Here is a 119,953-nt window from a genome sequence, read left to right on the forward strand (position 1 = left end):
TACTTGCTGTGGATGCCAGGTCAGGAAAAAAGCAAGTATCTTCTTAAACTCAAGCCCAATACATTTGTGGCAACTGCAGAATTTCCAAAAAAACACGGGTGGGAGATGGGGACCGTGGTCTGTACACCTTCTCTACCCACACGGAGCGTCAGACAAATGGGAAGTAGGATATACATCGGCCTACCATATCACTAATTGACCCTGAATTTCATTGCAGAATGGCTTTGGTCCCAGCGGGCGTTATTTACCGAAAGCCTATTTCAGTCCTCCTGAGCCCAAATTAACCAGTCTTCGAATGTGATACTTACAAAAGGAAACGAAGGGCCTATTTGTCTGACTGTGTGGACCGAAAAGAGAGGAGATACGTGGCATGAACCTGCTATCTTTCTGTCCTAATTCCCCTGGTCCCAAGCCGCACTATCTTCATGGTCTGGGCACTCTTGCTCAGGATGGTTGTAAGTGGTCAAAGAAGTGATGTTAATGACCTGTCCTGTACATTGACTTGGCTACTGCTGGCCCCCTATTTTCTGGTCCTTGGCTGATTCTCTTGGGCGCGTTGAGAAGGAGGCATATAGGTTAAAGCATTATGGTAGATCGCTAAATGCAGCCGTAATTTGTAACTCCACTCATCCAGAGTGGAGTCTCTTTCTCCAGAGACTTTTTGTGTCTGGAGACCTTTGTGACCTTCTCTGAAGAGCAGAAAGCAATGGAAGTGAGGTTGGCTGTGCTCTGAGCCCAGGCGTCCAGAAGCCTTGCTGCTGCTGCTTCTGGGAATCCTTTTGGCACAATGTGGACAAGCCCGGCCTGGCCTGCTGGACAAAGAAACACCACACGGAACTGGCATCACAGCTGTTCCCAGTCGAGGCCCGGGACAGGTGAGGAAGGCTTGCCAAGAAAAGTCAGGCTGGGAACAGACCACAGAGGCAGCCCAGTGAGCTCAGCCCAAGTTGTCTGAGTTTGGGGTTCCTTACTACACAGCTATAGGTGACTGTTACCAGCCCTGTAGGCCATAACAGCCCTCTTAACAGTGATTCCCTTTGCTCAGTCCTTTCCCCTGAAGGAAGGTTAGATTGTTTCTAACAGATCTTTATCTGCCAAAGGTGATTATATCAACAACTGCCTTATATGACTTAAGAAGACAAGCTTCATTGTGAAAATCGAAAGGTTTCTCTGGATAAGGTGGGCTGGCCAACAAAGAAATTAGTCTATTGTACAAATCAAGCCAAAAGGAAAGCATTGCCCTAGGTTGAAAGAACTATAAATCGAAGGTCCCCAATGACACGAATATCCAAAGAATCGACAGAAATGCCACCAACATAAAGATTAACTTTGACAACTCTACCAGGCTCAGGGGGCACAATACCATCTTAGGAAAGTACCAGTAAGACATTTCTCCTCACTTACCACTCTCCTGCTTTCTGGTGCTCTCTGCTCTGATGGGCAAATGGGGAGCCAAGCCCAGGGAAGAGAGAAAGGGCCATGCTCCGTTTCCTTGGCCTTCCTACAGAAGGCACCAGCTGGGCGGGGAAGCAGTTTTCACCCAAGTCAAGTTTAAAGCCTTGATTATTGTAGAAAGGGAGGTACATCAGAGGGATCTCATCCTCAGCTTGAAGCTACAAGCTTCCCTGTAGAAGGCCATAATTCGAGTAGGTGATAACCAGGTACGACTGTGGTCTTGCATTCAGAAAGAGAAAACTGGCGTGCTAACCACACTTTTGCTTTTGGCGTCCTAAAAAATGTAATTTAAAATGAATCATGGGGCGCCTGAGGCCCTCAGTCGGTTAAGTGTCCAACTTCGGCTCAGGTCACCATCTCGTGGTTCGTGAGTTGGAGCCTGGCATCGGGCTCTGTGCTGACAGCTCAGAGCTTGGGGCCTGCTTCAGATTCTGTGTCTCCCTCTCTCTCTTTGCCCCTCTCCTGCTCATGCTCTCTTTCTCTCTCTCTCTCTCAAAAATAAACAAACATTAAAAAAAAGAAGAAGAAGAATCAGAAAATCACCTGGCTCATAGATGGTAAATTAGTTCTGAGCTTAGTAGTCTGTAAAATGTTCCTAGGGGCTATATATCACATCATATCACATCATATCACATATATCACATCATATCACATACATGTCAGAGAACCAGGTAGTAAGAGGAAGAGGACATTGTGGATGCCCAGGATGTTCTACTAGCAGGAATAGTCATGAGCTGGTGTTCGTGACATAACTGACAAGACAGAATAGGTGTCACTAAACACCAGATTCAGTTCTTTACAAAAGATACAAATGGATCACAAACCTGAAATTAAATATAACACTTCGAGGGAAAAAAACAACACAAGTTTTAATACTGGACAACAAAAGTATGATCTACAAAAGGAAAATTTTGTAGATTAGAGCTCAACAAAATTAAAAACATTTGTTCTATGGGGCACCTGAGTGGCTCAGTCCATTAAGCCTCCGACTTTGGCTCAGGTCATGATCTCGCAGTTTGTGAGTTCAAGCACCGCGTCGGGCTCTGTGCTGACAGGTCAGAGCCTGGAGCCTGCTTTATATTCTGTGTCTCCCTCTCTCTCTGCCCCTCCCCTGCTCATGCTCTGTCTTTCTCTGTCTCTCAATAATAAACAAATGTCAAAAAAAATTTTTTAAACATTTGTTCTGTGAAAAACCCCATTAAGAGTATAAAAAGATGAACACCAAGCAGGAGAAAATATTTGAAAACCACATACCCAACAAAGAACTTCTATCTGGAATATGTAGGGAAGTCTCAAAACTCATTGTTAAAAAAAATTCTTGGGGCTCCCAAGTGGTTCAGTCAGTTGAGCGTCCGACTTTGGCTCAGGTCATGATCTCTTGGCTCGTGAGTTCAAGCCCTGCATCAGGCTCACTGTTGTCAGCACAGAGCCTGCTTTGTATCTTCTGTCCCCCTCTCTCTCTGCCCCTTCCCCACTTGCACACACTCTCTCTCTCTCTCAAAAATAAATAAATCTTTAAAAAAAATTCTTGTTGGCAAATAGACAAAAACAGGAACATTTTCCTGAAAAGGATACATAGATGGCAAATAAACAGGTGGAAAACTGTTCAATTTCATTAGTCATCAGGGGAATGCAAATTGAAATCACCACAAAATACCATTGCACACCTATTAGAATGGCTAAAATAATTAAAAAAAAAAAAAAACAGAGCTAACACGAAACACCGGTGAGGATGTAGAGAAACTGGGTCACTCATACATTGCTGGTGGTCATGAAAAATGGTATGACTGCTCTGGAAAACAGTTTGGCAGTTTTTAATAAAACGAAATCGGTAACTATCATACAACCAGCATTGATCCCAGAGAGAGAAAAATGTATGTCTGTGCAAAAACCCCATACAAAAATACTCTTTTTTAAAAAAATTTTAAAAAATTTTTTTTAACATTTATTCATTTTTGAAAGGCAGAGAGAGACAGAGTGCAAACGGGGGAAGGGGCAGAGAGAGAGGGAGACACAGAATCTGAAATGGGCTCCAGACTCCGAGCTGTCAGCACAGAGCCTGACGCGGGGCTTGAACTCACGGACTGCGAGATCACGCCCTGAGCCGAAGTCAGCCGCCCAACCGACTGAGCCACCCAGGTGCCCCTTTAAAAATTTTTTTAACGTTTATTTATTTTTGAGAGACAGAGACAGAGCGCAAGTGGGGGAGGGGCCGAGAGAGAGGGAGACAGAATCAGAAGCAGACTCCAGGCTCTGATGCGAGGCTCGAACCCACAAGCCGTGAGATCATGACCTGAGCTGAAGTCGAACACTTATCTGACTGAGCCACCCAGGCGCCCCTGTTAGTTGTTTTATTCATAATAGCTGAAAACTGGAAACAAACCAGAGGACCTTCAACAAACAAATGGTAAACGACCTGTGGTACATCCACGCCATGGGGTGCTACTCAGCAGTGACAAGGAACAAACTTTTGACCCATACATCCTCCTGCATAAACCTCCAGGGAATCATGCCGAGTAAAAAGAAAAACAAAACTCAAGATGTTTGTGTCATTACATTTATATTAACATTCTTAAAATAATGTAATCACAGAGACAGACCAGATTGGAAGTTGCCAGAGGTTAGGGGGTTGGTAGCTGTGAGAAGAGGCTATAAAGAGATAGCATGAGGGGTGCCTGGGTGGCTCAGTCGGTTAAGCGTCCACCTCTTGACTTTGGCTCAGGTCATGATCTCACGATTCTTGAGTTCCAGTTCTGCATCTTGGCTCTGCGCTGACAGCATGGAGCTTGCTTGGGATTCTCTCTCTTCCTGCTCCTCCCTGACTCACTTGTGCTTTCTCTTAAATAAGCTTAAGGGAGAGAGAGAGAGAGAGGGCATCAGAGAGCCTTTATAATTATGGAACTCTTGGGTATCTTGACCATGGTGATGAGTACATGAATCTACATGGGAGATAAATCTGGACACACTCTCTCTCTCTTTCTCTCTCTCTGTCAGTCTCTGTCTCTGTCTCTCTTCCTCCCCAGATCCCTCCCCAACAAAGCGCCATAGAACTTTACAGCAGAACTTTGCCAGAGAACTGGTAAAAGCTGATAAGCTCTGTGGATTGTCGATTTCCCCGTGTCACATTGCTCTGTAATTATGCAAGATGTTACCATTGAGGGGAACTGACTGAGGGGTACATGAAACCTGCAAGAACGTTTTAATTTTGCAACTGTGACTTCAGCCTGCCAACTCTTTATAACTATTCTGAATCTTGTAATGTTTAATCTGTAATTATATCTTATTTGGGGGCTACTCTTTATAAGGGTTTCAAAATAAAAATGTTAAACGAAACTAACAAAGAAGGATGCGGGACGGACAATACGGCACACACGTTAAACAGCAAAGATGAGTCTCATGACCCGGTACAGGTTCCCAGACACCGGTCATTCATTCAGGATGGGTCATCTGAGATGGGGCTGAGTGGGTGTGGCTCCCGGCCACCTTCAGCTGGTTAGGAGCGTGCCTCTCATTCTCCATTTCATCAATACCGGTCACTCATTACTCAACAGCGAGGCCGGGGTGCTAGCCCAGGCACGTAGACCTAGGCTGAAATCTATTTGCCTTGCATCTCATCTAAGCCTCCTCCTAACGGATTCCTATGTGAGTGTTGGAAAGGGTGTGCAATCCACACCTCTGGCGTCCCTAGGGGAAGCTAGAGGAAAGGCCACCCGACCAGCTGCTCCCCAGCCTTCAGCCGTCGCAATACCACACAGTGACATTTACAGATAGCCGCCACACACTCGGAGCAGGGCTGTGCCGTGAATTCAATCTGAACTCTGAAGTACAAATGAGAATGAGATTCTAGCAAAATAAAAATGACCAATGCCTGGAGCCTGGGGAAATCTACACACCCTGCTAACTGGTGGAAATCAAGTCTTAGATGGATTCTGCCTCATTCTAGTTTAGTGTGTGTGTGTGTGTGTGTGTGTGTGTGTGTGTGTGTGTGTATACTTCTTTATGGGTCATCAGGGGATATAGAGCATCATTCTCAAAGTATAAAAGAAAAACCTATTTCTGGAAATGTCTATAGAAATCAGAAGAAAGTTTAACGCTTATGCATCTGATTAGACTGAGAAAAGACAATCATGTTCTCAATGACATAAGAAAAAGAAAGTCCTAATAAAATGCTATGAAGAAGTGTCAGAGAGATAAATAATTGTTTAAGGAACTTACATAGCCACTAGCTCATTTATGACTTCAAGTTTTTTTTAATAATTTTTAAAGTTTATTTTGATAGAGACAGAGAGAGAATGAGCAGGGGAAGGACAGAGAGACAGAGAGAATTTCAAGCAGATTCTAAGGGTCAGCATAGAGCCCCACATGGGGCTGAAATTCATGAAACTGTGAGATCATGACCTGAGCTGAAATTGAGTTTGACGCTTAACTGACTGAGCCACCCAAGCGCCCTGATGACTTCTTCAAGTTTTTAAATGGTGGGGTAAAGAGGATTGCCCTTTCCCCTTCTCAAAAATCACGCTGGAGTACTAAGAGAATAGGTACCTATAAGAGTATTAAAAGAAGAAACAGAAGCAAAATCCGTTTCCACTGAAATGAGGAGACATCTGCAACCGTGCACCTGTGAGGAAGGGCTGGCAAGAGTGGGGAAGGTCAAACAGAAGTGTGAAGCTGCCCAGTAGAGGTGTCTGCAGGTAGACTCTGGTGACCCAAGCCCATCATGAATCTGCTCTCAGCCTGCTTCTCAGCCACACTTCCCTTTGCTGGTACTCTGCAAACCACATTTCTCCTGCTGGAGTCTGCCAGTAGGGGGTGCTAGAGAAGGACCAGAAGGAAGAAGGAATGGTGACCACTGGTGCCACAGTTAATTCCAGTTTCCAGTTGTTGGTTTTCTTCTACAGTCCCAGAGCATCATCCTATCCCCTCTGAAATAGCTGACAACTGCTTCTCCATGGAGGTCTGTGTCTCCCGCCCACCAAGCCTCTAGGTTATAATGACCTTAGGCTCTCCTCCGATTTCCTCCAGAGCTAAGAGTGGTGGGGGCCTCCTGCAGTTCCTATCGCTCTGTTAAGTTAGCGTCCCTTTCCCCATTTTCCATCTGCCCAGGATCTGTTTAATCCAGCTCTTATATGAAACTCACTGGTAAAATAACTTGTGGAGTTCTGTTTTCCTGACTGGACCCTGACAGATATAAAATCACTATCCTCAGAAGTAAGTGACCCACTGAGAGGGGAAAAGTTAATCACTCTTGAGGGCTGGTTGATCTAATGTCCCTGGCCTTGGTTTGATGGGGGAGCTTCCAGAAGCAGAGAGGGTGATGCTGCATAAACCATCACATAGAGCACCATTGCAGAAAGAGGTGTCTTGGTAAAGCGTAGGGGAGGGCAGTGTGCTGAGCCTCACGAACTGACTGCAGGACTTATATTTCTTGTCTAGGGAGAAGTCACAGCCGAGAGAACAGTCATACAGGGTTCTGTCACAGGAATCCTTGCCAGCCTGGGGCGTGACCCTGCCTGATGTCTGACCTGCACCTCCCATAGACAACTCGTCCAGGAAGAACTCATCTCATTTGAAGATGAGCAACAATCCAAAATGAATTTGCCATAAATTATATGCAGATACATACCATGTTCTACGTGAGAAAGCAATAGCATAAGAATAAATAACCAAAATTCTAAGAAAGATATTAAGCATATACAGTCAAGCAGTACATTTTATAATGATATAAAATAAGTAAATAGGATTTATTTTTGGATTGATAAGATGCTTCAACATTAAAATATTCAAATATTATGTTAATAAATCAAAAATAAAAGCCAGGGGTGTCTGGGTGGCTCAGTTGGTTAAGCGTCTGACTCTATTTGGGCTCAGGTCAGGATCCCAGAGTCGTGGGATTGAGCCCTGAATCTGGCTCCGCATTGAGTGTGGAGCCTGCTTAAGATTCTATCTCCCTCTGCCCCTCTCCCCTGCTCATGCCCTCTCTCTCTGTAAATAAAATAAAAATGAATAAATAAATAAATAAATAAATAAATAAATGCCAAATAACTCGTGGTGATTTTTTATAGGTACAAAATATGAACAAAATTCTATACCTATTACCAAAATGTTTAATAAAAGTAAAGAATTTTTCTCAAATATTTTGAACAGTATTTATCAGAAATCAATAGTAAACAATTCTGAAAATTTACAGGTATTCTGACTGTCAGGAACAAGACAAGTATGTTTACTATCAGTATTATTCACTGCTACGGTACTTTGGACAGTCTATTTAATGGAATAAATCTAGAAAACAAAATGAGAGGAAAAAGTGAGGTGGCAATATTTACATACGATATGATTGTATACATAGAGAAAAACCACCTGAAACAAATATAATGTTACACATCAATTGTATCTCAATAAAAAAATAAAGATTTACAAATTAATATCTTTGTTTCTAACTAGCCATAACTAGTTAGAAATGAATTGAAAATAAAATTCCATTTGCAAAAATGACAACTCAAAATTCATCAAGAAAAAAAGTATATATACATATATATGTATATATATATATATATGTATATATACTTGTAAAAAAAAAAAAGAAAACTATGCGGCATTAATGACAAACGTGAAATAAAGCCCCAACTGAATGGGAAAACATACCATTCTCCTAGACAGGAAGATTCAAATAACATAAAAATGTCAGTCCTCCCAAAGTCATATATAAACATTGTGCTTTTTCAGTCAGAATATCAAAGGGATTTTGAAGGAACGTAATAAATCGATTCTAAATTTCATCTGGAACAATAATTCCATCAGAATTGCCAAGAAATATTTGAAAAACAGAATAATGAGTAGAGGCATGTCTTATCAGATATGAAAATGTCCTTGAAAACTATTATAATTAAAGTGCCATATTATTATACCAGGAATAGACAAATAGCTTGTTATAGCAGAATATAATCCAGAAATATGTATCTATTTAATACATGAAAAATGTGACATTTTAAATCAGTACGTAAAGAATGAATTATTCAGTATTTGGATAATGGAACAACTGAATATCCATTTTGAGTAAATCAAACTTAGCTTCCTGCATTATGAGATATATATATGTATACGTATGTATATGTATATGTATATATACAATTATTTATCAGTGATGGTTTACAAAACTAGTAGAGAAAAATTTTAAGAAAGTTTAAAAAAATCCTTATTGGAGAACGACCTTCTACATATAGTCCAGAAACCAGACAAAATTGGACATAATTCCTAGATTTTCCTACTAAAATTTAAATTTGCTCTATGTTGAAAAAAATACCATAGACAAAAGTAAAAAGATGAAATGGATTAAGAGAGAATGTTTGCAACTCAGAAAACACAGAGGGGCCAGCAGGGAGCTTCAGTCTGCTTTCAACTTAAGAGTTTTGGTGACCTGGTGAGCCTCATCATCAATTTTCAACAGCTCGGGAGAACAGGAGTAGAAGAAAAGGCCCAAAATGGGAGTAAGTAGGACCCTGTTCGCCACCCCACAAACCTGGAACATCAAAGGACTACACTCTCACAGTAAAGTTAAACTAGAAAAGACACTTCCCCTACTCCATTGGTCTAGAAAGACATGACCAATCTCAAACCGGTTATTAAGTAGCGAAACTATAACCCATCCTTAAGGCAATGAAATACCCTGAATTCAACTTAACTAGGGGTTTCAAAAAACCTCAAGGCAAGAATTTAACGTAGAATGCTCTGGGAGTGTTCCCAAACATTTGGCAAGAGCAAACATAAATCCTTTCTTCAGAAATGCACCTTTATCCAAGGTCCCAAGTATTTCCCTCCCTCTCCAAAAAAAAGAAAGAAAGAAAGAAAGAAAGAAAGAGGAAAGGAAAGGAAAGGAAGGGAAGGGAAGGGAAGGGAAGGGAAGGGAAGGGAAGGGAAGGGAAGGGAAAGGAAAGGAAAGGAAAGGAAAGGAAAGGAAAGGAAAGGAAAGGAAAGGAAAGGAAAGGAAAGGAAGGGAAAGGAAGGGAAAGGAAGGAAAATCCAAAGAAAATGAATGTTTTCAATCAAGACAAAACAAACCACAAAAACACAAGCACGATGAGTGAGCATAGCACCAACAATAGCTGAAAAATACTTTAGATGAGTTATTCTCAAAACATAGTCCCTAAACTAAGCAACATCAGCATCACCAGGGAAGTTGTTGGAACTGCACATTCCTAGGCTCTGCCCTTACCTGCTAATCACAGGTCCTAGGCGTGACGCCCAGCCATGTGTGTTTTTTTGTTTTTTTTTTTTGTTTTTTTTTTTTTAATTTTTTTTTTCAACGTTTTTTATTTATTTTTGGGACAGAGAGAGACAGAGCATGAACAGGGGAGGGGCAGAGAGAGAGGGAGACACAGAATCGGAAACAGGCTCCAGGCTCCGAGCCATCGGCCCAGAGACCGACGCGGGGCTCGAACTCACGGACCGCGAGATCGTGACCTCCAGCCATGTGTGTTTTAATGAGTTCTCAGGTAATTCTGATGCACACTCAAGTTTGGGAACCTTTGCTTAAATATTAAATTTAAAAACCCAACGTATGGTGCAAATATATTTGATGTGTTTCTCAAGAGAGGCTTGGAAACATGACAAAAGAGAGAACAATTTTGAATAAAGCCAAGCAGGGCTTTCAGAAATGAAAAATACGGCAACTGGAATTTAAAATTCAATTGATCCATTTAGCAGTAGACCCGATGGACATAGCCAAGGAAAGAATGAGTTACCTGAAAGACAGAACCAAAGAATAGTATGGAACGAAGCACGGAGACATAAAGGAGACGAGGATGAAAGGCAGATTTAAAGACTTCGTGATGCACTGAGTGAATATGCATGTGTTGCATATTTCATGATGTAAAGGAAACATTTTTAAATGCTTGAATGACACCTACAATTAATACAACCCAATTAATGTATACATATTGAGCACTGCACCCCACAGAGAAGTCCAAAATTATAAAGGAGAAATGTGGCCTTCAGGCCATGGTCACCCAACAAAGGATAGAAGTCACAGCAAAGGGTGAAGGTAAAAAGGTGGGTATGGTGAGCCTACAGCAGCATTCCTAGAAAGGAACACAGGGCCAGAGAGACCAGAAGCTTCTCTCCACACCAGAGGAGCAGAGGGTCTGAATAGGCTGTTAACAATATTGGATTCGGCCGTGGTCCCTAGGGTGGGAGTAATCTTATATTTGCATTGCTTTTAAGATATGAATGTGACAACTTTCAAGTTTCAATCAGCCTTCAAGAGAAAAGGCAGACTAAGTTAAGGGTCTCCGCACTTTCCTACAAGAGAATTCAGGACATTTATTTCCTAGTAAATTGAGTGTGAACTAAAAGTTGCTCATGTCAAGCAATCAGGACCAACGGTACTTGCAAACTGCATTATATGTGGGTTTTATATGCTTTAGACAGTATACGGTTGACACTAACATCTAAATACAGTGGAAAAATAAAAACTCTTGGAAAACTAAACAAAATGCTCTCTCCTGGACATGATGAAGAGTACCTAACATAAGGCATACCTGGCTGGCTCTGTTGGAAGAGCGTGTGACTCTTGATCTCAGGGTCGTGAGTTCAAGCCCCATGTTGGGTACTGAGATTACTAAAAAAGAATAAAATAAAACTTTTTACAATAAAGAATATCTAAGTTAAAACAATAGCCAACACCATACTTTCACAAATCACCCAAGAGATTATCATTAAGTAAAGAAGAGGTCAAAAATGGCTGCTATCTACAAATTACTCCCATTGAAAGTAAAACCAAGAAGATACACTGAATAACTCTACCAAATTAATTTATGGGCTATGAGAATTTAAAATAAGTATGATACAATTGATACATAAACTTTCTCCTTGTCTTTGAGATTCTTCAATTTTATGGTACTGTACTCAGAGGAAGGATTCATTTTATTACCCAGCCTGTGAACTTTTCCAACCTGAGGTCTTTCATTATTTCTTTCCTTCTAGAACATGGAATATTAAATTCTATTTAATAACAGGCAATTATTTTTAACAAGAAACCAAGTGGAAATAATAATTCAAAACTGTAATTGCTGAAACAATTGAATGGAAGGGGTGAATGTCAGCATGGATTCCACTGGAAGCAGATTTTATGAGCTGAAGATCAGGTCGAGAAATCCTCTCATCAGCAAGTAGTAAAGGATCAATGTGCTGGTAACAGGAGCACCAAAAGGACAGGGGAAAACAGAGGGGAGGAAGCATTTGACAAAGAAATGATAGGGGTGCCTGGGTGGCTCAGTAGATTAAGTGTACGACTCTTGATCTCAGCTCAGGTCATGATCTCACAAGTTCATGAGTTCAAGTCCTGAGTTGGGCTCTGCACAAACATTGCAGAGCCTGCTTGGGATAATTTCTCTCTCCCTCTTTCTGCCCCCTCTCCTGCTTGCACTCCAAATACACACACACACACACACACACACACACACACACACACATATATATATATATAAATAAATTATAATTAGTGGAAATTCTCAGAACTTTACAGAGAAAAAGCAAATCACATACAAAGGACCAAAATAAATCAGGCTTTCAACAATACCACTGGCATCAAGAAGGCAGTGTGGTAAGACATTGAAGACCCCCAAACAGATTGGCTAAATGGGATTGCGTCCTCGCCTCTGAGAGGCAGGAAGAGGAGAGAGGAAAGATGTGTAGAGACAAGTTAGTCGGGGAGAGTGAGCTGGTCTGAGGCTGGACAGGATGCCACCACATGCAATCACAAGAAATGTCCCAGTTGGTGAAATAGCCAAAGAGTATTTTTAAGGACAACAATTTTGAGGAACTATATGAGCCATGGCTCAGAAATTTATAGTAGAATATTTTCTTCTGATGAATGCTTTCTATGAGTGTGTGTGTGTGTGTGTGTGTGTGTGTGTGTGTGTGCGTGCACACATGAAACATTCACAGAAGGGGTTGAATGTACCATCTGGATTGATGTGTAATAAATAAGACAGCTTCTCTGAAATGAGGAGCTTGGAGACAAAGGTGATCAAAAGGGTGTAAGCTCCTAGGAATTTTTAGAAATCTTCAAAGGCAAGGAGGGTAGGACATCCGCAAAGGTTTGAGTCAAGCCCACCTGGACAGCCAGGGTCTGGGGGACTTCATTCCAGCTGACATCTGGGCGACAGAGCACTTCTACTTCCAGAACAAAACTGTGCTCTCCACGGTGGTTCCTGCACCTGGGTTCTTTTTTTTTTTTTTTTTTTTAATGTTTATTTGAGAGAGAGAGAGAGAGAGTGTGTGTGTGTGAGCATGTGCACACTAGCGGCAGAGAGGCAGAGAGAGAGAGAGCGAGCAAGAGAGAGAATCCCAAGCAGGCTCAGTGCTATCAGTGTAGAGCCCACTACAGGGCTCGAACTCAGAAACCTGTGAGATCATGACCTGAGATGACATCAAGAGGCAGAAGCCTAACCAGCTGAGCCACCCAGAAGCCCCAGCCTTGGGATCTTTCTGTATGAATTCCCTAATAAATGTCCTCGCTATCTCTGGGCTCGTACAACTTCCTCAGTTTGCTCCCTTGTACTCCGCCTGTCTTCCTCATTAGCTTGCCTTTCTTTCCTTCCTTTTGTGGAAACGGCATTTTCCAAGGGTTCCCAAGCACTCCCCTTCTGCTTTCCCGAGCTCGCTGATCCAGGAGGTGAGCCCGGAAGCCGTGGCTGGCAGAGTTCCATCTCAGGTACACACGAATCACCTTGAACTCAAGGGGCCCGAATGGCTGCAGATTCACCATGTGTTCGGAAAGAAGGGGGACTTTGTTGTAATATTCACTTCATTTCAAACTTTTCCAACTTCTTCTGTAAAGTTTCGTAACTATTTTCGATTTCGCAGGCCATATGGCCTCCGTAGCAACCATGTAGTTCTGCCATTTTGCACGAAAGCAGCCATAGATGATATGTAAACAAATAGTTGTGGCTGTGTTCCAGTAACATTTTATTGACAAAAACAGGCAGTGGAAAGGAGTTGGCCCACACGCCTTCTTTTGATGTAAGCAAGCACTTGCCAAGATGAACCCCCCCCCACCCCCGCCTCCAGGATGTTAAGTATAGCAAAGGCCTGGGGAATATTGGCCCGATCTCCCTGTTGGTGTCCAACCCCTCCCCCAAGGTTTTTGCAGATTTCAAGATTTCTCAAGGTGAATTTTAGCTCTAGGCTTTGGCTTTTGTGTGAGTTGCCTCTGTCATGTACCTGATCTGCCCTGATTTATGTATATAAGCCATTCACTGACTTCCTGAACCACCCACACGATATTTTGATGACTGTTATCATTTTACTAGGGCTGCTGTAACAAAGTACCACAGACCGGTAGCTTAAACAACAGACATTTATCTTCTCAAAATTCTGGAGGCTGGAAGTCCAAGATCAAGGGGCCAGCGGGATTCGATTCTTCTGAGGCCTCTCTCTTTGGCTTGCAACCGGTCGTCATCTGCTCCCTGGGTCTTCACGTGGCCTTCCCTCTGTATGTGTCTGTGTCCTAACCCCCTTCTTACAAAGACACCAGTCATTTTGGACCTGAACGACTCTAATGACCCCATTTTAATTTACTTTCTAAAAGATCCGGTCTTAAATACAGTCCTATTCTGAGGTAATGCAGGGTTAGAACTTCAACTCCTCCTTCAATATGAATTTAGAGATAACATAAGTTAGCCCATACTCATGAGAATATAAATTTTATAAGGTCTTATGGTTATAGCAAGGGGTTCTCCATATATATTACATAGCAAAATTGTTAATTTGCTTATGAACCATTCCTATTGTTAAAAGCCTTTTTTAGGAGCGCCTGGGTGGCTCAGTTGGTTAAGTGTCTGACTCTTGGTTTCGGTTCAGGTCATGATCCCATGGGTCATGAGATTGAGCCCCGCGTTGGGTTCCATGCTGAAAGTGCAGAGCCTGTTTGGGATTCTCTCTCTCTGCTCCTCCCCTGCTCTCTCTCAAAATAAATAAACTTAAAAAAAGCCTTTTAAAAAAGTTTTTATTTAAATTTCAGTTAATTAACATACCATGTAATATTAGTTCCAGGTGTACAATATAGTGATTCAACAATTCCATACATTACTGGGTCATCATGACAAGTGGATTCCTTAATCCCCATCACCCATGCCCCCACCCACCTCCTCTCTGGTAACCATCTGTTTGCTCTGTAGAGTTAAGAGTCTGTTTCTTGGTTTGCCTCTCTCTCTCTCTTTTCCCCTTTGCTCGTTTGTTTTGTTTCTTAAATTCTACATATGAGTGAAATCATATGATATTTGTCTTTATCTGACTTATTTTGCTTAGCATAATACTCTCTAGCTCCATCCACATCATTACAAATGACAATATTTCATTCTTTCTTATGGTTGAATAATATTCCATTATATATATGTTATATATATATGTTATATTATACATATATTATATATATTATGTTATATTATTATATCATATATGTTATATTATATTATATATTATATATTATATATTTATTATATATTATATATTAATTATATATATTATAATATATATAATACATATATATTATAATATATATTATATATATTATAATATAATACATATATATTATAATATATATTATATATTATATATATTATATAATTATTATATATATTATGTTATATATATATGTTATATACCCCATCTTCTTTATGCATTCATCAGTCAATAGACACTTGAGCTGTTTCCATAATTTCGCTATTGTAGATAATGCTGCTATAAACATTGGGGTACATATATCCCTTTGAATTAGTGTTTTTGTATTCTTTGGGTAAATACCTAGTAATGCTATCGCTGGATTGTAAGGTAGTTCTATTTTTAACTTTTTGAGGAACCTCCATACTGTTCTCCAGAGTGGCTGTATCAGTTTGCATTCCCACCAACAGCACAAGAGGGTAAAAGCCTTTTTTGACCACTCTGCCACTCTAGGTTTAATTATTTTTTTAATTTTTTATTACTTTTTACTTTTTTTTTTTAACGTTCATTGCTTATTTTTGAGAGACAGAGCACAAGCACAGGAGGGACAGAGAGAGAGGGAGACGTAGAACCTGAAGCAGGCTCTGGGCTCTGAGATATCATCACAGAGCCTGACACTGGGCTCGAACCCATGAACCGTGAGAACATGACCTGAGCCGATATTGGACACTTAACCACTGAGCTAGTCAGGCGCCCCCTGGGGAAGTTCTTTTTATTTTTTTTTATTATTATTATTTTTTTAATGTTTATTTATTTTTGAGACAGAGAGAGACAGAGCATGAACAGGGGAGGAGCAGAAAGAGAGGGAGACACAGAATCTGAAACAGGCTCCAGGCTCTGAGCCGTCAGCACAGAGCCCGACGAGGGGCTCGAACTCATGGACCATGAGATCATGACCTGAACCGAAGTCGGGCGCTCAACCGACCAAGCCACCCAGGCACCCCGATGGGGAAGTTCTTTTTAAACTGAAGGTCCTTTCAAGAGAGTTGAGTAAGGCTAGTGCTCCTTTTGGCTCTCAAAGTACAGTTGTATCATCCTTGAAGTACTCAAAGTATTTTAATATACATTTCATTTTTCAATCATATCAGAATTACATGTTCAAATAAAATACCTACAACACACAGAAGGGAAAATCTGCCATAGTCATGCCACACTACCCATCCACTGTTAACTTTGAGGCTTTTACTACACTTTCTAACACAGTGGTGACTACAAGATGTATACATTATTGTTTCTTGCGAAGAATGTTTTTTTTGTCCATAACGTAATTAATTAGCTGAGTTTATTTCTACTTTGTCTCTGGAAAATATATCTGCTCAAGTACAAGGAATTTACCAGTGAATTACGTTATTAAGACATGGCCTGCCGTTCTCACACGGATGCTTGTCTGAAAGATAAAGGACAAAAATCAAAGCAGTGTTACTTACAGACAGCATTCACCAATAACTTATTCAATGGTATTCAATAGTAACTATATTAATATGCTCCATTTTAAATCAGCTAATGGAAAGTTAAGTGTTAGCAAGGCCTGTTCCCAGATTTAACGAGAGTCATCAGCTTCCTGATAGTCAACTTTTGGGTTGAAGAGGTTTTTCAATGGAAATGTGTGCATTTGATGAATGCTAATTGCATGGTTCCAAATCTTCTTTAGCCAATCCGTTTGCAGCTGTTATCCAAGTTATTTTATAAACGTCTGAAACAGCTGTCAACATTTTGAGGGGGAAGCTCTTCAATCAATGAATTGACAGAAATGCAATACTTAGATTTTTCTGAGCAGAAGGCTCGAGAACATAATATACATCTATTTAGTGATGTAGCCAGCAATGAAAGGCAACGATTGATACTCCCATTGTATTTTAAAGTGTTGAAGAAAATCTTCATGCTCATGGGCATGGAAAGTACATCTTAAGAGCACACTACTTGGGGTGGGGGGGGGAGACCCACAAAGTCAAATGGGATGTTTGAGTGTCCTAAGGATACAAGCAATGCAATCTTATTTCCCGTCAATAAGAATGCTTCTGATGGTATATAGCAACATTGTAAATCATATTTTAATTAAAATTTTAGTACTTGTTGATGTTATTTGTTTATTGCCTCAATAAAACATTTTTAACAGATGACATCTGGACATTTTGCTTGATTTCTTTCTTTTTTTGCTCTATAAAATTCTTTAGTAAATCTAATTGTTGGGAATTGCATCAGACTGACAGCTCTGGAAAACAAAGCCTTTTATTCAGGCTCAGAATCTGTGTATTCGGAAAACAGCTCCCTTTATGCTGCTATGGGCCTCAGTTGCGTACCGAAACTAGAAGGCTCAGGTCACTTTTAACCTTCATGGAGCATTTGCTTTTTTGCTAAGTTTGCCACCTTTGGGGGGAAAAATGAGCATCTGTAATTGTGGTGCTTTCCAGAGCGTCACGTGTCCGAAACAAGGCTGAAGACCGCTATGTCTTTCTATCCGCAACTGGTCCATATGATTCCTGTCCTATCATGACCTACTTAAAAATAAGCCAATGTTTTCTTTGCACGAATGGGAGACAAAGCCTGTCTGCTCTGACTTTTCATGGAACCATGTCCCTGTGTGAGCATGTCAATTTTTCATGCCAGTAACCAAAGAACATGATGAGGGTATGTTAAGTTTGCAAAAGTCTGCCTGGTTAAGTCATGCTGGCAGAAAACATATACTCATCTCTGCAAACTCGATACTGATGATTGCATATATGAAAACATTTTGCTATTGGGGCTGTTCCCTAACAGATGAAAACATCAGCAGTCATGGTGTGATATCCCTGGGCAGTTTTTCAAAAACACACAAAATCATCTTTTAACTTTCAAATGATTAAACATAGAAAGTCCTCTTTGTTGACCCTGAAATTTCTTCAAGCATTGTGGAATAAGTTTGTTTGTTTCCAATCAGTGTTTCCGTCTTTATTACTTTCTCTTTCCTCTCTTAACTAACCTACTTCTAGGGTTAGTTACCATGGAGCCACCAGAAGCAGATACCGAGACAAAGATATGTGTGCAAATGATTTATTCAGGAAGTGCCTCCCAGGAGAAACTAATAAGGGACTGGGGAAGCAAGACACGGAAAGGCAAAGTGCAAGCCAGGGTATGATCTCAGGCAAAAGTCCCTAGAGAGAAGAACGAGCCTGATCCGGCAGGGGAACTGGATTACAAATTTTGCCTCAGTGTATCCGAACCGGAGGCAAGAGAGCTGGGCTTTCGTTGGCCGCACCAGTCAGCCATTGGCCAGGGGCTTCCCCCGAGGAGGCAAGAATTCCCAGGCATTTCCTGCTTTCTGTACTTGTGCCCAAAGTGACTTCGGCAGACCTTGGGCAGACCTCCAAAGAAAGACACAGGTGTGGACAGTTACAAGCAAAAGCATACCAAAGCCAAAGGAAGGGTGTATAAGAATAAAAGAGATCCAGCTGAATCTGGCTGAGCCCCAGCAGTGTCCAATACACATAGGAACATTAGACAATATGCCTGGAATTGTAAAGTGAGGATAAGAGCTCATTCAGAACTCATGAGCTCCGTCCTGGTAGAGTACAAAAATGTGCAGTCATTTTGAGTAGCATACTCATGGCCACGAGACAAAGAAAACACAGAGCAGAGATTCCCATGCTCATTAGAATCACCTGGGAGCTTTCAGAACTCCCAAAGCCCAGGACATACCCCAGACCATTCAATCACCATCTCTGGGCCTGGTGCCAGACATCAGCGTTTTTTTCAGTGTTAAGGACCTTCGGCATAGAAATATGGTCTAGATATTGATGACCCTTGCCAAAGTTTGTCGTCGCCTTTCCTAAAACGGGTTTTGCTCATAACCTGTAAAACAACAAAACAGAACAAACAAACAACAATCGGGCTCTTTAATGTGATAGATAACATGTTAGTGGGAAAATGTCTTGCCTTTGGCAAAAATATCAGTCTATTTCCCTATTAATATAGGGTTTGGTACTTATTTTAAAATTGTTTAATTGGTTCAGGGACAAGCTATTAAGAGTTTTGCAGAAATCTATGGGGAAACATTGTAATTTTTTAAAAATGCAAAACAAAGAGAACTATTTTAACAAATAATGAGACAGCTACCTTTTACCTTATAAAAATAAAGGGAGGACTCTGGGAAGATGTCAGAGTAGGAATCGGTCTCCCCACCTAGACAGTAATTGCACTGGCAGGATCTGTCTCATATAACGATTTTGGAACTCTGGAGTCTATTGAAGGCTTGCTACTTCCAGGGGAAGTAAATTTTCTGGATGGTAAATTGCACTTAATTTCAGTCAATTTCATTGTAGCAACTACCCATCTCCCATCCTCTGGCCCCACAAAGACAGCTGTGCACATGTCTCAGGAGCAGCTTGCATACAGCTTGAGGGAGCCAGGGTGGATAATAAGGACTCTGCCTCCAAATACCAGGGATCTTTGCTCTGATCACTGATTGCTGGAGCCGAGCGCAGACACAGAAGCATTGTTGCCTTCCTTACTCCGCTGTTAGAAGCCTTTCCTCTTTAGGCTGAAATGACTGTCAGAGGATTTAAAGGGCCAGTGTCTTTCAAAATTTTCTTTTGTTTTCTGTTCCCTCTCATTTCCCTCTTTTGGCAGCCAGATAGTTAAGGTCTAGGATATTCAAAAGTAACCACACATATGGGGAAATTTAGAAAATCATCAGGCATGCCCAGGGAAAGTTGCAGCCTCAGCAAGGAATTGAGAAGACCTTTAGTTTATACCTCAGGCTGATCCCCAGCACAGATACAGTCTACAGCAATCAAAAAATAAGAACAAAACCAAAAGTTGGCAAACCCTGGGGAAAAGGGAGAATCTGATTCCAGGGTTACCACATTATTAGATAAAAATGCCCAGTTGTCAATAAAAAAACACAAGACATTCAATGAAACAGAAAAGGGTGGCTCATTTAAAGCAGGGGAAAAAAACAACAGCGACTGTCTCTGAGAAGAACACACGATGGACCTACTAGGCAAAGACTCTAAAACATCTGTTTTAAAGATGCTCAAAGAACTAAAGCAGACAGGGAGAAAAATCAAGAAAATGCTGTATAAACAAAATGAAAATAACAAGAAAGAGATTTAAAAACCTAAAAAAAAAAGAAAGAAAGAAAGAATCAGAAATTCTGGACCTGAAAAATACAGTGACTACAATGAAAAATTCACTAGAGGGATCAGAGGGATTCTGAGGCAGATTTGAGCAGGCAGGAGAAAGAATCAGCAAACCCGCATATGGAAAAATTGAAAATATCAAATCTGAGGAAAGAGAAAAGATTGAAGAAAAGTGAACAGAGTCTATGGGACAGGTGGGACACCATAAGCCAATCAGCATACACATTGTGGAAATCTCAAAAGAGAGAAGAGAGGGGCGCCTGGGTGGCTCAGTCAGTTAAGCGTCCAACTTCGGCTCAGGTCATGATCTCACGGTCCGTGAGTTCGAGCCCCACATCGGGCTCTGTGCTGACAGCTCGGAGCCTGGAGCCTGTTTCGGATTCTGTGTCTCCCTCTCTCTCTGCCCCTCCCCTGTTCATGCTCTGTCTCTCTCTGTCTCAAAAATAAATAAACGTTAAAAAAATTTTTTTTAAAAAGAGAGGAGAGAAAGGGGAAGAAAGATTATTTAAAGAAATAATGGCCCCCAACTCCCCAAATAATGGCCCCAAACTTCCCAAATTTGATGAAGGACGTGAATATAAACGAGAAGTTCAATGAACTCCAAGCAGAATAAACTCCAAGGGACCCACACCAAGACCCATTGCAATCAAGCTGTTGAAAGCCAAAGATGAAGAGAGAATCTTGACAGCAGCAAGAGAGAAGTGGTTCTCAACAAATAAAAATCCTCAATAGAATAATCAGCAGACTTGTCATCAGAAACTTTGGAACCAGAGGCAGTGGCTGATATATTCATGTGCTGAAAGAAAAAAACATCAATCAAGAGTCCAAGATTCAGCATAACTGTCCTTGAGAAGTGAGGGAGGATAGTAAGACATTTCCAGATAAACGAAAGCCGAGGGAGTCTGTTACCACTAGACCTGCCCTGTAAGAAATGCTAGAAGGAATCCTGAAGGTTGAAATAACTGGACATGAGACAACTCAAAGCCATATGAAGAAATAAGGACCTCAGTAAAGGTAAACACATGGGCGGTTATAAAAGCCAGTATTAATGTAATTTTGATTGGTAACTCCAGTTTTTTGTTTTCTACATGATTTAAGAGACAAATACATTTAAAAAAATCATTGGTCTAAAAGCTAGTGTTACTCTAACTTTGGTTTGTGACCCTACATTTTGTTTTGTGCGTAAGGGAAGAAACTAATGCATAAAAAAAATGCAATTATTAGTTTACATTTTGGACACACATATGTAAAAACATAATTTGACATCAATAAGTGAAAGTAGTGGGGATAGACCTGTATAGGAGAAGTTTTCAGCGTTACTGAAGTTAAGACGGTATAAATTCAAATTAGAGTGTTTTGACTTTAGGATGTTACATGTAATCATAGTGATCACAAAGAAAATATCTATGGAATGCACATAAAAGGAAATTAGTACATTTCACTGTGAAAACATCAGCTAAACACAAAATAATACGGTGACGTGGGAAATGAGAGACAAAAAGTAATAAAGCAGGCAGAAAACAAATAGTAAAATGACAGAAGTCTCTCCTCAATAATTTTTTTAATTTATTTATTTTGAGAGAGAAGGTGTGAGCGCGCAAGTGGGGGAGGGGCAGAGAGAGAGGGAGATGTGGGGCTCGATCCCACAAACTGTGGGATCATGACCTGAGCCAAAATCAAGAGTCAGACGCTCAACTGACTGAGCCCCCCGGGGACCACATCAGTAATTACTTTAAATGTAAATGGATTAAACTCTCCAGTCAAAAGACAGATTGGCAGAATAGCTTTAAAAACATGATCCCAATATATGCTGTCTACAAGAGACTCACTTTAGCTCAAAGACACGAACAGGTTGAAAGTGAAAGAATGGAAAGAGATAGTCCATGCAAATAGTAACCACATAGCACATTATTCACAATAGCAAAAATGTAGAAGCAACCCGTGTCCACTGGCAGGTGAAGTGACAAGCAAAATGTGGTATATTCATAAAATGGAATTTATTCCACCTTAAAAATAAAGGAAATTTCAGGGTGCCTGGCTCAGTCAGTTAAGCGTCCGACTTCAACTCAGGTCATGATCTTGAAGGTCATGAGTTCAAGCCCCACATCGGGTTCTCTGCTGTCAGCACAAAGCCCGCTTCACATCCTCTTCTCCCTCTCTCTGCCCCTCATCTCCCTCCTCCCCAAAATAAATAAACATTTACAAAAAAAAAAAAAAAAAAAGGAAATTCTGACACATGCGACAACATGGATTAATCTGGAGAACATTATGCTATGTGAGATAAGCCAGTCACCAGAAGGCATATACTGTCAGATTCCACTTATATAAGGTTCCTTAAGTAGTCAAATGCATAAGGACAGAAAACAGAATGGTGGTTGTCAGGGTTTGGGAGAGGGGGTGAATTGAGAGTTCCTGGTTTCAGGCTTGCAAGATGAAAAGAGTTCTGGGGACGGACAGCGGTGATGGTTGCACAACAGCGGTACTTAATGCCATTAGACGGTACCCCACAAATGCTTAAGATGGTAAATATTATGTTATGTGTGTTTTACCACAACAAGAAAAAAGACACATTAATATCAAGCTAAGAGAGAGAGGGTTTATGTGGAAAGGATTGTAAGTTAAAGAAGGAAAATGGCAAGGAAAAGACAGAAGGGATACCTCACCCAGTTGTATTTCTAAATCCTTATTTATTCATTCTTTGATTTTGGAGAATCAGCTTGAATCCCCGGCTAACGGGGTATTTCATTAAACCTGGATACCAGTATTTAGCGCAAATTAGTGTTTTCAGTGATGAAATTATGTCAAAAATCATTAAAGGATTTTTTCACATTAGTCAGGGTATTTTGATTCTCTCTCTCTCTCTCTCTCTCTCTCTCTCTCTCTCTGAATAAATTAAGAACATCTAAGAAACTTAAACGGTAATTTCATTTTTCACAACCAATCTACCTAGTTAATGTTTTATTTTTCCTTTGAGGTATTTTATTTTCATAGTGTTAATAGGTGTTTTTTTTTTTCTATCTAAAGATAAAATAACACCTTCCCATTGTTAATATGTGCTTTTAACATTTAAAATATGCAAGCCAGTGTATCTGAACTTGACCATTTCTGGTATGCTTAAAATTTAATTAGACTGTTGTGTGAATCAAATGAGGTAAAATATATAAAAAATGCTTTGGAAAATGTAGATTATTGAATGAAGTTAAGGTCTACATTTTGTTTTAGACACGGTAATAAATCTAATTATGGAGAAAAACAAATCTCACAAAGTGGAAATTTGTAAAATAAAACATGGAGTTGTGTATCATGTGCAATACATTCATTTTAATTAATTCCTAAAGGTGCTGAGCTTTGGGTACCTCAATTAAATAATCATTACAATAATTCACTTATAGAGATATGTGCATGCTGGGTCTGCACACAACACGAAATGGAGATGTCTGAACAGAAAAAGAAACACCAGTGAAATTTTTTGGGAAATGAAACAATCAGGGTTTCTAAACTCAGGAATTAAAAATAAGTTAAAAAAAAAAAACACCCCTATTACGTATATGAAACAAAGGAGAGAGGCATTTGCCAAGAAACTGGCAGGTCTTCTTATTACATCCTTCACCTCAAATCACAGAAACAAAGCCACATCAAGGACACGCTGTTTGGAAAACTGACCTGATGGTCATTGTTTTCTGACTAATCATGTTGCATTTGCCTTGCTTCAAGGTCCAAGATGCCACTTTCCAAACATAGAAGGAAGGCATTTTCTGAAGCGTAAAAATCATCAATGATACTTTTTCTGTATAATAAAAGTAAAAATGGGCCCATCGGGCCACCACACTGTTACTGTAATGGCCAATCTTACACGGAGCCAAGTAAGCATCAAAATAAATTTAGTTGCCAGAATAAAGAGAAGGTGCACCCAAACATGCTCCCAAATTCTCAGTTTGTACTACATCCTTAATTTAGGAAAAGGAAATCAAGTGACAAAGTTATCAAAAATATCTATATGACATCAAACAAAAATTGGAGAATAACCAGTATATGAACCTTGAGCATTGAAGGATGGTGGAGATAGGAGAAAAAGACAATTTATGTTTCATGTGATCATTCATTTAGCCAACAAGCATTTACTGATTGCCTAGCATTGTGCCAGGCACAGTCCAGCTTTGGGATACAATATGAACAAAACAGACATGGACCCTGCCCTCAAGGGATTTATTTATAAAAGGACTTCAGATTCATCTCATGTAAGCATCCACTATGAAAGCAGGAAAGCTAAAGACTTCCTTGCAGCTTGAGTTCCAGGTATGGATTAGTTTCTACCAATCAGAGGGATCCATGTGAAACTTAAGTCAGTAACTGATTTGAGTGGAAAAGATGAGCAGAGCAAGAGGCATATCCAGTTGGCTGATGCACGTAATAGCAGTCGTCCTTGGAGAGATGTTCCTCGAAGTACGGCTACAGCTTGATCCACTTTCCCTTTCAATGATTTTTAAATACCTGGTAATAAATCCCTTTCTACCGAAACCAGTTAGAGTGGATTCAATTGCCTGAAAGTGAACACAAACTGACACAGTGTTATTAACACGATGCTTGGACCCATTGTCTGGCAAGAATTCCTCCCTGCTGCTGGGAAGCTATGAATCTACACTACTGATTATGGACACACAAAAGACAGAAGACGAAAACCGAAATCTCGTTTCTTTTCTCACATTCTCTCTTTTCAACAATAGGCCAAATGTGTATTTAAAAAAAAAAAAAATCTGGAAGTAGTGCTACCTTATGCCATCAATCTTACCCTTGACATAACTGCATGAGTTGTTGAATTCTTCAGTTGAACTCTTGAATCTAACGACGTAAAGAAACACATTGCACTGACTGGATAAGAAGTTGTAAGGAATATGAATATTTGATAAGTTTGTGCCTTGAGTTCAGAGATCTACAACTAAAAAGTGCCGGACATCTAAATAAGATGACAGGAAACCATGGGTTTACCACACAAGCCTAAATATTTGTCAGTTTCAAATTGGGTCATTAAGAATGTAACTCTAACAGTTTGGTTCAAAAACTGATATGCTTATTTCAGGAATCTGTATTTCCCAGGATAAAATGTTCCTTTGAGTCTAAAGCCAGAATAACACCATGCAGGTGTTTACAATCTAATCACAGCAAACTATTCATAAAGAGATGAGATAGTTTAATCAGACACCAGGCTGTGATATGCTTCTTGAAATTGGACACAATTTCAGGTTTCAGATATGATACTTGATTTTGGAAAACACTTGGAAAATGGGCCAGCAATGTGTCTTCAGTGGAAATCGGAAAGGTGGCATGCAAATGCTTAAGAGTCATTTAAGGATATTGAAGAATAATTTTTAATCGCCTGATTTGATAAATTGAGATGGAAAATTCTACTTTGTAGGCATTATAAAATGGGGTAGGTTAATTGCTTTCAGAGAGGGTTTGGAAGTGGTTCTGCATAATGGTAAAGAAATGAGTTAGATGGTTTTCTTATTTTGATTTGCAGCTCTATAAAACATTTAGGAAATAAAACCATCTTGATCCATTTGGCAGGAAGTAATGTTTTCCTTCTCAAAGTCCCAAATTACTTTGCAATTCTTTCATGACTGTATCACAATCTTTCTAGAATGATCATATTTGTGTAAATATCTTTTTCTCTATATGTGTTGATAAGCCCTTGAAAGGCAGGTATCATATTAATACCCAGATGGTTCCTATCAAAGAGAATTTCAAAGTATGTATCAATAAATATCGGGTGATAAAGCTAAAATAGTTTTTTGTGCAGATTAAATTCTTACTGCAATTCCTAAAGTACCAAATTTCCACTTTTCAGCTGGGCAGTCGAGTCAGAAGACATACTGGGCAGATTTATCTATGTCTCCAAAATATGAAATATCCAGTTTCCTGGTTGGCCTATCTGGAAGAATCCTGTGGGCCCTAGAGCCCTTGCTATCTCTGAGTAGGCAAAATCTGAATAGTTCTGGGGTTCATGTTTACGTCAGGAAACCCTTAACGAGTGATTATGGGTAGCACTCACGGTGGGCACTGTAGGAAGCAGGGTAGAGTGTGAACATGCATGGGAACAGCCTGAGTGGGGTCCCAAGAGTGGAGGGGACATGGTGAATGGAGGGTATGTGGTCAACTTAAAGCATCCATATTTAAACTTCACACACACACACCCCCCTGTGCAGACCAAGGAAAACGTACATGAAGGGCGACCAGTTTTCGACCTCTGAAGAGCAATCTAAACCAGTGTATTCTCATGTCCTTCCACAGGAGATGGGATGCGTGGGAAGTATGAAAGCAGCAGACAGAATTAAGTGGGGTAGGATGCTAACACAAGAGGACCAGTGAACGGGGTCCCTAAAGAGAATGGTTAACAGCAAGCAGATACAATGTATAAAGGGGAGAGTGAGTGTTCTAAAGACACCCTTGTTGACGAACTCACGGTTCTTCCAGGACCGGGCATAATCTGGAAGAGTGGTTGCGTGTGTGTCCTTGGGCGCCATGGTGCCTGGTTCCATGCCTTCCTAGTTGTGGAACACTATGCAAGTTACCGAACACACCCCCACCCCAGCTTCCTTATGTCTAATATGAGGAAAATAATAGTGCCTCCCTCATAAGGATGCTATGATTCAATGAGGCAGAAAGCCAGAACAGCCCCCAGCTAATGCCATATAACGTTGTATAATGCTCCCTAAATTAACATTTTGTGCGTGTTCATTTGCATATGATGTATAACTTCTATAACTCTCTTTTACGTTTCTTAGAATCGCATCTCATGGTCCATCTCAATCCATCCGCTTTCTCTGATAGGTTAGAAATACGTTGCTCTTCCCTTTGCTTCCTCAACAGCGTCGGAATGAAAATTACACCTCAGAACACTTCTACTTCTTTTTCTTTTTTCAGGTCCAGATGACAATCTTCTTCTACTTATTTACATCGTTAGGCTGGATCAACGTCTTAGTAGCAATGCACTTTTTTTAAGGCGCCTCCCTGCTGGGTAAAGTGGCACTTCCTGTTTGTCCTAAAATGGTCTCTTTCTGCCTCAAGTTTATTTTGCTCTAGTTTTCTGGAATTTGATTATTAAGTCTGTATTTGTTTTAACCGGGCCTGCACTGATTTTATTGATTTTGATTATACTCAAAACGTCGTTATTTGATTATATTCTTATTTGATTATATTCTTAACGTTTATTATTATTATTATTATTATTATTATTGCTCTGACATCCTAGTATCTCAACTATATTCAGTCGAACAACTCCTTTTTTCTAGACCTTCTTTACCTCCACTTGGCGTTCATCACAAGAAAGTCCTGTTTGGAGCCCGAATGCATCCTTAGCTCATGGATGAAAGAAATACACATAATGTCATAAGACATTTTCCACACGCTATTATTTCCAATAGGGAAAAACACTTATAATTCTGCCACCCAATTGGAATAACTACTTCCACTGTCTACATGCACTTAAAAAAAATGACTTAATCTATGCAAAATAATTACAAATATGGTCGAGAAGACCCTGACCCCAAGCACACTGCCCCTGCACCTGTGTATGTTGGAAATCATTTTCAAGGCACAGCAAAAGGTCTGACTGATCCACCTTTATATTCCCTGTAAATTTGTTTTGTTTTTGATAATGAAGCCTGGAGAAATGATTCTCGAAGCATCATAACAGCATTGACTGACAGCTCCCTAAGTGCCGTGTCTTTTATAGCAACCGTAATTGACAGCTCATAGGTAAAGAGCATATGTAGACGGATTGAGCCCACATTGAACACAGTGGGGGAAAACACCAAAGAAGAAATTTGTTCTATTTTTTATTAATTAAAATTCAATTAACATGGTAAAATATATGCATCCTGGGAGAATAGATTCACTTGTAGGCTGAGACAGATTCAGTTTTTAAGCTGCTATAGAAGCTTCTTATATAGCAATTATGTACTAAAATTACCTCTCATAAATGTTTTTACACTTCAGTGAAATTTGCACTTCCTTACCCCACGTACACTGCTTATTTAGCTGGGAGTGGTCTAGGTCATTAAAACTTTTTAAGTTGTAGATCTAAACATCGCTGAAGTTGTGTGGGCACCTGCCTGTGGAGGGTACGTTAAAAATCTGGCCCCATTAAAAAGAATCCTGCAATGCCACTTCTGGGTATGCACCCAAAAGCATCGGAAGCAGGGATTCAAACAGATTCTCGTGCCCTCACATTCATAGCACCATTATTCACAATAGCCAGAACGTGAAAGCAGCTCATGTGTCCCTTAATGAATGCCGGACAAACAAAATGTGGTATATACATGCAATGGAATATTATTTATCCTTAAAATGGGACGAAACCCTGAAACATGGTACCGCATGGGTGACACGTGAAAACATAACGCTAAGTTAATTAAGCCAGGCCCAAAGGGACAAACATTGTGTGATTCGACTTACAAGAGGTACTTAAAATAGTCAAGTTCATAAAGACAGAAAATAGAATGGCAGTTACCAGGGGTCGGGAAGAGGGTGGCTGGGAGGTGTTTCATGGGGCTCAAGTTTCTGTGTGGGAAGATTGACAGTTTGGAGATGAATGGCAGTTGTGGTGGCACAACACTGTGAATATACTTAATGCCACTGAATTGTATACTTTAAAAAGTGTTAAAATGGTAAATTTTAAGGTATGTATTTTTTAACCATGCACGCACACAAAAGACATGTAGGAATCTGTATGGTCAGTCCAGATGGTCAAGTTGAAGGAGTATTGACACAGATGAAATGTAATGGAGTCTGACCTAAATAAGAATCATGATGGGGCGCCTGGGTGGCTCAGTCGGTTAAGCATCTGACTTCAGCTCAGGTCATGATCTCACGGTCCGTGAGTTTGAGCCCCGCGTCAGGCTCTGGGCTGATGGCTCAGAGCCTGGAGCCTGCTTCAGATTCTGTGTCTCCCTCTCTTTCTGCCCCTCCCCCGTTCATGCTCTGTCTCTCTCTGTCTCAAAAATAAACAAAAACGTTAAAAAAGAAAAAAAAAAGAATCATGAATTATTTGGACGGTTTTATGCTGGGTCCCCCTCTCAGATGTAATAGGTCTGGACTGGTACCCAACAATCTGCATTTCTAACAAATTCCCTGGGGTATTTGTTTTCTAATGCTGCATAACAAATTATCCCAAATTTTAGTGGCTTACGAGAACATATTCTTTTATCTCAAAATTTCTGTGGTCCAGGACTCTAGTGGTTCTGGCTCAGGATCTGTCATGAGGTGACAGTCAAACTGTTGATGGAGGCTGAAGTCATGTGAAAACTTGGCAGGCAGGACCCAGTTTCAGGATGATTCACTCCCTGTTAGCAAGAGGTTTAATTCCCTACTAGGTTGGTCTCTCCATATGTCTGTCTCACCACAGGGCATCTGAGTTTCCCAGAGTGGATGCTTCAAGAGAGTGAGAGCAAGCAGGAAGCCAGCTTTTGTGACTAGTATCCAAATTCTATTTTTCAGAGATAGGTCATTAAATGCAGCTCATATTCAAAAGGAGGGGCTCAACCTTTCAAAAGGAGGAGTACTGAAAAACCAATTTTAAAAGCCAATACCCTGGATGTATTCCTGGGACTGCTATAAGAAAGTACTGTAAACTGGGTGACTTAAACACCAGAAATTTGTTGTCTCACAATTCTGGAGGCTGAGAGTCCAAGATCAAGATGTCAGTAGGGCTGGTTTCTTCTGAGGCTTAGGGAGGAAATTTTGTTTCAGAGCTCTGTCCTTGCTTCTGGTAACCTCACGTTTTCCATGGCTTACAGATGACCATCTTCTCCCTGTGTCTTTACATTGTTTTCCCTCTATACATGTCTATCTCTAAATCAAAATTTCCTTTTTTTTACAAGTACTACTGTCATATTGGATGGAGACCCACTGTAATGACCTCATTTTTACCCGATTACCTTTATAATAACCCTACTTCCAAAAAAGTTCACGTTATGAAGTCCTGGGTGTTAGGACCTCAACATCTTTTGAATTGGATACAATTTAACACACAATACAATCAGATAATACTGAGGTTCCTGCTCTGGGGACAATACTTTCGAGAATCACTGGTCTAATCCACTCCTTGGTTACTCCAATGAGAAATGTAGGTTTTTCGGATCTCTGTTATCTGTGGACCCATGAAACCTTTGTGTTTTTTATAGGTTCTAGGTTCTTCATATTGACTCACAAAGCTCTGAAGTTCCAGGAATCCTTTAAAGGTGTGTGTGTGTGTGTGTGTGTGTGTGTGTGTGAATTTTCTGGAAACCACATCATTCATCATTTAAGCTATTTACACTGGGAAGGAGAAGAAAGAGGGTAGGAGATGAAGAGGAGATAATGAAGGAGAAAGGAGTAAGGAAATGAGATATGAGAAATACAGGAAAAAGAAATATTGTACCAATTTAGACTCCTACCATAGCCTGCTACATCATCCAGTGTAAGGCAGGGTGGGAGGTGAGATAAAATCAACTCACCTTACTTACTGTTATATGTAATCAACTTACTGTTATATGTATCTATATTTTTAGAAATTCAAGAAGAAAATGAACACCTGTGTATCTGCCAGTCATCTAAAAACAAAGAACAGTGGCAGGGGCACCAGCGCCTCTGTGTGCACAGCTCACAGCACCCTCTCCCTCCTTCCTAGGTTATTTCCTAGTCCCACGTTTGTGTCTATCATTTTCTTGGTTTTCATTATGGTTTTACTACATACAGATAGACCCTTAAACAATATCTTGCCTAGTTTTACCTGTTTTTGAACTTTACATAAATGGAATCAGTCTAGGTGAGCATACGTGACTTTCTATTTTTTTCCTCCACCTGGTGAAACCCAACCATATTGTGTGGCTGTGGTTCATTCACTGTCATTGATGTCCACCCATCCTCTGATCCATAGATAGGTTACTTTTGCTGTCACACACAAAAGAATGTTATGAACACTCTTATGTTAGTGTATCAATATGTGTGCACTCCTTGGTGAGTTAGACACAGAGACGATACCAGGGGGAGTTGCCTCACAAGGCCATCTTTATTTGCAGCAAACCAAGGAGATCGGGGGAATAATTTCCAAAGCTGTGACTCCTGCAACAAGGGTCAGCAGGTTCTTTTTATTGGGGTTTGGATGAATCTTCAGAGGGGCAGGTCTCATCACTGAATGTAATGGGCAGGCATCAAGTTACACATTCCCACTCAGAAAACACGCCTATACATATATTACATGTCATCTAATGAGGCTTATGTCCCTCCCTGGGTGGGGATTTTTAACATTATCATGAAGCTCAGGTAACTGTCAGTCACTTTATGATTCCTGATTCATCTCCCCAGGCATCTGTCCTGGGGGGGGGGGTCATATTCAAAGGTTTCTTTTCTTGTTCCAGCAATTTGTTAGTTGCTAAAAGATAAAATCTGTAGTTAGGCAGAAGCTTCTAGGACTTTCCTGAGTGCAGGGGTCTCACTGATGACACTTTTACATGTCTCTTGATACACTGTGTAAGAATTTCTGCAGGGTATATGCCTAGGAATGTACCTAGGCATATACCCTAGGAGTGCAGGGTGTACTCCCCTTAGCATCACTGATTGGTTGGTAGATTTTAGAAGGGTTGTACTAGAACACTCCCACCAGGAGCACCTAACTTATTGCTAGCTCACAGCTCAGCAGCACTTATTATTAGTTCAATATTTTGACTTGCCTGATGTCTACCCTACAAGCTGACTTTAGAACCAAACCCTCACATTAGATGTGACACCACCATATTGGACTTTTTGGGGACGTTATGATCCTCATGCCTAGAATGCCTGATGCCTCTGACATAATAGGTGCTCAGTAAATGAGAGAAAAATTAAATGAATCTTATGCTTTAGCTGTTTGGTAAAACCACACTTTTTCTTTCATTTTAAATGTTTATCAGCACATTCCTGATTCCAATCATTCTTTCTGACTCCAAACTATGTACCTAATGTCAACCGTTAGTGGTATATTTTTTCCAAACTCAAAGGTTACGCAGGAAATTTAAGGCAGCAGTCCAAGTGTTGCCTCTAGAGGTAGGAAATGTACTACATTCACCTTACTGTAATCTAGTAAAAGACTGTAACATGAATTTAGACCAAAAAAAAAAAAAATAGAAGAAAAAACCTCCATAATTCCTAACCTTAATTACATAACCTACTTCGTTCTTATATGTTCCAACATGTCATTTTGTAAAAAAAAAAAAAAAAAAAGTAAAAATTCTGCATTCACATACTTATTTGATTGTTTTATACTTAATTAAATTTCCACAGTTAAAACCATTTTTTGTGACAATGTGTAGGAATTGCTATTTAAAGACATCTATTTTAATGAGCTATAAAGTTTTGGTTCCCAAACGCTAGTTTGCGGACCTCTGCCAATTTCTGATGGAAGTTATTAGCCTAAAAGGTACTAACAGAAAAACAACAGAGTGAGCTTTTCAATACAATGAAATGCATTTCATTTAAAGGAACACCCCCGCATTTCCCCCCTGAGATTATGTCATTTCTACCTTTTTAATGACAAAATGTGTTTTAAGAAATTATGGTGTCTTTATTTGTTTGACTACTCTGTCTGAACTCAGATTTTGTGTGTGTATGTTTGTGTTTTAATTTTACTAATCCTTGAAGTCTAAATGTTTGGAAGTCCTTTCAGAGCAGTTTAGTGCATTATTTAAAATGCATTTTGTAGGAAGCACCCTGGGAGTTACTCTCAAGAGCACACAAGTCTCATAAAGCAAGGTATACTCATTTCTACTCCATGACTGTGGATTTAATTGATTGGTTGCAAGTAAGGCTTAGGACTAACACTATGGGAAGTGGTGTGCAAAGATGGGTAAGACTGTTTCATCCCTACCTGTTAATGGTTTAGTCTGCACGTTATACAATTAGAAGTGTGTGCCCTGGAACGTAGAGTGGTTTGGCAGCTGCTCAGGAGGGTGGAGACCCTGGACCCTGAAAAACGTGGAAAGGTATACAGGAGGGGAAAACCCTACTAGTAAGATAGATAGGAGCCAAGGTCTGAAATCCATTCTTGCGTGAGCAGGAGAGCAGGATCCGGGTTGGAGCGTGGTGAAGACAGACTGCAGAGGGAGATGCGGGCGGGATGCGCCGGTTCTCCCGTTCCGGAAGAGCCTGCTAGAGGTGCAGCACTGGGCCAGGGAAGGAAGGGTGGGTTAAAGAACCACATGGAAGTCGTACCCAGACTTAGACAACGACAGAATTCAACAGCTGCAGTAGGTGAAAGAGACCAAGAGGCCTCCTTCGGAAAGAGGCCAATACTCTTTCAGCTTGTGGTTACTACGAACTAGGGGATACTACGAACTGGCTACTCCAGGGGGTGGAGCCGGACACGCCCCTCGGGGGGGTTCACACACCCAATCAGCGACGAGCCGCCCCGCCCCACGGGGCACGCCCCCTGCTCCTTCCCTACACCCTCGGGATCCCCCCCCGTCTCCCACAGGCGCCTGCGCAGCCGTCAGGCCCCGCCCCTTCACCCTCCAGCCCTGGTCTCCAGCAGCCAAGATGGCGGCTCCCTGTGTGTTCTGGGGCGCAGCGGTTTCCTACCGGCTGTTTCTCGGAGGTAGGGTTAGCCTTGCCCTCAGACAGGGAGTCTGGAAAGCCGCGGCTGCTGAGTTGCAGGTAGGTACCGGAGAGAACTGGAGAAGTGGAAACACTGGTCCGTTGTAGCGCGAGGATGTGGAGCCGGCGCCGCTACCTTCCCCTGGCGTCTCGCGTGCCTTCCGACGGGGACCCTAGGGTCTTGGGTATTTAGTAGAGTTGTGCGGTTGAGAGAGGAATGGGTATTGGCTTGCAGCGGCCACTTGGGGTTGTGTCTGGTTTTCGCGGGGTGTGCAGTGAGGAAGTTACCTGCAGACGGAACTAGAGCGACCTCCTTTCTTGAGTTGGCTGCCAGGCAAAGGGGAGTCTGTGCCTAGGTGTGGAGTAGGGTCCGGTCCCTCCCGCCTTCGCCGCGGTTCAGTGGGAAGGAGGGCCGCGCCGGAGGCGGTGAATGAGAACTGGACTCCTGCAGTGAGTGGTCTGGAAGACTTCACGGAGAAAGTCACACAGTGGATAGGATTGATAGCGACTTTAAAAGTGCCTTGCATCTGTGCAGTTTCTGTTTTCTTAATTTTCCCGACACCTTGTCTCTGGAGAGGTGGAGCCCAGAACTTGAACGTTTCCGCTCATCCTGGGGCAGTGAAAAGCCAAGATTCTAGCTTCACAGCTGGTTGAGTGATGATGCCATTTACTGACATGGGATCCTAACAGGAGGGGCAAGATTTGAGAGGGTAGAAAACGAGTTCAGTTTTGGATAGAATTATATTTCTTATACAATTATAATTGGGATGTCCAAGTGGAGATTTCCACTAGGCTCAAAGATTGGCAAGTTTATAGGTCAAGAAGAGTACTGATTTACAATCCTCTGTTACCTTGTAGATGGTAATTGAGGCCTTAAGAGTGAATTCAAACACCTAGTAAAGGTGTACTGAATTGGAATGAGTAGAGGTACAGGGCCCTGAAGGACAACAGTCAAGGAAGAAGAGCCTCCCAGAGATTGAGAATGAGCTGCCAGAGAAGTAGGGGGAAAACCAGACAGTGTGGTGTCATGGAAAACAAGTGAATGTTTGAAGTAGGGAAAGTGATAAAGAAGTACCAAGTATTGTGAAGAAGTCAATTATTATGATATAGAAACTATTGAAAGGGGTGCCTGGGTGGCTCAGTTGGTTGAGCCTCGCACTTCAGCTCAAGTCATGATCTTCCAGTTCCTGAGTTCGAGCCCCACGTTGGGCTTGCTTCTGTCAGCGCAGAGCCTGCCTTGGATCCTCTGTCCTCCTCTCTCTGCCCCTGCCCTGCTTGAGCTCTCTCTCTCTCAAAAATAAACAAACGTGAAAAAAAAAAAAAAAACTTGAAAAAAATAGTCTATTTTAACGTAAATCAACCAGTCCACCTATTCATTTGTCCATCATTTGTTTTTTAATACTTTCTCGGTGAAAAATATGTTGGAAGTTTTTATTTTTTTCCTGCATCTTATTTGAATATATTTTTCCTGTGTATGCATAGTCATCTATAAAAGGGACTGTTGCATATATAATGTTTTTTTGCTGACACTTAATATGTGTCTGGGGGAGAATGCTCACTTTCTCTCCCTCAAACTCTGGAATATGCGTATCCTCCTGTGTCTTTCTCTATGTTCTTTTTATTGCATGCAAACATCCGTGCACGTGTATGCTTTCCAAAAAAGTAGATTCCATTCTACATTTTGCTTCTCCAACTTACATACAGAAATTCCTTCAGGTCACCTGTTATGTATCTAACTGCTATATAATATTTTATTATGAATGTGTCAGAGTTAATATTTGATGGCCATTTATTTTGTTCCCATTTTCTTCCCACGAATAAAGAGTTCAGTAAACATCCTGGCATAATTCTTGGTACTGTTGCTTTTAATTGTGTAGTAGAGAGTTCCAGTTGTGAGATTCTTGTTACAAAGTATGTGTAATACATCTGAAATTTTAATAGGTATTTCCACATAGCTTTCCAGGAAGGCTGTAGCAATCCATGCTCTATCTTTCATGTATGAGAGTGCCCCCTTTTCTACTGGCATCAGGTATGTTTTCCATTAAGATGAGTGAAAAATTTAATTTTCATCTCCCTGACCACTCTTCAAGGTTTTTTCTCCCCATATGGCAAATGTTTACTGAGCACTTTACTTGAGCCAGGCACTGTGAAGTAAACAAATCATTATCGAATAATTACCCAGACAGTATTGACCCATAGCACTCTCCAGGGATGATCCTGAGACTGCCAAATCCCCAACTTCGTGGATAGTATCACAGCTCATGTTTTACCACGTGAAGTAGGACTCAGACATAACTGAAAGACTTAACTGACCCCAGTCAGACCCTTACTGTTACCATATATATGGTTAAAGACATTTATGAAGCTTTTTTCTGGCACAGAACTTGTCTGTCTTAATTAAATATTAATGTTTCTTCACTTCTGTCTCCAACATTAATAGTTGTATTTCTCTTAGGGGCCATGTTTCATAAAACAATAGAATAATAATAAATACATCTCGTACAGGGTATTTTTGCAGTTTTTTTTTTTTTATATGTAAGAGTGTGACGAGGTGGTGATATAAATAGCTATTACTGTGGGTCACAGTCAGAAAAGTTTGAGGAGCACTGATGCCACAAGGAAAAAGAAACAAGTTTTGGTAAACTAGGATTCCTGTGGGCTCAATTGGGACCCTCACCAGCAGACTTCCTCTTGCATACCACTCTTGTGGTGTACGCATTTCATATTAATTTCTCTACAACTGCAAATTTGGGGTGGAAGAAGGAGTCTTACGTGTGAATGGCAAAAGTTCAGATTATGAACCCCCGAATATCAGGGACTTACATACAGTGTACTGAGATTTGCAGAGGTAAATACAGAAGAGCCCAGATGTGCAGTGCCTAATGCAAATGAGTTGTAACACGTAGAGTGGTGCGGTGGGCAGTTTCTCAAAGGAGATGATAGAGTCTTCAGGAGCAGTGAGGAATTACATGACAAAAGAGAGGTATTCTGTTCTAGGAAGATGAAATAGGTTACAGAAGGGGCCAGATGTGTACAGAGTGTGTGGACTCTTGCCAACAACAGATAATTAGTTCTTCTAGCAGTTACAGTTGGTGTAGTTACAAGAATGGTGAGAGACGGGAAAGTTTGGCAGGGCCCAGGTTATAGTCAGTTTTGCTGTACTAAGGTACTTGAATTTTTCTTTTTTTCTTTTTATCTTTCGCTAATGAGAGTAGCACTGGCATTATTATAAGCAGTTGACAGTCATAGTGTCCTGCAAAGGTTACCCGTGAATTCTTAAACCCTCTATCAGTATAAGACAAGAATACTGATTTAGTTTCCCCAGTATTATTTATTTGTGACTTTCATAATAAGTAAACCAGTAGGCCAATTCCTATTTTTTATTTTACTTATGATTTATTTTTGAGAGGGAGCAAGAGCAAGCTCGAGCTGGCGAGGGGCAGAGGGAGAGAGAGAGCCCAAGCAGGCTCCGTGGCCGGCGCGGAGCCCCAGCGCAGGGCTCGATCTCGCTACTGTGAGATCACGATCTGAGCCAAAATCAAGAGTCGGATGCTTAACCGATTGAGCCACCCAGTTTCTATTTTGAAAGCTAGTATTGCCAAATATCAAGGAGATGCCCTCTTTATTTTCTACTAAACACTTAGTGCTTACACTTTCTGTTTTTATTGAGCCAGTATACTTCCCTTGTGGGATTGGACTATCTGCCGAAGAATGACAGGCACAATCAGTGGCAGTTTGGGAGCTTAGCCCTTGTAGATTTTGGTTTTATTGGAAAAACGTTGTTGTCCTTGTCTTAAGTATCTGTTCTTATCCTGTATTTATCACAGCATCCAGTTGGTTTACGGTAGGGTCTTAATAAACTTTATTGATAAATTGCTTAAAAACTCTTTGACAAACAGATTTAAAAATCGATTTGCATTTGTATCAAATGCTGTATGCAGTTCTGTAAATTAGTTATGTTTTTCCCCAGGTAACTTTGAATTTTTTAAAAATCCCATTTTGTTAGCAATGGAGATAAAAACCCCTTGGTGGGATAAGTTGTTTCTTTTGAGATCTCACCCTGTCCTTTAAAGGATAGATTTAGTGTGTTCCTCATTACTCCATTATGAAAAATATTGACATTAAAAGTAAAATATTGACATTAAAAGTAGCATTTTCCTCATGTAGTAGTTTCTTACTTAAAGAGAGGCTGATAATAGATGCTACCATCATTCCCACCTCTTTTGTCCTTATAAAGCAAATAAGTAAGTTTCCTTGTACGTGCTTCATTGTTGTAATTAGGATGATGCATCCATTATTTATTGCCGTGGAACAAGTTACCCCCAAACTTAGCAGCTTAAAACAACAGACATTTGTTACGTCGTCGTTTCTGGGGGTCAGGATTCCACACACAGCTTAACTGGGTTTTGTGCTCACAGTCTCCCATAAAGCAGCAGTCCAGGTGTTGGCTGTGGCTTTAGTCCTCTCCAGGCTGGAGGGTGGAAATCTACCTTCCAGCTCACTCTTTGTAGGTGTTAGCAGGATTTATATCTTGGCAGGCTGTTGGGCCGGCTGTTGGTTGGAGGCCACCCTCAGTTCTTGCCACGTGGGCCTCTGTAGGGCAGCTCACCACATCTGGCTTCCATCAGTTGATCAACAGAGGGGGGAAAAGAGGGAAGACCATCTTATTGTAACCTAATCTTAAAGGTGACGTTCTAGGGGCGCCTGGGTGGCGCAGTCGGTTAAGCGTCCGACTTCAGCTCAGGTCACGATCTCACGGTCCAGGAGTTCGAGCCCCGCGTCGGGCTCTGGGCCGATGGCTTGGAGCCTGGAGCCTGCTTCCGATTCTGTGTCTCCCTCTCTCTCTGCCCCTCCCCCGTTCATGCTCTGTCTCTCTCTGTCCCAAAAATAAATAAAAAACGTTGAAAAAAAAAAAAAAGGTGACGTTCTATTACTTTAGTAGTGTTCTATCCGTCAGAAGCAAGTTACTCAAGCGCGCATTCGAGGGGATTGAACAGGATGAATATCAATCAGTAGACTCGCTGGAAGCCATCTTGGAAGCTGCCTACAACTGTGAAAGACCCACATTTACTTCTTTTTTATTATCTCAATGTCTCGTGTGTTTAGGTCTTTCCCTTACAGTTGGTTTTTTAAACCTCTTGAGAAAAATAGCATAACCTTTGTATTCCTACTCTGATGCTTCCTGCAGTGGCCACAGACACCTCCTAGATGCTCATGGATCATTTCTTGAATTAAACGTGAGGAGTTCTAGGGGCACCTGGGTGGCTCAGTTGGTTAAGCATCTGACTTCAGCTCAGGTCATGATCTCACAGTTTGTGGGTTCAAGCCCAGCATGGGGCTCTGTGCTGACAGCTCGGAGCCTGGAGCCTGCTTCGGATTCTGTGTCTCCCTCACTCTCTGCCCCTCCCCACTCATGTTCTCTCTCTCTCTCTCTCTCTCCCTCTCTCTCTCAAAAATAAATAAACATTTTTTTAAAATTTAAACATGTGAGGAGTTCTTACATGTAGGGATATGTGCATGTGTACATGTGTGTATGCACATTTGTATATGTGTGAACACCTGCCACATTCCTTTTTGCCAGATAGATAGTAGCTTAAATAAGAAAACTGCATTTTTACCTTGTTTCATGTTTGCTTTTCTCAGTATGGCAACGTTCTCATTTTAACACCACTCAATTCTGCTTGACGGTTATTTCTGCTAAAATTCAGTGTATAGCCTGGCCCATAGTAGTTCCTTAAATTTCTTCAGTGAACTTGTAAAATAGTTTACTTTTTAGAATTTTATTATAAAAATTAAAGCACATTCAAGCATTTGCAAAAATAAAATACTGTAAGGAACCCATGTATATGTCAATCAGCTTCAACAATTATTAATGTTTTACCAATCCTGTTTATCTTCCTACCTTTTTTTTTCTGTAGGTTTTTGTGTAAATCTCAGGCTTTTTGTTATATTACTTATATATATACTTGATTTTTTTTTAACAGGTAGATTTTTTTTTTTTAAAGAGCATAGCTTCCTTGGGGCACCTGGGTGGCTCAGTCGGTTAAGTGCCCGACTTCGATTCAGGTCATGATCTCGTGGTTCATGGGTTCGAGCCCTGCATCGGGCTCTGTGTTGACAGCTCAGAGCCTGGAGCCTGCTTTGGATTCTGTCTCCCTCTCTTTCTGCCCCTCCCCTGCTTGCGTTCTCTCTCTGTCTCTCTCAAAAATAAACATTAAAAAAGTTTCTTAAATAAATAAAAGAACATAGCTTCCATGCCACTATGCACATATCTAACAGAAAAAACAATAATTTTTTAATATCATCTATTACCTATTCCGTGTTCAAATTTCCTTGGTTGTTCCAACAGTAATCTTTTATAGTTGGTTTGTTTAAATCATGATTCCAACAAATTCCATATATTTTATTTGGTAAATATGTTAAGGCTCTAAATCTATAAGTTTGTGGAGTGAATATAAATGGTGAATTTTGCTCGAGTAGTGTAGGACATTTCCTTGTTTGTCTAACCTGGTGTCCATTTCCCCTTCATCAGGGCACTCCTATTTTCTCAGGAGTAATGAGTTCTTCCCCACTAGATACAGCCTGGAAGAACCATCATCTGGGGCATCTGACCCAAGGTAGCCCCATTAGATAGTCCCTCCCTTGAGATCTTGAGCAGAGAGAGAAGGACTGTTGGAATAGCATTTTATCTTAATGGCCAAGACTTCATTGAGCGTGCTGTGGATCATTGGAGTTCCTGCTTTTTAGCTGCCTGCTTCAACTATAGTCCTGCTAGTCTATAGCAGGACTATATTTTCTTTCGCTTGCATCCAGAGACCTCTACTTGATGAAAATAAAAACTCATTCAGAAAGGTTACTATCATTTCTCTCTTGGTGTCCTTATATTGTTTCTTTCCACCTTTTCTCTAATCTGACTTCAGTCTTTATCTTTTATTCCTCGAAGTATTTCTTTTTTTGCCTTTTCTGTTCAGATTAGCGGTGCATTCTTCTTTGTTCCATTTTTATCCAATTGAACGAAAAGGAAACTCCTCAATACTCTTGTAGTATCATTAGAGTAGTGTGTGGCACTGGCATTTGGCCAAATTTGGGACATCACTGCTCTGTCAGGATGTGTCTGCTTCTTTGGCAAACCTGCTTGATTGAAATTATAGTTGTCTGACCCACTGATTATCTTAAAAAAGAAACAAATCTGTCAACTTGTATCTATACCATTCCGTAAAAACAAAGTGTGAGGAAAATTCTCTGCCACAGCTTTTCAGTCGGAAATAGAACCTATAGAATATTTGGTTGGGGATTTGTACTTACCAGTAGCAAAGCACATTCTCTCCAGGAATTCTGACTGCTCACTCATAGCTAAAGATCTAGTTGATTCAGATTCAGCCTCATCTGACTTAGTGGATTGTACTAATGAATAATGGTCTCTTTTGAATGTAAATACTTTTGTGTGAGTCATTGCTAGAATAACTTAGAACATTTATAAATATATTCAGTACTCTGGTACTGATGCTGTAATGGCTTTGTAACTTTAATAAATATGAATTTCCAGAATGTCATATTCTTAGGCAGTACACTTGTCTTTGAAAAGATCCTAAAGAGATTTTTATGAAAAATAACAAAGTAGGGACTTTTTTAAAAAGTTCTTTCTAAATGAACAACAATAAAATTTTTTTGACAGTCTTTTAAGACTCATGTTAAAACTAAGCTGCCAGCTGTCACAAACTCGAAGAATATAGACAGACACAAGATCAAGTGAAGATCAAGTGAAAAAATGAGTCTTCCAGCCAATAATCAACTCTTTTGCTTGAGGTGATACGAAAATGTTGTCAGAACAAAATAAGAAAAGGAACCGAATAGGAGAGAGAGATGAAGAAAACAAAGAATATTTACTCAGCAACATGGAAGAATTTTTTTGCTATAACTCCTTCATACTGTCAAGGACACTTTAACGTTTATTTATTTTTGAGACAGAGAGAGACAGAGCATGAACGGGGGAGGGGCAGAGAGAGGGAGACACAGAATCGGAAACAGGCTCCAGGCTCTGAGCCATCAGCCCAGAGCCCGACGCGGTGCTCGAACTCACAGACCGCGAGATCGTGACCTGAGCTGAAGTCGGACGCTTAACCGACTGAGCCACCCAGGCGCCCCATGTCACGGACACTTTAAAAATGTTGGGTGAGAGAGAGCTGTATGAAACAGGGGATAAGACAAGAATATACAGTTAAATAGTTAAGGAAAGATTTTTGAAGATAGATCAGTGATTTAAGAAGCTAAAAATTCAGAGTGGCTGCACAGTTGACACTGTAACACACACACACACACACACACACACACACACACACACACACACGTCTCCAAGGAATAAAGGTTTAAAAATCATACAGAATGCGGAGCAAAAAGTAAGAAAGAAGTGAAGCTGATACGGTTGGAGGACAGAAAAACATAATTTTTATGGTTGAAAAAGAAAAGATAAATAGGTGAGAATTGAATGAGTATTACTTTCTGAAGTTGATAGAAGAAATACATTTAAACATTTTATACAGAGACATAGGTAATCACTACTGAAATAAAGGCAGGCTCTATAATATCCAAATTGCCATATCAGAAAACAGATATAAAAATCTACAGACCATCTAGTAAAAGAAAGAAAACAGGAATGAAAGCATAACAAATAATAAAGATAAAATCAGATGAAAAATGAGACAGAATATCTATGAAATCCATTTAAATGTATTAAAAACTCAGATTGGGTCAAAAAAAACTAAAATTATTCAAAATTTAAATGGAAAGTACTGGCAGTGACATTCCAGGGAAATACAAATTGAACTTTGAAAGGGTTGCAATATTATGATCCAGTAGAATTAAGTTAAAAATAAAAGTATTGCCTGGGAATGGAACACTTTATAATGCTGAAGGGTACAGTCTGCCCTAAGATGGAACTCTCCTGAGCTAAGCAGTGCATTGAATATTCCACTGAAACATACAAAGGAAATCTATAGGAAACAAAAAGGTAATTGACAAAATATTGTAGCTGTTGTATAGATGTAGATTCATAACTGTTTCTTTGGTAGTATATTCCTGGCACACATCCAGTATAAAGGGGTACTTAAATTTCTTTTTCTAATTTTCTTCCTTTAATTGTCCTTCCTCCTTTATAACTGCTGTATTGTTGCTCTTTGAGTATGAGGTATTCAGTCTGTCAAACCTGTCACTCCTTAACTCTGCAGACCTATCTCGCGTCCCGTTTTATAAAAATAATGGCCGTAAGGCATAAGTAATCTTACCTTTCTGCCTGCCTTCTCTCACATACTGTGTTGTTTCTTTGCATAGTAGAATAGATGTTTCTTATTCTAACACTAATGCCTGCATTTCCCCTCCATTGATGGTGTCACATCATGTCCCATGCTGATTATTAACAGACGGCATCTCTAGCTCAGATCTTTCCTGTGCACACACCCACAGAGCCATCTGCCTTGCGGACACCTATCTCTCTGGAGATGCCCATCAAGCATCTCAAACCTGTCATGCCCCAAATTGAACTCATCACTTTCCTCCCTAATCTTACTCTTCCTGTAGAACTCATTACTTCAGTGAATGAGTCTCCTAGTGAATCCGGGAGACTTCATTTCTCATACGGGCTGTGGTTGGTGATTGGTGGGAAGTGTAGTGGGTTCACCTGTATTACACATGGGTTGTTTTAGCTATGGACAGAAACATTTTGTCATATGACTTCCAAAACCCGCATGTGGAACCAAATTAATGATAAATCTTGGTGTTTAGTGAAGCAGTCTCTTCACTGTATCAGCCTAAAATAAGGACCGCAGAAGAGTCTCCAGCTAAGCTAAACTGTTTTAAGGCATTGAAAGATGGGCTATATTTGTACCCTTGAACCAGGTGACTGGTCTAAGTATGCTATTCCCAAGTGCATGTCCCTTCCCTCCCATGTCTTCTGCTTGCTAGTTTCTGCCTGCATGTGCATTTGCCTTTTTTTTTTTTTTTTTTTTTTTTTTTTTAAGTAGGCTTCACACCCAGCACAGAGCCCAATGCAGGGATTGCACTCAGGACCCTGAGATCGTGACCTGAGCTGAGGTCAGGAGTCGGACACTTAACTGACTGAGCCACTCAGGTGCCTCTACATTTGCCTCTTTTTAAGGGAGTGGCATTTTACTCTTTATTCCCTGTGTGTCAGATATCACAACTAGTTGTCTTTGACCAATCAGTATCAAATGTGGATGTTTGTCATAGATAAGGAGGTGGCATATCACTTATAGGTATTTTGGGTTTTAATGTGTTGAAATGCTAGTAGTTTAAACTGCTATGTAAGCAGAAGCTTTTAAAAAGCAAGCTTTTGAGTGGGGAACAATTTCTAGTAGCTTTCTTAACAGGCCTTTTACCTGTTTCCAGACTCTTGCCAACTGAGTACTGTAATAAAGACAACTGTTTGAACATCCTGTTTTATCTAGAGACAGTGGCCTACAAGATCATTATTTGTTTTAAAACCTTTTTTCTTTTTGTTTATATTTTCTGCTAGATATTAAGGCTAAGACACACCACAGGTGTAACAGCAAAGAAAAATGTTGCAGCCTTAAGACGTGAAACTTACACAGTGGATTTTATTAAAAAGCAGATTGAAGAGTTCAACATAGGAAAGAGACATTTAGCCAACATGATGGGAGAAGATCCAGAAACTTTTACGCAAGAGGATATTGATGTAAGTACAGTTACTCTGTTGGGAAACTAATTACTGTAGTTTTAACTGTTGAAATTACTTTTCTCCAGCTTGAGTTCTTTAGCTCTGTGTAAATTTTAATCAAACTGTCAGAATAAGGACAAATACCACTATGCGTTGCGTGTTGGAACCAGGCTTTCGAAGAGAGAGATGCTACTCTGTATTTCAAGCATTATAAAGCCGAGTGAGTTTTAGATTTTAACGAGAAATGGGTAACTTTATTGTTTCAAGGTCCTAGGAGCCACTGTGAATGCTTATACACAATTTGGAAACATTTATCCAGTTGTGTAGTCTTAAACTCCACTTTCTTGCAAAATGATGATGGAAATATAGTCAAGTATACAGGAAATTCCATAAGTAAACCTGAGTCAAGTGTTTTTTATTATCTTAACTATACATAAATTTTCAAAGTCAGGGCATGTTCTAAATGATTTGAGAGTTGAGAGTTAGAACTCTATTATTGTTCCACTCTTGAGTTGTTCTAACTCTCATAAAAGTAGTAATGATACATTTTTGCTAGACATGTCCCAACATAGTTAACAAAGATACTTAAAATTTAACAACTTTGTAACTTGTTCTAAGTTTTTTTTATTCTATTTTGCATTCCATTATAGTTAACATATAGTGTTATATTAGTTTCAGGTGTACAATATAGTGATTCAACACCATACAACACCCGGTGCTCATCACAAGTGCACTCCTTCATCACTTATTTAACTCCATCCTCCTACCAACCTCCCGTCTGGTAACCATCAGTTTGTTCCTTATAGTTAAGAGTTTGGTTTTTGGTTTGCCTTTCTTTTTGTTTCCTTTGCTCATTTTGTTTTGTTTCTTAAATTCCATATAGATGAAATCATATAGTATTTGTCTTTCTCTGACTGACTTATTTCACGTAGCATTATACTCTCTAGCTCCATCCATGCCATTGCAAATGGCAAGATTTCATACTTTTTAATGGCTGAATAATATTCTTCTGTGTGTATGTGTGTATCACATCGTCTTTATCCATTCATCTATCCATGGACACTTGCTCTGCTTCCATGATTTGGCTGTTACAGATAATGCTGCTATAAACATAGGGATGTGTGTATCCCTTTGAATTAGCGTTTTAGTATTTTCTGGGTAAATACTCAGTTGTATCATTGCTGGATCATAGGGTAGTTCTATTATAGATAGATAGATAGATATAGATAGATAGATATAAATAATTTATCGTGAAGTTAGCTAACATACAGTGTATACAGTATGCTCTTGGTTTCAGGGGCAGATTCCCTTGATTTATCACTTACATACGACACCCAGTGCTCATCCCAACAAGTGCCCTCCTCAATGACCATCACCCATTTCCCCCTCCCCCGCCATTAACCCTCAGTTTGTTCACTGTATTTAAGAGTCTCCTATGGTTTGCCTCCCTCTCTGTTTGAAACTATTTTTCCCCTTCCCTTCCCCGATGGTCTTTTGTTAAGTTTCTCAAGTTCCACATATGAGTAAAAGCATTTATCTCCCTTTATCTGACTGACTTCTTTCACACAGCGTAATACCCTCCAGTTCCATCCACATTGTTGCAAATGGCAGGATTTCATTCCTTCTCATTGCCAAGTAATATTCTATTGTATATGTAAACCACATCTTCTTTATCCATTCATCAGTCGATGGACATTTGGGCTCTTTCCATGATTTGGCTGTTGTTGAAAGCACTGCTATAAACATTGGGGTACGTGTGCCCCTATGAATCAGCACTCCTGTATCCTTTGGATAAATTCCTAGTAGTGCTACTGGCTGGGTCGTAGGGTGGTTCTATTTTTAACTTTTTGAGAAACCTCCATACGGTTTTCCAGAGTGGCTGCACCAGTTTGCATTCCCACCAACAGTACAAGTAGGCTTCTTTTTCTCCACATCCTCTCCCAACACCTGCTGTTTCTTGTGTTGTTGGTGTTAGCAATTCTGACAGGCACGAGGTGATAGATATCTCATTGTAGTTTTGATTTGCATTTCCCTGTTTTCATGTCTGTTGGCCGTCTGGATGTCTTCTTTGGAGGAATGTCTGTTCATGTCTTCTGCCCATTTTTAATCGGATTATTTGCTTTTTGAATGTTGAGTTATAGAAGTTCTTTATTATTTTGGATACTAATGAATTGCAAATATCTCCTCCCATTCCATAGGTTGCCTTTCAGCTTTGTTATTTCCTTCACTGTGCAGAAGCTTTTATTTTGATATAGCCCCAGTGGTTTATTTTTGCTTTCATTTCCCTTGCCCCAGGAGACATATCTAGAAAAATGTTTCTGTGGCCAATGTCTGAGAAATTACTGCCTGTGCTTGGATCTCTTCTTGGATTTTTATGGTTTCAATTCTCACATTCAGGTCTTTAGTCCATTTTGGGTGTTTTGTTTTATTTGTTTTGTTATTGTTTTATTTTAAGAGAGAGGGGGCCCAAGTGAGCGAGGGGCAGAAAGTGGGAGAGACAGAGAGGGAGAGAGAATCTCATGAGGGAGAGACAGAGAGAGATTAGGAGAGAGGGAGAAGGGCTCACCCAAAGCAGGCTTGTGTTCACCAGAGCAGGGCTCATGCTCACCCAAAGTGGGGCTCGAACTCACAAATCGTGAGATCATGACCTGAGCCAAAGTCAGATGCTTAACCGACTGAGCCACCCAGGCGCCCTTTTAATGCATTTGAATTTATTTTTGTATATGGTGAAAGAAAGTGATCCTTTTGTATGTAGCTGTCCAGTTTTCCCAATGCCATTTGTTGAAGGGACTTTTTCCTATTGGATATTCTTTCCTGCTTTGTTGAAGATTATTTGACCATATAATTGTGAGTTTGTTTCTGGGTTTTCTATTCCATTGATCTGTGTGTCTGTTTTTGTGCCAGTACCATATGATCTTGATCACTACCACTTTGTAATATAATCTGAAGTCTGGAATTGTGAAACCTCCAGCTTTGCTTTGCTTTTTTAAACTTGGCTTTGACTATTCAGGGTCTTTTGTGGTTCCTTATACATTTTAGGACTTTTTTGTTCTGTGAAAAATTCTGTTGGTATTTTGATAGGGATTGCATTAAATGTGTAGGTTGCTTTGGGTAGTATAGACATTTTAACAATACTCGTTCTCCCAATCCATGAGCATGGAATGTCTTTCCATTTCTTTGTGTCTTCTTCAATTTCTTTCATCAATGTTTTATAATTTTCAGAATATAAGTCTTTCACCTCTTTGGTTAGGTTTATTCCTAGATATCTTATTGTTTTTGGTGCAATTGTAAATGGGACTGTATTAATTTCTCTTTCTGCTGCTTCATTATTAGTGTGTAGAAATGCAACAGATTCCTGCACATTGATTTTGTATCCTGTGACCTTACTGAATTCATTTATTCTAGTTTTTTGGTGGAGTCTTTAGGGTTTTTTATATGTAGTATCATGTCATCTACAAATAGTGAAAGTTTTACTTTGGATGCCTTTTTTTTTTTTTTTTCCTTCCTGTTGTCTAATTGCTGTGGCAACGACTTCTGGTACTATGTTGAATAAAAGTGGTGAGAATGGACATCCTTGTCTTGTTCCTCACCTTAGGGGGAAAGCTCTCAGTTTTTCCCCATTGAGTATGATGTTAGCTGTGGGTTTTTCTTTTATGGCCTTTATTATATTGAGGTATATTTCATTTAAATCTACTTTGTTAAGGGCTTTTATCTTGAATGGATGTTATAATTTGTCAAATACTTCTTATGCATCTGCTGAGATGATCCTTTCTGTTATTGATGTGATATATCACATTGATTGATTTGCAAATATTGAACCACCTTTGCATCTTGGGAATAAATCCCACTTGATTGTGGTGAATTTTTTTTTTTTTTTAAGGTATTGTTGGATTCTGTTTGCCAGTATTTTGTTGAGGATTTTTGCAAGGATGTTTATCAGAGATATTTGCATCGATGTTTATCAGAGATATTTGCCTATAGTTCTCCTTTTTTGTGGTGTCTTTATCTGGTTTTGGTATCAGAGTGATACTCTCTTTATAAAATGAATTTGGAAATTTTCCCTCTGTTTTTTGGAATAGTTTGAGTAGAACAGGTCTTAACTCTTCTTTAAATATTTAGTAGAATTTGTCTCTGGAGCCCTCTGGCCCTGGACTTTTTGTTTGTAAGGAGTTTTTTGATTACAGATTCAGTCTTCTTGCTGGTAATCAGTCTGCTCAGATTTTCTATTTCCTGTTTCTTCAGTTTTGGTAAGTTATATGTTTCTAGGAATTTTTCCATTTCTTCTAGATTGTCCAATTTGTTGGCATATAGTTTTTCATAATACTCTCTTAAAATTGTTTGTATTTCTGTGGTGTTGGTTGTTATTTCTCCTCTTTCATGGGTAATTTTGTTTATCTGAGTTTTTTGGGTTTTGTTTGTATGTTTGTTTTTGATGAGTCTGGGTAGAGTTTTATCAATTTTGTTGATTTTTTTCAACAAATCAACTCCTGGTTTCATTGCTCTGTTGTTTTTTAGTTTGTATATCATTTATTTTTGCTCTAATCTTTGTCATTTCCTTACTTCTGCTCATTTGAGGTTGTATTCGTTCTTCATTTTCTAGTTCCTTTAGGTGTAAGAGTAGATTGTTTGTGATTTTTCTTGCTTTTGAAGTAGGCCTGTGTTGCTATAAACTTTCCTCTCAGAACAGCTTTTGCTGCATCCCAAAGGTTTCAGGCTGTTGTGTTTCATTTTCATTTATTTCCATGTACTGTTTGATTTCTTCTTTGATTTCTTGGTTGACCCATTCAGTGTTTAGTAGCATGTTATTTAACCTCCATTTATTTGTGCTCTTACCAGTTTTTTCTTGTGGTTGGTTTCTAAATTTATAGTATTTTGGTCAGAAAAGATGTATGGTATGACTTTGATCCTTTTGAATTTGCTGAAGCTTGTTATGTGGCCTAATATGTGATCTGTTCTGGAGAATGTTCCACATTCACTTGAAAAGAATGTTTATTCTGTTTGAGGATGGAATGTTCTGAATACATCTGTTAAATCCATCCATTCCAGTGTATCATTCAAAGCTGCTGTTTCCTTGTTGATTTTCTGTTTGGGTGATCTATCCATCGCTATGAGTGGAGGTGTTAAAATCTGCTACTATTACTGTGTTATTATCAATTAGCTCTTTTATGTTTGTTATTAAGCATTTTGTGTATTTGGATGCTCTCATGTTGGGTACATATATATATTTACAGTTGTTATATTGTCTTGTTGGATTGTCCCCTTTATTATTATATGATGTCTTTCTTTGTCTCTCTTCATAGACTTTGTTTTAAAGTCTATTTTTGTGGAGTGCCTGGGTGGCTCAGTCAGTTAAGTGTCTGATTCTTGATTTTGGCTCAGGTCATGATCTCACGGTTCATGAGTTCAACCTCTGCCATTAGGCTCTGTCCTGACCGTGCAGACAGAGCCTGCTTTGGATTCTCTCTCTCTCCCCACCCCCCCCCCCCGCCCCTCTCCCGCTTGCTTACACTCTCATAAATAAGTAAATAACCTTAAAAAAATGGTCTGTTTTTGTCCAATGTAAGTATTGCTAATCCAGCTCTTTTTTTTTTTTTTTTTGACATCCATTTACATGAAGTTTCTTCCCCCTCACTTTCAGTCTGCAGGTGTCCTTAGGTCTGAAATGAGTGTCTTGTAGGCATCATATAGATGGGTCTTGTTTTATCCACTCTGTCACTGTATGTCTTTTGATTGGAGCACTTAGTCCATTTACATTCAAAGTAATTATTGATAGATATGTATTTATTGCCATTTTGTTACTTGTTTTGTGGTGGTTCATGTAGTTTTCTGCACGCAGTATGCTCTCACTTGCAAATAGAAACAGCTTAACTTCTTTCCTTCTAGTCTGGATCCATTTTATTTCTTTTTCTTCTCTAATTGCCACGTCTAGACATTCCAGTAATGTTGAACAGAAATGGCAAGGGTAGACATCCTCATCTTGTTTCTGATCTTAGAGGAAAAGCATTCGGTCTTTCACCAATAAATACATTAGCAATGGGCTTTTTGCAGATACTCTTATCAGGCATAGGAAATTCCATACCCAATTTATTGAATATTTTTATTGTAAAGAGGTACTGGATATTGTCAAATGCTTTTTATTTTTATTTTTATTTTTTGCTTTTCTTGAGACGATCATGCCTTTTATTGGTGTGGTATGTCACTGTAGTTGACTGTTTTATGTTTTTATCATTATTAAGTTAGAGTAGTAACAGCTACTTTCATGTTGTAAAACTGAAGAGATAAGCATAAGCAAAAAAAAATATTATGACATAGCAAATCGCAAAGTCATTCATACAGGAGGGTCTCATTTTACCGACAGATTTGTTCTGGACTTGATGGAAACAAATGCTGATTTTCTAATTATTACTATTATTTTATTTACATAAATTGATGTGGATGTTAAACTAACCTTGTGTTCCTGGAATAAATCTCACTTGGTGTGGGTCATCTTTTTTATGTGTTTCTGGAGTTAGTTTGCTAGCATTTTGTGGAGGATTTTTGTATCTGACTGATACTGATCTGTGGTTTTCTTGTAATGTCTTCGTCTCATTTTGAATTCAGGGTAATATTTGGCTTCATTGAAAGAGTTGGTGGGTGTTTTCTTCTGTTTTCACAAGAGTTTGTGAAGAGTTGGTATTCTTTAAATGTTTGGTTGAATTCATTTGGGCCTGGGATTTCTTTGTGGTTACTTTTCTTTTTACTGCTGTTTGCATTTAAAACTGGTTCTCCTCGGGGCACCTGGGTGGCTCAGTCGGTTGAGCTTCCGACTTCAGCTCAGGTCATGATCTCACCACTCATGAGTTCAAGCCCTGCATCGGGCTCTGTGCTGACAGCTCAGAGCCTGGAGCCAGCTTTGGCTCTGTGTCTCTCTCTCTCTCTCCCCCTCCTCCGCTCATTCTCTCTCTCTCTCTCTCTCTCTCTCTCTCTCAAAAATAAACAAAGACTCCAAAAAAAAAATTAAAAAAATAAAAACAATAAAACTGGTTCTCCTCTCTCTTCTTGGGACCTGTGTGCCCCTGAGTAACTGTTGTCAGCAAGAGGATCCCACTACCCAACTGAGTTTACCACTATGGCATTTTTGAGGATCTTTACTACCTTTCTGGGCATATGGGGCATATTTAGCTTATTGAAAGAAATAAATTCCTTCAGTGGCTTTGTAATTCTGTCTGAGAAGATAACCATTTTCACACTGTTAGTATTAAAAATTAACTGTGTTGTTTGGAGTGGTTATTTCATTGCTTAGATACTTAATCAGAATATTAGTTTGGGATGTTAAAAATACTTTCAAGAGGATTTAACTTCTAGGTAGCAGACACAGTCTATAATTTAATTCATTTACCTGCTTGAAAGTCTAGGCTCACTGTGTAATTTTCACATTGGTAAATTAGGTGCCATTATATTCAGATTAAACGATTTGTTATTTTATATATTTTAGAAATTGGTTTTTCCGTACTACTTGTCCAATTGCTAAAATAATGATAGCTGAAACTATCTGTAAAATGTACTTAAGCAAAAATACTTAAGATTGAAAACAACTTTCACATATGAAGATATCTTTAAAATTTGTTAAGGTGTTCGCCACAGACACACATGGGTGTCTCCATCTAGCGTATTCTTTTTGTATTATTAGAGGAATCTAAAAGGATCCTATCATTCAGTCAGGTTGAAACAATATGTTTTGTTCTGGTTCTTACAATATAGAATTGCTTTCCGGAGAAGAGGTATTTAAAATCAGTATGTGAATGTGAGAGGTGACAGCTTCTCTCTACTTTTAAAACTGCATGTGTGTATGCAGGTGGTGAAGGTAACTTGATGTTATTTTGTGTCCTTTTGCTAATAGAATGTAGTAAAAATCTCCCTTAGATTTAGCCAATAGAGTGATAAAATCATGAATTAACATGAAAGCCATCCAATTGCTTCTTTAAAATTTTCTAAAATGAAGTGGAATTTCTTGTGTTGTAAGGAATACATATATCTACGGAATATATAGGACTTTGTTGTTAAATTTAAGTTGATTTTTTTTTTTTTTTAAAGAGATTCATTGTAGTTGAAGTGATGCTTTTGCAAGATGCAGAACCTGGAATCAGGAGATTCCTTGCAGTGTCACTAACCACTATAATGTTTGGCAAGTCACAGCACTCTGTCACTTGATATTCTCATCTCTAAAATAATACCTGTTTGCCTACCTCAGAATGTAAGTAGAGTATGAGATTAATGCAGCGTGTTATTGTTCTCATTACTGTTAAATGTCATAAGTAAAATCTACTATAATTTGAATCATTCACTAGTTCTCTAATTACCTTTGTCACACACATCTCCCATCCCACCTAAGACTGGATGTCGAGGAGAATAATAGGAAGTGCCGTTGAGTGTATTGATTTATCACTGAGTGAGTGGAACCAGAGATTGCGTTGTAGCCACAGGTTGGGATTTGGTCTCACCTAGCACACTGCCTAAATGCCCGTGTGGAAGTGAATGGTGACCCCAGTGACATAATTCTGCCGTGTTGGACTTCCCTGCAAGTGATTGATCTGCCTCACTAAGTCTCACATTTAAATCAATTAGCTCTGGGCATTTTATTAAATTTAGTGGACTGTCTTTGGCATCTAAGTAGATGTAAAAGCAAAAAAGGACAGAGACAACCAGCTCAATTCTTTAACCAAAGAATTAAAAGTATATATACCTATTGCAGTTCCTGTTTGTGTGTGTGTTTTCAAACCTATTATTTGTGTTTGAGATTTGGCTGTATATATAACCTGAAAGAGTATATAGCTGATGAGTCTTATGTAGCGTTTCCATACTGACACAATGCTTAATTATTTCTAAAGACAAAACCAAATAAATTTCAGATACCCAAAATCAGGAAAATGCTTTAAACTTCCAGATAATCTTTTGGAAGAACACTGTGATTGCTTTTACATATTTAGAAGTTGTAATGCTTTTTTGTAATGTGTTTAAGAATTGAAAACCAGGTACAGTAATTTTTCTCTTATTTTATATGATGAGGAAATTAGATAATCTGCAAAAGTGAAGTTTCCAGATAAGGGAAACTATTTTTAATTATTATCTGTAATGAAAAATACCACCACTTATCAAAAACCTCCTATGTATGTGCAAGATGCTGTCTGGGAGCCTGGTATACATTACCACATTCAATCTATATAAAAACCTTAAGGGGTCAGTATTTACTGTTCAGGAATCCGGGGCTGGCCAGGTCTTTCTGTATGCAAAGCCGGTTTTTCCACACTTTCGAAGATTAATTTTTTGGGTAACATTTTCTAAAATAAATGATGGTCTCCCCAGCCTTATTTAGCAGAGTATAGGGAGTGTAATTTAACCTTACTATGCCTCAGGATTTTCCTTTTAGCATGGTTGTTGAGCTGTGATAACCCTGACTGTGGCTCGTCGTTCCTGTTTGTCCCTGTACTGAATGGCCTGGCTATGCTTTATTGCTGATCCCTGCCATCTCCTTTCCTGTCAAGATGTCTGTGAGTCTGCCTCTGGCTGCTCTCCCCTCCAGCCTTCTGGCATAACTAAACTTGTTAGGCCTGAGAATTAAAACTAACAGCCACTGAACTTGGCGTGAGGACCTGCGTGTCCTTCCTACGAAGTAAAATCGTGAATTTATGTCGGCTAATTCAGCTCTTTGTAGGCATTTTTCTGTGGATTTCTAGGTTTAGAACTTGATTGCCGAAGGCTGAACTTGAATAGAAATCTGGCCCTACTGAGTGCAGCATATAGAATATGTGAAATTATACCTTGCTAATCTTACATGCTATGTATGTATAACGTGTATAAAGGCTTTTAAAAAGAGTACAGGGCTGGGGCGCCTGGGTGGCTCAGTCGGTTGGGCAGCCGACTTCGGCTCAGGTCATGATCTCGCTGTCCGTGAGTTCGAGCCCCGCGTCAGGCTCTGTGCTGACCGCGCAGAGCCTGGAGCCTGTTTCGGATTCTGTGTCTCCCTCTCTCTCTGACCCTCCCCCGTTCATGCTCTGTCTCTCTCTGTCTCAAAAATAAATAAATGTTAAAAAAAATTTTTTTTTTAAATAAAAAGAGTACAGGGGCCCCCGGGTGCCTCATTCGCTTGAGTGTCTACTCACTTGAGTGTCCACCTGATTTAGCTCAGGTCACGATCTCACGGTTTGTGAGTTCGAGCCCTACATTGGGCTCTGCACTGACAGTGCAGAGCCTGCTTGGAATTCTCTCTCTCTGCCCCTCCCCTACTTGCATGTTCTCTCTCTCTCTCTCTCTCTCAAATAAACTTAAAAAATATTTTAAAAAAAGATTACAGTTGTAGATTTGCAAAATAAAAAGAGGTATATATGTTATAAAATTTTCTGAATAAAAATAATTCTTGTCACTTTTAATATTTACTTAAAAGTTACATTATTTAGAAGTTTATTATTAAAGCTACAGCACTGTATATTGGCTAGCATTTTTTTGTGTGGGTGCAAAATTACTTTGCTGTATTTAATGCTCAGTCTTGGTATTGTATTGATGTGACAAAAATTTTTAGTTTGTGAAATAACAAATTAACTAGAAAGAAATTAGTCATGGGCAAAGTAGATTTTCTGCATTTCGAGATAGTTTAATTTTTGCCTACTATTTTAAGTTCTTTTGAAAAGGAAGAAACCACTCGTTGCACTTCCCCACTGAACCACTATGATGCTGCTTTATTACCTCCAGCAGATCTGAGAGGGTCGGTCCCCTCTCACAGTCAGTAGTGTATATGGTCACTTGCTGGAAATACTTAAATGCTATGCTGAATGTTTTGAAAATCTGTCTTAATCCTGTGGTTCTCAACCCCTGTTCCTTAAACCTTTCACAGATTACTGCCAAATGTTGATCAACATGTAAAACATATTTTGGTCTATAACCGTACGGTTACCATGAGGAGGATTGAACTGTCAGATTGAATAGTGAGCCGAGTGGGTTCTGTATTCAATGTGAAACGGTTCCAACTTGGCCAAGAGAAGACTATGTGTACGGAGACTGTAAAGAAATAAGCCCCCAGCGTGTAATGGAGGCAGGGCTGCATCCGTTTTCCTTAGTGACCCAAGGCAAAAGGCTGGTCCAGTGACATTGTAACACATTGTTATGCTAGAGTAGACAGTGGGTTACAGTTATTTCAAAATCATGCTATCAGCACCCAAAGAAGTTGAGGACCACTGCTATTTACATTTCCCGTTTTGAATTAAGTAGTATCACTTACCAGTTTTAAGTTGGAGACATTTCGGTTGTGTTAAACGTTATGGATACAGAATTGCACTTGCATTTACTAATGTCTTTATTTGGGAATTAAAAGTTAAGTTCTACATTACTATAGCATTTCAGGAAAAAAGCCAGCAAATTGATATATAACACTGCTGAAGTCTACCAATTACTTTTTAATTGGTATTATAGACCTCATTCTGAAACCAGAATGTTTTATTCTCCTAAGTGTGAATATGCTGTATGAAGTTTCTCTAATTGATTTGCTGTGCCCATTCCATTTGATGTATCATTTTTCACAATATTTCATAATTTGTGCTCACTTCTAATGAACAGAGTCGTTAGGACAGGCATGTCTAAGTACAACTGACAGCTAACATTAGGTGCCAGATGCAGTTTATAAAGCTATGTAGAACTGTAGAGAACAGTTTAAATAAATTAGCACCTGTACATTAGTCTCACTTGCTGGTAATTTATAAGCGAATCAGTAGAGATGACATTTAGGTAAGTCATTGATCAAGTTAACAGCTGCAAACCCACTGCCCAGCTGGGATACCTAATTAATAGAGATTGCATTCCTGACCCGGTGCTCCTCCTGGGTTGAGCCTGCAGTCCTTTTATACTTTGATTTAAGCCTAAGAATGTAGTTAAACACTTTGCCTTCATTTTAGAGAACGCTTGAATTACCCAGTATTCTAGTTAGACACCTAGAAATGTAAGAAACATATTTACGAGATGAGAATTACCTTACTCCGTGACTTATGTGGATGAATTTTTTAAAAATTTACATTCTTTATTTTTGTCAGTATTTTTTTGTTTTAGATTCAGGTAAACCATGCTGTCGTCCAATAAATATTTTTAAATCTTTATTTTATTTCAAGGGGGAGGGCGGAAAGGTGGGGGGAGAGAGAGAGAGAGAGAGAGAGAGTGAGTGAGAGTGAGAGAGAATCCTAAGCAGGCTCTGCACTGTCAGCACAGAGCCTGATCTCACAAACCGTGAGGTCATGAGCTGAGCCGAAATCAAGAGTTGACTTAATCGATGGAGCCACTTAGGTGCCTCTAAACTTTTAAAGGTTTCTGTACTTATCATTAAATGTATGCTCCACTTTTTTTATCTCCAAAAGAAGCAGAATTTTTGTGGTTTGTTTTTTTGTTTTTGTGACAACCAGCTATTGAACCTGCATCATGTATATAACATTGTTTTCAAATTTGACGTAACACCTAAGATTTAAAATACCTAAGAACTTTGCCAAGTTGAATTCCAGAACTTAATATAGGAAATGTTAATCTAGAACTTATTATAAGAAAATACTTTTTTTTTCCCCTATCCCTATGGCTCAGAGTTTCTTCTGAGTGAACTTAAGTCTGAAAGATTAAGTCATCAGCAACCTTAAATCAGAGTCAGGCAATGATTTGGCATCTGCTTCAGGTATATAATCGTAGACATTGATGATGTTTGCACACGAGTGTTAACTACAAGCTACACCCAGAATCTGGTTCCTACTAAGAAAAGGTTCTCTTGAAACCCAAATGCTAACCTAAGACAAATACCGATACTGAGCTAGTAATATTGTTTTCAAGCTTCTTGAAGAAAATTGATCCCCTACTGATACACAGTTCGCCTTTCCACAACACAGGGTTCAGGGGTGCCAACCCCCTGTAGAGTCGAAAATCCTCAGAGAACTTCTGACTCCCCTAAATGTCACTTAGCTACTTATTAATGGCCTACTGTTGACCAGAAGCTTTATCAATACCTTGTATCGATATAGTTGATTAGCACATACCTTGTATGTTGTGCGTATTATACGCTATGCAGTTACAATAAAGCAAACTAGAAAAAAGAGAGTGTTAAGAAAATCACAAGGAAAATACATTTACAAGTACTGCACTGCGTTTATCAGAACACAACTCAGCGCGTACCAGGGACTCACAGGAATTGAAACCTGTGTCGTTCACTGGTCAAATGCATATATTTCTGTTTTTTGTTTCTATGGAAGAATTGGCTGTTTCTTAGTTTATGTAATAGTTTTTTATGTAGATTGCTTAGAAGTGAAACAATGCTTATTTCAGATGATTAGAAAACTTCTGTTAATTCTACTGTAGTTGATACATGTGGTCCAAGTGGGCTAAACCACAGTTCAGATGTGAACTGCCAGTTCTCCTCTAATTTTAAGATACTTGAGGTCCTAGGCCATGTCCTGCTGGTGCTTTTTCTCTAGTGCCCAGTAAGTGCCACACATGTGCCAGGAACCCTGGAACATTACAGGTGACGAGTTTACATTAGCAGAGAGTCAAATATTTCTCTCACCGCCTTCCTTCACTGATTTTCTGGTTGACTTAACCTCACCTATCTTAATATTTCAATTCTCCGTTTTTTATCATGCTAATATAGATATTTCTGAATAACATCAGGAAAACTTTTTTTAAAAAGTATTTTAACACTTTCTTTGCCTTTGTTTCTCATTTTCATTTCTGGTACTTCTAAAACTTTCCCAACCAAATCTTTACCTTAATTTAAAATTAAAAGAAATTTTTTTCAATGTTTATTCATTTTTGAAAGATAGAGAGACAGAGGACAAGCAGGGATGGGGAAGAGAGAGAGCGAGACACAGAATCCGAACCAGGCTCCAGGCTCTGAGCTGTCAGCACAGAGCCCTATGCGGGGCTTGAACTCCCGAACCGCGAGATCATGACCTGAGCCGAAGTCAGGTGCTCAACTGACTGAGCCACGCTGGAGCCCCACCTCAATTCAAAATTTTGTGTGAAAAAGCCCTTCTGCCCGTAACCATTCTTGCTGCTGCTTCTTTGTTATACTTATTTGAAATACGGTCCTTAGCCTTATGTTGAATTAGGAATACTATTGTTAGGTATTGTGCATTTTGGGAAGCCCCGAGGACTCAAGGCGTGAGTCCGTGGAAGACTTTATCTTCCATGAGATGTTTTTCAGGTGCGGGGCGGAGGCTGTCGTTGTAAGGAGTGAGGGTGAAGCTGTATGCCATCTGCAGGGAGAGCTTGGGGAAGTCTCTCGAGCCTGTGGCTTTGGAGAGAAACTGAGGAAGCCAAAGGGGCAAATTAGTGGCGGTATGGAGAGAGGTGGAGAGGTAGATGCCGTATTTGGAAGGGCTTGCACAAATCCCTTTTTGCTAAAGTGTCAGGTCCCCGTGCCCTAATAGACCCCCGTAGGGGTTTGGGATGTGCCTGCCTGGCCTTGATTACACACAAGTCATCCTGGTCAAGGAAAGTGAAATCTTATCCCTGGGTAAGGAGACAGTCTGAAAGGCAGGAAGCAGGAAAGCTGTCGTGTTCCCTGGTGGGTCTCGCTCTCGTTGCAGGGGCCAGTACCCTTACAGCTGATGGCAGAGCTTCTGTAACGAGATGGCAGTGACTTGGGTGACACCGTGCTCGGAGGTTGGTGCTGGCACAGCAGACTGCAGCACACATGCACGGTCTCATACTTTGCAAACGTGCACAGTGTCCAGGAGCTGTGTCACTACCAGCAGCGGTAGAGAAAGCTGATGGGTGCCTGCCTCCTCTCACCATTTCTGCCTTTAAGGTGGCGGTGGGGGCCTGGACTGAATGCGCTGCAGACACTGGGAGAGGGTTCCCTGGAGGGCGTGTTGCAGACGAGGCTCTGTCCTCATGGGCTCTGGAGGATGATGACCTTGTTCCGTCAGGTGGGCGTTCCGAGGCCACAAGAAAGAAGGGGATGCTTGTCATTTTGGTTGTTTTTTTCTTCCTTTTGCTTTGTTCCTAGGAGGAAAGAGGTGCAAAACAAGCAGGAGTTTTCAGTGTTGGTCACAACTCGGTATTTACATCTTTTTCTTTCCAGTAGCAAGTTAAGATTAACTGGAAAGGAACAGACGGGGGTGGCAGGAGCCGCCAACTGTAATAAGGGCCCCTGAATTAATAAACATCACAAGAGGACTAATTGGGTATCTGTCGAGTCTTGTGATATTACTTTCATTTTCACCTCACGTGAGTGTTCGTGTGTGTATGTATGTGCCTAGGTTTTCCTGCCACTTACTGTATATAAATGTTTCTGCCTCCTGTCCCCAGCATTTAAATTCAGGCAGAAATGGGGTATAGAATCCAAGTTCTGAGACACAGTTAAGTTAAAGTCATTCTGGTTAGTAGCAGAGGGCCTCAGTGGTATCAAGAGAAATGTCAGGAAATTCGACTTTCTACAGCTTTCCCTGATGCTGAGTTCCCCATCCAAGCCCCCAAGGAATCAAATCACAGATCCAGAGTATTAAAATGCCCTCACCTCACAGAAGAGAAAACTAGGAATGGCTATCAAGTTCATTAAAATGAACTAACGTTAAAGTTTAGTTCCTCAGTCACACTTGCCACGTATCAAGTGCATCATGGCCGCGTGGGCCACTGGCTGTCGTATCAGCCAGCACAGATTATAGAATATTTCCATTATCGGAGAGACTTCCTTTGGACTGTGTTGACCAGAAGATTGCTCCGTCATTTCCCCCCAAGTGAGAATTTGTATTTTTTGCCTTATTTGGAAGTATAAGTAATATCATTCTGTGATTTCATTTTATATTGTCTTTCATGAAAACAATTCAAAATACCTGAAATATTGGTTTTGAAAACAGTTCAAAAATACACCGAAAGAATCAATAGAAATTTAGAAGTGTAGACAATAGTTGCTTATATCTGACTGAAACAGCAGTTGCTTATATCTCACAATAGTTGCTTATATCTGAACTGAAAACAATTTCAGTTCAATTATAAAAGAATAAGATTCATCACTTGTATGTGTGTATGTATCTGTGTGTATACACACACACACACATCTATGTATTTATGTAGGTTTATTAAACATGGGGGTAGGAACCAGAACTGAAAAAGCAAAATATTCTAGGCTAATAGCAATAGCAGTAAACATGAATTTGTATACTTTTTCTTGTGAAAATTTCAGTCATACAGAAAAGGAGACATCATTGTACAGTGCATACCCGATGACCGTCACCTAGTTTAAATAACTTGACATTTTGCCATATTTACTTCACCTTCCTATTTTGTGGCTGAACTACTTTCTCTTCAAGTCAATTACAAACATTAGGGTACTTTAGCCCTTCATGCATGAGTGCATATCTCCAAAAAATTGGGATGTTTTCCTGTACAACCACAATACCATTATCACGTTTAACAAAATTAATTTGAATATAGTCTGTAGCAGGGTGTGAGAACATTTATATATTAATCTGTATTTCAGTTTCCCCAATTGTCTATAAAATGTTCTATTTTCTAGTTGATTCACTTCAGGACTCTGCAGTCAATTTGGTTCTTGATTTATCCCTTGAGTACAGTGTTACCCTTCTGTCTGTGGTTTTGCTTTCTGTGGTTCCAGTGATCTGTGGTGAGTCCCAGTCCAGAAGCACATGATCCTCTCTCTGCCATATCAGAAGGTCATTAGTAGCCTAATACTACGTTACAGTGTCTACATCCCTCGCCTCACTCATCCCATCATGTAGGTATTTTATCATCTCAGACTATATTATCACCTAATAATATGGTGAGGAATTATGAATTAGTAAATATGTGTTAATTTGCTTTTAGCTGAGATTTTTTTTTTTTTAAGACAGTGCTACTTTTCCTCATCCTTTCAGGAAATTGCAGAGTATATCTAGCAGATTCTTTATTGGCTTGCTTTTATTTTTTTTTAAAACTGAGATTGCCTGTAAGACGTAGATGCCCCTTGCAGTCAACACTTTATTTTCAAGTTCTGCCAATTAACTTCCTCGTGACTTATCTGAGTCTTAGTTTCCATGAGAAATCCAGCTGTGGGATGGAATTCTTTACATTTTCATTCTCTTCTTGGACTTCTAAGTTAATGGTAAGTTTTATATTTGAAAATGATGCCAGTAACAGCTTGAACCGAATTTGAAAGTTGGTTGGATTTCCCCCCTGTAATTATGGAGCGCTCACCCCCAGCTGAAGAGCTGTCCTTTAGTCCTCCCCGCTAATACTCTCCCCCAGGCCTGGAGTCAGTAGCCCCTTGGCCAAGATGTCTGACCAGCCTTGTGTCCGACTGTGGGAACCAGGCCTGAAGTCTAGGTGGCCCACACGTGCTGTAGGCTCTTGGTGGCCCTGCTGAGACCGGTTAGATTTGGAAAGATCTGGCTGACTTATTTTTTAATTTTTAACATTTTCCTCAGTTTTTTATTTTGACATTTTTCAAATTTCCAGGAAATTTGAATATTCAACAAATACAAACATGCACATACATATATACGCATACTTTTCACATAGATTTGCCAGTTAACGTTTTGCCACGTTCCCTTTCTCTCTATACATTAAAGCTTTTTTTGAATAAGCCGTTGAAAATGCAGATATAACACTTAACCCCTAAATGGTTCAGCATGTACCGCTAAATACATACAACCTTTATACCATTTTTTCCACAATACCACTATTGTACCTAAATGCAATTATAATAATTCTATAATGTCATGCATTATATAGTCTATACTTAAATTTTCTCAATTTTCTCCCAAATGCCTTTATAGCCAGCTAGTTTTGTAGAACTCAGACTATTTGTCTTCTACAGTTATCCCACATTCTGGCTTTCTACTTCCTTGTGATTAGATTTAGAGTATATACAGATAGTTCTCCCATGATATTGTGTACTTCTTGTTCCCTCACACCGGGAGGTACATCGTGAGTTTGTCCCACTATTGATTGTACATCTTATCCCTTGGTTAAAACTAGTAACCGCTAGACCTCTTTATTGTAAAAGGAACTTCTTCCCTGCCTTGTAACTGGCAGGTAATCTCTAGGGTGATACTTTGGATTCATTTGAATATTCCATTCCCCAGTAACCTTTCAGCCAATGATTTTAGCATCCACTGGTGATCCTTGGCTGAAATTGGTGATTACCTTGAAAGTTATAAAACAATGATTTTCTACTTCCGCCATTCCTTCTATTTTTATTTAACTGGTATTCTTTCATACAGAGGCTTTCCTTTTCTCCTCACCCCCTACTTCAGAACTCTGGAAAAAAGAGAAAGCCAGTGACCCTGTGTGTGTGTGTGTGTGTGTGTGTGTGTGTGTGTTCACAAGCACACTCTTCAACATGTACATATTGAGCATGTTACAAGGCATAGTCATTGTTCTTTTTGATGTTCGCGTTGTTGTCCCAGGTATGGCCAGTGGGAGCTCCTTGAAGCTGGCTTCTCTGTCTTTTTGAGCACTTCCTTGTTTTCTGGCACAGGAAAGTGTCTCAGGCTTATTTTATACTTTTCCTGCCTAAGGCCTAACCATTTCTCTGCCATACGCTGTTCCTTGTACTAAGAAATTGTATTTAGAAACTAAGATCTGGATGCTAGGGGCCACCCATTGTTCCTAGAGTTTCATTGCTTCTATGCGCTTTCAGGGGACACAACTAAAAACTAGTATCTTTTAAATATTAGAGTAATAATGTAGGAAATAATATTTTTTAAAGATCATGAGTGTGTATTGATTTGTCTCATTCAAACTGACATTTCTTTTATATTTGTATCTCCTCTACAGTAAAACTTTGGTCACTGTAAAATTAACATATGTATTTACTTTATGCTATGTAAGATACACATAATATTTCAGAATTTTAGTATTAATATTCCTGACGCTAAGCCTTCCAAATAAAGTTGGGGATTTCTTTGCAATTGTTTTTGTCATTAGAAGTTAGGTTTATTTGTTTATGTCTGCATTAAGTTTTAGAGTTTGTTTTGAAAATTTTAGTCTTTAATGTATATGACATATTCACGCTTCAGAGGACTCGTCCCCGTGCCCCTCACCTGCTGCTGCCCACCCCTTAAATAGAGGATGGTTTTTTTTAGTTTCCACTTTACCTTTCCGTGTGGAAAGAAGCCGATGTATATCCAACCCCCCCCCCCCCGTTCCTGTGTGTATTATCTTATTTCTTTTTCTTACACCAAAGGTCACACTCTAAGTACATTTCTTTTGCATCTTGCTTTTACCTGTCTTTTTTTTTTTTTATGGCTCGAGTGCTTGATGGCAAGGCTGTGCCATCATTTATGCAACCAACCTTGGCGGGGGGTGGGGGGTCGGTGCTGAGTGTTTCTCATATTTTATTGTTATAAATCCATGAATAAGCTGTATGTTGGTTTTGCCTGTGGGGGTGTAGCTTGTAAAGGGATTCACCATGTTTTTTCTTCTAGTACTTGTTTGATTTGATTCTCTGTGTTTAGCCGTCTGACTCATTTGAAGTTTATTCTTGTGTATGCTGTTGGGTTTGCATCCACTTTTATTATTTTCCAAATGGCAGTCAGTCTCTCAACATCACTTATTAAAAAGTCCACCTTTTCTCCTTCAGAGAAGGAAGGCAGAGGAGTCTCTGGTTTTAGAAAGAAAAAAAATTCACAAAATGAGCCCTCTGATGTTTGATCTAAGAGTGTCTTCAGTGTCGGTTTTACTGCCAAGAGGCCGAATGGGAGAATGAAGCTCGACCCAGAGTCACAGACGGGCTCCCTAATATAATGGAATTTACAAGCCCCAAATTACAGGCCCCTACTTTCGGGGGCAGAATCTGGTCTAGCACATTTCCTGTGAGGGTGGGCAGAGAGGCCCATTGTGAGAACAGCCTCTCTAAAAGAGCAGCACTGTGTTCCCATGAGCTGCCAGATCATTTAGAGTTCAGATGCAGAGCTAATAAGATCCAAGGCCACAGACTTCTCATCCGACACCCTTCAACAGAAATGACAATGCACGTGGTTTGCTTTTCATTGTGAGGAGCGGTGTTGGAGAAGACGACTCTGGAATGAATGGCTTATGCAGTTGTCAAGGTGGCGGCGTACGGGGAGGCGAGGGGCGTTTGGAAACGTGGGGGTGAGATTTGTCACAGGCACCGGGGATGTTACTGGCATAGGTTGTGGAGAAGGGCCGGCGTGCTGAGTGACCTGCAGTCCAGGGGAAGGGGAGGACTGCCTGCACCAGAGCTGTCCCACTCAAAATGCCAGTAGCATCCCCATTGAGAAACAGACATTTAGGAGAACTTGGCTGGAAAAAAATGTAGCTTAAAAGCCTCTCACAACTTCTAGGAAGAGTTCAAAGAGTGTCAGAAAACGTCGGGGCTGTCACGGTGGATGAGACTTAGAGCCTGCTCTTTTCGGTGTTTGGTCTTTGATATTTGCACCGCCAGCGGGGAGTTCGAAGGGGTGCTCTTGAGCACAGAGGTTGTAGACGAGTGCCTCTCGTTTGCTTTCAAAAAAGAGAAGTTTGCGGTATCACCTCCGTGTTTCAAAGTTGTTAATAACCAGTTTAATAGTTACAAATTATTTTTCTTTGGGGGGATGTGGATGTGGTGATTTTACTATCCCATTGAAAAGATTATGAGATGAGATAATGTGTATGAAACTCTTAGTTTGCAATCTGGCATGTAGTAAGCACTCAGTCACTTGTGTTTATATTAACTGTTAATGAACCTTTGTGTGTCTTTTCAGAGAGCTATTGCTTACCTTTTTCCAAGTGGTTTGTTTGAGAAGCAAGCCAGGCCAATAATGAAGGTAGTTATCTTAATATTTTTTAAAAATTTCACTTCGGTTTCTATGTTACAGTAATTTATCTAATGTACTTTAATTTATTTTACAGCATCCTGAACAGATTTTTCCCAAACAGAGAGGTAAGTTGGCTCAAGAATGAATGAACAGCTCTTCCCGTACTGCAGTGTTACGTTGCGTATCTGCAGCCGCTCGCACATGGTGGAGATGCGCTCCTGTGTCATGGCCATTGTGAAGTCAGCCAGTGATATTTTATACCTAATGAGAAATGACTGCAATTTGCAAACTGTTTTCTTAAAGTAAGTTATATTACAATCAGGTCAGGTTAGAGTTCATGCCTATACTGATGTCATACTAATCTCTTTGCATTCTAATATGCTTTTTTGAGGAAGAGTGGGGAACAGATCTGCTGAAGCCTAATGCAGTTTTTTTTTTTACTTGAAAACTTAAAACTTTTGTTCATTTTGGAAGCATATTTTCACTGAATATAGATCCTCCCCGCCCCCCCCCCCCTTTTGATCTTTCCTTACTTTATCGATATAATTCCATTGTCTTTTGTCTTGCATTGTTTCTGATGAGCAGTTAGCCATCATTCTTGCCTGGCCCTCTGTTTTCTCTGGCTTCTTTTAAGCTTTTCTCTTTATTTTTTAAATGTGTAAAATTAAATCTTGAAGAAGACATACAAACCAGGAAATCATGTATTTACTGTTGTCTAATTTACATTAAAAGCCTGTTCCCCAGCGTGGACTGGTGGTAGTTGTCAATTAATTTAAAAAGTACTAAAGCCAGAAATCACTTCTTAAAAACACTTGCTATAAATTTACATTTATTCATCAATCTTTTCGTATAACCCTAGAGGGTAGTTTTCTTTGAGTAGGTATCTGTTTCTCCCTGTTTCTCTGGCATAACCCTGCTGTCGTTGACGTATCATCAAAGTGTTTTAGGTTTGGTTTCCTCACGGTGGAGCAAAGAACTTAGACTTTCCAAGAAATCTGAGTGCAAAATATTTCTTCACTTCTGCAGACTTTTTCTCTAACCACACTGAAGATGGACAAACTTGGTTTTTTGGTAACCTGCCTTTCAGTTTTTCTAAAGCATTCAACTTCGTTTTCATAGATGCGAAAACTCTTTTCTGTTTCCACTCATATTTCATCCGTTTATGTAATACTTAACTCACGTAACTACAGAAGGAGGTACAATTGTAATAAACGGGCTTGGGAACGAACACAACTGACTCTTAGTAAGCATGTAACTCGGCAGCAAAAATGTGCCCGGTAGAGAAGAGCCCAGTAGCCGCAGATGCTCGATGTGCAGGCAGCATTCATTACTCAGTATCTAATTAGAGCTGATTAAATAGAGATTGGTAGGAGAGCAGATATTTCTATAAAAAATGTATTTGCGTTGCCTTGATACTTCTGCTAAGTCTTAACCTGTGTGCAGAGCCAGGCCTTCTTTCATTCTGCTGTTTCCCTTCTCTCTTCGAAATGAGAACTTGTATTTTGAATCCCATTACAAGTATTAGGGGTCTTTTTATAAATACATTCTGTCTTTTTATATTTTCTCATTTTTTTGACGTGGTTGATTGTAAACTATAACACCAATTCAGTTAATAGCTCTTGGAGACATCATACGTGAAGGCTGTGTTACAAGTACAGGTCAAATTTAAAGATGCAGCTCGCTTTAGAAATAAAACTGCATATACAAGGCATACACACCCAAAAATGTGTAACTTTTTTTTTCTTATTTTTAGTGGCTTGTCTATTTTTCAACCTCACAGGCTCCTCACTTACGTGTCTTCTTCTCTTTGTTCTGTGTATCTCTACTCTTTGCATCTCTTATGCATCCGCCCCTCTGAGGCTGTTTCTTTCAAATCTCACCAGCTTCTCAGTATTAAAAGTTTGTTATTACATCACTTGGAATGCAACACTGAAACTTCTAGAGATCCCTGCAGAATGCTTGTTATTTTGGAACTGTGTCAGTAGCAGTAGGATTTTATTACACTGCAGTTAACTGTATTTAAACAGGACTCCTTGAGAATTAGCAAATTTCCTTTTGTCACCTACCTACCAGTGTTGCTGTACTTTGTAAACATAGGCAAACTGATTTTTTTATGTTTAAAAATACCAGGGAAATTTAGATTTGACTAGACTATGATGTTTGGAAAGTGCCACCTCTTTATTAAAAGATGGAAGCTTCCAGACTGAGTTAACATAAAAATCCTGCTCTGCTGTTACAGGCAAGTGATAAAAATATCGGAAAAGACAAAGATATATACCAGATTGGTGACAGGCTCAAGGAATAGCACCTAATACTAGATGAAATGGAATTCAAGGAGGTCGGGGAATGGTTCGATGAGACAAGAATGTTAATTTATATTGATAGGATCTAATATCCATTAAGTGGTTTTGACGACCATGAACCTTTTCGTACCAAGCATTTAGCATTGAAATGTTCATAGCAAAAGCTGTTAACTAAGGCTCTAAAGAATTTGAATAACATAGCATGATTTTATAGCTACACATACAAGTACAAAGAATACATTTTTCTGTATGGATGCTAACGGAATATTAATAGAATTATATAGGTCATAGAGAAAAATCTAACAAATTCCAAGAATTTATATAGATTAGATTTTCTGACTTAAAATCAACAGAACCATAAAACTGTTGGATTAAGGAGGAAATCCAAATTGAGATTACAGATTATTTAGAAATGTAGAACAACGAGAATGGTTCATAGCAAACCCAGTGGGATATGGGCAGGTGTTATACAGAGGCAAACATGTATTTGGCAGACATTAAGAAAGACTAGAAGTAAATGAACTAAGTATTCAGTTCAAGAATGCAGGAAAAGAACTCTATTGAAGGAAGAAATTTGAAAGAAGAGGTAGGATAAATAAAACCAACTGGTTCTTCGAAAATTGATCAACTTCTGGCAAGTCTGGTCAAGGAGAAAGGAAAACATAAAAGGACAGTATCAAAATTTTTAAATAATATTCAGAGCATATTATTACAGTGTAAGATTGTTTTTGGGTAGCTTTATTCTAATTTGAAGAGTATCCTAATTAATAAAAATGACCAGTATTTATCGAAACATAGAGCAAGTCAGGCCCAGCTCTTAGTGCTTTGTATGTATGTCCTCCTAATCTTCACAACAGTCTTGTTAAGTAGATACCATCGTGTTCCTCATCTTACAGACGAAGGAATTGAAACACCAAGGACACACAGCTAGGAAGCGACTGAGGCAGAATGTGCACAGGCCCCAGCAGTCGTTGCTCCAAAACACTGCCACACCCCACTGACTCTCACACAGGTAGTTTAAAGAAAAATATGATTCCCCAAATTGTCCTAATCAGGAGAATACTGGTTAGACTCAAAGCTAGAGAAGTCACAGGTAGTCAGAGAGGAGCAAAGTCCAGAAGTTCTGTCCGTGAGGTCTGTCATACCTTGGCTAAAGCTTGAACTTTTTAACATGTTGCAGAGCAGAAAAAAAGAATGAAAGCTTGCAGAGTCACTTTAAAGGCTCACACAATTATTAGATCTAGACATGAATTGCATAAATACCTGTAGTCTGTTCTCACTAAATAAAATGATAGCAAACCAAATAAAGCATTATATGAAAAATGTGCCAGAACCTTTTTATCCCCAGGAATATAAGGATGGCTTAGTATTAAGAATTTATTAATGTGTTATTTGAGTCAGGGGAAAAAACATTTTCATAGATGAAAAAAGGTAATTTAACAAAATTCAGCGTTTTGGGTTTTTTTTAACGTTTATTTTGAGAGAGAGAAGGAATGTACGCATGCATGAGCTGGGGAGGGGCAGAGAGAGAGAGAGGGAGGGAGAATCCCAAGTAAGCTCCTTGCTGTCAGCGCAGAGCCTGACCCGAGGCTTGATCTCACACACTGTGAGATCGTGACCTAAACTGAAACCAAGAGTGGGATGCTTAACCGACTGAGCCACCCAGGCAACCCCAGCATTTATTTTTTGATGAAACTCTTAAACCGGAACTAAACAGAAACTTTCTCAGGTTGAGAAACAGAAACACATTAAATTAAAAAAACCTGTCATTGGATTCCTTTACCTTAAGTTCAGAAATAAGTATGTGTCCACTTGGCCCTGGTACTCGGTATTGTTTTGAAAGGCTTGAGCGGTAGGGTTAAAAAAGGCACCGAAATTAGGAATAAGTCAATTATTTATAGAGGTTAGGACTGCCCACTTAGAAAATACAAAGCCACAAACTTAAAAACTACATTAGATTTACAGTAGAATATCATTACTTAAATATCTGAATATTGGAAACATTCAAATTATCAATTATTCTAATTTTTGAAAATGATACTCTGTTACAAAAACATGCCGCAGCATCAGTGAAGGATGAAATGCTAAGCATGCAGAGATGATATGAGCATCCTGCCAGTTGATGACGAGGTGGTCAAAACCACACAAACCAGTGTGGAATGGAGCGTGAGGATGATCTAATAAGTAACATGATGGTCTCATTGGTAACAAATAAATTGCGATTTTTTTTTTCTCTGCTTGTATGTATTTTGGTGGACAGGAGCTGTTTTAAAAACACCGAATTGCAACATTACAAATAAATTCATGTCTGTGTGTACACATACAAAAATATGTGTCTGTGTGTATTCTATTTTTTTAAATATTTTTCTTCTGTATACTTCTTACTCATCTTTGTTCTAATCTTCCATCTATAATTAAATTGTTAAAGGCTGCCCATAACTCCTTTTGCTAAAGTTTCCTTTGTCATCTCTTGATTGAAAGGAGTTCGTTTTCTAGTCGATTCTTCAAAGAGGGCTCGTAGATACAAAAATTTTAGAGCTCTTATGTGTTTAAATTGTTTTCCTATAGCCTTGATACTTAAGGACAGCGAGGCTGGAGGGAAAAATCTTTGGTTCACGCTTTCTTTTCTTGAGTTTCTTGAAAGTGCTGCTCTGTTGTTGCTTTGCTTTGTCTGTTGTTCTTGAGAAGTCTCATATCAGTCTAGTTATCTTTCCTTAGGAGTCATTTAACCTCTTCCCCTGGTGGTCCTAGAGATCCTTTATCTTTGTTTAGTAACTTTATGAAAGTATGTCATTGAATTGACTAGTAAAGGTTAGCTTACTGTGCTGCTGATGAGCTCATTCAGTATGTAGATTCTGGTCCTTTACATCCAGAAAGTTTTATAGATGTTAGTTCTGTTCCATTTTTTTTTTTGTCCTTTGGGTCTCCAATTATATAAATGTTATTCCTTCTTTGGTTGCTTCCCACATCAGTCGTGGTCTGTCTGTCTGACTCCTCTTCTTCCTTTGTCTCATTTTCATTTTCTTGATTGTTTTTCTACTTTTTCCCCCAATGTCCTTTATTATATTTTAATCTAATTCTTCTTTGAGTAACGTATAAGTCAGTCTACATTTCTGATGATTTAAATTTTTTTTTTTAATTTTTATTTATTTTTTGAGAGAGACAGAGACAGGATGTCAGTGGGTTAGGGGCAGAGAGAGAGAGGGAGACACAGAATCCGAAGCAGGCTCCAGGCTCCGAGCTGTCAGCACAGAGCCTGACACGGGGCTTGAACTCACAAGCTGTGAGATCATGACCCGAGCCGAAGTCGGACGCTCAACTGACTGAGCCACCCAGGTGCCCCTACGTTTCTGATGATTTTAGCTTTTTCTTCTGTTTCTTCTCTGATTAAGTTGTTTCATTTCTTTTAGTTTTTTGTCCATTATGATCCCATGTTTCGAAGATTTGATTCAGGGTATGTTCCAGTAAACCCAAATGCTTGTTTGAGGATACTTAATTCAGTTTAGAGTGTTGCATTACACCCTTTCCTTCTGTTTTGCCTTTGGTTTGGGTAACATTTTATTCTGTATACCTCTTACTCATCTTTGTTCTAATCTTACATCTATAATTAAATTATTAAAAGCTGCCCATAACTGCTTTTGCTACAGTTCCTTTGTCATCTCTTGGTTGAATGGAGTTCATTTTCTAGTAGATTCTTCAAAGAGGGCTCATAGACACAAAATTTCTTGAGCTGAACATTTGGATTATTCTCATTTTCTGTTTTAAGTTTGTAGCAGTCTTTAAAAAATAGATGGAAATAGGTGTCTGCATTTCTGTGGACAGAAGTGTCCTATTTCTTAATCCACTCAACGGAATTAAAAAAAAAATTGTATCCATAAGATGACAGAATTGGGTCAAGACTTAAAAAGTTCATTATGAATTAAGAGATTTAGATTCTAGAATAGAATTAAAGTGGCTAGTTGAAGGATAAACATACAACTATCAAATAATGGGTAAGATTATACCAGTAAGTCACAAGAAAAGCAAAGGAGAGAGATCAATAAACTATTTTAAAATTCAGAACTTCTGAATTGGAAAAAAGACACTATAAATTTAAAAAGCAACTAGAGTGCCTAGGTATCTCAGTTAAGTGTCAGACTCTTGATTTGGGCTCAGGTCATGACCTCACGGTTTATTAGATTGAGCCCCACATCGGATTCTGCCCTGACAGCATGGAGCCTGCTTGGGATTCTCTCTCTTCCTCTCTTTTTGCTCCTCCCCACCCCCTCAAAATAAATAAGCTTAAAAAAAAAAAAAGAAAAAAAAGCAAGCAACAAACTAGAGAAAATTTGAAACAAGACAGAGGTCTGTTATCTAGAATAAGTACTCTTAAAGTTAAAAACAGCTTAAGAGAAAAATAGTCGATTCATTAATGAAAATACAAGCAACCAGTAAACATAGGAAACTATCAGATCAGAAACCATGCTCTAGAAAACAATGAGAAGAAACCATTATCCCTTATCAGATTGGAAGCTGTAAGTATTATGTGTCGGCAAAAAACTAGAAACAATCTAAATGTTCACCAATTCAGGATAGCTAACTAAACTGTCAGAGAATCCTACTGTGGAGTAATATGCTGATGATCGAGAGAGGTAGTTCTAGTTGTGTTAGTACAGATAAGACACAGTGTTGGGTGAGAAAAACAAGTGAAAATGCTGTAGTATTGTCTTAGTCCATTCAAGCTACCACATACCAGGTGGCTTACAAATCACAGAAATTTATTTCTCCCAGTTCTAGAAGCTGGGAAATCAAAATCTCACTCTAGTGAAGGCCTGCTTCCTGGTTCATAGACCACTGTCTTTCCCTATGTCCTCACATGGTGAAAGGACCAGGGATCTCTGGGGTTCTTTCTGTGAGGGCACTCCTCATTCTATTTATGAGGGCTTTGCCCTTATGACCTGATTACCTCCCAAAAGCCCCACACTGAGATACCAGCACATTGAGGATTAGGTTCCAACATGAATTTGGGGGGCAGGGGAAGACAAAGAGTCTATAGCAAGTATGTAGGGTAAAAACAGCTTAATATCACTCATGTTTTTAAAAAAAACATGCAGACAGTTCTATTTCAGTAGGTGTGTGTATATATATGTGTGTGTGTGTGTGTGTGTGTGTGTATACACACACACACACACACACACACACACACACACACATACTGAGAGAGTCCAGAGCTGTAAACTTTAACCTTGCCTCTGGCAAGAGAATTCTAATATTTAATCTGTATGAAAGGAGTGAGTAAAAGAAATGTTCAGAGGGAAATTTATAGCATCGAATGCATATGTTAGAAAAGAAGATCTAAAATCACTTATCTAAGTTTCCATCTTAGGAAACTAGACAAAGAGCAAATTAAATCCAAAGTAAGTAAAGGAAAAAGAATGATAAAAATTACAGCAGGAGTCGTTGAAGTTGAACACAGGAAATCAGTGGAGAAAATCAACAAAAGCTGGTTCTTTGATCATAGATTGTATACATCCATTTTATGTTATCGGTAAAATCGATGAGCCTCTAATCAGGCTAACTAAAAGGAGCGAGGATACAGATTACAAATACAACTGAAAGAGAGGATACCACTACAGATACCAGGACATTCAAAGGATAATCAAGGAATACTATGAACAACTCCATACCTACAAACTGGATAACCTATGTGAAACGGACCGATTCCTTGAAAAATACAATCTGCCAAAACTTACTCCGGAAGTAGACACTTTGAATAGGCCTATGTCAGTTAAGAAAATTGAATCAGTAATTAATATCCTAGAAGACCTTGGGTTTGGCCATGGCTTTTTATATACAGCACCAAAGGATAAGCTGGATTCCATTAAAATTAAAATTGCTGTGAGAAAGACACTGTCAAGAGAATGAAAAGCCACAAAGAGGTTGTAGAAAATATTTGGAAAAGACCTATCTGATAAAGTACAGTTACCTAAAATACACAGAGAACTCTTCAACTCAACAGTAATTTCTTACTGTTGATGACCCAATTTAAATATGAGCCTAAGTTCTTAGTAGATACCACAGAAGATCTATGCGTGGCACATAAGCATATAAAAAGATGCTTTGCATCAGCAAAATGCAAATTAAAGCAACCCTAAGATACCACTACATACCTTTTAGAATGACCAAAACCGGAACACTGACATTATCAAATTATGCCAAGGATGTTGAGCAGCAGGAGCTCTCGTTCTTCGCTGGTGGAAATGCAAAAATGGGACAGCCACCCTGAAAGATATAGTTTGGCAGGTTCTTACAAAATTAAGCATCCTCTTCCCCTGTGATCCCAGCAGTTGTATTCTTTGGTATTTATCCAGAGGGCTTGAAAACTTAAGACCACACAAAAACCTGCATACAGATGTTTAAAGCAGCTTCATCTGTAATTGCCCAAACTCGGAAGTAACCGAGATGTCCTTTAGTATGTGTATGGATAATGAAACTGTGGTAGGTACAGACAACGGAATATTATTCAGCACTTTTGAAAAGAAAGGTGCTGTCAAGTCTTGAGGAGACTTAAATGCAAATTACTGAGTGAAAGAAGCCAGACTGAAAAGGCTACCTACTGTATGATTCTAAGTATAGGACATGCTGGAAAAGGCTGAACTGTGGAGACCGTGAAAAGGTCAGTGGCTCCCGGGGATTGAGGGGAGTATGTGGCGCACAGAGGATTTTTAGGGCATTGAAACTACTCTATGATATTATACTGGTGGATCCAGACCCCACTGAGTATACAACACCAAGAATGAACCTAATGTAAACTATGGCCAGACAGAGTACGTTCACTTGTAACAAGGATACCACACTAGTGGGGGGGGGGGGGGGGGGCGGAGATGTTTATAATGAAGGTGGCTATGCATAGGTGGGGGCAAAGATAGTATATGGGAAATCTCTACCTTCCTCTCACTGTTGCTGTGAAATATTCTAAACCAAAAAGTCTACTAAGAAAATAGTGAAAGGAGAGTATATTGTGTAAAGTTAATTTTATAGAAAACATAGTTAAATGAGGGAGGGGGCAGTGTCCAGAACAACAGAAACTTAAACACAGACACAAGTTAACAAAAACATGCAAGAGATTTATGTTGAAAATTATGCAGCTTCAAGATCATAAGTGAAAATCTGAATAGCTGGGAAGAAAGACTTCATGTTCCTGTAAGGAAAGATTGCAAGGTTGCTTCTTTTCAAAGTATTAATTAGCGTAATTTTCATCAGGGTCCTGGTAGGACTTTTGGGGGAAACTCAGAAACTTTATTCGAAAGAGTAAATGTACAAGAAGCAGCAAGAAGTGTTTAAAAAGAAATAAGAATAATGAAGGAAACTTACCCTACCAGCTATCAAAATGCAGCAAAAGCTTCTTTGAATCGTGTGGGGTAGTGGTTCGGTATTCTGACAGACAGACCAGTGGACCAGATTAGAGGACTCAGCATCAGCATGCTTGTTGATGTGAATTCTAAGACAGTTTTTCAATTTTAAGATCTTTGACAGCGGGACTCATTTTACAATTAACGTAAGCTATGATGATCAGCTTTTTTTCTTTCTCTCTTTATAGAACATACAGGATAGGGCATCTTAAAATCTGGGACATCTTTAGATTGAATGAAATATCATGAAATCATATATACATGCATGCACATACATACTCACGCACTCACACTCATGAAATGAGACCCAATTCAGAAACCCCTCCAAGTTTTACAGTAGAGTCGTATCTGCAGCCATGAGATTTATCTTTCTAGGGCACATTCTGACTTGAATGCTTTAGCGACACAGTGAAAACGGATTGCAGAGTAAAGTTCTAAATCTTGGAAGATATGCAGGATTTCATGAAGTCTATGAAAATGATGTGGGAGAAGTATTTAATTCATCCATAGCCATTGGCAAATAAGAATTTGGTTTTCTTTTTCAAGCTGAGATCCCTATCAAGACTTTCCTTCATAATTTATTAGAAATTTTGGTCTTCATTTTACGTATGTTCACTTAAAGTGGCCTATGTGTAATGTCAGCTATCCTCAGAAGACAAAAATATCCTACTTATTGTATCCTACTTTGTATTTCAACAAAGCATAGTATCAGAAGAGTAATGGGATAATGACTCTTTGCTGGACAAAGTAATAACTTGGATTTCTGCCTCACGAGCACAAATTTCTTAGAGGTGAAATTTCTGCACATGAAAAAAATAAAAATTCCAGAAGAAAATATAGGAAAATAGTTTTTAGGAAGCCAAAGTCTTGAAGCATGCTCGCTCAATAGGATCGATGTTGTCCCTGAGGTGGCATAAAAGGGTGCATAGGAGGTGAGAAAAGTCTGAGCTGTTACAATGTTTATGGCCCTCCAGAGGGCCACCATGTACATCAACAAATATGCAGTGTATTTGTGGTATTGAAATTTCATGGAGACAGAGGCAGTTAGAGCGGGAAATGTCTAACAAGACTTCTTAGTAGAGGTAATAGTGAAAAACAGTCAAGAAATGGTGCCATGGAGGAAGTGACTGTGTCACACGTGCTATGTTTCACACATGCTATATGTACACATGCTATAGACACACACATATATGTACATTTTAAACTTACTGGTTATGAAAGACCTGTAAACCAAATTAAAAGGTGGGTGACAGATTGGGAGAAAAGAGTTTTCAACTTATGTAATGGACAAAGGAGTGTACCTTTAACATATTGGTGTTCCCACAAATGGTTAACCAAGAAACAACTCAGTAGAAATAAGGGCAAAGGACGTGGAGTTAGGTTTGGTTTATGTAGTGCAGTGACTCCATTCCTCAGTTTATTTGGTGTTTATTAGATGTGAATGACCATCTGTATTTCAAAAGGAATTACACATAACACCTTCAGGGGCCCCTTCTGTTTTGGACGTTTAAACTCTCAGAGGTATGTCACCACAGAGTTGGAACAAATAATGTGGCATGGAAAAATCCATTTAGTGTTTTCCTTTGTTATAGTGTGCTTTTTCCTAATGTCCTGAATGTACGATGTCATTGACTTTATCCGTTTTCCTTTTAAGGAATATGGGGGCGTACTGTATTTACAGCCAAACTTAAATTTTTTTGTTCTAACAAGAAGATTTGGGCTATTTTATATGTGTTTATTTAAAACAAGTTCTAGAAATTCTCATGGTGAAATATATAGGAATATGTTACCAGATATAAACGTTGTTTTATGTTAACGAATATGGAATTTTAAATATCCTGAATATTTACATGTTAAACATGCTGAACTACGTATTAAAATACTATATATTAATGCTGTTTTGTTATTTTAAAAGTTAATCGGAATTATAGACATGTCTTACCTTCAGTTAAATACAGCTCTTTGGGCTCTCTCCGTGTATATTTTTATTTTTGTTTGTTTTTTTTCCATCTGGCTTTTCATTAGCAATCCAGTGGGGAGAAGATGGCCGTCCATTTCATTTTCTCTTCTATACTGGCAAACAGTCGTATTATTCACTAATGCACGTAAGTATATTACATTTATGATTAGTAATATGAACCGTAAGGTAAGTGACTAATTATATCAGAGATTAGTCAGCTTCAGAACTTACCTTGTATGTTTCATATTGAACTAAAACTAAGACGTCTAGAGGTAAAGCAGTGTGTTGAAAAGCTTTATATTTTATTAATTCGTTTTTGCTAATGGTAAACATCACAGAATTTATATAAGGGCGGTTTGACCTTCAAAGGCTGTTACTTCCAAATTAAGATCATTTTAGGGGATAGGTGCTCAGCTCAGTAATAAGGCCCGCGTGTGCATCGAAGGTAAACGGCGAAGCAGGAAAGGGGACAAGTATATGCTGCTGTCAGGGGCTGTAAGGCCTTTACCGTGGGAGAGAGTCCAATTGTTGTCTGTGCTTTTTGTTTATTCGTACATAATTTTTGCTTTTCAGAAGCGAAGGCAGTGTAGGAATCTAGAATTTGTGACTCCACAAGACCTAAGAAATGATTTTATTACATTTTGACTTGCAACCGCATTTGAGTGTACTGGGACCTGCTTTTATTTTGTTTCAGAGCTAGAGGTGTCTGATGGCAGATTTGGGAAGTCCCTAGGGTACCACGAATGAAAGGCCTGGATGCTAATATCCAGTTTTCAACAGCAGAACCCCTTTCACCGTAAGAACACGATGTCAAGTTTTATTTTCTTCATTATGTGATTTTTAAAAGTTGCGAAAACATTCACCGGGCTTCCCCCGTCCCCCGTCAGATTTCAGGTTGCTTGACTCCCAGGCACACATTCACTCTGCTGTTTCAGGACGCCCCGGTGTTTATTTGTGCGCCAGAAACCCACAGGACAAAAATCCCCCCTTGTCAGGTACATTTATTTCTTGGGGAAAAAGAAAAAAAAAGAAAACCTTCTTTTCGCTCTTTGTTGACCTTGGGCAAATGAGCTTCTTGCCCTGGCAGAAATGAAATGAATGATAAATGTAGAGGGTGTCTTTGCTGAGTAATGGAGCCGCGGCTGGCGCTCCGCCGAGCTCCTCCGCGCCGCCCGAGGCTGCCCGAGGACCCCTGCTGTTCATTTAAATAGGTATGTCAAATCTGCCTCCCAACGCCGCTGGTTTGATCTGTGGTAATATTTGTGAAGGTTCCATATGGACTTGAGCCCCCTGCAGTGCTAAGAAATAATGTACAACGCTTCATGGTGCAGACGCAAATTTTCTCTGAAAAGGGATGCGGTGCCGCGTTTTAGCTGTCGGAGGGGATGATGGAGCTGACGCGCTCGGCCTGTCAACTTGTTACACGGATGGGTTGCACGCAGCGAAGCTGTGGAAAATCTGTGCCTTTTAACTTTTCTACTTAATCACGGTTGTAGCATTGCCTTTAGACTGTATGCTACATTAATTCTCTTCCTGCCTTCTGCCTTTCATCCCAAGTTTCACGGAAAAAAGTAAAGCATGCAGGTCTTGTAGAGGAGCCTTATCAAACAGCTGTCATCTGACAAGCCATTTGCATTTGTTTGGGCTGAAACTGAGCGACCCAAGGGCAAGATATTTTGTTGCATTCCATCATAATGAAGAAATTACACATTGCAGAAGAGGCCCAACTTTTATTTTGGCTGCCGTGTGTGTTTTGGAAAGGTACCGCTCCAGAAACCGGTCGGTTTCTCCGTAGATGAAACACTACCATAGTCTGACTCCAAGGTCGAATTACATTAATAAATGTGTTTTTTTGGTTGTTTTTTTTGTTTGTTTTTTTCTTTTTGAGTAATACAGTTTGTGTCGCAGAGAGCAGAGTTCTTTGGGCTTTTCTGTGTCAGTTAAATTCAGTAGTTTCGGTCCGGTTTATTTCGTCGGGGGGTTTGACTCCCCTCGCAGCGTGGGGCTTCCCTTACACCCGCGAATCACAGATCTTCGGGCTTAACTTGAGCGTTTAGTTCAGCTAATTAGTAAAACCTTGTATCTCCCAAACTTTTGCGAATGGAATTTTAAGGTGAACTTCTGTAGGGAAGAAAGGATAAATGCTTTCCTAAACATACGCCAGTCACTTCAGCGTCATGTGTGGCCAGTTTTATTATGAATTCACAACTGCAGTCCTACCAGCCTCGTTTTCCAGATCATGCCAGATACCCTTTGTTGCTTCGAAACAGTACGTGACTGAATGAATACTCACTGACTGGCCACTTTACAGAAGTGGTTCTGTGGGGGAAGGCCGCACTGGGTATAAAGTAAAAGGTTCCAACTTGAAGGCGCTTCGTGTGTTTGCCGGCTCCTTTGTTCTGCCTTCTCTTGGAGGGGGATGGATGGTGTTCCATTCTGTGGGAGAGCGAGCCCCGTGCTGCTGTCCCACGCATCAAGGACTTGGCCCCCAGAGACCGAGGCAGGCACTAAACACTTGGAAATGTATCGTCGTCGTTATCGTGTCCCTTTGGTGTAATTTCTTACCATGTGACCAGGTAAAAAGACCCTAAGCCAGTCTCGGTTTTCATCCTTGGCCAACTGTAATTGTGTGAGGCATGGCAGTCAAAACAAAGAAACAGAACTCAAAAAAAACCCCCACAGATCTAGATCCTGTATGCAGTTCTGCCAGGAGACCTTTCTGACATCAGTTAACCTTTTTATCGTCTGTAATAATGCCAGTTCCTCTTTTGAGTATTTGGTCGCCGTTTGTACGTGTATGAAGCTTATCTATTACCTTACAGCGGCTAATACGAGAGAGTCCTGGTGTGGCTTACGGTGAGGGAGAACATATAATGCTTTAGTGAACACTGTCTCCCACTGGCCTATCATTAGTCCATCCGGGCTTTGTGGAGAAGCGGGAGGATTTTGAGGGAAGATGAGGACAAGAAGAAAGCAATTTATTGTTCCCAGAAGTGAAGCATGATAGGAAAGCGTAAAGTGGAGGAAACGTGCCGATCCGTGGCAGTCTCAGACTTTGTAGATGTGTTTTACGTTCTAAAGGATGTTACCCCCTTTGTTGGAACTCCCTTTTTCCTACGGAGACAATGTATGTCCTCAGGTTCCTGGGAAAGTCAAAAAAAAAACAAACAAAAAACACTTCTTTTACCCAGTAGTGAATAAGGTGTACCTATGTAATGCAAAAAGTATAGAACAGTACAAACAGGTCGTGTCTTAAGCAGTAAAAAGTGGTTTAAGGAAGAAGAAATAAGACACTCAGGGAGTTTCTCCAAGGATGGTTGAGTACTGAAAAGGGAGCTCCACGCTTGCTTGGCATTGGCTCATCTGTCTTTTTTCACCCAAAATGGATGGCTTTCCATTTCCTTAATAGCCATGTGACGAGTAGCACTTGTATACTTTTCAGACATGATTTAGAGTTTCAGTTTAGGGTTTCAGCCGCGGCAAGAGGAAGCAAAGGGAGAATGAGAGAACTTTCCTGAAACAGCCAAGCCCAAGTGTAAAGGAAAGGGAAGAGTTTTTAAAGAGAATACACGTGTTTGTGCAGAAAAGAAAATGCTGTACCGTGGACCGACTGAGCTGGGAGTAGCCGAGGGCTAGATGAGGAGGACCGCGTGTACATAGTTAAGGGACGGGCCGGAAGGGCGGTCTGCCTTTGGGTCGGCCAGCCTGCCGGGGCTACGTACCCCTTGTCCACAGCAGCCGGAGCCTGGCCAGGCCGACCGTGCTGGTGGCAAAGAAGGCTGGACCCATGAGCAAGACAACTGCACCTGCAGCCTGGACAGTCATGGTCGAGTTTGGGCAGGGCCTTTAATTGTAGGGAAATGTGAATTCCGGGTCACTCGTTAATGCAGACACACGCTTTTGAAAAATTTTAAGTTCGCTCACTAAAAGTGAGTTGAAAACTATTTAAATTTCATTACGGGAGGTGATTATTTGACCCTGAAGTGGGAACCCTCTGTAAAAGATGATTCGTTAAGTCCGGGCGTGTCTACTGCAGCCTTTCCCAAAGTGGTTGCTGAGAAACACAAGTTATCAACTATTCGTCATGAGAAAGGTTCTGAAACTGAGTGAGTTTGGCAGTGCTGGGTATTGCACCCTGGGGAGCTCTAACAAGGAGCTACGCGACAGCACGATAAAGTCCTTAGGTAAAGAAACCTGTTGCAGTGACCCACTGCTGCTCAAACAATGGGTCACGAACCCTTCCTACCCACAACACCTGTTAACGCCCCATGAGACCAGTACTTGGGAAAGGTGGCACTGATGTTGCAAACAGGTGTCAGATACATTAGGCATTTGCTGAACTTTGACAGGAGCCCCCTCACCCCAATTTTTAAGATACGATTGTGCATCTCTAAAAACGGCTCTGGGAATTGTGCATCTTATAGAAACCTCATGTTCAGGACTAGTTTAGAGTAAACAATGGATGATTTTCAAAGTATTTCTATAAATTGAAGGAATTACATGGCCACATAGGGAATTTGTACCCAAAAAAGTATGAAACTAAGGAATAAGTAGATCATTATGTATTTAAACTATTCTGCTGAAGTGAAAAAAAAACAAAAGGTTAAAATTTGAAAGAAAACCAAGTAATTCTAATCCTGATAACTTATGCATAAATGGGATTCATTTGCCTTTTGAAGGAAGGCTGGCTTATTTAGAAATTCTCTGGTTTATTTTAAGTGACTTCAGTAACCTTCTGTGTTCATAAAGCGCGAGAACAGCAGCCCCAGAAGCATGCGGCTTCATTATGTGAAGATTCCAGACTCCCAATAAGCCAAAGTCCTGGTCACTTAGTACGACAAAATTCTCACGTCGTTTACATCTTCTTTGTAACCCTGTGGTGAATATTTAAAATTTTTGATATAGTGTCCTTATTTTTAAAAATGGAGTTAAAATAGTGATCCTTCTCACAGTGAGGTATTATGAAAGAACTCCTTTAAAACTATGCCAAGTGCTGATTTTTAAAAAGCTCCGGATTGGTGCTGACATTATCTCTGCATGCTCTTTTAAGACTCTGTAGCCCTATTGTGTTAACAGAGTGATAGCAAGGGTCTAGGGTAGTATGTCACCTGGAATATTAGGTAAATAGCAGTAACTGTGACAAATGAATTATATATTATGTTTGTTTCATTTCATTTTGTATATGCCAATAGCCAAAAAATTGAGAAGATTGCTAGTTAGGGAATTGAATTCTCTGGGGTTTTTTTTAAACAACATATTTAAGTTGGTTACTTTTCTGTTATTTAACTAGTATCTAAGACGGTAATTACTATTAGTTTATTATTGCATGTTTTGGGTATCAAAATACAGTTGACTTCCTATACCACCCCCACAAGAAATTTTTATTTGTTTACCTTGCCTAAAATTGGAATTTCTACATGATTAATACAGCCAAAACAGATTTTAGAAGGATACTGAAAACCATATTGCTTATGCTCGGGGAGGGCTTGGTTTAAGTATCCTTTTTCTGCAACCTGAGCATCTGGTATTTTCAAATTAGGCACCTTCTAAATTTGACTCATACATTATGGAAATCTGATGACACGAGGGGTGGATAGGCTTGCTTTGATTTTATGAAATATTAATCATAGCTGTGATTAATGATTCAGCATTTCACATCTGGGTTATTCCTGTCATATTTGAAAATTATACTATTAAATACAGTATATAAACTTAGTGTAGGTGGGGTCACTCTGATTCTCTAGTGTCCTTTAAAAATTAAGTGGAAACTTAACAATATACCAGAAGCTACCAGTGATAATCTGTGATGTTGACAGTTCCTGGCATATTTTATACCCTCAAGGATTTTTAGATACACGTTAGTACACATCTCTTCAGGGAGCTGAAGCTATACAATCTACTTTCCAGAGAGCTGTTGTCTCTAACTAACCAAGATAGAATCTCAAGAGCGGTTTTATTATATAGAGAAGAGAAAGAATAAATAGAAATGGTACACCAGTAAAACTGTTTCAATTGTTAGACTCTTGAATGCCACACCTCCCTCCCCCCGGCCCCCCCGCTGTCACTTCTTGACCGTTACTACAGGTCAAGCACTGTGCTAAGTACTTGACATGTGTTTTCCTGTTTGAAGAAGTATATGGGGTGGTGTAATGAGAATCGTGTAAATCGATGGGTTACAACCATCAAAGTATAAGCATCTGCCCTAAATGAATAGAACGTACCGTCTTTGAAATTTGGCATGTACTTTTCATGGGTGTTTTTTTCATATTACACACTTTTTGTCTGATTATTTCATTTGGACTATTTAACAAATTATTATGGAGCTAAATATAACCCTGGAAGGTAATAATAGTATAGTGGAAAAAAATGGGAAGAAGAGTATGGGCCTAAAAATTGACCCAGAGTCACTGGAAAATGGTGGTGACTTTAGCAGCCTACACACTGACTTGAAATTTGACTGTGAGGCAGGCCTATTATTATTATTATTATTATTATTATTATTATTGCCTTAGTTATTACAGAAAATAACAAAAGAGCCTTACAAGCAGGGGAGGGCATCGTTATTACTATTGTTGGTGTTCTCTTGGACAATTTTTTTTAGCTGTGTTTGAAAGATACAACGTGTCTGACTTACCTATTCTCAGAATCTCCAGACTCTGGAGCAGACCAGAGAGACTGGCGCCACCCCTTTCCCAGACGCCGAGGTGCGGCAGCGTGGCTGATGTCCTGCCTGCTGACGGGTTCGTGCCAGGTGCACAGGGAGGTGCTCTCGGCACCGTGTCTGTTCTGCTTCGTACAAGTGGGGCAGGATTCGTTTTGTAGGTTGTCGTTTCTTCCTTTGGTTTACCTCTTCCTTTATTTGACCTGTTCAGAGCACTTGAGAATTACTTTCTAGAAACAGTTGCACAGAAATGATTCTGATATGGTGGTATCCAGCTGGGGTCACAACCCAGTATCTTAGCCTTTTAAAGTGAGTTAAAAGCACCCGCAGCACAAACAGTCAAATGAGGCTTCGCCATAATTCTTGCGAGAGAAGTGGTAGACTTTTGTTTTAAGTTGAGTAGCAGGCACACATGCTACACGTGGGTGGTTCACATTTGCCTTTGCTTTCTTTGGGGTAGACTGCTGTAGTTGTGCCGCTACAGGTGATACATTTGTACTTCGGATGTAGTTGTAGACATTGTTACACTTAATGTGCACACTAGAGTACGATTAACTGATTTTGTCCCTTCGCTGTATTATGTTGAACTAGACTCTTGGTACTTCTAGCGTTCACATCCAAACTGCAGTGTATTATCACTTGGGCTCATCATTAAAACAGGTCGCTGGGGGGCACCTGGGTGGCTCAGTCGGTTAAGCATCCGACTTCAGCTCAGGTCACGATCTCACGGTCCGTGAGTTCGAGCCCCGCGTCGGGCTCTGGGCTGATGGCTCAGAGCCCAGAGCCTGCTTCCGATTCTGTGTTTCCCTCTCTCTCTGCCCCTCCCCCGTTCATGCTCTGTCTCTCTCTCTCTCTCAAAAATAAAATAAACGTTAAAAAAAAAATTTTTTTTTAAAAATAAAAAAACAACAACAACAAAACAAAAAAACAGGTCGCTGGGCGCCCCCTCAGACGTTCCTCATCTGAAAGTATGGGCTGGGACCTGAGAGGTTGTATTTCTAACCAGTGCTAGGCTTGTGTGCTGCTGCGTCTTCCCTGGGAATTTACCTTTGAATTACTGACCCAGCGATGGTTTCACTCTGTTTGAGATACTCACGTACACTGTTAATGTACACACCGGTACATACACGCACCGGGGCAAAGGGACACGTACCCTTTTCCTAGAACAGACTCTGTCAACAACCTTGTGATTGTGTGTGTGTGTGTGTGTGTGTGTGTGTGTGTGTGTGTGTGTGTGAGAAGTCGCATCTCACAAATTTGGAATTCTCAAGACTGAGATATGAATGGACATATCCATTGGTAATAAGCTGTGTCTTCATTACCTGACATTAGCTAATGATATTGGAAGGGGTCATTCCCAGAAAGAAAATAAAAGTCATGTCACCTCCATCTCATGCTTTGAAAATGTCTACTCATTGGGTATCCGTATGGTAGATGATGGTAAATTATAAATGCATGGGGGCACCTGGGTGCTTCAGTTGGGTAAGCGTCCAACTTTGGCTCAGGTCATGATCGCGTGGTTCAGGAGTTTGAGCCCCGCGTCAGGCTCTGTGCTGATGGCTTGGAGCCTGGAACCTGCCTCAGATTCTGTGTCTCCCTCTCTCTCTGCCCTTTCCCAGCTCATACTCTGTCTCTCAAAAATAAGTAAAACATTTAAAACTTTTTTTAAAAATTATAAATGAGTACACACATAGTGGATGTGAGTCCTCAGTTAAATTTGCTCAGTCAAAAAAACTGGGAGACAATTTGTGTGATTCTGTTTTTGTCAACTCATTTCTTGGAAAATGTATTTTCTAGATAATCTTCATTGCCAGATTATTGCTTTTTACAAGTTCTAACAAAATGGCAGTTTTTCCCGTTTGCATTATAATTTAACAAGTGACATAATACTCAGTCTTTGTTAGAAAGTAAATTAATGGAAAGAAATCAAATAATGAAAAATAAACGTAGTAGCAAACTTTTTAAGATACAGACTAACATGGTGAGGACTTAAATATTATGTAAATATTGAATATTAGATAAGTAGTTCAGCTACAAATGCCATAACTTTTATTGGTTAATTCCCTAAGTTTAAAGTGCATATTGCTATATAAATTATGATTTTTTTTTTAAAGGAAAATTTTTGGTCCTACTCGTGGAACTTAAAGGAAGATAGTTCATAGCTTTGTTTTGTTTTTACCAACTTCACTGGAATTTTTTTATATAGAGTTCTTTACAGAGTAAATTTCTTATAGGGTTATTTAAAAATCAGTTAAAGTATGGCACTGCGTGTGATACAGAATTCTCATTGAAATTACTGTCCTTTAGTTTGAATGAGAAATAGTATAACTAAAAAGCACTTTCAGTATTATTTGCTGTGCAGCTAGATTATGTGAGGAGGTCACTTCTGAAATGAAGGCTGCTCACAGGGAAGGTAGGAAGTAGAAATAATGTACTGTATCTCTTATTTTAGTGTGTATATTTTATTTGCCACAGGAAGCATATGGAAAGCTACTAGATGTAGAAAAACGTCAGAATCAGTTGCAAGCCAAAGGTCTATTTTCAGAAAAAACTAAAACCAAGTAAGTTCTTCTCTTGCATTAAAACGTATGAAAAATTTGGGGCTCCTGGGTGGCTCAGTCAGTTAAGCGTTCGACTTCGGCTCAGGTCATAATCTCACAGTTCCTGGGTTCGAGCCCCACATTGGTCTCTGTGCTGCCAGCTCAGAGCCTGGAGCCTGCTTCGGATTCTGTGTCTCCCTCTCTCTCTGCCCCTCCCCCACTCATACTCTCTCCCTCTCTTCAAAATAAATAAACATTAAAAAAAAATAACATGAAAAATTTGAATGAAAAACATGACACTTGTCATTGGTGTTTTTAGGTATATTGAAAGCCTAGGAATTTGTTTGCTATTTCAGCATTAATCATTCAAGTTAGGAGTCAGAATAATAGGTGAGTTTTTTGTTTGGGGGGAAGTAGATATTAAAGTTAAATCTGCATTCCAGATTTATGTATTAAATGACACTTAATTTCTATATTTGAAGATGATGTCCTTAGAATTTTTGTTTATATAGCTGCCTATTCACTGAAATACCAAAAACAAAGACTTGGACTTCCATGTGGCAGTGGAATCAGATTAGATCTACAGTGAAAGACTGTGATGGATTAGATCTGTCAACCTGGTTGTTTGGGCCTATTCACTTAACTTTTTCTTAGGCAGAAGACAAGTGTTTGAGCATCCCTTGTTTAAGTCGTAAATCCTTCCCCTAGCTCTTTGGACTTAACACTACTTTAGTCCATTGACAGGCTAACTTTGTGTCCATAACTTCTCTTTTGAAGTGAATTATGAAAAGTAAGCACCATTTAAATTTTTAAGAACCCTGGTACCTTTTAGTATCACATGAGTTCCACAGTGGCATGTTTAAATCCTCAAACAAAACATTTGCTAGACTGCGTATCTTTTCTAAAGTAGAATAAGGGCATGAGCTAACACTTCTCAAAAATAGTTTACTTGGGTTTTAAGGCTTTAGAATACAAAAATTTGTTTTCTAATCAAGAATCGCTACTACATGTGTGATCTTTTGTGATACAACTCTAATTGCATGGTTAATTTAAAAGAGAATATATGTGATATTTTAACAGAGACCTGATTGGCAGCAGATGGCTGATTAAGGAGGAACTAGAAGAAATGTTAGTGGAAAAACTGTCAGATCAAGATGTGAGTAATTAATCTTTTAAATTTAAGGGGACCTGTGCCATAAGAATGCAGACAATTGCTGTATTTAGGATCGTCATAGTAATGTTTCTCAGACGCAGGTGTTCCTAAGACAGTTTTCCTTTCTAGAACATAGTTACAGCTGATTTCTGCCACAGGGCCTTACTGTGGTCAGGAAAGTGACATGCCTGGTGTCTAGATCCTCGTGTGTAAGTGCCTTTGTGGCTCGGCCAGTTGTTCGAGGGGACTGTGGCAGATGTCAGTTTTCACTTTCTCCGGTAGAGCAGATAGCTGATTGTATAAGCTAATGGTAAGTAGAAGGAATCCTCAGACGTTAAGTCAGAAAAGAACGGAGCACACGGTTGGTTACTTTCATGCAGTTTGCTGCTCCCCAGCTGACCCGCGTGCAGGATCTGTAAGGACAGTAGTTTTCATCTTGGAATCTGTAACACCACCTGCATCAGTCATTTGAAATGCCGGTTAGAAAACGCGGTTTCCCAAGATTCAGACCTACCTCAGAATTTCTAGGGGTGTCCTCCTGGAATTCCTATTTTTAACAGCTCCCTGGGGAGTATTCTACCCTATAAAGTTGGTGCTCCCGCATTAGGTTTTAATTGGAGTCTTTTGCTAAATGTTCTAATACATGCCAATGTCATCAGAGGAAATTTGATGTTTTACATATGTGGGTGTTCCAAATTTAGATTATTCTAGAAGATTTGAATGTAAATTTCACAGATTGTTCCAAGAAGGGTTTTTTTCTTCCATGGCACTGGCTAACATTGTTAGTACCTTGCCACCCGTGTTGATTTTAAGTCATGTACTTAAATTGCTCTTTTTCTCATTTAACATATTGAAGAAATTAATGATTTGGAAACATTGCAGTTTGCTTAACAAGGTGTCAGGCATTTGGTGAGCGGTGGATCTGGAGTTAATTTCTAATATCCTAACTGCCAAGTCGTTATTGCTGCATGGATCTAACTGAAAAATCTCTCTTTGCTTCTTCATTGAACGTGTCATTTCATTGTGCCCTCTGTTTTCTGGCTGCTTTGATCTTTATACTACAAGTTTGGGGTTGTTAGTTTTTTGTTTGTTTGTTTTCTCCCATTTTGAAGACATCCCAAGGACTTCATTACAGATATGCAACAGGAAAGACAAAATAAATAGATACATTTTATATATGTGTGTGTGTGTGTGTGTGTGTATAAAATACGTGTATATCACATGCATAGATAGTATATGTAGTGGATACGATAGTCTTCTATACTTTTAGGGTCCTGGATAGCAACAGAAATCCTGAAACGGATGGTTGGTATCCAGATGAGGGAGGCAGGGACTTCTTAAACCTTCACCCTGGTCCCGGAGAAAGGCCATGCTGTACTTGTAGGTACTCCTTTGTACGTTCACAGTCAGTGTGTGGTGGGATTGAGAGAAGCGCTGAGAGCCAAGGACGCAGGCCTGTAAATGGAGGGCGAGAACGGAGCTTTGTCAGGCCGGGTACCACAGGTGGCAAAGTATGTCACCCTTACTCAGAAAACTCCCTTCTCTTGTGCGGTAACAGCACAGGAAGCAGTCATTGGAGCCATCTGTGAGATGGTGAGATTTCTCCACATTTCAAATTATTAATGGCGGATGTTCACAATGAAGTCAGAGGTGACAGAGGAGTATGATTTTTAGGGCTGACAAAAACATACATAAGGTTATCAAAAATTGAGTCTCACGCTGCACATTAACTAAGGATCTCCGGTGTTAGTTGTCTCCTTCTGCATAAACACTTTAGAGTGATTACTGTGGCTTCTAATTTTAAGGGGTTAATACCAAGTTGTTTACTTTCTAATCACATGTTCAAGAACTATTAAAAAAAACGCACAGAGTAGCAGGGATAATTTATTTCAAGAGGTTGCCCTTTAAGTCAAGTATCTCTTGAATTTTTAAATAGCTTGATTGTTCGGTTTTAAAGGAAATCATAAACATTAAAGTAACACAGCTTGAACAGCTAAAGATATATTTGCCAAATATATTATGAAATATAATTTAAGAGGTACATTTTCTCAAAATCAAACTCTTCCCATTTTACGATACATAACTTACTGGAAATTATTTTGGAACCTCCTCTTGATCCAGTTAATAAAAGAGTAGAAATTACACTTGAAGATCATCTAAATATGTTTTTAAACGAGTTTAAGTCTCCATTTCATGTAATTAGAATACAGAGAAATGGACTTTTCTTTGCATGGTAAGTGTCTTTTGTTTCTTAAGAGAAAAGCCTGGGCACGGCGGGTACGCAGGGAAAGCGTTGCATCTGCATGCTGTTTAAAAGCAGCATGTGAAGGTGCACGGGTGTCATCCTGTCAAAATTCATCAAGAAAAGCAACATCGGAAAGATCAAGTATACAAAAATAGAAAAAACTTAGCAAATGCAATTACACTTGCATCTTCTAATGAATTTTTATTTTATTGTCTGCAGTATGCACAGTTCATTCGGCTGCTAGAAAGGTTATTGACAGTGGAGTGCAGTGCCGAAGAAGAAGAGTTTGTGCAGAGGTTTCGTAGGAGTGTAACCGTTCAATCAAGAAAACAGCTGATTGAACCCTTGCAGTATGACGGGCAAGGAATGGCCTTCAGCACAAGCGAAGGTAATGACACTCTGGGGAGAGAAAATAAATTTCGTGAAAACGGAGAAACTATAGTTATTTTTATTTGCTCTTGCTCCCTGGTATTCATTTGGTTCATTTGGGGGTTTTTTTCTTTGTGTTTTTTTTTGTTTGTTTTGTTTTGTTTTGTTTTGTTTTCCACTGCTGCCACATTGGATTTTCTGATTTTCAAGGCTCTACTGAAGTTTTGAAAATCTGAACCTTTTAAGGCCCCAAGAAAAAAATGTGGATGTGTGCCTACACAATCACGTTAACACTTTATTTTCACAGATCTATGTTAAATCTTTTTATTTTCACCTTTTCAACTGCCAGAAAGAAAAAATGTTCCTAATAAAGGTTTCCTGTGTAAAATGAAATTGCTCGGGAAATCTGCTTGTCAGATACCGAATCCGTGAAACGTGGTCCTTGCCTCCCTTCTTCCTTGTGGCCAGGCGGACGTTCATTTTGCTGCTGCTTTTAAGGACCGACCCTGTTACATGATAGACCTGCAGCTCTTCAAAATTGAAGAAACGAGTGATTTCAAAGAAATGGGACCTTTCCTGAGGAATCCTTTCATTTCTACCGATAATATTTTTTCATACCCCTCATATATTTGTAAAAGCTGTCGGATTAAATACACTCTGATGGATTGTAAACGACAAACACTGTAAATTGGTTGTTTTTCTCAAGTAACATAAATACATAGGAATTATCTCACTGCTTATTGAAACTGATTGAAAATCATTGTGGTATTCCTAAAATGCAATTGAGGAACAAAACTACCCCATAATAAGCTTTACTACATGGATTATGGTGTAGTCACCTGTTTTGTTTTTGTTTGACTTACAGTAGTTCTAGAACTTCCCTACGCCCCCTGTATATATTGTCATTCTGGGGTGTGGGGGGGGGGGAATCTAATGTTGTTTTATCGGTCTCAAAGCATTGGCCTAACGGCCAATATCTTAAAAGACTTTCCCTGGTAGAAATTTTATATTTTAAAGGTAAAAGAAAGAGTGCAAAAGCAGAAGCCATTGTTTATGAGCATGGAAGTGGAAGAATAAAAGTAAATGGAATCGATTATCTGCTTTACTTCCCAGTGACACAAGACAGGTTAGTTTCTGCTTTTGCGTTTGCTTTTCGTCTTTATTCTTTATATTAAGGGGACTTCCGATTTTCCAATTATGTATGTCTGAATGATGGTTTCTCTTTACCAGTGTAATTAATTTATCAAACTAGCTAGAGGGAAGCTACCACTATTCTTTATGTAGCTTTTCAGGTTTTGGAAAAGCATCTCTAGAATTCCTCATCAGTTGAATCTTCCTCCTCTCTTCATCAGCTCCTACTGGAAGTGGAGTATTTGGGATGTAGCTCACATTCTGGAATGCAGACTATGCCAGAATGAAAGAAGAGTAGACTACCACCTTGTGTTTCCCTAGTTGGGCGGGGGGGGGGGGGGGGGTGGGGTGGGGTGGATGCACACAAAACAACAAAAACCAACCTTGGCCCTTACATGGAAAATATTAGACAAAGTCTGCTTTGTCACTTTGGATTTTTTCCTACTCAGAGGAAATTGATTATATATTGAGCAGGCAATGAAACCTGACGTTTATGTGTTAAAATAGGAGCTCATCAGGCTTTGCTTTAGTTCCCAGGGCTAAATATGGCAGCTTTATGTTTGGAACTTTGTAGCCCATGGAGAAACAGACATTAATCATAAACAGGTATCAGAATTCAAGTCCTCGAAACATGCTCCTCTTTGATCTCTGTGAGTCACTATCTAAAGGCCTCTTTTGGAGACGGTTATTATTTTTCTAGTAGTTACTGTCCTTATGCACGGGTAACACAAGTTCTGCATGATCAGGCCCTCCTCTTTAATCCTCCTGTTCCCTGAATGTGTACTGTGCTATTTAAGGTGAAAGGGGGCAGGAGCTCTTACGATCCCCATGCTTATGTAAGGAAAAGAGAACCCTGTTAGTGTAGTGCAAGCTTCTGGACTGCATACTTACTTCAGGGAATGTATGTTTATTTTATTGCCATATGTGTCTGGGTCAAAGAGTAACCAAGTCCGTTCAGCTTGTAGTTCACGGAGTAAACTAATTCTGCCGTCCCTCTTGCAGGGAGATGGGTGGAGGAAGCCCTTCTTTCCCTTCAGAAAAGCCAAAGAGAGACCCAGAACCTGAGCACTGGGAACTGCTTGGAGCAATGGCATTTGACCCTAACTGTCAGTTTGCTTTCAGATAGAGCTCCCGATGATTTAACAAGTCTCAGTTTATGGCTTGGTCTCATAATTAAATGGTAGCCTTACAATCCTTAGAACTTGTTTTTCACTCTGAATTCAGCAGGCATCTGCTAAGGATTGTCCGTGTATGCAGTCCTGTTCTGGGCGTTGTGAAGAGATCAGAGCTGTCGAAGATAACGATTTCTGTCATTAAGAAACTTCTTCTCTGGGAAGCCTAAGGCTAGTCTTGGTGGGAATGCTTCCGCATGAGGAAAGGCCAGCCCCCAGACCATCTCGTCTTTAAGCGGTTGCAGGGATTTGGGGCAGCTGTGCTAGCTGTGGGCTGGCCTTTCCTCATGCGGAAGCAGCTCGAGAGCTTACAGATTCCGCAGCGAGGCGACCACTGACCAGTAGGAAGACAGCTGAACGGAGAATCAGATGATCTTGCTTCTAGTTCTGTTTTCTAGTTGTGTGACCTTTGCCCAGATACTTAAAGGTCACTTGGCTAGTCAGTAGGAGAGAGTTGGACTTCATCTCCCAGATGCTCTTCTGAAAGTCCGCTGGACTGCTAGCTGTCTCTCCGGGGCCCTTTCTTCAGGCTGTGTGCACAAACATAGCAGACAGATCATTGGGAGCACTGACTGTGTTGCCTTCCCAGGGTTATCAGAAAACTTGTTCATTCGTTCATGTGTCACTTACACATTTGTTACTATGTGCCTAGCACTGTGGGATACAAGGATTAATAGCCCTTCTGATTTGGAAAGGCCTTTGCTCCATCAGCCAACCATTAAAACAACTCTGAGTTGATCATCTGTACAAAAGAAACACGTTCCTCACACAGCACTAGCCATGTAATAGGGGAGATAAGATTAGCATTCTGAGTGGTTACAGAAAAAAAAAAGTATGCGTTTGTACAGATGCTAAGTTACAGGCTTTTGAATTGGTGCCATAAGGGGTAGTGTTCAGAGAAGAGAGAAAGGAAATCGTTTTATTTTTATTTTTTTTCAAAATAACTTTGGTTATATAACAAAGAACAAAACAAATTTGATTCTTTTAAAAAAAATTTTTTTTTTAATGTGTATTTATTTTTGAGATAGAGACAGAGCATGAGCAGGGGAGGGGCAGAGAGTGAGGGAGACATAGAATCTGAAGCAGGCTCCAGGCTCTGAGCTGTCAGCACAGAGCCCGACATGGGGCTCGAACTCACAGGCCGTGAGATCATGACCTGAGCCGAAGTCGGACGCTCAACCAACTGAGCCACCCAGGCGCCCCAAATTTGATTCTTTTAGCCCGGGGTTTCCTCTGAGATGCCTGCGAGAAGATGAAGGCTGGTTTTGCCTATGTTCGTTTGCAGTCCAGAGGAGCGAAAATTGATAGCTGTAGATAATCATTTCCCTTTGGGTGTTTTTTCACCTGCGTATAAATTTAGTTTTGTTCCTCCGTGTGCGCCAGCTTCCCAACCGTCCAGGCCCTTCACGATGGTCTGTCTTACCTTGACCGGTCCGTCTCAGTCACTGTAGTATATCTGGAGTAGATGGTAGAATGTGTGTCTTCTGAATTTTAGTCTAGGTTTCTTTATGTAAGCATTTGTTAGGGAATCTTAGAGTCTTAGGAATTAAGACAGATAAATGTTTACGCTCCCAAACAAGTGGGTGACCAGAGCTTCTCTTACTAATGTCACGTACCTGTCACTGACCGCTTACCTGCGTTGGGCAGTGCAGAGACCTTCCGTGTGCGATGGAAACAGCATCCCTACTGAAGCAGTGCTATTGCAAACTCCAGTTAACTATGTTCTTGGAAGGTCTTGTTCAGAGAGAAGGTTCTGCCCATTTATCTGCATGCGATTATTTTGCTCATGCAGTCCAAGGAGTACAGTGTGAATGTCCCGTCCGCATCAGTCTTTCAGCATCACTGTGGGACAATAAGCTTTATTTGGGGTCCAGAAAGCCACACTGTCAGATAAAGCAAGCAAATGCAATATAAATTGGCTTTGCTAAATATTCAGTAGAGGTATTAAGGCAAAATAGCAGGGGCGCCTGGGCGGCTCAGTCGGTTGAGCGTCCGACTTCGGCTCAGGTCGTGATCTTGCAGTTCGTGAGTTCGAGCCCCCCATCAGGCTCTGTGCTGAAAGCTCGGAGCCTGGAGCCTGCTTCTGATTCAGTGTCTCCCTCTCTCTCCGCCCTTCCCTTGCTCACACTCTGTCTCTCTCTCAAAATAAATAAAGGTTTAAAAAACTTTAAAGAAAAAATAGCAAAATCCAAGTACCTGACAGAGGCAGTGGTGAACACTGTACCTGGTACATAAATGATGTTCGAATACTTGCTGGGTTGAGCGAGAGAAGCTCCAGGGCCGTGTCGTGTCTGTGTTCCGGTCTCTAATCCGGGGGTGCCTGCCTGTGCCCGAGTGGGCACTCCCTGACTGCTGCGGGAAGCAGGCCTGGCTGGGGTTGTGCGGCGTCACCTGGTACCCGGCGGGTAGTGGGACCCCACCACTTCGAGAACTGATAATAGGAATGGGTGTTTCGGCGGAGGGAGCATGGAGGTGAGAGGAGTGGAATGTGGTGCCAAGAATTTTAAAAACCAACCACGCCAGGATGAACAGCATGCACTAGACAGGTATTTATGGTACGCCTTGTTCAGCGAGTCCAGATGGCATTTGACATTGCTTGCCGACTGAATCCAGAGAGATTCAGCTGACGAGGGGAGGTCCCCCACTTTGAGACTTCTTTACGAGGTTATCCTCGAGCTTCGCAAGGTTCTCGTGAGAGAAAAGGGGTCAGCAGTGAGAGAGCGTATATCGCCGTATCCAGGAAGAAGGAGTCAACCTCGCATTCCAAGTATCGGAAATACCAGTCGTCCTTCACTTAATAGGTTTGGCCGTGAAGTATGATCTCTGGCAAGCCTCATACGCTTTGTATACATGTTGAGAATGTGAGCAGTTCCTAAAGCGGGTATCTTTACAGTAAACTTCCTTTCCTTGTGGCGCGTTTTAGAGAACAGCTGATGTTCCCTTTCCACTTCCTGGACCGGCTTGGAAAACACGATGTGACCTGCACCGTGTCGGGTGGTGGGCGGTCTTCGCAGGCGGGAGCCATACGCTTGGCGATGGCCAAAGCCTTGTGCAGTTTTGTCACCGAGGAAGAGGTCGAGTGGATGAGACAAGGTACGCGCTGAGGTGGGAGTTGGGGGTGGGGGGGTAGCTGTCTCCGCGCCATCTGTAAGTGGTCACGGGGTCCCGCACCAATTACTGGAAAGCAGAGAGTACTTGGTATCGCAGATTGCTGCCTTCTCTTTTCGTGCTCCAGGATCATAACAGTGTTTTACAGTTTTGATTTCTGTAAGGTGAGTTTGAATTAAAAAAAGAAAAGGAGGTCTTCCCGGCGTCCGGGAAGGTTTCTTTTGGCCTTTAAGGCCTAACCTCTTATCCAGTGTAGCAAGCGCTACTCCATTATGTTTCACAGGTGAACCGGTGATGGGTTTTTTTGTTTTTTTGTTTTTATTTTTTTAATGTTTATTTATTTCTGAGACAGAGCATGAACGGGAGAGAGGCAGAGAGAGAGGGAGACACAGAATCTGAAGCAGGTTCCAGGCTCTGAGCTGTCAGCACGGAGTCTGATGTGGGGCTCGAACTCACAAACCGTGAGATCATGACCTGAGCCGAAGTCGGTCGCTCAACCGACTGAGCCACCCAGGTGCCCCCCGGTGATTGTTTTATCATAGAAATTTGTAACCGTTTGGTGTAATAACCAAGCCCATACTGTTTCCAACATCATTGGAGATTTTTGTTTTTCCACTGTGATGTGGCTGTGAATTTTATGTTGTCTTATTCACTGCAACACTCTTGTCACCTCACCACAAATACAAGAGTCTGTGCAGTGTGAGAAAGAATACACAGTCAATATGTCCATTAGGGCCCCACTTCACACTTAACTACAAATCAGGGCAGTTCTAGCTGAAGGTCACCCTCGAACTGTTCGCAAAGGGAAGAAAGCGTTGCAGGCGCTCCTAGCTGGCTGCATGGCCTGGGCGAGTCACTTAGCGCCTCTGTGCCTGCACTTCCTCTCTGGGCACGCAAGCTGGCCTCTGCACCCCCTGCCCTCCCACAGGAGCCGCTGGGTCCTCACTCCGTGCTGCAGATTAGCACCGCTTAGGGCTTAAGTTAGTTGAGTTTTTAAGTCTCTTAAAAGTCCATAAACAAATTGATTTTTAAGAAACCCACTGTTTTGTGGGATTCATATCTAGTCATTAAAGTAACTTGTAGGACCTTACTTAACAGTTCTGCTAGTTTGACTTACTGTGTATATTAAAAAGTAATAAAGTGTTATTATTTATAATTCAAACTAGAATTCAGACAAGTCATGTCTGCATTGTGTCCAAAATACTGTTTTATTCCATGCCTTTTAAAGACAAGTAAATGCAAAAACTTACATAACAAGTGATTGAAGTTTCCCTTTGCTTTACGGCCATTCACATACTCCTAATAAGATACCTAGACCTGTATGCAGTGACAAGAAGTGCTAGTTTTGGAAGAGTGAGAAAGACACTGAAAGACTGGGGTCTGTTTACCTATTTGTAAAAGCAATGTAAGAGCTTTCTTATCACTGGTATTCTTGAAATCTGTGGTTCCAGCCACCACTGGGGCACATTATTTGGGGCATATGTTTGAGAATAACTCATTAGTTGCCTAGAAATCTTAATTGCTCCTGATGATTAAGAGAGTGGAAGCTTCCAGAAGTTTCTTTTCTCAGATATGTTTGATAAGTCATACTGTATGTGTTTGTGTACTCATGTTCTTAATCTATAGTGCCCATATACTCCCTCTTACTTCACCATACAGTGCTGCTTTTCTGCCTCTTCTCCATTCGAACTTCCACACCTGTAATAATAAGTCGGCGACGTAAGTCCAGTCACAGTGAAGAGTGCCTGCCCACATAAGAGCAGACTTAAGTTGAACAGGCTTAAAAACTACAAGAACCCATGGTCCTCATGGGATAAGGAGAGCAGACTCAAACAACGTAGCTGGTGTTTGTCTCGAAATGGGGAGAATGTCCTAAAAGAGTGAAAGCAAACTGCTCTCATGAGATTTATTCCAGGCTGGTAAATTATTACAGGTCTGGTTGCTTTCCGGCTAGGCAGCGTGCTATTTCCATGGTTCATAAAGGCCTCTCTCTCTACACTGCAGCTGGACTGCTGACTGCTGATCCACGGGTCAGAGAACGGAAGAAGCCAGGCCAGGAGGGAGCCCGCAGAAAGTTTACCTGGAAGAAGCGCTAAGTGTTCTTTCACAGGAGAGGAGAGGAAACGCTGTGTATATGTGCCCGGCATGCGGCAGACATATGATAAATATTTGCCGGCCAGTGTGAGGGCAACACTATCGGGCGTTTGAGTTGTGAGACGGTTTATTTTTAAATGCTACTTCGTAAAGGTTACCCTGTAAATACAATTTTTAAAACATGTTTAGCTTCATTCTGCTGCTTTATTTTTTAAACTTTTTCAGAAGGTAGTTTTAGAAGCATGATTCATAGAATTTTGGCATATTAGATCTGAAAGGAACATTCAACAAAATCTAGTCAAGTAACCTCATTCTGCAGACGAGAAGGCCCGGCCTCCAAAATGAAGGGACCCACCAGCGCTACACTGCTAACTGAACAAGAGAGGTAGACCAGAACTCGCTTCTCCTGCTGCTGTGGTTTTCCCGTACGGCGGCTGTTATCCCATATTTTTCAAACTGAGAGGTGAGGATGCTTGTTCAGAAGAATGAAGTAAGCTGTGAGCGTCTTTGTCAGGAGCCAGAGAGGGCTGGGCTGCCAGGCGTCAGAGGAGTGGCTTCAGACAACAGGCCAGTCTCCCGCCGGCCCCTGGCAGCCACCATCCTCCTGTTTCTATGGGTTCAACTTCGTAAAGATGCTACATAGAAGCGACACCGCGTGCTGTTGGTCTTCGTCCAGCTTCTTTCTCCGAGCGTGACACTCTCCACGTCGGGTACACGCTTTCAGCTACAAGGTGAATTAGTTCCGAGGATCTAACATGGTGATGATGATACTGTACCGTTACAATGGAAGTTGGCTTAGAGAGTAGACCAGAAGCACTCTCACCAAAAAAGGTGGGGCCGGCAGTGGGGGGGGGCGTACCTCTGCAAGGTGATGGTTGGGTTCATTAACTTGATGGTAGGAACCCTTTCACAATCCGTGTATATGTGCACTAGCCACCCCCCACCCCCCACCCCCCCCCCGGGCATTTGTTCCAAGACGCCCAGTGGATGCCTGAAAGCACAGATGGTACCAAACCCTGTACATACCGGGGCTTTATCCTGCACATAAATATCATGATAAAGTCTAGTTGATGAATTAGGCATAGCAAGAGATTAACAGTAATAAAATAGAACAATTACAATGTGCTGTAATCAGAGTTACGTGAATGTGGTCTCTTCAAAATACGTTTTTGCACCGTATCCCCCCTTCTCATGCTGCCATGAGATGATAAAATGCCCACGCGAGGTGATGCAGTGAGGTGTGTGCCCTGGGCCTTGGGACATAGTGTAAGGCCACTGCTGACCTTCCGATAAAGTAGCAGGAGGGTCGTGTGCTTCCGGACAGGGGTTGACCTCGGGTATCTGAAACCACAGATAAGGGGGACTACTGGATACCACATCGTCGCACTGTACATCTGAAATATATTACTACAACTTCGTCAGTTCTACCTCAGTCAAGCTGCAGAGAGAGCCAAATGGAATTAGAGTCTGTAATCACTGCTATAGTGTAAACAAGAGACTAACCCAGGGGAGGGAGGTGCTCCCCCAGCCCACAGAGGTCTCAGCAGAGGTGTCCGAGGCAGGAGATCCAGAGGCTCTGAAGGAAGGTGGGGAGGCTGGGAATTCAGAGGTGGAAGAGCAGGGGTGAGGGCCCAGGTGTGGAGTCCTTGACTGCAGGTGACCCCTCCCCGCCCCCGGGGCAGCCTCGCAGTAGCCATCTGCAGGTCAGCTGCGGGGAGGGCTGCTTCCCCGGTACAGCCTTGGTGCCTGTGTTGGGTCTGAAGGATCACATTTAGGTTTTTGGCCAACAGCTGGACGGACTCTTTAGTCATAGCTAAATGTTAACTTGAGTTGGTTATGGGATTCCTTTGAGAAACTTGGATCTTAACTTTATTGCAATTTTGCAGTAGGCTTCTGGCGGGGGAAAAGGTAATTGGTGTCAGAGGTACCTTAAATCTATTTTAATATGGTTATTTTAATAAATACAATACTTAAAGAATTAGACCCTCAGTGTTCAGTTTTCCTTCTGTAGAGAGTTATCTAGTACTGGTTTCTTTGTAAATTTGGCTTAAAAAAATCTAGGATAAGGTCTGAAACGTGTACATACTTCAGATCCTTGAAGGGTACGGTAACATGAAACGTGGGAGGCGTGTCACCGCATCAGACCCAATGCACTTTTCATCTCCCACGGAATCGCAGGAAACATGTTCTGTTTTTTTTCCTATGCAGCAGTCCTTCTCTTGTGAAGCCCTGGCAGGTTTTGCTCAGCCCCTGCCTGTCCGAGCATGCTTTCTCTCACCTTGACAAGAGAGAAGTGACACGTGGCCCTGCCGTGCGGTACGCGTCTGCTCAGGGCTTGTAGGTGGCTGTGGGGCCACCAGCGCGGGGCTAGCACCTGCCGCCCTCCTGCTGGATGGGCAGGGCCAACCGCGCATGCGCCGGCCGGAAGCTCTCCTGGCAGGTCCCTCGCTGTAGTGGAGGAGACAGAGTGGAGGAGGTCTCGTGGGAAAGCGGTGAAGTCACAGTGAAGCCAGGAATGGAGCCACTGACCAGGGCCCTGAAGGACAGGAAACCCAGCAGAGACGGGAGTGGGGTAAGACGTGGGATTGCAGACTCCGGCAGCAGGAGACAGGCAGGAGGCAAGTTCACAGACGTTTGGATGTTTGGGGAACTGAAGGAAACCTGAGGGCTGGGGTGCTGCCGGTGGGGTAGGTTGCCACGGAAACCCAGCCAGGTCTGCGGCAGCGGGAAATGTCGGAGAGATGTCCCTGCTCACCGCCCAGGGGGATTCATAGCCTTTGAGAGAATAGCAACGAGGGCTGAGATTAGAACAAGGATTTCAAACTGTTAGCCACACGACTCCCTTATTTTAGCTATTCGGTAGGATCATAGCACATAGTACAGTTGTCCTTTGAGCTGCACGGGCCAACTTACATGTGGATTTCTTTTCAATAAGCACAGTACTGTGAATATAGCTTACGATTTTTCGTAATAACATTTTCTCTAGCTTGACTATAAGAATATATAATAAATATACATAAGATGTATTAAACAAGTGTTTGTCATCAGGAAGGCTTCCGGTCAACAGTAGGCTATTAGTAGTTAAGTTTTGGGGGAGTCAGAAGTTACACACGGATTTTCTCCTGCATCGGGGTCAGCGCCCCGAGCCCCCATGTTGTACAAGGGTCATCCTATAACAGAATATGAGTGTTAAGTGCCACCTTCCTGTGAGGCAGCTCTAGGGAACACGCTCTGAAATCTGTCCCTCATGCAGATCACAGTTGTTGCAGGAGCAAGAGGGACTCAAAGTACGGGACCCCTCCAGAGACTACAGTGACACTGAGGGAGCAAGCAGAGTGACCAGAAAGGGGATGGGTGTGTGGAATGTTCCAGAGATGGCCTGGACAAAGGTGACAGACTGCTGTAGGAAGCAGGGGCTGTAGATACCAAGCAGGAGAGTAAGCGGGCATCTGGTAATTCAGAGAACCACAAACCCGGGAAGGGCAGTTGGTGGCAGAGGGGACAGTGACACGACAGGGGCCGGCTTGGGTTTTGCGGAGTTTCCGGTGTTTGGGGACCGCTGAGTGGTGCTGCCCGGCACACACTTGGGAACCGAGAGGCTGTAACGCGGATCTTTCGGATCTTGCGTGCGTCAGGCTGGAGACCTACTGGGGAGGCCGTCACATGGTGGGGCATTTGCGGTGGGGCTGGAAGGGACGCACAGCAGAAAGAAGGCAGAGACTCTGCTCTGGGCTTTAAAGCCTGAGGTAGGGAGAAGAGCCAGAAGCAGCACCAGTGACGGTGGAGGAAGGAGGACATCTGGGGGGGTGAAGCTGTTGGTGTCTTCCCCGTGCGGGCCAGGCAAGTGCTGGGGGTTTGTGTGCTCGGCAGATCACCCTGCCCTCCGAGTCTCAATTTCCTCACGTCAGGGTGGGGTCACGGTCTGCCCTGGCAGCGCCCGGATCAAGTAAGTTAAAGTGGGAAAACCTGCTCCAACTGCAGCCCAGGCACCGGGCCATCCGAGTGTGGGGATGGGGCAGCCAACCAAGAGGATTAAATCGGCTCCAAGCCCTTGTTTCTTTGCTCAGCTGGAGGCGGGCTCTTTCACAAACAAGTGGTTAGGGCAGGAGCAGCAGGCACTTGGCTTTCCAGCCTCTGGTTCGTGACCTTCTCAGCCACCTTGGTCGGAAACTTGGGGAGTGTGTCCGAACGCCCCACCCACTGCGTGTGTGGACAGCGTTGGGAAGGGCTGATAAGAGCCAGTTTCTTAAAGTAGGCGTTTGACAAGATTATGGCCTCGAGATAACAGCAAGAGCTAATGGCTTCTGTAGTTCCTACTCGGTGCCAGATACTGTTTCTAAATACTTGGCAAATTTAATCCCTGCGGGAACCCTGTTAGATAGACACAGAAAAATCATCACCCAGGGAGGTTAAGTAACTTCCCCAAAGTCACACAGTGAGGAAGCAGCCAAGCCAGGTTGAAATCTGGAAAATCGGCTCCAGCATGTGTGCTCTGAACCCACCGAGGCAGGACAGGATGGAGCACGTGAGCCGCCCTGACCACCTGTGCTCACATGGCCCACATTGTTTGGTGCAGTCAGAAGATTCGACAGAGGAGGCGGGCTTCCGGCAGATCCTAATGGACAGGTAAGCATTGATTACTTCGCATTTGTACTATACCCTACGTAGAGCCTACATCACATCCAAAGAGGGGTGTCATAGCCACGCCATCGAGATGGGACCACTAGGACAACAGTGGTGGGCCAGATGCCTGGGGAGAAGGTTCTAGGCGAGGCATGGACGACGACAGCAGTCCAGGGACGGAGCCCAAGGAAGGTGAGACCCCCGCCAGTTTGCCCACGATGGCCCAGCCTCCACCCCTCATTATAATTGGTTATCTCAGTAGAACTGCTAAGTAGTTCTGTCTTTTGCTCCCCACACTTCAGGGCACAGGTGAAACCTTCCAGTCCTTTCCAAGGTCTTGTGGCTCTGTCATTTTTCCTGGGCGTAGGTCCAGTCCATTGCTCTCACAAGATGCCCAAAGGGGTCCCTCCCTGTAATGGTAAGAACCACTGGCAGAAGGTTTTTGTTTTGTTTTGCTTAAGGAAAACAAGCCTGGCCTTTGGGGGCAGTTCCGAATGCAGTGGGTGAGGCAGAGCAGGTGTTGTAGGACACTGGGGAGAGGCGCTGCACCCGGTGGGGGCAGAGGGTTGGGGAGATGGGTCCATGGGTGTCCACTTAATACACCTTCCACAGGTGATACATTGGATTCTCATTCTGCACTGTTACATGATAAAAGTAACTGCAGGGCCACCCTGAGGCGGTCCGTGGAGGTTTCAGAACAGTCTCTGGAGTTCGTGACTGTGACCTCGAGCAAGCTGACCTCCTTACCCCTCAATTGCTCATTCGCGAAGTGGGGAGAACAGTGGCACACGTCCAAGGATCACAAGGAGTCCTGAAACCACAGGAAGTGCTCTATAAACGTTGGCTGTGACTCTCATCAAAAGATCCCTCTTTCACCTCTGTCATTCGGCTAACCAAAGTGCATGGTGACCCATGAGCTTAGAAGAAGTGGTGATGTCAGCAGGTGGTTTCCTTGAAAATGAAGGACCACGTCATTCGGTAGGTGTTTTCCTCCTCGTGTTCACGGACTACCCAGAACAAACTGAAACACAATGGCACAAATGGTGGAGTGATTTGATGTTGCAGAACAAGTGTCTCCGTGTCTGTGAAAAGATCCAGGCCAGACTGGATCCAGGGACACACAGACATCGGGTGTGTTCAGCCTGGGAAAGCCCCCAGGGCCACGGTAGAGGGCACCTGGCGAGGTACTTGGAGGTGTTTACGAGGAAGGATCAGTAGGTTGTGTTTTGCAAACACTGAAGTCAAGTGCCTTTAATAGGCTGTAACACAGTCCCCAGAATTAACAGGCACTGAACTATAAAAATAAAGATCATCACCTCACAGAAATTATTGCCCCTTTGGTGAACAACTGTGTGGTGAAAAACAACGGAACTTTCTCCTATTCTAAGCCTTTGGCTAAAACAATCAACGCATAACTAAAAACCAGAAATAATTTTTGAACACTGACCTATAAAAGCTACTGAATATCACTACTGTGCACAAAGTCTTAGCAAAGAATTTTTGCTGTCATTTTACAGGAAGTAGAATACAAATCATTACTGAGGTGCAAAGTGTGAAAAGGATTTTCAAAGAAGAATTCAAGTGCTATCATAGTAGTACTCGTCCATCAATCATAAACCGTTAGCTTCTTAAACTAAAGCATCAATATGGGGCACCGAATGGCTCAGTCGGTTAGGCATCGGACTTTGGCTGAGGTCATGACCTGACAGTTCATGAGTTTGAGCCCCGTGTCAGGCTCTGTGCTGATAGCTCAGAGACTGGAGCCTGCTTTGGATTCTGTGTCTCCCCCCTCCCATGCTTACTCTCTGTCTCTCAAAGAAAACAAAACAAAAACTAAATCAATGAAATTAGTATCATATATATATATATATATATATACACACACACACACACACACACACATACATACATATATATATGATATATATATTCATATATATGTATGTACGTATATATATGTATGTATATATGTATATATATGTGTGTATATATATGTGTATATATGTATATATATGTATATATATGATATATATATGTATGTATATGTATGTATATATATATTAGTATCATATATATATATATCATATATATATATCATATATATATATGATATATATGAAAGGAACCACAGATCAAATATTTCACTAGGATTAGAAGACACTTCAAGTTTCCTCGTGTAAGTCATAAATGATTATGGAGCAGAGGCCTGTATTAACCATGTGTTTCTGATGCGTTCACATCCTGGGGCCAGACCTGCCTGCCAGCGAACCTTTCATATGCAAGCCAACCGGTCCAGCCTCCACACCTCCAGCCACCACCTGTTTTGGCTGTCACTCTTGAGGACACCCTCCTCCTGCCCTAATCACCTCAAGGCCATGTGTCCCAGCGGCTCCTGGTGCTGCCCTGCATGGCCCAGTGTGGCACTGCATGCCCCTTCCTCTCGGGAACTGTGACAAAAGACTTTCCCATGGCAGTCACCTCCTGATCAGTTGGCCTCACCATACCCGAATCATAATAAAACCTACGTGGTCAACAAGGCTTCAACCATGAAAGGCACTGCTATACTATGACCTCTCTGTTCTACGATTGCGGTAACTTCTCTATGTTAGTGCTTTTTGTTATTCAATTTACCACCCTTTCCTAGGGTGGTAAATTCCTTTTTTTTTTTTTTTTTTAATGTTTATTTATTTTTGAGAGAGAGAGAGAGACAGAATGTGTGCAGAGGAGGGGCAGAGAGAGAGAGAGGGAGACACAGAATCTGAAGCAGGCTTTAGGCTCTTAGCTGTCAGCACAGAGCCCAACGCAGGGCTCAAACTCACAGACTTCAAGATCATGGCCTGAGCTGAAGTCTGGAGCTTAACCGACTGAGCCACCCAGGTGCCCCCCTGTTACTTTTCATTAATTCACCCTTGCTTCAGCTTTAACAAAAGTTAGAAGCACTTCGGGGCGCCTGGGTGGCGCAGTCGGTTAAGCGTCCGACTTCAGCCAGGTCACGATCTCGCGGTCCGTGAGTTCGAGCCCCGCGTCGGGCTCTGGGCTGATGGCTCGGAGCCTGGAGCCTGTTTCCGATTCTGTGTCTCCCTCTCTCTCTGCCCCTCCCCCGTTCATGCTCTGTCTCTCTCTGTCCCAAAAATAAATTAAAAAAAAACGTTGAAAAAAAAAAAAAAAGTTAGAAGCACTTCGGGATCTTCTCGGAAAACTGTTCATGAGAAGTCCAAATTCCTTTTGCATTTTCTCAGCACCTGGTTGCACTCATCCTAAAAAAGATTGAAACCTATCCAGGGGAGCCAGCCTCACAGTGTAAGGCCTTTACCTCAAGGTCAGGAATGAAAAGATTCCTGCCCAGCTCTTCACAATCGTATGTAACCTTCCTGGAAGCCCTCCGCACTGAGGCCACCACGGCTTCTGGAGGAAACTGTTCCCTCACAGTGTCCCCCAAGCATTAAGGTGAATTTCTCTTTTATAATTTTCAGGCATTGCTTCTCTGAAGTGAGGGGAGGAAGTGGCAGAGGGAAGGGAGGTTTTCACAGGGGTGTTCAATGGATAGAGTTAAGGAAACTGAGTATTGGGTCAGTTGGTAGTGGTGTTTGCTTAGGATTAGGTGCTATTAGGACTCTCCTGGCCATGGGCAGCAAAAGCCCCAAACTTGGACTATCTTTACACCGCAAAGGGGATTTTCCAGGAAGCTCTCAGGATATCCGGCCTATTTGCAGGAAGAGGTGCGCCGCCATCTTGCAGGAAGGGAGTAGCGCCTCAGGTTTGTAGGACGCCATGCTTCCAGAACTCTCACTGCGCCCTCTGCTTCCTTCCCTTCTCGCACAACTGCTACTCCCGCAGGCAAGAAACACTCCTGCTGGCTCTCGTATCTCCTGCTTCTCAAGGCGCTTCCAGCGATGCCAAGAAACCACTCATGAGCCCACCTCCAGTTGGCTGCAGGGAGCGGGGCTCGTGTTGGAACTGTGGCAGCTCCCATGGAAGGCCATGGTTGGAGCAGGAGACGGGACAACAACTAGAAGACAGCAGGTCCTATTCCCAGAAGGCAGTGGTCCCACAGACAAAAGAACCGTGCATCCCAGGGTCACCCCTGGGCCATCTTAAAACAGAAACGGCCACTGAAGGTCTGTAGGAGGCAGTCTGAATGCTCTCTCTGCCACACAGTTGCTGGGAGCCCCTGATCATTAAAGAATATGGCCTCTACCCACCTTTCTGGGCTTATTTCTTCCTTCCAACACCCTCCCAACAGCCATCTGAGGTGCTGAGGCCTGGCCTCACCATCCCCCCTCGATCTCCTCTGCTCTCACAGCACTGGTCCCATGCAGCAGTCACAGCACTCAGCCGGTAGTGCCTGTCCATGTATTTTCTTCCCACCAGACTGTAAACTCAGCAACGGCAGAAAGAATGTTCAGCTCATCTTCATGCCTCACGGCCTGGCTCACAGAAGGGACAGGAAGAGTTCAAGGACTTCATCACTGATTCCTCATAAAAACGGTCAGGTAGTTTCAAAGGTAGGGATCTGCCTGTCTGCCTTGTGCAGTCTGGACTCTTCTGTGGCCCCACCCACATTCACTGAGAACTCCTTTGGGTCCAGCCCAAAGGCCAGAAGCACCTGGGGCAGGCAATGAGGCTCACTTACTGTCCCCTACAGCTTCTCCTACTTTCCAGGGTTATGAAAAAAATGATCAAGTCAGAGCTGTGTCCCCAGAGTCTCAACTAGAGAAAACAATTAGAAGGCAGGCGATTGCTGTAACTGCTTCAAACAGTTGACTGTGAGGGAGTGAGAGCAGAGGGCACAACCAGGATAGTCACCAGAGGTGACAGCCATGGGGCCTCCACACTCTGGGCTCACGGGCTCTGAGCCCGGAGGGCCTGGCCCGTATTAGGTGCTTGGGAAACCATGACTCTGCCTTCACCAAGCCTCAGCTTTCTCATCGGACAAATGGAGTCACTGTCTCTGCTTTCCGGGGTTCTGTGGACACTCAACAAACATGGGCAAAATACCCAGCAGAGTATCTGATGTGGGCACGTTCTTGGTGAATGTGTGTGATGGGGTTCAGGACGGGCCGCCACTTTGGCATATTGATTTTTTGGAATTAAAGTTACTTAAGAAGGACACCCTGACCCTCCTTTGTCCCCTGAAAGCAGAAAATGCTCCCCATGTGAAGGCTACCCTCCCTGCACCTGGAGGGTAGAAGGCATCCTTGTCCCCAAAATAGGGCATTCAGGGCCACCAAGGCTGTGCAAACAAACCTCGTTACTTCTTCAATTATTTGCTACCCCCAGCCTCCCAGAGCTCTGCCTGCAGGGTCCCCTAAAAGCAAGACGGTAAGAGCCCTTTCCTTAGGAGAAAACATCTGCGTGCACTAGTTCCTTGGGTACAGCGACTCTGGTAAAGATTTGTCAGGAGTACTTTTGCCCTCTGTTGATTCTGTTCCTCCCACAGATGGTCACTGCTTTCTTTTGTCTGTCTTTTGTGTTGTCACAGGGAAGAAACCCCCACGGTGGAACACAGACATGGGCCCCATCGGCCGGCTGTTCCAGCGTCCTGACACCGATAAGTTCATGGTTCTCGCCAGACCAGCGTCTCTTTAGACCGACTTTGCTGTGGGTCCCCTATGTAAAAAGTGAATGAGGTCTTCCTCTGTCTTGTCCTGTGTCCTGAGAGCCTGGCTTTGTGACCAGTGAGAGTATTCCTGCTGGCATCCACCATCTAGAAGGTACGTGTACCACTGTGCATCTGGTGGCCAGTCCAAGAGACTGGGGATCCGAGACACGAGGTCACAGGCAGTGGTCTCTTTGTCCTTCCATGCCGGCTCTCAGGGGAGTTTGTTATTAGGGGTCCCAGCCCATAGGGGGCCTTTGTCACCCCAACTTTCATTATTTTGAAATAATGTTAGAAAAGCCCCATAAGCCCCATTCCTGGGGCACCTGCCCCATGTCACAGATTAGCGGGTCTGTGACTGCAGGCGTCCCATGTTCCCATGACAGACCAGAGACACCGTTTTCACTACACTGTTCGCCTGTGACAACAAAGGTCTGTGCTTTCATAGGGTAATAACTCCGGGAGACTTTGGATTGTGGGGGCTCTATCTTCTGTACTCACTTTGGAGATGCCACTTGCATCCATGACTAAGACTTACTGATTTATTCTAAGCCTCGGAAGTTACCTCCAGGTCTTTCCATTAAAAAGGCTTATTGGATTGAGCCACATTTGGAATAAATATACTAATGGAGACCCCACTCGTCAATGGCCAGATGATGGATGTTTTGAATGGGAAAATTTTCTATATTTAAAAACAAACGTGGGACACCTGGGTGGCTTAGTCAGTTAAGCATCCGACTTTGACTCAGGTCATGATCTCACAGTTCATGGGTTTCAGCCCCGTGTCGGGCTCTGTGCTGACAGCTCAGAGCCTGGAGCCTGCTTCAGATTCTGTGTCTTTCTCTCTCTGTTCCTCCCCCACTCATGCTCTCTGTCTCTCTCTGTGGAAAATAAGCATTAAAAAAATTTAAAAATTTTAAAATGAAAAAATAAAAACAAATGTAATGAGCTCTCCTCCTACAGAGCTATCTTTCTGGTATCTCTGGGAAGATCGGATTGAGAACAGGACACCAGGGAATACAATGCCTAACATTAGGGGCTCCCTTAACAAGACGAAGGAACAGAAATTAGACTAGGAACAAAGATTAAAATCTACATCTAACACAAATCCCCTGTCCCCAACTTCTGGTGCACCGATTTACTCCCCATCTCCCTGTCCCCTACCCTCCAGAAGATCATTTGGATCTCCAGGCACTGGGTCAAAATCCCCCTTCTCAGAAGCCAGCCCCATCTCCCCAGGAAGTTCCCTTAGCTTCCCAAACTCTTCCACCTTCCCTAGAAAAATCCCTTAAACACCCAGCTACCTGTTTTAACTTCTCTTTCCCTACAAGGTTTACTGAGGGCGCTCTGGCCTGACTTCCCGGCCCATGGTATACAAGTTATCTGTGGAAATGCTGAATGTCAAGAAGGGAATATATATAGCAGAAGCACCTGGGGCAAGTGATGAGGCTCGCTTACTGTCCCTTACAGCTCCTCCTACTTTCCAGGGCTCTGTACGCAGACCCTACCAGCCTCAGGCCTTCCTATGAATGTCCTTTATGGTTGCATCCTGGTACACCCACCACAAAGAATTCACATCCCCTGGACAGCGGCAAACCTTTGAAATTATAAAGCCTTTTACCTCCACTTTCAGAAGATCCTACCAAATTTAGAGAGGAATTAGGAAGATTAGTGGCCATTCACAACCCTACTCCCAGAGACCTTGATTGCCTGCTTAAGAGTGTTCTTTCCTCCCGTGATTATACCGGGGTTATTAGGCAGGCCAGACAGCCCCCTGGAAAAACCCCCTCTCGGAGGAAACAGATGGCCAGGAATTCTCCAAGGCCCTTCTGCAAATGACCAGGATGTGGCTCAGCTGGAGGCTGATATTCAAGGCTTGATAGGAACAATATTAGAGGCTTTTCTCCCTCAAGTGAATTGGTCTAAGGTTGAATTGTGAGCTCAGAGGGAAAGAGAACATCCAGAGGCCTTGGCTGAATGCTTTATACGAACTCTTCAAACGTGTAACTGCACTGAACCCAGAAACTCCAGAATGTAAAAACCTTTTAGTTTCCACTTTAGTAGGAAACTTTCTCCCTGATATAAAGAGGCAAGTTCAAAATAATGTAGTTGGATGGGCCAGCCAGCCTATAAATGTCACAATAGAAGCAGCTACTAAATTCTTTGAAAATAGTTGGCAGGAAAAAAAAAAGTTAAAATCAACTATTCCTTCTCTGCAGTTTGAATCTTTAGAGCGACAGAATCGTAACTTTCAAAGCTACTCAAAGGCCACTGACCCTCCCTATCTGCCCCTAGACATTCGCAGATAGTATAACAAATACTATTGGAACAATAACTGTCCTACCCTTAAGAGAAAAGTCAGAGAAACAATCCTCTGGGACCTCGGTGTCCCCAGAAGGTCAGTTTTTCTCCTGTGGGACAATTCACCATCAACTCATAGGCTCAGCCGATCCTCAGTCACACCCAAGCCCACTGTTAAATTGAAAATAGAGGACCTGGAATTGGATTTTTGTTTTTCAATTTGAGAGAGAGAGGGAGAGCTTGCGCGCGAGAGAGAGGGAGAGAGAGAGAATGTGTATGTAAGCTGGGGAGACGGGTGGAGGAAGAGGGAGAGAGAATCCCAAGCAAGCTCCACACTCAGCACAGAGCCCAACGCAAGGCTCGATCTCACGAACATGGGATCGTGACCTGAGCCCAAATCAAAAGAGTCAGGTGCTTAACGGGGGCACCCAGGCGTCTTACGGGACTGGATGTTTAAATTGACCTTGGTGTGATTTGCCCTACCAGCCCCTCCGAGGATTCATCTCTGCCTGTCACCTGATTCTATTCAAGCTACCAGAGACTCCGGGCACCCATTCCATGGCCCCTGTCTCAACCACCTCAACCAGCAGCCTTGCTGGGGTCCAGCTGCACATTGGCAAACCTTTCTGGTACAGAGTTGTTATGGAAGTTCAATGCCACTGTAAAGCATAATGAGACAGGTGCTCATTTCCCTGCCCTCAGACCACATGGTAACTCATCTTGATTTAGATTCCTCTGGAGAGGAGGGGTCTTGAAAAGACGCCCGGTTTGTCTCTGGGCCACACATGGAGGTGAGTCTGGCTTGTCACTGAGTGCCGAGCCAGGTGCGTTTCTTGGAAAGTAAGCCGTTTTCCATCCAGGAGCACCCTATCCCCAGATACACAGAGAGAGGAGTTGAGCCTGTAGGAGATTCGTTGGGAGGAGATTGCACTGGTCTTTGCTGTCTCACCCTGTAACACTCCAATTTTGCCAGTAAAGAAAGAAGGTAAATTTGACTCGGACAGGAACCAAATCTATCGACCTCTGGAACACCAAAGAGCCATAAAGTCCTGCACCCCCTCCTTACCCTGTGTCCCTGATCCGGCCACTGCTCTTACCTCAATTCCCAGAAAGGCCATCTGGTTCACAGTGACTGACCTCTGCTTGGCTTTCTCTTTAATCCCACTGTGCCCTGACTCAAGATTTCTTTAGGGAAGCAGTTAACGTGAACTCGCATACCTCAAAGATATTATGGGTCTCCCTCAATATTTTCCCAAGTCCTTAAAGCCGACTGGGATTCTGTAGCCTTCACACAAGGCCCCCCTCTTGTTCAGTTTGTTGATGATCTGTTATGCTGTAAAGACACGAGACCAACTGCTCTTACAGACCCCCTCATCGTTCTAAAGGCACCAGCTGAACGAGGCCATCAGGCCTCCCCATCTAAACTTCAGTGGGTCCAAGCAACTGTTACCTACTTAGGACATGAGATGTCCTCGGGGTGTTCAAAAGCTCACCCATGGGGCGCCTGGGTGGCGCAGTCGGTTAAAGCGTCCGACTTCAGCCAGGTCACGATCTCGCGGTCCGTGAGTTCGAGCCCCGCGTCAGGCTCTGGGCTGATGGCTCGGAGCCTGGAGCCTGTTTCCGATTCTGTGTCTCCCTCTCTCTCTGCCCCTCCCCCGTTCATGCTCTGTCTCTCTCTGTCCCAAAAATAAATAAAAAACATTAAAAAAAAAAAAAAAAGCTCACCCTAAAATGCCTTGAGTCAACATTGTCTCTCTCCCCAAAACCAAAACAGTTACATAAATTTCTAGGGGCAACCAGCTACTGCTACCAATAGATTCTTAGTTTTGCAGCCCTTGCTAAATCTCTGTATGTCCTCCTCCCAGAGAACACCCCAGAGCCAGTTTGCTTCCCAGCCTTTGAAGCCATTAACCTCCTCTGAAGCCTTAAAATAAACATCGTCCACACCCCCAGCTCTCCACTTACCTAGTTCTGACGAACCTTTTTATCTGTACTGCCATGAAAATAACAGGGTCCCAGGACAGCCTCTGCCTCTCAGACTCATTCTGTGGCCTACTGCTCATGTCTGCCAGGCCCCCTGGCTCCCCAGGTTGCCCACTATAGCCACCATTGCCTCCTTGATTGACAAAGCCTTTCATTAGGCTCGCCCATTCGCCCACGTTCCCCATGAGGGGTCTGCCCTCTGACAAGTTCGTAAGACACAGCATCTCTCCACACAGCAACAGACCACCTACGACCAAGTCCTTGTGACTGATGCTCTCAATCCAGCGACCATGCTCACTGCACCCCCTGCACCCCCTACCATGATGGTTGCCTTGCATCTATAGAAATGGTCTCAAAGCCACCAGGGGACCTCCTAGACCCGCCGCCCACCCCCCTCCCCAGAGGCAGCCCAGATTTACCTCTAGTTTGTCATGGCTTCCAGAAATGAAATTTCCAGGGAAATGTAAAAAAACAGCTATGCCATAGTGTCCCCACCTGAAACACTGGCACCATACTCCTTCCTTACCTGCTATAAAATCAGCCCAAGCAGTTGAACTGCTAGCTCTCATCACAGCTTGTACGTCGGTGGAAGGGAAAACTGCCAGTTTTCACACGGACTCCAGATAGGCTTTGGGGGTCTGCCGTGCTGTTGGCGCAATTTGGAAATCCCTCGGATTCTTAACCTCTGCAGTCCTCTTGCTGCTAATGTGCGTTATGATTGCTGCCTCGTTACAAGCTATTCCCCTCCTTCTAAAATCCCCATTGTTCACTGCTCAACCCACACTAAGGAAATGGATGTCGTATCTTTAGAAAGGAATAGGGTGGACAGAGCTGCTAAGTGTGCAGCCCAAGAAAAGTCCCTTCCTATCTCCGCCCAGCTTTTAAGCCCGCCTTTCTCCTCGACTGATGTCTCCTCCCCACCCCAATCTGAAAAAGACGAATGGATCCTAAAAGCTGCCAAAGCAAACAAGTTACCAGATGGATTCCCCATTGGGCCAAATGGACTTTTGTAGCCCCTTTCTTTTGAACTGGTTGGCTTGTATTTCTCTCCCATCGAATGGGACCCATGCGCAGGTGGGGTGTAGGTAAGGAACTAAAAGACAATTGATTCCGCCCCAGCATCCACAAAATTGCTGCCCAGATTATTTCCCGGTGCCCACTTGTCAGCCTCACCAAATTTCTAGAAGAAATTGACATTCCCTGGGAAGTCCTCCCAGGGCCGCACCGCCCTTGGGAGTGTTCCAAATGCATTTTATAGATTTGCCCCCAGGCATGGGCTATTCTCACTGTTTGGTTTTTGTACGTTTGGTGGACAGACTGAATGCTAGCTGACTTGATATGCTGTTGCCGCAGTAGTGTAAGAAAACTAATAACAGATTAATCCGTGTTTTGTCATTCCTTTATGGATCGAGTCAGACCAAGGAATTCCTTTTACAGCAGAGATAAACCACCTGCTTGGAGAGACTTGGAGATACTCATTACAGTTTTGGACTCCTCGATCATCAGGGCAAGTGGAACATAAAAATTGAGACATAAAAAGGACTCTAGAAAAGACCAGTCAAGAAACTGGACTTAAATGGCCAGATGCTGCCCCTGGCCCTTGTAAAGATCCAGAATACTCCAAATAGGAGAGATGGATTTATCGCTTCTGAAAGAGTGCTTGGACATCCAATGCCTCCTGACATTTAAAAACCTCCGTTCCTGGGGCACCTGGGTGGCTCAGTCGGTTAAGCATCTGACTTCAGTTCAGGTCACGATCTTATGGTTTGTGGGTTTAAGCCCAGAGCCTCAGGCTCCATGCTGACAGCTCAGAGCCTGGAGCCTGCTTCAGATTCTGTGTCTCCCTCTCTCTGCCTGCCTGCACTCGCATGCTGTCTCTCTGAAAAATACACATTTTTTTTTTTTTAATTATAAATACGTAAATAGATAAACACAAACTTCCATTCCTGGAGCACCTGGGTGGCTCAGTCGGTTAAGCATCTGACTTCAATCAGCTCAGGTCACGGTCTCATGGTTCGTGAACTCGAGCCTCACATCAGGTGCACTTGTGCCCTGCTTTGGGTGAGCCCCGTTTCCCTCTCTCTCTCTCTCTCTCTCTCTCTCTCTCTGCCCCTCACTCACTTGTACCCTATCTCTCTCTCAAAACAAAACAAAAACAAAAACACTTCCATTCCTGGATTCAGTGGACACTGTGGGAATTAAGGGAACCATGTGTGCTATGACGAGCTATATATAAGAACTAACTAGCATCCTTGAGGTGCATCACCAGCAGGTAAAGAGGCATGGCCTCCACTGACAGACAAGCCTCACCATCGCTCTTGACCAGAAGACCAAGAGATCTCAAGATCTTTAGAAGGAAACATGCACTGTCACCTCACCGGGAAGGACCTTCCATAGTACTGCTGACCACCTACACGGCAATAAAAATTAAAAAAAAAAAAAAAAAAGTCCTTCTGGATTCATGCAAGCTATGCCAGAAAAGACCCAGCTCATCACTTCTGAGATAATTGGAAGATAGCCCCTACAGGTGACCTTCAAGGAAGCATTTCTAGAGCCAATCCCCAGGCTCCTGAAACAGACGGTGATAGAAAGTGGAAGAAGGTCAGTAAAGTATCCTCCACACAGAGAAGGCACTTTGAGACTGAAAACTGAAGCAAGACACTGTGCGTACCGTTTACGCAGAGTTTCGTTCCAGGTTCTTACTGACGTGGATATCGGGCAGACAGGAGGATCCAAGAGGTACGTGGCCGTTCTCCATCCCTCGTCTCTGCCCAGACCAACCTGAATCCCCAGCTTTTCTGGAGTGCGGGGCATGGTGGTGAGGTCACAGGGCAGTTTTCTAAAGTGACACCGTCTATGCACCAGAGGATCTCCACTAGTTACCCAAAGTGGGACTTTCGGCACACCAGCCATCTCCAGTAATACATGCCCTCTGCGCACCACTTTAGGGCAGACCAGAACAAGCCCTCCCACGTTCCAGGCAGGGTGTACATTAACCTCCATGGGGCCTGGAACATGTGGCCCTGAGGGCGGTCATCATGGGGCATGAACAAGATGGAAGGCCCAAGATGGAGTCAATGTTGTCAGCACTCCTACACTCCACCCCTGCCATCTTTACAGCACGTACAATCTCCTGTCCTTCTTCTGTGATGACCCTAGAGCCAGATATCAGGATGTGACTTGCTCCCCTGTGCCACGACAGCAACATTAATATACCTTTAAGCCCAAAGGAAAAAAAGAATGGTTCCCCAGCGACCCAGTAAAGAGGTCCTTTCCACAGGGGGATGGTGAACTTCAGTGTAAGTGGTGGCCCATGACAGGAGGAGGTTTCCTGACGTGATAGGAGAGGAACATCAGAAATGTGAGGGTAGGGGCGATAAGAGAAATGTTTTACAACAATAGCTTTGACAAATCTTCATTTCAGAGCAACACAGCAGTTTGGTCCCCGTGAGTCAACACCACCATTGGCTTAGGGATTTTCCCTGGGGGGTGATACCATAGATGTCGCTCCTTAATATAATGAGAGGGTGTGTCTATATTGTCATCTTGGTTGGTACCCATACTAACAACCCTGCCTCATCATGAAGAGTTGGAGGTTGAGAAGTTATTTGCAGGTGTTGGGCCCCGACCAATGTCCAGGGGTTAAGAATAATACGAGATGTGGGGCGCCTGGGTGGCTCAGTCGGTTAAGCGTCCGACTTCGGCTCAGGTCACGATCTCATGGTTTGTGAGTTCGAGCCCCGCGTCGGGCTCTGTGCTGACAGCTCAGAGCCTGGAGCCTGTTTTGAATTCTGTGTCTGTTTTGAATTCTCTGCACCTCCCCTGCTCATGCTCTGTTGGTCTCTCTCTCTCTCAAAAATAAACATTAAAAACATTTTTGATAAAAAAAAAATTTTTACAAAGAATAATACCAGCTGTGAGCCGTTGGCCCCAAGGCATTAGGACACCAGGCTCCCTAGAGAGGCACTCCAAGCTAACTTCCAGTAAACGGAAGCCTTACCAGGTGGGAGGGCTTGTAGCAATTGCAAACGGAGTCCCTCCTCCAACCAGACAGGCCTCAACCTCCTGAGAGTCCTGCACCTGAGCGCCCAGGCGTGGGGCTGCTGTTGGTTACCCACCGTACGCTGATACCTGTCCTGCTGTGGGTGAGGTGTCACGGCGTAGAATTGCCGTTAGTCATAGAGACCATCCTCTGAGGAGGCCGTTTGGTGTCAAAGTCTTGAAAATGTTTGTGATCAGTCCATTCATCCTTTCAGTTAGTCCTGCAGCAATGGACTGTCCGGCAGATGCAAAGTCCATAATATGTCCCGGGCCTCTGCCCGTTCTTGACCCTCACAGCCGGTACAGTGAGTCCCTTGATTCCTATGTATTTGAGTCAAGTCCCACACATGCCCTCTGGTTGATTAATCCCTTTATAGTTGCAGCCTGGCTGGCTCTCTTACAGGCAAAGGTTGGTACAAGCCCTGCGCAGGTCAGCGTGTATCTGTGCCCTTCCGATACCGGCAGAGGGCCTGTGCCATCTATTTGGAATGTGGTCCGACCAACGTGCCCCAGCTGTCACCGGCGGCGGCATCGGGGACAGTCCTTGTCAGCAGCTTGTGGATCTGCCTCATGACCACCTGGTGGTGTGGGTGGGTACTGAGTGGACCCTTGCCATACTTGGACGGCTGCATCGGGTTCAGCGCATTCTTCCCAAATCTCTTTCTCTGAACCAAAGCACATCAGAGTGCAGTGGGATGGCAGAGGGACTTCATTTGGGGTGGGCTTTCCCCGGCAGCCGCCATCAGTGTGCCATGTGGGTGCTGGAGGCCAGCCTCCCCCTTCCTTTCCTTGGGGAATAATGTCTGTTGGGGGGAAGGGTGCCATTTCTGCGAGGGGCTTCCCTGGGCACAGGCACTCTTAGGTTTGCTGAACATGTCTTTCATCCATCCTCCCATCTGCAGAGAGGTTCCTGCCATCATCACAAGCAGGTCAGGCAGCAGGACTGCCAGCTGTTGCTGTACGAGATACACAGCTCATAGTTGTTTCTTGATGGGACTATACCTGACTGGTGTTCTCTTCCGTAACTGAGATGGGCCACAGCTAAGGAGGTTCGTTTCCCATTTTGTCACCGCCACGAGCCCCAGACAACCCTTCTGGATATGAACTCATAGCTCATTCACAACTCGAACGTGGCATCAATACCCCCAGGGCCTTTATCATTTTTGCCTTTAAGAAAGCCTTTTGTTGGTTAGCACATCAATCCCATCAACTTCCCTTCCTAACCAAGGTATATAAAGGTCTTAACGGCTGCTCTCCATGGGAAATAAAAGGTCTCCAGTAATCCAATAAGCCAACAAAAGCCTGTAATACCCTTACCGTGGTAGGGATTGGGAAGACTCAGATCTTATGGATAACTGCCTCCCGTATCACCTGTGTCTTACTCAACCAAAGGACACCCAGGCACTGTATTGACTGACCCTGACCTTGGATCTTGACAGCATTTACCTCCCATCCTTGTGACTCCTGGAGTGACATGGCTGCTTGAGACAGGGAGGATACATCATCACAGGTTAACATGACATCTACCTCATAAGAAAGCACCATTTCCTCTGGCAATATCCATTTTTTCAAATCTCTGGCCACCATCCCATGACAAATTATGGGGCTATGGAGCTACTGTTGGGGCAATGACTGGAATGCCCATTGTTTGCGATTCCACGTGTTGGTAAATTTGTCTTGGGATTCAAGTCCTAACGGAATGACAAAAAAGGCATTAGGTCCAGTACGTAATGTCTTAGTAGACGCCATGATTTTCTCTGAATATAAGGCTGTATTAAGCACCGCAGCGTGGATGGGCAGAGTTCCCTATAATCTATTGTCATTTGTCAGGTCCCCTTAGATTTAACCGGTTTACTAAACCCTGGCTGCAGGGACTGATGAATATGACCGCTCATTATGTCAACATCTAGATAGTGTGAAAGAACCTGAACTGGTTTCATTCCTGCCAGTGAACACCTGGTGGAGTAAGTAATGGGAAATGGGTGAACGATGAGGTATGGTATCCACGACGAGAAAAAGATCCCTCCACCTCTTCTTCGGGTGGGTGATTTAGGTCTGGGAAAACCTCTATAGGAGCTCAAGGACTGTCCCTCTCCCAGATAAAGACCTGCCACTGGACCTTTCCTGGGTGACATACCAGGACGATGTTGCAGTCAAACCCCATGGTTTGAGTCCATAGATGGCGTCTTCCAACAGGTCAAGGAGATTGAAAATGACTCTTAGCACTACCTCCCATGGCACAGATGTTTGCCAAGTCACCAAATGTTTTAGGTAGTTCTCAGGCCACCCTTGTATGACTTGGGGTATCTCAGCTCCTCCTGGATTGGATTACCTGACCATATGGTAAGCTGACTATATGGAAGGCTATATGGAAGTGGACCAAAAGTCTAACTTGGCCAGGTGACAAAACCAAGAGTAAAGTTGCCAAAACCAGAGTACAGGCTTCCCGTGTCAGATGTTCTGGTCTTAAAAACTGAGAAAACGCAGATGTGTGGATGCTGACATTACTAGTAGGATAGGTCACAGAAAGCCCCAGATCTGAGATATTACAGATTCCACTCTGACCTTACCTTTGAATCACATTGGTATTTTTATCTTATATATGTAAAGGTATGTATATAAAGGTACAAGGTACGTAAAGGGTTCCCAGCTAAATGGTTAGCATGATATGGACTCGAATGTCTGGCTCTTTCTGCCACTACATACTCTTCCTTAAATGTTGACCAAATTTCGGGACGCCTGGGTGGCTCAGTCGGTTGAGCGTCCAACTTCAGCTCAGGTCATGATCTCATGGTTCGTGAGTTTGAGCCCCGCGTCAGGGTCTGTACTGACAGCTCAGAGCCTGGAGCCTGCTTCAGATTCAGTGCCTTCCTCTCTCTGTCCCTCCCCCACTCGTGCTCTGTGTCTCTCTCTCTCTTGCTCTCTCAAAAATAAATATTAAAAAAAAAAATTTTTAATCTTGGTCAAATTGCAGACTTGGGCCCCCTTGTTCATGAAGTCAGGCCACGTAAACATCCCAGAGTAGAAAATCTGCTTGGGTGTCACCACTGCAAGGTCTTTGTAGCATTGAGGATCTCATTCCCAAGCTGTGGGAATTATGAATTGGAAAGGTGATCTTAAACCTTTCCATGGTAATAGAACAAGAGTTCAACACCATCATGTGAACTTGGGAGCTACCCAGTCAGAAGTTAACAGCTTTGGCCTCTGCCGTCCTCCACGTTCATCCAGCCCTCACTGTCCAGCGAGGAGTAGCATATGCAATCATCGGTGAAAAATGCTGCTGTGATGTAAATCAAACAGGACAAGTAGCGTCTAATGTACATCTATTGAAAGAGAAGATGAACTCTGTGCATCAGCTAAATGAAGCACAGCCATTTTTTTGCACTGATCAAGTCCCAGGACTGGGAGGTGGTTCAATGAGTTGTGCGCAAAATTACTTCCATTGTTCTTATCTGTCCATCCTGATTCTAATCTGCACTCTTTTCTTCCTTCGCAGACCTCTTACCACTCAGCTACTAACCTGATTCTGCTCTCTACAACCACCAGCTCAGCTTTAATGTGTGCACTTCCCGGGAAGTTTCAGAGGAGGGAACTGACGGGGTTCAGGGCTTGCCACCCCAAAATATGCCACTTTGGTATGTTGATCATTTTGCGTCAAAGTTACTTAAGAAACAGGGGTGCCTGGTGGTTCAGTTGGTTAACATCCAACCCTTTGATTTCAGGTCAGGTCATGATCGCACCGTTCATGGGATTGAGCCTCTGCCTGGGATTCTCTCCCTCTCTCTCTGCCCCTCCCCACTTGTGCATTCGCTCGCTCTCTCTCAAAATAAGTAAATAAAGTTTAAAAATATATACAGTTACTTAAGAAACAGTGCAAAACGGACACTCTGACCCTCCTTTGTGCCCTGAAAGCAGGAAATACTCCTCATGTGAAGGCTACCCTCCCTGCACCTGGAGGGTGGAAGGCATCCTTATCCCCAAAATAGGGCATTCAGGACCACCAAGGCTTTATAAACAAACCTCGTAACTTCTTCGTTTATTTGCTACCCCAAGCCCAAACCCCTTCTCAATTCTTCACAAGTAAGTGTTTCTCTGTTTAAAAGATACCAAAAGCTATTGGCTTTGGTCACTTCAGGGAATCTCATATTTCTGCGAG

The 119,953-nt window shown here is 41.6% G+C and overlaps 1 protein-coding gene and 1 long non-coding RNA gene across 2 annotated transcripts; both read left to right on the forward strand.

Moving 5' to 3' along the window:
* Window positions 1–33,574: 33,574 nt before the first annotated feature.
* MRPS9 (mitochondrial ribosomal protein S9) lies at window positions 33,575–98,386 on the forward strand. Its single transcript, XM_058684579.1, has 11 exons — window positions 33,575–33,734; window positions 44,203–44,382; window positions 65,070–65,132; window positions 65,218–65,248; window positions 76,843–76,922; window positions 85,914–85,999; window positions 87,059–87,134; window positions 89,596–89,764; window positions 90,763–90,871; window positions 94,972–95,141; window positions 97,161–98,386. Exons 1-11 carry the CDS (start codon window positions 33,618–33,620, stop codon window positions 97,250–97,252), a joined length of 1,173 nt encoding a protein of 390 aa, XP_058540562.1. The 5' UTR covers window positions 33,575–33,617; the 3' UTR covers window positions 97,253–98,386.
* Window positions 98,387–105,040: 6,654 nt separating this feature from the next.
* LOC131485273 (uncharacterized) lies at window positions 105,041–108,110 on the forward strand. The gene is made up of 2 exons (XR_009248738.1): window positions 105,041–106,378; window positions 107,356–108,110. It is a non-coding gene; the product is annotated as an uncharacterized LOC131485273 (long non-coding RNA).
* The last annotated feature ends 11,843 nt before the right edge of the window (window positions 108,111–119,953 follow it).

This window comes from Neofelis nebulosa, chromosome 9, assembly GCF_028018385.1.
Source record: "Neofelis nebulosa isolate mNeoNeb1 chromosome 9, mNeoNeb1.pri, whole genome shotgun sequence".
NCBI lineage: Eukaryota > Metazoa > Chordata > Mammalia > Carnivora > Felidae > Neofelis > Neofelis nebulosa.

What these genes read in the sequence shown, in the direction of transcription:
- MRPS9 (XM_058684579.1), top strand. Translation starts at nt 33,618, where the DNA reads ATGGCGGCTCCCTGTGTGTTCTGGGGCGCAGCGGTTTCCTACCGGCTG. An exon ending in CCGCGGCTGCTGAGTTGCAG is followed by an intron (nt 33,735 to 44,202) that starts GTAGGTACCGGA and finishes ATTTTCTGCTAG; the next exon opens with ATATTAAGGCTAAGACACAC. An exon ending in GGCCTTCAGCACAAGCGAAG is followed by an intron (nt 89,765 to 90,762) that starts GTAATGACACTC and finishes TATATTTTAAAG; the next exon opens with GTAAAAGAAAGAGTGCAAAA.